We start from the raw sequence: 128100 nt of genomic DNA, 5'->3' as shown, positions 1-128100 counted from the left end.
GAGGGGAAGTGCCCGGCTGGGGGCGCAGGGTCTGCAGGCACGAGGCTGCCCGAAGCCGGGAGTGCTCGGGCAGCCCGGCTCTTAAATAGAGCCGCCGGGACTGGAGCCTCCAGCCGCCAGGGCTGTGTGTAACTGACACTGTGTCAGTTACACACAGCCCCGGCAGCTGGAGGCTCCAGCCCCCAGGGCTCTGTGTAACTGACCCAGTGTCAGTTACACAGAGACAAAGAGGAGAAAAGCCTCCAGCCCCTGGGGCTCTGTGTAACTGACACAGGGTCAGTTACACAGAGCCCCAGCCGCTGGAGGCTCTGTTTAAGAACCGGGCTGCCCGAGAGCTACCGGCTTCGGGCAGCCCCCTTGCCTCCGGACCCTGCGCCCCCAGCTGGGCACTTCCTCTCCCGGGCTCCGGCGGCGCAGGGTCCGGAGGCACGGGGGCTGCCCAAAGCCGGTAGCGCTGGGGCAGCCTGGCTCTTAAACAGAGCCTAAGAGGAGCAGAGCCTCCAGCTGCGGGGGCTCTGCTCCTCTTCGGCTCTGTGTAACTTATACAGTGTAAGTTACGCAGAGCCGCCGGAGCCCCGGAGGGGAAGTGCCCGGCTGGGGGCACAGGGTCCGGAGGCATGGGGGCTGCCCAAAGTCCGAGCGCTACCGGCTTCACGGTTTGCTGGGCAGCCTCCAGACCCTGCGCCCCCGGCTGGGCGCTTCCCCTCCCGGGCACCAGCTGCGCTGGGGAAGCGCCGGCTGGGGGCGCAGGGTCTGGGGGCTGCCCGGGAAACCGTGATGCTGGTAGCATTGGGGCAGCCCTTTCCCCCTGGCTGGGAGTGGAAGGGAGGAGGGGGCGGAGTTAGGGTGGGGGAAGGGGCGGAGTTGGGGCGGAGCTAGGGGTGGGGAAATGGGCGGGGCCATGGCCCGTGGAGGGTCCTCTTTTTTTATTTATGAGATATGGTAACCCTAAAAAACTTATTTTAGTAAATAAAATTAGCAGAGCTGATGGAAGAGAAAGCAGAACTATTGAGTAAGAAGGGGGCATTTTACATAGTCATTTTCAGACTAGAACAATACTCCAGTGTTTGATCAGGAAAAGGGAAAATCTTTTTGCCATCATCTCATATGTATTTTCACTAACTTCAGCCAGCCTTTTTTTCCCCAGCAGAGAGAATGTCTCCATTTGTCTTGCATTTTTATTCCCCAAATCCTCTTTCTCCTTTTCTGTCCTTGGGTCGTTATGCAGCTGTCATGAACTCTGCGCCATGTCTGTTGTACATGGAAGTGCCTTACACATTGGCCTTTTGCCATGAGGCTATTTTTCATAGCCAGCTTTGTAGGCTCTTTCACACATGTGCCCATCCTCTATTCACCCCCGTGTTGTACCGTAAATCAGATCCTTTTCAGTATTGCCTGGTTTTACAGAAATGTACAGGCTGCTTGTTAATGTTTCCACTGTCATTGAAATAGGCTGCACTGGGTCACCATATAACCCCTAATCCCAGCTAAGACAATATGCTTACATCAGAGCAACATTGACTTGGTACATTAGAAAATATCCTGAACAATATGACCGACAATCTTGAGCAAATTAGGATGAGTGGTCACCTTATCTTGCAATAAAGTCTTGATGAAAGCTTGAAATCCTTCTGAATTCTAATTCATCTTTACTTCTCAGATATTCTCTTTTTGGCATATACATGTCAACAACTAAAAGATCAAGTTTAAAGAGGTATGTGTCCTCAATGTTTAGTGTTGTTAAAGAAGAGCTTCCTGTAAAAGAGATGGTCATTATATTATTCTTCAGGCTGCCCATTCATCCATTATTATGTGGGATCTGTGCTTTAGGGCAAGAATAAGACCAATTTAGATTGGGAATCCTGCCACTCAAACAGATGGGGATGACTCTAGATAGCCAAAAGATCATGCATGTGCATCAGCTATGGGTGTTCAAGGCATGATTCCCAGATGGGAATGCTGAAACTGCTGTCCATTACGAGCTGCCTGTGGCAATTAGCCATCACTAATCCATCTCTGGACAGAATTAACTTTTAAAAATAAAAATTTCCTCCCCCAATCTCATAAGGGAATCCTTTGTTCAATTCATCAAGCCCAATATGCTGGCCAGAGATATAGATTGAGGCACTGAGTTTATCCATGGTGGCGCCATCTCACTGTAAAATCACAGAGAGTGACTTTGTGGAGGCAAAGGGAGAGATACAGACTTAGCTTATTTTTTTAATTTGGAAATGTATACACATTTCAAGGTACTACTGACGTTTAATGTGGGGGAGGATCAATTTAAGATTTAAATCAGTATTAGGGAAATAGCATTTCAGCAAAATCTGGACAAAAGAGGTCTCTTCAGGTTTTTCTATTTCCCTCTTTGCCCCATTTTTTGTGAGTAAAGCTCATTCTAAAGTCATCAGAAAAGTGACAATATAAAAATGTCTTACTTTGCTTGTCTTATTAAAAAAATCATGTTTATGTGCCTGTTTGAACTCCAGAACCAAGATAACTGTTGAAGAGCAAGTTAAGTTCTATTCTTTCTTATGCACCATAAAGGAAATTGTCAGCTATTGAAATCACAGAATCATTATTCCAGGTTTCAGAGTAGCAGCCGTGTTAGTCTGTATCCGCAAAAAGAACAGGAGTACTTGTGGCACCTTAGAGACTAAGGATGCTATATGCATCCGAAGAAGTGGGCTGTAGCCCAAGAAAGCTTATACTCTAATAAATTTGTTAGTCTCTAAGATGCCACAAGTACTCCTGTTCTTTTTGCAGAATCATTATTACTGCTGCTGATGTAAGACACCAATACAACACACAGTACATATCTTGCATGCTGCATTTGAATGAGTTAGACCCTGTTCCTCCACTGATTGCCCTGTGGACCCCTGTGCCAGCCCAGACCAGAGGCTTGCTGTCTTCAACTGGGGTCTGCACTAGAGTCAACTTTAAGCTCAGGGTCTTAAACTGTATGTTTTTGGGGAAAGAACCATGTCTCGCTATTTGTTTGCAACATGAATGTATGCTTGTGTATTACATCAACAACAACAACAATAAGCTTATTTTCCACATCAAGAATGCTGGTAGTTGGAATATTAATCTTTAAACCTGTAACCTGAGCAAACTTAATATGGAAGCCAGAGAGAAGATGAATATAGAATCACCAGTGTGAATTGAACAAGAGTACCTGTGGCACTTTAGAGACTAACAAATTTATTAGAGCATAAGCTTTCGTGGGCTACAGCCCACTTCTTCAGATGCATATAGAGTGAAACATATATTGAGGAGATATATATACATACATACAGAGAGCATGAACAGGTGGGAGTTGTCTTACCGACTCTGAGAGGCCAATTAAGTAAGAGGAAAAAAAAAACTTTTGAAGTGATAATCAAGATAGCTGAGTACAGACAGTTTGATAAGAAGTGTGAGAATACTTACAAGGGGAGATAGATTCAATGTTTGTAATGGCTCAGCCATTCCCAGTCCTTATTCAATCCTGAGTTGATTGTATCTAGTTTGCATATCAATTCCAGCTCAGCAGTCTCTAGTTGGAGTCTGTTTTTGAAGTTTTTCTGTTGTAAGATAGCCACCCGCAGGTCTGTCATTGAATGGCCAGACAGGTTAAAGTGTTCTCCCACTGGTTTTTGAGTATTATGATTCCTGATGTCAGATTTGTGCCCATTAATTCTTTTGCGTAGACAGGGCCGGCTCTAGCTTTTTTGCTGCCCCAATTAGCAAAAAAAAGCGCCGCCCCCGAGCCCCCTGCTGAGCGCCACGCCGCCCCCCCGCCGAGCGCCGGAGCCCGCCCCCCCCGCGCCGAGCGCCGCCGGAACCCCCCTCTGGCGCCGCACCCCTACCGAGCGCCGCGCGCCGGAACCCCCCCCGAGCGCCGAGCCCCGCGCTGCCCCCCCCGCCGAGCCCCCTGCTGCCGGAGCCCGCCCCCGCTGAGCGCCGCCGGAACCCCCCTCCAGCGCCGCCCCCCTCGCCGAGCCCCGCGCAACCGGAGCCCACCCCCCCAGCGCCGCACCGCCGGAGCGCCCCCCCCCCCCGCGGAATGCCGCGCCGTGCTCCCCCCGCTCCCCCTACCGGGTGCCGCCCCAAGCATGTGCTTGGGTGCCTGGTGCCTGGAGCCAGCCCTGTGCGTAGAGACTGTCCGGTTTGGCCAATGTACATGGCAGAGGGGCATTGCTGGCACATGATGGCATATATCACATTGGTAGATGTGCAGGTGAATGAGCCCCTGGTGGTATGGCTGATGTGATTAGACCCTATGATGATGTCACTTGAATAGCTATGTGGACAGAGTTGGCATCAGGCTTTGTTACAAGGATAGGTTCCTGGGTCAGTGTTTTTGTTCAGTGATGTGTGGTTGCTGGTGAGTATTTGCTTTAGGCTGGGGGGTTGTCTGTAAGCGAGGACAGGTCTGTCGGTCTCCCAAGATCTGTGAGAGTAAAGGATCATCTTTCAGGATAGGTTGTAGCTCTCTGATGATGCTCTGGAGAGGTTTTAATTGGGGGCTGAAGGTGACAGCTAGTGGTGTTCTGTTATTTTCTTTGTTGGGCCTGTCTTTAGGAGGTGACTTCTGGGTACTCGTCTGGCTCTGTCAATCTGTTTTTTCACTTCAGTAGGTGGGTATTGTAGTTTTAAGAATGCTTGATAGAGATCTTGTAGGTGCTTGTCTCTATCTGAGGGATTGGAGCAAATGCGGTTATATCTTAGAGCTTGGCTGTAGACAATGGATCGTGTGGTATGTCCTGGATGGAAGCTGGAGGCATGTAGGTAAGTGTAGCGGTCAGTAGGTTTCCGGTATAGGGTGGTATTGATGTGACCATCGCTTATTAGCACAGTAGTGCCCAGGAAATGGACCGCTTGTGTGGACTGATCTAGGCTGAGGTTGATGGTGGGATGGAAATTATTGAAATCATGGTGGAATTCCTCAAGGGCTTCTTTTCCATGGGTCCAGATGATGAAGATGTCATCAATGTAGCACAAGTAGAGCAGGGGCGTTAGGGGACGAGAGCTAAGGAAGCGTTGTTCTAAGTCAGCGATAAAAATGTTGGCATACTGTGGGGCCATGGGGGTACCCATAGCAGTGCCGCTGACTTGAAGGTATATATTGTCCCCAAATGTGAAATAGTTGTGGGTGAGGACAAAGTCAAAAAGTTCAGCCTAGATACAATCAACTCAGGATTGAATAAGGACTGGGAATGGCTGAGCCATTACAAACATTGAATCTATCTCCCCTTGTAAGTATTCTCACACTTCTTATCAAACTGTCTGTACTGAGCTATCTTGATTATCACTTCAAAAAAAATTTTTTTTTCTCTTAATTGGCCTCTCAGAGTTGGTAAGACAATTCCCACCTGTTCATGCTCTCTGTATTTGTGTATATCTATATCTCCTCAATATATGTTTCACACTATATGCATCCGAAAAAGTGGGCTGTAGCCCACGAAAGCTTATGCTCTAATAAATTTGTTAGTCTCTAAAGTGCCACAAGTACTCTTGTTCTTTTTGCGGATACAGACTAACACGCCTGCTACTCTGAAACCTGTCAGTGTGAATTGGTATGTGTTATTAATTCAAATGTTGGTTAAAACTTTTTTCTGTTCTACCTTAAGTAGCAGATCTTATTTATCAATCATATCGGTAATGTGTCTATCATGACAATTAAAAAAGATATTCCTTGTTGTCCATGAATAAACACATTTCTCCACTCCTCCCACAAGAGGAATGCGATGAATACAAGCAGAGGTATTCAAGAGAGAAAGAGGACATTTCTGCATGCATCAATTTCATGTAGGAGTGCATGTACCGCAAGCCTTAAGTAAGACTATTCCTGCTCCTCATGATTTTAAAGGTCTCACATTCTTAAAGCCTCAACTCCGGGAGTCAAGTGATTACATGAAAACCTCAGCTTTCATTTCAAATTGATTAGTTTACAGTCCTCACAATTGCAGAGAAAAGATTTAAACTGCCACCTGAACGTACCCAAATGGCTCAAAAAGCAGAAAGCAAATAAAAAAGAAACCCAACTTTATTATTTGTCTGAATTTTGTGATTTTTTTTTTAAGCCAGTCTTATTTGGGGGAGGCCTGAGCCAAACGCCTTTGGAATGCTCAGGGTTGGCAACGCTGCGAGTGGAAAGTCTGACTCTGATATTTATCACAGGGGTTTGCCCTAAATATCACGCCACTGTTGTGCCCTGCTCCAGCTGCCACGCCCGGGTCTGCCGCAGCTGAGGCCAGGGAAGGGCGGGCGGCCGAAGGGAGCGCGCGCGGGGCGGGAGTAGAACGCACTCAGCCGCGAGCACGGTACGCGCCCGCCCTCGGTGCGGTTGGCCGCTGCGCTGAGCGTGGCCCTATTCCGCCAACCGCCATCCGTGCGCGCATGCGTAGAACCCTGCGGAAGCGGAAGGTGGTGAAAGCCGGCGGAGAGGTAGTCTACGGCCGGCGGTTAGGTGAGCGCGAGAGCGGTCGGAGTGTCTCCTGCTGGGGCGGATCAGCTCCCCCTCGTACCGGTCAGTTCTGCCTCGGGCGAGGAGGGGGCGCTGTGGGGATCCCTGGAGGATTCTGCGAGGGGGGCAAAGTGGGGCTGGTGCGGGGGAGCGTGTGAGTGGGGGAAGTAAAATGGATCCCCCCCCCCCCAACCAAGATTACCATCAAATTACTAAACAGTTAGAGGTTATTGGAATCATGGGCAATAAGTAACCTGGTTTTCTAAAACATAAACGTTGCCAGAAACTCTTGATTGGTTTCTTTAAAATAAAATTGCAAATAAGGCATCTTTTAAAGAGTGGAAGTCAGAGCTTAGTGAGGTAGAGAGAAAGGAGCATAAACACTGCCAAAGTAAGTGTACAAATGTAATAAGAAAAGCCAAAAAGGAGTTTGAAGAACAGCTAGCCAAAAACTCAGAAGGTAATAACAAAATGTTTTTAAAGTACATCAGAAGCAGGAAGCCTGCGAAGCAACCAGTGGGGCCCCTGGACGATCGAGTTACAAAAGGAGCACTTAAAGTCATTGCGGAGAAACTAAATGAATTCTTTGCTTCAGTCTTCACGGCTGAGGATGTTGGGGAGATTCCCAAACCTGAGCCGTCCTTTGTAGGTGACAAATCTGAGGAATTGTCACACATTGAACTGTCACTAGAGGAGGTTTTGGAATTAATTGATAAATTTAACAGTAACAGGTCACCGGGACCAGATGGCATTCACCCAAGAGTTTTGAAAGAACTTAAATGTGAAACTGTGGAACTATTAACTATGGTTTGTAACCTGTCCTTCAAATCAGCTTCTGGAAGATATCTAATGTAATGCCAATATTTAAAAAGGACTCTAGAGGTGATCTTGGCAATTACAGACCAGTAAGTCTAACGTCAGTACTGGGCAAATTAGTTGAAACAAAGAATAAAATTGTCAGACGCATAGAAGAACATAAATTGTTGGGCAAAGGTCAACATGGTATCTGTAAAGGGAATTCATATCTTACTAATCTATTAGAGTTCTTTGAAGGGGTCAACAAATGTGGACAAGGGGGATCCAGTGAACATGGTATACTTAGATTTCCGGAAAGCCTTTGACAAGATCCCTCACCAAAGGCTCTTATGTAAATTAAGTTGTCATGGGATAAGAGGGAAGATCCTTTCATGAACTGAGAACTGGTTAAAAGACAGGGAACAAAGGGTCGGAATAAATGGTAAATTTTCATAATGGAGAGGGGTAACTAGTGATGTTCCCCAGGGGTCAGTCCTAGGACCAATCTTATTCAACTTACTCATAAATGATTTGGAGAAAGGGGTAAACAGTGAGGTGGCAAAGTTTGCAGATGTTACTAAACTGCTCAAGATAGTTAAGACCAAAGCAGACTGTGAAGAACTTCAAAAAGATCTCACAAAACTAAATGATTGGGCAACAAAATGGCAAATGAAATTTAATGTGGATAAATGTAAAGTAAATCACATTGGAAAAAATAATCCTAACTATACATCCAATAATGATGGGGGCTAATTTAGCTACAGCTAATCAGGAAATATATCTTGGAGTCATTGTGGATAGTTCTCTGAAGATGTTCGCGCAGTGTGCAGCGGCAGTCAAAAAAGCAAACAGGATGTTAGGAATCATTCAGAAAGGGATACAGAATAAGATGGAGAATATCTTATTCCCCTTATATAAATCCGTGGTACGCCCACATCTTGAATACTGCGTACAAATGTGGTCTCATCTCAAAAAAAGATATACTGGCATTAGAAATGGTTCAGAGAAGGGCAACTAAAATGATTAGGGGTTTGGAACGGGTCCCATATGAGGAGAGATTAGAGGCTAGGACTTTTCAGCTTGGAAAAGGGGGGATATGATAGAGGTATATAAAATCATGAGTGGTGTGGAGAAAGTGAATAAGGAAAAGTTATTTACTTGTTGCCATAATATAAGTACTAGGGGCCACCAAATGAAATTAATGGGCAGCAGGTTTAAAACAAGTAAAAGGAAGTTCTTCTTCACACAGTACAGTCAACCTGTGGAACTCCTTGCTTGAGGAGGTTGTGAAGACTAGGACTATAACAGGGTTTAAAAGAGAACTAGATAAATTCATGGAGGTTAAGTCCATTAATGGCTATTAGCCAGGATGGGAAAGGAATGGTGTCCCTAGCCTCTGTTTGTCAGAGGGTGGAAATGGATGGTAGGAGAAAGATCACCTGGCATTGGTCACTTTTGGTAGACTGGGTACTGGGCTGGATGGACCTTTAGTCTGACCCAGTATGGCCATTCTTATGTTCCATCTTATTTAAAAATGTAATTCCAAGTGCCTTGAATGGGAATACTGTTGTGGATTGAAAACTGCTAGAAATAATAAACAAACGGTTCTGATAAATGGCAGCACGTAGAATAGAGATGGAAATATGTCAAGTGGCTTTTTTCAGTCTGGCCTTGATTAATGATCTGGAAAAAGAAGAAAAGACGTTAATGAAATTTATGAATAATGCTAAATTGAGTTGTGAATGCCAGCAAGGACAAGACAAACAATGGAAAAGAACCTAGATGTAGAGGTATTGGAGACATGGGTGGAAAACAACAAAATGAAACTGAAGATGGAAAAAATGCAAATCAATAGATATGGAGGGTAATCTGAAACACACTTGCTTGGAGCTGGAAAACCTAGGAAATAATAAATCTGAAGAACTAATGATGATGGACAGCAAATTGGACATGAATGTAGTGTAATGTGACAGCAATGAAGTCTGTTGCAATATTAAGCTGTTTATGCAATGGCATCCTCTCAGTGAATATAGCGGTAGTAAACTTTGTCTATATAGTTCTGATGCAACCACATATAAAATTTTGTTTTCAGTACTGGATCGTATTCAAGGAAAAGAAAAAAGAATGAACATGAGTTTATAAAAGATTAGCATTTTAAATATGTGTAGCTTGTCTGAGAGACCTAAAAGGGTAAAAATACTGAAATACCTTGCTAGACACTGAGGGGGGATAGAAATTGAGGAAATCTGTGAAAAACATCATGACAGTGAAATGAATTGGGCTCTGCAGTGCTTGAAGCCCCGTCACTTGGGACGTTAACATTAGATTACAAAAAAACACTCAAAAACAGGTGTTAGGTAAACATTTCTGCTTTAGTAATGAGATGGAAAAAGAGATCATCCAATCCACTTTGGATTTCTACAGTTCTGATATGTATAAAATAACTGGCTTACAAATGTCATTGAAACTCTTTATCTCACATCTCCCCATAAACTACAATATAACCTCATCTCTTCACCCTGCCAAAAAGAGAAGCTTGAATAAAAGGATGGCTTTTAGGGCATTATGTAAATCAGAAGATTGGGATTTTGCCCAACTGACATGGGGAGTGAGTTCTAGGATGAGGGAGTCTCTCTCTCTCTTAGGTCTGGTCTACACTACCGGGTGTGTGTGTATGTGTGAATTGATCTAAGTTACGCAACTTCAGTTACGTACTTAGCTATACTTACCATGGTGTCTTCACTGCAGTGTGTTGACGGGAGACCCTTGCGCTTCTCGTTGAGGTGAAGTACCAGAGTCAACACTAGAGCGATCGGTGGTTGATTTATTTGTCTATACTAGACACGATAAATTGACCCCTGCTAGATCGAGTGCTGCCCATCCATCCGGCTGGTAGTGTAGACAAACCCTTAGATTTCAGGAGCTTTGCAGTAGAGGGAGGAAGGAAGTGAGAGGAAGGGAAGGCACTCTTGTCCTCCTCTCAATAGCTCCTTCACCTCCAAAAAAAAAAAATAAAAACCTGCAATCACTGTTCTGGCAAGTGACCTGCGGGATGATTTCACAAGGGTTATGATTGTGTTGTAAATCATTAATATGATGGGAATTAGGGTGAGCAAAGGGGCTAGGAGATCACATTGTGACTGACCTATTTGCCATATAAATAATTTTTGGCATGATGCTGTGACCCCTTTTAGCGGGAAAAATGTTTATGAAAGTGCAATTTCTTCCACTTTCAGCATTTGAAAAAGAGGATACATGATCAGTGAAGAGCTTCAACAGCAGATTGCTTCAGAAGTATGTGAGGATTTAATTTTCAAATAGATTGAATATAAATAATCTTTCAAAATTTGGGTGGCATAGTAGGATGGAATGAGACATAAGTAGGTAAAGAGAACCTTGTGTGCTATTTGTGATAGCCAACTAGATGGATGTGGGGCTTAGTTTTAAAAGAAAGAGAGAAAAAAATCAACGTTCTTTTTTATGTTAACCAATCCCTATGCTCTGTCTGCTGAGTTTGCCTAAAATCATTGGTTGGCTGATTATCTTTATAAATGCACCTATTTTCACTTGCATTTGAAGTCCTCTTCAGGTTTTATATCTTTTGTCTCTTCACTCATCTTTATGGTAAAAGTTAAGCAATAGACAATGAGATATTTACAGTGAAAAAGAAACCATAAGTGTATATCCCATGGTAGTGCATGAACTCTGTGTATGAGGCTTCGAAACATTTAGAAACTTGCACCTGGTTTCCAAATCTGTGCACATGAACCAAATAACAGTTACGCTACTGGAAGTACAGGGAACATTTTACCAGTATTTATTAACTTTCTAATAACCAGCGATGAAGCTTTCATGTTACTACTTCAACTTACTGGGAGGGGGGTTGTTCTTGTTTTTCTTTTTTTTTTTAGGATCATTGTTTTTTCCCTGCGTGGCAAGCTGCCTTCAGATAATGTACAATGGGACTACAAATTCATTTTGTGATTGACCCGCAGGGGTGGTGCTGCATGGGCATGATTATCTTCGTCTGGCTTTACAACACACTCTTTATTCCCCAAATTATCCTCTTTCCTCACTATGAAGAGGGACATACTTCAGCTGCAGCGATATTGTGTAAGTTGCATTGAGCCCAATCTCTCTCTCCTAGCTAGTTTAAAAACAAAAAACAAACAAAACAAAAAAAAGGTACCTGTGGGCAATAGAACCTACTCTGACCTATATAGTATCAAGTTCCAGAATTCCAGGGAAGAAGGAGAGCAAGCCAACAAAAATTGGTCTTAATGCTGATTCTTAAAAATCCAACTTCCTCCTTATTTTTGAAATATAATAAATCTGAAATAGCGTATTTTGGTATTACTTTAGATTAAAGCCCTAACTACAGACAGGGACATGCTAACTGTAATTGGGCTATGACACACGCATTTGACACAGTTCAGTATGTCCATATATCTGCGTTTTTTCCCAACACAGCATGTCTGAATCCCGTGGCCAGTCTGTACCTAGTAATCTGCATGAGTGTATATCAGTATCAGGAAAAGCTGAGCAGGTATACAATATATCCCATATTCGCATCAGCAGCTGATGCTGGGACAGGGGATTGTGGGTGTATTTGGGTATATTTTCACTGCAGTTAAGTTTTCTACACTTGAGCTACTCCTCTCAAGTTAGCCTTGCGCTGGTGAGAGCAGCTACACTTTGAAATAACATTCAAGCTGCTGCATACACAGTGGCACAGCACTCACTCCTGTGTGGTACTTAAGACTTCAGGCGCACATCTAGGGTTGCCAACCCTCCAGGGTTGATCTGGAGTCTCCCAGAATCAGCATTGATCTCCCGGTGACTATTGAAAGCAGTCCAAGAGATTTTAATAGGATATTTTAAGAAAATGACATTGTCATGTGTGTGTGGGAGGGGGCTGGGGAGAGAGTCTGGAATAGTTTCAGTCAGAGTTGGCAACCCTAGGCACATCCCATAGTTCTTTGCAGTGCAGTAAGCTGAGCTATTCTATGAATTATTTCCCAGTGAATTGTAGGAGAATTTCCCTGTCCCATCTGGGGACATGGTGGAATTGTGGGAAGACATTGGAGGACTAGCAGCAGTCAGGTGGAGCTAGCCTGTATCCACACTGCAGAGTGGTCATATTAGCAGTTAATGAGTTGTGCTAACTCAGGTTGGCTATATGAGGAGCCAGGGATGGGGAAGAGATGGGACTTGGACAGTGACAGGTTGGAGGGGAGGGGGCAGAAGAGGTCAAGCTTTGAGGGGAGAGGAGTATAGGAAGAAAAGTCTGTGTCCACTAAAGCACACTCCCCTCAAAAGACTGGAATGAAACCCAGGATTCCAGAATTTCACTGTTCCTCTGAAATCAACACACATCTGTGGAAACCCACTGGCAAAGTGATTCATCCCCCTCTAATGCAGGCCCACGGAGAGAATGACAACCTATTTCTGCTCTCAGTTGCTCCAGTGCCAGACCTCTGCAAGGTGGAGATAAAGGCTCCAACCCTGCCAATGAGCCATATGATGTCAATATGATGGCACACAAGGAGATTTTTTTTTTTCAATTAATTGTTTTAAAAACCTAGGAAATCACACACAACTATTTTAAAAGCATTAAGGTTGCAAAGCCAAGTACTCAAAAGCAACTCAGAATTAAGGTTGTCTATGCAACCTTGATTCAGTCCCCTGTGTGTATAAATTATAATATAACTTTTTAAGTATATGATCAGATATGATTGTTTCCACTCCTGCCTCATTGAATGCCCATGATGGGTTGTGTAAGGAGGCTGTGGGCTGTAGGAACCCGGCTTCATTTGATGCAGAAATTTGAAGGTGTGTAGTGAATGAAGCAGGGGACTGCAGGAAGTGAAAAAATGGTCTCGTGGTTTAAGGCAGTAGAATGCTGCTCTGGATAACTGGATTATATCCCTCTTTCTGTCACAGAATTCCTGTGTGATGCTAGGTGAGTCACTAAATGTGTGTTCCTTTTTTTTTTTTGGTGCCTGACTTGAGGCCCTGGAATCTGATTTGCAGAAGTGCTGAACACTCACAGCTGCAACTGAAGTAAATGGAAGTTGTGCTTTATAATGCTATATAATGCTAAGTACTGTACTCTGAAAAATCAGGTCCTAGGTGTCTCAGTTTGGACACCCAAAATTAGTGGATACTTTTGACTTTAATTTCTCTCTATCTCAGTCCCCCATCTGTAAAATGGGTATAATACCACTTTATCTCACCAGTGTCGTGAAAATAAATTAATGTTTGTGATGCACTTCTATGCCATAATGATGAGCACCATTAGAAAAACTGATGAGGAAGCTAATAATTCTGGCTTTGGAGCAGTGTTTGAATAGCGTGCAGTAAATGAGACATGCGCCCGCATATTGAACAAGAAGGAGAAAACAAAATATTGCTACTCATTCAGTGAGCACTGTTCATTTTGTGTGTTGAATGAGGCAGCAGTCCTGTGGAAAAAATTGTATGCAAACATGTAATTAAAGGCTATCATAATGCATATGTACAAAGAGCCCAATTAGATGTGCATAGGCAACCTTAATTGTGATATTTCCTAACTTTTGTGTGTTTGACTTTGCAATCTTAATATGTTCTTTTAAGGTTATTTTTTATGTGTAATATATGTATGAAATATTTATATGCATAAATGGAATGCTGGTTTACATGTGTTAATTAAGCTACGTTAGTTTAAATCAGATCTACTTTTCAAATGTGCCAATTATTGCAGCTTCTTTTTTTCTGCAATTTTCTGTTGTCTTGCCTCATTCCTACAAGTAATCTTTTGCTGTGCTGGAACTGATTAAAATGTGACACATTAAGGCATGCAGTCTTTGGCCAAAGATACACTTGATGTAATATTCTGAATACTTATATATTTATTTTTCAGGCTACTACTTAGTCTCATTGTTTTGTATAGTTTCGTTATTGAGAGCCTCCATAGCTGATCCAGGAAAACTACCTGAAAGGCCAAAGATACCACTCACAGGTACTATATTGCAAGATGTTTCTAAATAATACAATGTTGGTTGCTTAGCATAATCTCTAATATTAGTTTTAATAGCTGTTGGAAGCTTACTACCCTTGTTTGCAACCACTCCCTTGAAAACCAAACCGGGTTTGGTAAATCTAGTGTAGGTGCTGTTGTGATAGAGGTGAGCAAGGTCCTACACTGTGTGGCAAGGGCATGTGATCGAGATGGCCAGTGTGCTGGATATCATTGACTGCTCTGAATAGTTAAGATTCCTGAACAGTACCAAAGTAGCTGTCTGTGCTACTCCATCAATCTGCATAGCCCATTTGCAGGAAGGGATACTACTCCTTGGTGATGTAGGCCTTAGTGGATCACTATGGGAGATTTTTGGACATCAATATCAACTAGTTTGGAAAAATGCATGTGACGATTTAAAAAAAAAAAAAACGTAACTTTTTTCCCCCCCAGAGGCCAAAGTGGAGCTCTTCTCTCTAGTAATATGACACTAACGGTGTTGTGGCATTAATGTTGGTGGAATATATGGCCCCACAGAGCTAAAGGTGTTAACTTGACCCTGAAACTGTCCAACATTAAGCAGGTTTAACCCCGGTTTGGTATACAGAGACCTTTGTCTGCTTAGTACTATGGCAAACTCACCATTAAAAATGCTTTAAAAATTTTTATTAAAGAAAAAGAAGGACAAACAGTTAAAGCATTTGAAATGTGAAGTATTAAGTAAGGCTGTCATTTTAACAAAATTTCTTATTCCATTTTACTTTGGCTGTGGAGAGATTTTAGAAGGAAAAAACCCCTTTTTTGTCAATCTCTTAAATGGTACTAAAGACGTTAATAAGGTCCTTTTGGGGGAAAAGAAAAGAAGTTAGTTGAGATGGGCTAGAGCTGCTGTTGCTGAAGTCTGATCCCGTTTCCTAGAAAACAAAACAAGACAAATACACAAAAGGGGAGAGATAAAAAGAGCAAAGAGGGAGCTTCAGTCTCTGGTGTTGACTCTCACTTGCAACCTCACTGCTGAAGAAACACAGGCATGGCACATGGTTTTATCAGCAACTCTGAGATCTAGCAAACTTGTTCTACCATTGGTCTGTTTAGGGCATTGCTTTCAGCTCCCTCTTTCTGGTCACAGGCTTGCAAAATATACGGTCTTGGCTGTCTAAGCCAGACTCTTATTAGACAGAAATTAAAATAAGAGAGATAGGAAAGAGAAGAAACAAAATGGGGAAGGAAAAGGACGCATTGGGGGAGGCAGGGTGGCAAAGTCTCACATCCCAGGTGGTATTCCAGATTTAATTGGAGGTGGTGATGTCATCTGGATCCCTCTCTAAAGGCCTAGTCAGATTAGGACATATTTCAGGATTAGGTAGAAATTTCTGGGGTCTCAGAAGATGATGGAGACGGCAGGCAATGATGGTGAAGCTTGCTCGTTCCCTTTCTCTGCCTCAGGGTACTGTTGCTCATGCTCCTGGATCTGCTGTTCCTGACTGGTAGGGGCTGCCACTTCTTCTCCGGGTTTGGGTTCTCCTGGTTGTCAGAGGTCTTGTCATTGTCTTGTCTCCAAGAGCTCTGCTGCTGTCTAGTTCCATGTTTAGCTTGTTGGTCGGATCTTTGCTAAATATCACATCCAGTTTCTCGTGGAATGGATAAGTAGTCTATCTGGCACTGGACTTGCAGGTTCCTATCTTTGGTGTCCTGGTATGTTCGCTTTGAGTCTTAGCATTTCTGCTGGCATTGGGCTTCCAACCTCTAAATGCCATGCTTCCCAATTGAGCCTGTACCATCATCACCACCCCTTTCCTTAGTGAGAGGAAGGCATAGTTGTTCTTAGCCCAGGCAGCATGCTGAGACATTGCAGTCATTTCCATCAACTGAGAGGCTGGTTCATTCTCCATGCCTCATTCATTTAGTGAGCTCTGTGGATACTGCTGACAAGTGGGTAATTAGAGACAATTGTGATCATGTTTTTGCATCTAGTCCCATTAGTGACAGGACTGACACCAAAAAATCATATTTAAGCTTCACTTCAGCACTGTGGTATTGTGCAGGTTGATATGGTGAGATACATTTTTTGCTTCGTGTAACTTATATTTGAAAACTAGCTTTGGGTGTTTCTGAGCCTCCTGTTAACAGTAGCTGTCTTATTAAAGAGTGACACCTTTGTGACACTGGCTTTATGGGAACAGATTGTAAATCAGTTTCCATCTGGCATTATTACTAGTTTAGTGATCTTGGGTATTGGGCTTCTGTACTACCAGTGTGCAAATGTCATTTTTCTGCAAAATGGGAAAGCTGGGAGCTGCCAGCAGGAGGCTCAAGAAGTGTCAAATTGAATTTTAAAATTTGTTCCATACATCATTTATTATAGTGAAAAGCATTTCCTCATGTAAACTTTCAGAATGCATTGCAATGAAAACTGGTGTTGCTTTCCTTTTATAAGTTTTGATTTTTCTCAGATTAAAAATAAAAAAGATGGCACTTGTTACAAATAGGAATCCTAGCACCTTTAGTGCACTCCTTTAAAAAAAATAAATTAAGTAAAATACATTTTAAATGATTGACAGCACTAAGGTCTCAGTGTGTTTTCATCCTAGAAACAATGTGATCTTCACCAGCTTTCTGAGGCCTAAATTTTCAGAAGTGTCCACTGGTTTTAGATACCCAACTTGAGGCAAATAATATCTGTATTTTCAGAAATGCCTAGCAATGTTAGCTCATGTTAACTTCAGCTGGAGTTGTGGGAGCTCAGTACCTCTGAAAATCAGTCCCTAGGTATCTCAAGTTTAGCTCCCAAACTTAGTGGACACCGTCTCTGTCCTCCGGGTCCCCCATCTATAAAATTCCTACTTGTTGGATGTTATGATGTTTGTTTAATGTTGAAAGCACTTTGAGATCCTGACGTGGAAGACCTTTCAGAAATCTATTTTGTATTTTATTATTTTACTGGTCAATTCTTTTGGATTGAGCTGGGGATGGCAATGGGATTTGATACCCTGGCTGAGCTTTAGAGCTAACTCTGTTGGTGACGTGTGCTAGAAAAAAAGCAATCCAAGTGGAACAGAATAGTTTTAGAAACACAAAAAATCTTTATTTCCCAGTTCCTACCTTGTTCCTAGCCAAGAGTTTCATGTTGTATTGGTGACTCTTAAAAATAGTAGGGAGAGATGGGGATTAGGAGTAAAAATCAGACCACAATGGTAGAGGTATGCCAACCATCCTAGAGCAGTTGAGAGAAGAGTCGGGGAGAGGTTCTTACATGCTGATTTCTGTAGGAAGAATATCTTTTTTCAAGAAGCTCAAGCATGTGTAACTGGTGAGATCTGAAAACTAGTGGCACTTCAGCAGACATTCATTTTTATTTAACCTGGTTTCAATTTTCTCTCTAGAACGAGAATTTTGGGAACTATGTAATAAATGTAATATGATGAGACCAAAGCGATCCCATCACTGCAGTCGCTGTGGACACTGTGTTAGAAGGATGGATCACCACTGTCCGTGGTAAGACTGGATCCATTGATTGAATAAGTTCTTGCTGCACAGAAAATTTCCTTATTTACTGTTTGTTTAAATTGCAGTTTTTGATTGTTCAGGGTACTTTTACTACAGTACAATTTTACTACAGTACAATTTTATTGAAGCATTCTCTTTCTGACGGTAATACTTCATCATTAAAGGTATCTAGTGCAGGAGGGTAGATAGGATTTTCATTGTGATGTACTTGTGCCTGCAATCAAACATTGATAGTGAGAATTGTTTGCTATGTAACATGTAATCGTTATTGTTCTGTCATGCTGCTGTTTGCCAATGTGAGATGCTCCTGGAACTTTCACAAATTTTGATGAAAGAAATGTTTAATGTTGGGAAATGCAACTTTAAAAAACAAAATTGCTAGAGCTGAGCAGCTTCTCGATATAAAAATCAGATATTCACAATTTAGTTTTGTCAGATGGTGAGATAATTTGCTTTCAACTGAACTGAAATATAAAAGCTTGTTTTGCATTTTCTCATGTTTGTGCTACAAATTAAAAGTTTAAAGCGTCAGGGGATGACTTAAAAAAAAAACAAACAAAAAAAAAACCAAACAAGACATAACCAAAACAGTTTGAATATTTTGTGGTGGTAGTTAATTTGTTAGCTATCTATGGGCTTGCTCCAATTCTCATTAGAGTCAATGTATGGATTAGGCTGTGTCTTCACTAGAAACACTGCAGCACATCAATGTGGATACTCCTTATCCTATATTAACTGTAATGAGTCTCCTGTCACTGTAGTTAATCCACCTCTCCAAGAGGCAGTATTCTTCTGTCAAACTGACGCTGTCTGTGCTGGGAGTTAGGTGAGCTTGACTACATTGCTTAATGTGTGGATTTTTCACACCCCTTTGCAACATAGCTGGGTCAACCTAACTTTTTGGTGTAGACCTGGCCTTAGAAGCTTGTCTACACTAGAAAGTTTCTCTAACTGTATCGGTATAGTTAAAGCAACAACCCCTCCTCCCACCCTCTATTGTTGATGCAGTTATATCAATAGAAAAGTACTTCTACCCAGGGGTGTAGCCATGGCCTACCCACTTACCATCCAGGCCCACCCAAATGGTGCCTGGATCCCGCTGGCGGGCGGAGTGGGGCAAGCCCCCGCGCACAGACCCCGTTCCCCAGCGGGCGGACAGAGCGGGGCAAGCCCCTGTGCCTCGACCCCATTTCCCTGGCAGGAGCGCACAGGGACTGCAGGAAGAAGGGGTGGGGAGGACCCTCACTTGTCCTGGCCCAGTTGGCCCCCCCATTATTGCTCGCCCACCCAAAAGCGGGGTCCATCCAGTTTTCCTAGCCTACCTACACCACTGCTTCTACCACTATAACTTCTATCTGGTTTGGGAAGTAAGATAAGCTATATCGGTATATGGCACCTTTTATACCAGTATAACTGTATCTATACTAGGCTTTATACCAGTATAATTAAAAAGCAAATCACACTCCTAACTGATGTATTTATACGAGTAAAACTTTTGTAGCATAGACTAGGCCTAGATTGCTGAAAGGGTTAATTAAGAAAGTTGAAATATCTGAACTGTCAGGATTATTTGAAACTGTTTTGATAAGGAAGTTGGGAGATATTCTTGTTTTGTTGGGTATCATGCCTTCTCGTTCCTCCAACCTTTCTCTTGCATATTTGAGATTTTTTTTTGCCAGCATTTATCAATATGTATAGTATTTGCATTCCCAATTTTCCACTTTCTGAATTGAATTTATGTAAATTTATATAGAACAAAAGTCAATTTTGTATCACTTTAGATGGTAATCTGTGTTAGTAAGTGGTAGAAAAATATGAATTGCTGTGACATTTTTGCAGGCTGTTTTATAATTTTGAAATGTTTTTAAAATCGCAACGCCTTTGGTGTTCAAGGCAAAAAGAGGTTTTTTCATTCTGAGTCTCTTCAGAAGAAGCATATACCATTCTATGTGATCAGTATATGTGGAAACTTGAAATATGAACATAATCAACTAATACAATTCTGTACTTTGAGAAACAACCAAGACTTGTTTGTGTGTGTTTTTTTTTTTTTTTTTTAAAATATTGTTTTAATGCTCTCAGATCAGGATCAGGGCCCCCTTGTGCTAGGTTCTGTACAAACAGAAAGATAAACATGATTCCTGCCCTTAAGAGCTTACCATTAAATTTGTATTTTAACAAAGAGAAATTCCAGTCTTGCACACTATGCACCAAATTAAAATGCAGGCAAATTTTAAACTACAAGCAGGGTTGCCATTGCTTTAATAGAGAAGCCACATCATTCTGTAGAATGGATGCTGTGGGTATTCACTTGTAGTTGCATATGGCCTCTACATTACCAAATCTAGCAGTGCATTTATAAATAAGTTAAGTTGTTTTGTCTTTGGTACTCATCATGCCTAACTATAACATTTAAAAAGCCTTGTATGTTTGCTTTGTTTTGCTGCAGGATTAACAATTGTGTTGGTGAAGACAATCATTGGCTGTTTCTGCAGCTATGTTTCTACACTCAGCTTCTTAGTTCCTATACATTGATACTTGATTTCTGCCACTACTATTATTTTCTACCTCTGAAAAAAGTTAACTGGGTAAGAATCTTATCCTTACATAAAATATGGTTAATATTTACTATTGCAATTGTAATGCAATTTATTCTGAAATCTAAAAGCCCAAAAATTTCTGTTTTCTATACACATGATAATAAATACTAATGTAGGAAGAATCAAGGCTGATATTTACACATGAGCAAATACTCTCCTGGTAAGTAAAGGAATAACCATTGTGAAGAGGAGCAGATTGTCTCCTAGATACAAACAAGATTTTAGTTGTTATGGAAGCTTTGTAAAACAGGGACAAAAACAATTAGACTTCTTTAAAAGTGATCTGCAAATGTTAGTTTTTTTTTCCTAAGTGACTTCTGAGTTTGTTGAAGTGCCTCTCCTACACTTGCTATGTGGGGGAGTCCATGCATAAGATAATTTACTTAATATGTACCTTTTCCGTCCAAAGTACCTGTCATGAAAACTTAAAATTTTATCTTATTTTGTATCATAAATGGTAAAACATAAGAATATTAAACTTTCTGAAAGAGGCACAGTACCAGAAAAGAATGGGACTTACCTTTATAAGCATCTTGTATACTTCCATGTTGATCTATGGTGATGTGATGTCCTTAGTGAAATACATGCAGAGGTGAAGCATCAGATAGCAGCTGGCAAATATGGGGAGCGGTACTCTTTGGACATGCAAGAAGGGGTAAAATGTGCTAAGCGTAAGTTATTAACATGTTGAAATGCCCCTCTTACTGCTGGGGACATTCAGTACTTTCTACTGAAATGTGTTGGTTTTTGCAGATCACTTTGAAAATATTTTGCCTTATTTATAATATAATTGTGGGTGTTCTCTCAAAATAGATTTTCAGTCTTAAACTAATTAATCAAATTGGATTTTCTGTCACAGACATGAATACACTTGTTTAAGTTCAAATGCTTTAAAATTCTTAAGGTTTCAGTGATTATATGGAGCTAGTTATTTGTCTCCTCTGCTCATATAGCCTTGTTTCTGGATAGTAGATGCTTTTCTAAATGAATAAAATGAATAAAACACATTCCCTAAACTGTAGAATGCTTAGAGAATATCTTCAGTTTTACTGGGTCACTTCGTTATCTGTAAAATGGGTTTAATGTTTAGCTATCTGACACAGGTGTTGTGGTGGCCTCAGCTGGAGTAAATTGCTGTAGTTCCATTGAAGTTGAAAGAGCTCTGACAACTTACACCAGCTGTGGGTCTGCCCCTATATTTAAGAATGTTGTTAATAAATTATTGAAGGGTGCTTTAACATAACACTTATTTTATATTACAAAAGCAAATGCAGTTATAATCAGTACACCAGTCTGCTATACCAATTAAATGCATACTCACTTAACACCTTATACATACAGAATTCCCATTGACTTCAGAGAGAGTGCTGTATAATCATATGAACTGCAGAATTGGCCCTTACATTGTAGTAAAGTGAATTTCTTTTCCTAGGGTAAAATCTTTGAATGGTGCAGACAATTTACTCTTGACATGTATCTGACAATGTATTTTAATTGTTTTGAGTATATCCCCTATATATATATATATATATATATATATATATATATATATATATATATATATATATATATATATATATATAGGACCCCTTTAAATGCTGTCAACAAAATATTTTAATTTAAGTATTTAATTTTCGTTAAGTAATTGCAGTCTACTTAGTTGATGTACTCAGATCTTGGATTTGCTTTTTAAAGGAAAACTATTTGCTTTTTTGGGGTGAGGCAGGGTAATGGGAAATTACGTAAATTTTGCCATGTTCAGGCCTCCCAACAATGACAGTATAACTTTTAAGAATTATCTGTCTTAAAATGAGCAGATCTCTCTTTTTATTTTAGTTTTCTAAGAATTGTATTATCAAATGCATGTGTACTTCAGTATATTAAATGTATTAATAAATTCCAATCTGTTTTTTCTGCACATGAATGGAAAGGTGTTTATCCCTAATATTTATGCATCTATATACAGTCAATGTGGCAGACTAGAAGGCAGACATATATAGTCAGACTATACAATAATCATAGTCTAGTTTCATGTGATTGCCTAAATAACACATCCAGATCCCACATTTAGGGTCTTAAATCATCACAGAGCCTCGAAAAAGCATGTTTTTACTCACCTATGTGACGAATAAAGTGCCCAGATGTGGAATCAGCATATTTATCAGGCACATACTTCTTTTAAAATTGAGTCCTTGGTACCCTATGTTGTGTCATATGGTACAAAGAAGTAAACAAATTGACATTTTTCTATACATTTGTTTAATAGAGACTGCAGGTGTCGCCTGTTACTAATTGTTTCAGATTTGCTTTCCGAAGGCTAGTATTGAGCTGATAGTCTTTAGCTCTTTTTTGTTTTTCATCTGCAGGATTGGTGGCTGAAATTAAAGAAAGGAAAAATAAATATAATTTGTTTAGGAATCCAGTCAATATTTCAGCTTGGAAGATTACGTCAGAGTCTCATTTGGTTGATTTCTGATTGTTGGGGCCCTACCAAATTCATGGTCCATTTTGGTCAATTTCATGGTGAATGGATTTTAAAATTTATAAATTTCATGATTTCAGATATTAAAATCTGAAATTTCATAGTGCTGTAACTATAGTTGTCCTGACCCAACTCTGAAGGCAGCAGCGCAGAAGAAAGGGTGGCATGGTATGGTATTGTCATTCTTACTTCTGCGCTGCTGCAGGTGGGGTGCTGCCTTCAGAGCTGGGCAGCTGGCCTGCAGCCACCGCTCTCTGGCTACCCAGCTCTGAAGGCAGCGCAGAAGTAAGGGTGACAATACTGAGACCCCCCCCCCCCCCCCACACACACACTAACCTTGAGACACCCTCCCCAACCTTCTTTTGGGTAGGGAGCCCCATTTTGAGAAATGCTGGTCTCCCCATTAAATCTGTAGAGCATAGGCTGGTTAAAAGTACACAAAAGACCAGATTTCACAGTCCGTGACGCATTTTTCATGGCTGTGAATTTGGTAGGGCCCTACTGATAGTGTTGCTGAGGACTTCAGGTCACATAAGTGTGCCACATAATCATACATCCATCCCTTTGGGCCCCAGAAGAACAGGAACATCAAGAGGACTTGGTCACAATTACTTAGGAATTTAAGCAAACCACTTGCAAAATTATTTTAATCTTCCCACACAATTAACCTTGAAACGCCATAGCAATCCAGAGACCTGAGTGCATTCTACCTTTCTCATGAGTGCCACTCTTTGTGGAAATTCCGGCTTTAATCAAGAGGTTTCATTTCCTTAATCTGTAAGGGCATGTATTTACCATGAAATCCAAACACTGGATACGTTTTTAAAAATTGGCCATATGGAATTAGAGTTTTCTCCTGGCTCATTAAGAATACTTGTGAAATTTTTGGCTGCATGCCTTCACTTTGTTTTATTTTTATTCTTTGCTATACTTGGTAGAAAAACAAGATTGGGATGAAAATAAAGCTGTTTTAATAGTATAGAAGAACACAATACTATGTAGTATTTTGTTAGTATAATATGAAAATACGTTCAGTGTGTACCGGAGCACTTCATATATGTTATACCAGCCTCACTATATTTTTTAATTTTGTGTCCAGTGCATAACTTTTGTTTTTATTTTTATGATTTTAGAAACCAAACCAAAAACAGATTTCACTTAAGTTTATTAAACTGGGCAATAGTTGGAAAATAGTTCAAGAAGCCACCTACTTGAATAGAAATATGAAATTACAGTATGACACCAGCAAATTCACCTCTAAGTACACAGTCAGTTTATTACGTAGCGTGTTGGCTCTTTGTAGCCTGAGTGGTGTCTGAACGATAGATTGCAATTATTGCTTCTGTTTGTCCAGTAGGAGGAGTACTATTACTGCTGAAACTAAAGAAGAACTGAATGTAGGAAAGAAATGAAAACAGTGTTGACTTGTATGCAAGACCCTTGCAGGAAGCATCATGTAATTCAAATAAGACAGTGATCAAATTCCTCAGCTAGCTCTGATGATTTGCAAAAGATACAAGGCTCTGATCTTCCTAGTTTTGTATTTTCTTTAAATTATCTAATTTAATAAATCCATGATCTCTGGGAAAGATTTCAACCCCCAAAGTAGCAAGAAGAGAGGAATGAAAACCATCCTTCTTAGTAAACACCTTCCAGGTTGACTTGTACTGGAGAAAAATATTTTTGTCTTAAAAGCCTCTCCTGCTGTTACTTCTTGTCTCCTCCACTCCACCTCCTGCAGTGTTTAGTGGTTCTAGAGTAGAGTATAGTAGTGGTATAGTAGGATTTGCCTGACATTTCAGCTTTCCAAGGTATAGCCTCCAAAGGGGAAAAATGGAAGACATCATTTACATAAAAGACAAATATTTTTTAGAAGTAAAAGATTCATGAGTCACACGTATGAGAAGGAGCATTGTTTTGTGGTTAGAAAGAAGTAATGGGCATTTGGAGACCTGGATTCTGTTCCCAGGTCCGCAACTGACTTCCTGTGTGATCTTAAGCAACTCTGTGGAGAATTATTATGTGGCAAGCTGCAGTGTAAATCTACAGCAGGGGTCAGCAACCTTTCAGAAGTGGTGTGCCGAGTCTTCATTTATTCACTCTAATTTAAGGTTTTGCGTGCCAGTAATACATTTTAATGTTTAAGGTCTCGTTCTCTAAGTCTATAATATATAAACTATTGTTGTATGTAAAGTAAATAAGGTTTTTAAAATGTTAAGAAGCTTCATTTAAAATTAAATTGAAATGCAGAGCCACCCGGACCGGTGGCCAGGACCCAGGCAGTGTGAGTGCCACTGAAAATCAGCTCGCGTGCCGCAGGTTGCCTACCCCTGATCTACACCATGCTAGGATGACACACACTAACAGACCATGTGGATCTTGCAGCCATGCACTGAAAGTTCTCTAGGGCACTTTTATCTACTCCACTTTGAAATTAGAGTACGGTCAGTGTGCACTATGGAATTTTTAGTGCATGGTAAGCAGGGTCTATATGGCCAGTTAGTGTGTGATACATTAGTGAGCTGTAGATTACACCCCAGCTTGCTGTGCACTAACTCTCCATCAGACAAGCCCTCAGTGTGACTTAGTGAATAGAGCAGTGGACTGGGACTCAGGAGACTTGGGTTCCTTTCCTGACTGCCACTGGCCTGCTGGGCAACTTGGGCAAGTCACTGCACATCTTTGTGCCTCAGTTTCTCCATCTGTAAAATGTGGATAATGATACTGACATCTTTTGTAAAGTGCCTTGGGATCCGCTGATGGGAAAAGCACAACTTAAGAGGCAGGTGTTTATTATCTGACCTGCCTAGGCCTCAGTTTTCCCCATCCATAAAAAGAACATGACATTACTTCACAGGGGATTTGAAAAGGAAAGGGTTGTGAGGCAGTTCATTAATGTTGGTAAGAGCAAAGTATAAAAATACATTAAAACTGAAGCCAGTAAGTTTAAATCATGTTTAAGCTTCCAAACAGATGGGATGTCAAATAACTGTTTCAATAAAAATCCCTTTAATAGGATAACTAACATATCTACTTTCGTTAATTGTGTATTCTAAGACTATGCCACGCTATTTTGGAAAATGAGATGTGAAATTCTACCCTGAATGTTCTAGGACAGTGATTGTTTTAGGGTCATAATAAGAATTTACAGGATGTAAGAGTTCTGAACCCTCCCCCCAGTATAATTGTAAGCACCATGTAGAAATCCTGAATAACCTAGGAAAGAAGATAAAATATGCTATAACAGAAAATAGTGTTTTGGGGAAAGGATACATTGAAAGGCTGCTGTCTGGTTAAAAGTAAAACAGGTATATTTACCGGTATATCATTTGTGTTTTCATTTTTATGCTAAGCGACAAATTATATTACTCTTTGGTAAACTTTTTTTTTTTAATTCGAGATATCCGGTTTGTTTATCTGACTGTCTGTGGTTTTGTTCTCTATTCTATCCTATCTTCTTCTATCCAGGTTATTATATTGAGCTCATCACCATGATATCTGAGAGACTTCCAGAATTGAAAATAAACAAGCAGACTAGCAGTGTCATGTGAGGTTTCCTCTTCATCCCTCCCCCAGGGGGAAAAGTCATGTGTATGTGTTTTACTTTCTTTTGTTGGCATATTAATTTTTATATATATTATGTGTTAACAGGAAAGTGAGATAAAAGAAGTGAGATTCCAGTTTGATGGTAAATTTGTCAGGCTTGTTCTCATTCTAAATACCTGTGTGAGTAAATCTCAGAGCCTGAGGCCAGTTCTTCTGAAAGCTCTGTCTCCCTCAGATGATACTGAAAGTACGAGTGGAGTAGCTGAGGGTAATCATGATCCCCAAAGGTCAAAGTTGTCTTTTTAGGAATCCTCAACCCACAGCATGTAAAGCCTTAAAGATAAGGACCTAAACTTGTGAAAGGCAGTGGCCAAATAAGTGTGCAGACAAGACAAGAATTAAATTTTTTTTGGCTAATTGGCTGCAACTTTATTGAACCTTTAACTTTGAAAAGATATCTTCTACAGGCAGCTTGTCTTGGCAACAGCTGCTTTGAACTGTCACCAGCTTTCCCTCCATTGCTCAAAGTCATGAGCATCATACCCTTGCCTACGTCTATCAAACCTGCATTTTTCTAAGACGTGATCTATGGCTATGCAGTCAACCCACTGCATGTAGCAACCACCAGGCCTTGTTCTAAATCCAAAGCTGATGCAGAATTTGCACAAAAAAGGCATTATCCCAACCCCTGATCTCTGTAGGGTTAGGAGCACTATCTACCTGATCCAATCCCCATTCATTTTTATCTCTATAAAGGGGAATCTGATCCATGCTGATAGGGCCAACTTACAAGTTGTAACCATAAAAATCATCAACAAATTAAGTGTACTGTGCAACTGAAAGGAATTGCCAATAGCAGGTTCTCATACAATTGCTTTCAAGTTGCGAGGTACTGCATCCCCAGGAGCTGTGACTGTAGCACCCTGCCTTATCACAGTTAACAAGATGGAGTAATGAGAAATAGATACCCATGGAAACAATAATTCTCATAGAAATAGAGGGTAGGGTTGTGCGAAAGGCAGAGTGAAAAGAGTCCGGCTTCTCACCCATGCTGACCTTTCATGGGTGACCTTTGGTTGCTTGCCATTTAACCCCAGTGCCAAAACCACCCTGACCCTGTAAGCTTGTCTGGACATTAAGAGGCCATCAGGTTTGTAATCTTAGTGTGGTGATCTGTAGGAAGCTAATGAAGTAAACAGCCTTGCTAACCAGTGTTGTTGTAGAGGCGTGTTCCGGTGTTCTACACCTCCTTGAGTTATTTTTAGAGTTGATATTTTGAAGTTGGAATAAATTGCACTGCAGTAATCTGGTTGGGAGATAATGAATATGTGTATGATTGAAGCCAAGTCATCATCTACAAGGATGGGACACTGTCTCCTAGCCAATCAAAGATGTTAGAATTCATTTGCTGCAGATGCAGCTGAGACTCCAATTCTAAACCATAGAGTCAAAACAGCACCCCCAAACTGCAACATGTTTTCACAATATACAGATGTCAGTATTTCACTAGTGTAGACAACGTTGTGGTAGCCAGCCTTGTGTGTGTGTCTACCAGCATAATCTCTGTCTTGCTACTGTTTAACTTCATCCAGTTTTTCCTCATCCATGTGCTGATCTTGCCCAGATGCTGGGATAATTGGGAGACTATGAAGATATGGTAGGCTGTGAATGACAGAATTGTGTTCAGTGGATATTGTTGCCAGTTGAAATCTTACAAATCTTACAATCTCCAAATACCTGCATGTAAATATCGATTAGATCAAAGGAGAGATTATAGCTCTGTGCTTCTTCAGGGCAAGGGTTTGATAGCAAAAGCACAGTTGTCAATCATTAACTCTGAGTGCAGCCCTTGAGGAAGGATTGTGTGTGTGCGCGTTTTCCTGGACCCCGCTGCCACTTTAAGGTTGGATAAAAGTGTTCTATGGTAGATTGTACTTAATGCCACATAGAGGTCCAAGAGTATGAGTGATTCCGTAGGTAAAGCAGAAACATAGTTTCTGTTTTTGTTTCTGTCCTAATCCCAGTTTGAAATCTGAATGAGAAAGATCTAGTTATTGCCTGTAGACAGATGTTTGGAGTCAGCTTTTAGCTAGCTTTGACACAAACTTTTACTCAGGCAGGAGCTATTTGATACTAGGTGGTGGTTGGCCAGATCTGGTGCATCAGGGAACATTTCTTTTTAAGGATTGACAGACTAAAGTATGTTCGATTATTTGTTGTTGCTGCTGCTGGCAGTCTTGGTCAAAGGGGGTTCTGTTGCTCATGACTCCCCATCTGAGGGGGCGGGGCAAGACAAGGGTCTAATTTGCAGGTCTCTCTCAGGCCTGGTCCACACTAACCCCCCACTTCGGACTAAGGTACGCAAATTCAGCTACGTTAATAACGTAGCTGAATTCGAAGTACCTTAGTCCGAACTTACCGCGGGTCCAGACGCAGCAGGCAGGCTCCCCCATCGATGCCGCGTACTCCTCTCGCCGAGCTGGAGTACCGGCGTCGACGGCAAGCACTTCCGGGATCGATTTATTGCGTCCAGACAAGATGCGATACATTGATCCCAGAAGATCGATTGCCTGCCGCCAAACCAGGAAGTAAGTGTAGATGTACCCTTAGTATACCTGGTACTTCCTTTCCCCAATTCAGCCCAGGCTCACTACAGGAACTGGTCATATCCTTGAAATTGTCTGTCGGGTCTGGCTAGCCTCCTTCCCCAGGCTCAAGGAGCCTTTCCAGATGTGGATGATCTTGGAAAAGAAGGATGAAAACTGTTTTGCAGTGAATGAGGCTGGATTCTGCTGTGGATTTCAAGCATCCTTGTTTGAAGCTGTTCACCACCCTGAATGGTTCTTTTCAGAATGTCTTTGGCAACTGTTATTAAGATAGAGAAGGAAGATCTCTTGGCATGTAATACACTTCAGCATAAGCCTGCAGAAATTTGATCCGTCAGTCTTTCAGCCCAAGTTTCTTGCCACTGCTTCTCAAGTTTGTCCATGTTTTTGCACAAGGAATCCAAGAACTATAGGAGTCTGTGTGGGTGATGGGGAGTAACAGGCTTTTGGGGAGCCACTGTGTTAATGATGTGATCATGATTTACAAGCTGTGCAACTCCATGATCTATTTGTGAAGCATTGTCCTTGAGCATGCTATGGAATGTGATGTGATAAGTGAGCCTTTTGGGCCAAATTGTGGTTGCATGGCACTCATGTTGCATGGAGGCAGGGAGAGTCCTGACCACTGCTTGAATGAGGTGAAGATCTGTCCAAAATGGATTCGACTTTATTGTAACCGGTATTGATTGATTTCATTTTTGAGTAGTTTTTGACTGGCAACTTTGTAATCTTGGCTAGTTTTGTTTGGGAAAATTGCTGATTCATGCTTACTGCAAAGGAATAATAAAATAAATTGGGAGAACCTATGTATCTAAAATCCTAACTACATTATTAATACTTTAGGTTATTTAAACTGAATTTTAAAGTGTAGACTTTCTTTTTTCCCTTTATGTTGTTAATTTTCTGTTTCTGGTAGGGCAGAGAAAATAAATTGTTGTTTTTCCTGTTAAAGCCAGATTTGCAAAGGGTTCCATGTTGGCAGAAACAAGTGGGGTTCTGTGCAGGAATATGGGTCTGCCCAGGTGGATCCCTTTGCAAATTCAAGGCCCTAAATCAGTTTCTATCAGTTGTACAGTACCTAGAACGATGAATCTTGGTTGGATCTCTTGATGGCTAGTAAAATGAAGCTAGTGGTGCTAATCCCCTCTACTTTGTGGCAGATACCTTCTTCCTCAATTGCTTGCTCATATTGATTCCAATTCGGTATGCGCGCGCCGTGTGCACGATCGTCGGAGAAATTTTCTACCCTAGCAACACCCAGTGGGTCGGCTGTGGAGCCCCCTGGAGTGGCGCCTTCATGGCGCTGGATATATACCCCAGCCGATCCAGCACCCCCTCAGTTCCTTCTTACCGCCCCTGACGATCGTTGGAACTGTGGAGTGCGGCATAGCTGTTCTCCACTCTTCCTAGCTTATCCTGTCAATTCTTGTAGATAGTTGTAGTTATAGTTGTTGTATAATCTTTAGATAGTTATTCCTGTTCATTGTTAAATAGTTGTAAATAGTTAGCGGGAGTCAAGGGGGCTTCTTCTCCCCCCTTTCCTCCCGGCGCATAACCGGGCTCATGCCCAAGGCTCCTGGCTTTAAGCCATGCGCGTCCTGTGCTAAGCCTATGCCAACGGGAGATCCGCACGACTCGTGTCTGAAGTGTCTAGGAGAGTCCCACCAGACAGATAAGTGCAAGATCTGTAAGGCTTTCAGACTGAGGACCAAAAAGGAGCGGGACTTTAGGCTTAGGCAGCTCCTCATGGAGGCGGCACTTAGCCCAGATCCTCCCTCGGCGTGCCAAGTTCCAGCACCAAGCACCTCAGTGCGCAGCGCCCCTGCGGCACTGACCGGTACTACACCACGAGCAGATGCGGATAAGGCCTCACGGCACCAGCCTCCTTCAGCACCGCGGCCACTATAAGGGCCCCGGCGCCGTTCCCTGTCTCCGGGGCATAAGAAATCCCACAAGACGCAGGGGACTGCTGTCCTGCAGATGCCAGCTCCCCCGGTACCAGTGGTAGAGCCACGTCCCACTTTAGAGCGCCAGAAGTCGCAGATATCGGCTACGCCGTTGACTCCGGCACCGGGGCCGTTGAGTCCGGTGCGGACTGGCTCACCACCTCAATCAGTGGTGGAGCCCTGTCTCCCGTCGACTCCGGAGACCTTTGCGACGGCAAAAGACCTTATCGTGCTCATGGAGCCGGCACCATCTCAACCCACGGCACCGCCCGCTCCTCGCACAGTGCAATCCAGGGGCAAGCCTGCCCTGGTACGCCCGCCGTCTCCGAGCGTGGACTCGCGGCACTGCTCCAGGTCTCGGAGCAGGTCCCGACGCCGCTCGCAGTCCCGGCGCCGACTTTCACCCCGGCACCGGTCGTACTCGCGGCCTAGGTCCTCTTCATGGCACCGATCTACGTCTCGGCACCGTCAGGATCATCGGTACCGATCAGAGTCACGACGTAGTTCTCGGCACTGGTATGAGCGCCGCTCCAGTTCGAGGGGCCGCTCCCGGTACCATGTCTACAGGCGGTCGTCCTCGTCTCGGTCCAGATCCGGGTCTCGGCACCGTCATGGCCAGCGGTACCGATCCTGATCACGGTACCGCTCACCGGCACCACGCAGGGACCACTCGCCTACGGACTGGCACCGATCGGCACCGTATCACACCGAGCCCATTCAGCCGCGTTCGGCACCGCCTTGGCCTTCGAGATCAGCGTCTTGCTCCTCCGACGGGGCTTCGCGATCAGCATACCCTCCTCAGGATCAGGCTGCCACTGACTTGGCAGGAGGGGACAGAGGACCCTGCGCAGGACCGTACGCATTGGTCTTTCTGGACCCCGTGGGCGTATCACCAGGCGCAAGGGGCTCCACCATCAGCCTCTCGCTTGGCACGCTCTGAACCCAGAGTCCCGGAGGCCACCATCTCCCTCCTCCCCTCCCCCCCCCGCCGCAGGGGGCATGGAGGCTCCCGTGCCTACACCACCTCAGGCCATGGACCCCGGGGCAGGGGATCCTCCGCTTCAGGGACCCTTAGAACAGGACCCCCCTTTAGACCCCTTGCCCCCGGAGGCATCCTCCTCATCTTCCCTGGATGAGGCGGTGGCGGGCACAACAGCCTTGGGCCCGCCCCCAATAGATCTTCATGCCCACCAGGACCTATTACGTAGGGTGGCGCGTAATACGGACCTCCAGGCGGAGGAGATAGTAGAGGTGCAGGACCCGGTGGTGAGCATCCTGTCGGCTGATGCCCCATCCCGGGTGGCATTACCACTGATTCGGACGATTCAGGCTAATGCCACTACCATATGGCAAACCCCTGCCTCCATTCCACCCACACCAAGAGGGGTAGAGAGGAAGTACTTCGTGCCCTCCAAAGACTATGAGTACTTATATATTCATCCTCCACCATGCTCACTGGTTGTGTCTTTGGTGAATGCAAGAGAGCGTCATGGCCAGCAGGCGGCAGCGCCCAAATCGAAGGACACTAAGCGCTTCGATTTGTTCGGGCGTAAGGTGTACTCGGCGGGGGGTCTGCAGCTCAAAGCCGCGAACCAACTGGCGCTCTTGAGCCGCTACAGTTACAACTCATGGAACTCCATGGGTAAATTCAAAGAGTTGGTTCCCCAGGACTCAAGGGAGGAGTTCGGGGGCCTTAGTGGAGGAGGGTAAGAAGGTGGCTAGGACCTCCTTACAAGCCTCCTTAGACATAGCGGACTCGGCCGCCAGGACGCTAGCCTTGGGCATCGCCATGCGACGCGTCTCCTGGCTCCAGGTTTTGGGCTTGCCGCCAGAACTGCAGCAGACCCTGCAGGATTTACCTTTCGAGGGCCAGGGATTGTTCTCGGAGAAGACGGACTCTCGATTACAGAGCCGCAAGGACTCGAGAACCATTATGCGCTCCCTGGGGATGCATGTCCCAGGGCCCCAGCGCAGACCCTTTAGGCCCCAGCCTCAAAGGTTCTACCCTCCCCCGCCTCGTCCAAGACAGGACTTCGCCAGAAGGCGGGGACGAGGTGGTAGGCGAAGGTCGACCGCCCCTCAACCCAGTCAGAACCAGGGCCTGCCTAGGCAACCTTCAGGTCCTAGACAAAACTTTTGAAGGTGCGCTCGAGGACGGCGCCCCACCCACTACCCAGGATCCATCTCCTTCCTTTCGGGATCGCCTCTCCCGTTACCACCGTGCTTGGTCCCTCATAACATCAGACCGTTGGGTCCTTAGCACGGTGGAGAGGGGATACGCTCTACAGTTTTCTTCGTTCCCCCCCTCCCACATCCTCTCCCGTCCCTCTTCAGGGACCCTTCTCATGAGCATCTCCTTATACAGGAGGTTTTTGGCCTCCTCTCTATGGGAGCCATAGAGGAGGTGCCACCAGAGTTAAGGGGCAGGGGGTTTTATTCCCGCTACTTCCTGATCCCCAAGTCAAAATGGGGTCTGCGACCCATTTTAGACTTATGCGGACTCAACAAATTCATAGTAAAGTTGAAGTTCCACATGGTCTCCTTGGGGACCATCATCCCTTCCCTGGATCCTGGTTCGCCGCCCTCGACATGAAGGACGCATATTTTCACATAGCAATCTACCCCCCACACAGGTGCTTCCTTCGATTTGTAGTAAATAAGGTGCACTACCAATTTGCCATCCTTCCCTTCGGCTTGTCCGCCTCTCCGAGAGTGTTCACAAAATGTATGGCTGTCGTTGCAGCATACCTTCGTCGGCAAAGGATACAGATGTTCCCGTATCTAGACGATTGGCTGGTGCACGGCCACACCAGGGAGCAAGTTCAAGCCTACGTCCAGATAATACTACAAACATTCCATGAGTTAGGCATCCTACTCAACAAAGAGAAGTCCACTCTGGAGCCAACCCAGAGAATAGAGTTTATCGGGGCAGTCCTAGACTCCAGACTCGCCCAAGCTCTTCTACCAGACAATTGGTTTCACACCATCACAAGCATCATTCGAGGGCTCCAGGCCTCCCTGATTACCACAATAAGGACGTGCCTCAGCCTGTTGGGTCACATGGCCTCTTGTACTTGCGTAACCAGGCATGCCAGACTTCAGCTTCGCCCACTTCAGGCCTGGGTATCATCGGTGTACCGTCCTTACCGGGACAACCTGAACATGGTGGTCACAGTTCCAAACTCGGTCTTGACCTCTCTCACCTGGTGGTTGGATCACAAGGCGGTTTGCGCAGGAGTGCCGTTTCACACCCCACAACCCTCCCTGCACCTGGTCACCGACGCTTCATCTCTAGATTGGGGAGCTCACCTCGGGGAGTACCATACCCAGGGCCTGTGGACCGCATCCCAACTAGCTCTGCATATCAATGTTCGAGAGCTGATGGCAGTGCACCTAGGCATTTCTCGGTCTCCTACATGGCCGTTGCGTGTCTGTCCTCACCGACAACACCACGGCCATGTTCTACATCAACAAGCAAGGAGGAGCCCGATTGTCTCTCCTATGCCTAGAGGCTATCCGCCTGTGGGAGTTCTGCATTGTCCACTCGATACATCTCACGGCATCGTTCCTCCCTGGAGTCCAGAACACACTAGCGGACTGTCTCAGCAGGTCCTTCCAGACGCACGAGTGGTCGATTCGTCCAGACATCATCTATTCCGTCTTCCAGAGGTGGGGATTTCCCCAGGTCGACCTGTTCGCATCTCGAGCCAACAGGAAGTGCCACGCGTTCTGCTCCCTATAAGGGTGATCTCTGAGCTCCCTGTCGGACGCTTTCCTTCTAACGTGGAAGGACCAGCTGTTCTACGCTTTTCCTCCATTCCCACTGGTCCACAGGGTACTGCTCAAGCTACTCTGAGACTGGGCACGTGTGATTCTAGTCGCTCCAGCTTGGCCAAGACAGCACTGGTACACCATGCTTCTGGAGCTATCGGTTCAAACACCGATCACGCTTCCCCTGTGCCCAGATCTGATCTCTCAGGACCACGGCCGACTGTCACCCCGACCTGCAGTCGCTCCACATCATGGCGTGGATGCTCCATGGCTGAATCGGACAGAGCTGCAATGCTCGCATCCCGTGCAACAGATTCTGCTGGGAAGTAGAAAGCCCTCTACACTGACCACCTACTTAGCCAAATGGAAGCGTTTCTCCTGTTGGTGCAAGCAGCAAGCCACGCCCCCCTTGCAGGCATCTATCCCCCTTGTGCTCGAATATCTCCTATCCCTGAAACAGCAGGGCTTGGCGATTATCTTCAATCAGGGTTCACCTGGCCACTATATCGGCGTTCCACCCAGGAGGACCCGCTTCCTCGGCAGGGCCGGCCTTAGCAAGAGAGGGGCCCACCCCCAGGAATCGGGCCCCACTCGGGCTGGGATCGCGGGGTTTGGGGCCGGGCCGGAGCCGCCGGGGCCGGGCCGGAGTTGCTCAGCCCGGGGCCGAGCCGGCGCACCGGGGCCCGAGCCAGAGCCGCCGGGGCACGAGGGGCTCGGGCTGGGGCCGCTCGGGCCATGGCCCGAGCCGGGCCGGGGGTGCTCGGCCAGCACCGCTCAGCTGGGGCCAGGGCCGGCGCCCCGGGGCCTGAGCCAGAGACTCTTGGCCGGGGCTGGAGCCGCTCGGGCCGGGGTCGGGGGTGCTCGGCCGGCGCCAGGGCCGGGCCGGAGCCGCCGGGGCCCGAGCCGGAGCCGCCGGGGCCCGAGGGGCTCGGGCCGGGGCCACTCGGGCCAGCGCCACAGGGCTCGAACCAGGCCTGGGGTGCTCGGCTGGGGCCGGAGCTGTGGGGCCCGAGCCGGGCCGGGTGTGCTCAGCCGGCTCCGCTCTGCTGGGGCCGGGGCCGGCGCCCCGGGGCCTGAGCCAGAGCTGCCAGGGGTCGGGGCGTGAGGTGTTCGGGCGGGGGCCGGGCCGGCGGTGCTCGGCCGGAGTTGCTGGGCCGGAGCCGTGGGGCTGTGCTGGGGGTGCTCGGCCAGAACTGGGGGAGCCGGGCCGGAGCCAGAGCCGCTTGGCCGGGGCTGGGCTGGCGTCCCGGGGTCCGAGACGAGCCAGAGCCAGAGCCGCTCGGCCGGGGCCGGGGGTGCTCGGCCGGCGCCAGGGCCGGTGTCCCGGGGCCCGTGCTGGGCTGGAGCCAGAGCCGCTGGGGCCAAGGCCGGGGCCGCTCGGCCAGGGCCGGACTGGGCCGCGCTGCGCCTTCCAGGAGCCCTCCTTGCGCCTCCCCCCCCAGCTTACCTGTTGTTACCACCGCCTGCCCCTGCTTCTTTTCAGACTTCCCGCGAACATCTGATTCGCGGGAAGCAGGGGAGGGGGAGGAACAGGGGGCGGAGCATTCAGGGGAGGGGAGGAGGGGGAAGTGAGCTGGGGGCGGAGTGGACAGCTGCGGGGCCCTCTGAGGCGCGGGGCCCAATTCAGCCGAATCGGCTGAATCGGCCTAAAGCCGGCCCTGTTCCTCGGTCTTCTCTAACCCAATGGTCGTCAGATTCCTTAAGGGCTTAGAGCGACTGTACCCACAGCAACGCCAACCCGTTCTGGCGTGGGATCTTAACCTGGTTCTCTCCAAGCTCCCAGGGCCCCTGTTTGAGCCATTGGCTACCTGCTCACTCATGTACCTATCTTGGAAGACAGTCTTCCTTGTAGCCATCACTTCAGCACGGCGTGTTTCTGAAATCAGGGCCCTTACGTCTGAGCCGTCATATACAGTTTTCCATAAAGACAAGGTGCAGCTTCGCCCCCACCCTGCCTTTCTTCCCAAGGTAGTTTCACCTTTTCATGTGAACCAGGATATATTTCTCCCAGTCTTCCATCCTAAGCCACACGCTACCCGTCAAGACCAGCGTATGCACTCCTTGGACGTACGCAGAGCCCTGGCTTTCTATATTGAGCGTACAAAGCTGTTCAGGAAGTCGACACAACTCTTCGTTGCAGTGGCCGACCGGATGAAAGGCTTACCCATCTCCTCACAACGTCTCTCCTCTTGGATTACGTCCTGCATTCGTGCCTGCTACGACCTGGCCGGTGTCCCGACGCCGCGCCTCACCGCCCACTCCACGAGGGCCCAAGTCTCCTCGACTGCTTTCCTGGCTCATGTCCCGATCCAGGATATTTTTAGAGCGGCGGTTTGGTCATCGGTACACACCTTCGCCGCTCACTATGCGCTAGTACAGCAGTCCAGAGACGACGCTGCATTCGGATCAGCGGTTTTACACACAGCGATGGCTCTCTCCGACCCCACCGCCTAGGTAAGGGTTAGTAGTCAGCTAATTGGAATTGATATGAGCAAGCACTCGAGGAAGAAAAAACGGTTACTCACCTTTGTAACTGTTGTTCTTCGAGATGTGTTGCTCATATCCATTCCAAACCCGCCCCCCTTCCCCTCTGTCGGAGTAGCTGGAAGAAGGAACTGAAGGGGCGCTGGGTCGGCTGGGGTATATATCCAGCGCCATGAAGGCGCCACTCCAGGGGGCTCCACAGCCAACCCACCGGGTGTTGCTAGAGTAGAAAATTTCTCCGATCGTGCACATGGCGCGCGCACACCTAATTGGAATAGATATGAGCAACACATCTCGAAGAACAACAGTTATAAAGGTGAGTAACCGTTTTTTCCTTCTGTCTCTTCAGTAGAAAGAGTAGCAAGGGGAGGAAAACTGGGAAGATTCTAGCCTTTTCAGTGGCGTATCATATGTCTTGTCTTCAATAGAGAAAAAAGTGTGTTCTTGACATATTTTAGCTAACACAGGGTGATTAACATGAGTTAAGAACCAGGCATTTTGTAGTTTTAACACTTCAGCCTTCGAGGCGCTACCATATGTAAACTGCAGACTGTCTTGTCTTCACTAGGATTTTAATCACGTTAGCTAACCATGTCACAAGAACATGCGTTTTTCCTACTGATTACAAGGCCTAAGGCAGGGCCGGTGCAACCATTTAGGCAACCTAGGCGGTTGCCTAGGGCACTAGGATTTGGGGGGCGCCATTTTCTTCGGCAGCGACTGCGGCAGCCGGATCTTCGGCCGCCCCGGTCGCCGCTGGCATGTAGACGGAGGGAGCTGGGAGCAGTGGAGCGCAGGGAGGGCCGCCTGCAGCAAGGGGGTGGGAGGGGCGGCATGCAGGAGAACTCCCCGCCTCAGCTCACCCCTGCCCCGCCTCCGCCCCGCCTCAGCTCACCCCTGCCCAGCCTCCTCCCCGAGTGCGCTGTGGCTGCTTCACTTCTCCCACCTCCCAGGCTTGCGGCGCCTAAGCTGATAGGCGCCGCAAGCCTGGGAGGTGGGAGAAGTGAAGCAGCCACGGCGCGCTCGGGGAGGAGGTGGGGCAGGGGTGAGCTGGGGCGGGGGGAGTGCCTCAGGGTGGCGGGTGGGGAGCTGCCGCGGGGGGAGGGGCGGTTCGCCTCGGCGGGGGCTCGGGGACGGGGGGGCGCGCAAGGTGGAAGTTTCGCCTAGGGCACGAAACATCCTTCCACCAGCCCTGGCCTAAGGGTACGTCTACACAGGGACCCTGGAGGAGTGGGAGAGTCCCAGACCTTGGGTTCTAACCCGAGTCTGGAAGTCTACACAGCAAGACATATGATACGCCACTGAACCTACAGCAGAAGCCTCAGAAGCCTGAGCTGCCTGGCACGAGCCAGCTGTGGGATTTTCTTTGCTGTGTAGACATACCCTGAGGCAGAGTGATTGAGGAATTGGCAGCCTGTGATTTGGAGGCAGTGGGTAGAGGCTTGTGAATTACAAGAAAGGAGGGAGTAAGAAGCCTCTGACCTGGCAAGGGGGTGGGCGGTGGGGTGTAAAAGGGAGAGTGGGGGACATATGGTGCTTTTGTGATGAGCAGTATGTGAAGTGGGGGGCTTGTCACTAAACCAAAGAGATAGGAGGGTAAGAAACAGAGTGAAAGAGGTTGCTTGTTTATTTTCAGTAGTAGCGGAGCTATGGTTGGAGTTACAGCAGAGAGGTGATCTTGGGGGAGGGAATTTCCAGTTCATTTAGTTGGTTAATCTTATTTGGGATGAGAAATGATTTTGTGTATGTGGGATCAGAAATATTTTTCGGGGGCATGTAACTTCCAGCCTCAGTCCCACCATTTAGTTTGTGCTCTTGTCACCACTGTTGGGTACTAATGTAACACAAATAATAAAAAGTTCTTTCTAGTTCTTACTCTCTCAAACAGTACTTGAATTCTTGAGTTATAAACCCTAGAAGAACAAGTCTGTCTTAAGTGTCAGCATTAAGAAATAAACTTGACATTATGTTTAGCTTGATTTAAATAATCAATTTTAATCATGATTTAAATTAGCAATCAGGAAATCTTGATTTAAATAATTAAGTTTTTGTATTTATACTTTTTAGTTATTTTCCTAAAGAAAGATTGATTCTCAGTGGTGGTATAACCATTAAAACATGTAGTTTACAATTAAAGATGAACTTTATACTAAATTTGGTGCTATTTTTTTCTAAACAGGAGGATATACTGTATCTATATGGATTTATTTAAGCAATTATATAGCTTATACTTTTATTCAGTTTTGCTAATATTTACATTTACATTTTTATTAGAAAATAGTGAATGACTCATTTCTAATTTACTAGATTAATTTTTTACTATTCATTTGTGTCAAGGTGTATTTGGATGGAAATTGGAATTCAGTGAAAAATGTACAAAAACAGCATTTTAAAATCGTTAGTTAAACAAAACTACCTTAAATGTGCTAGATACGTAAGATAAAAAGTGAGTTTATCATTATTTCTGGTCACCATGTCCTTCAAGATTGTAGAATTAATAGAACTCATACTTTTGATTTTATTCATAGATTGGAAGGGGAAAACAAGCCTTTCTGCTTTTTGAACTCCCAGACAGTTTCTCAGCTTTGAATGAATTAGTGCTTGTCTACACTTGGAATGTTATAGAGGCACAGCGTCACTTTTGTAGTGCATCTGTGTAGACACTGCCTATGCTGATACAGAGGAGTTCTCCCATCAGCATAGGTAATCCACCTCCCTGTGATGGAGTAGCTAGGTTGATGGAAGAATTCTTCCATCGATGTAGCACTGTCTACACTAGAGTTAGTAGGTTTAACTATACCACTTGGGGGTAGGTGGGTGGATTTTTCACACCGTTGAGCTATGCAGCTGGGTCAACCTAACTTTTTAGTGTAGACCAGGCTTTAGTCATTGAACTGAACTAGTTGAATAAACTGAAAGAAAATGTTCTCTCTCTACCTGCAGCTACTGCTGTCAAAAGCTGGTTTAACACTTCAATAAACTTTGGTTCCAGGCACATAGCCAGTTTAAAGAGTCCTGTGGCACCAGACTAACAGACGTATTTGAGCATAAGCTTTTGTGGGTGAATACCCACTTGGTCAGACGCATGCGCACAGGAGTCTGAAGAAGTGGGTATTCACCCACGAAAGCTTATGTTCCAATACATGTTAGTCTATAAGGTGCCCCAGGACTCTGTCGCTTTTTACAGATCCAGACTAACTACCCCTCTGATACTTGATAGCCAGTTTAGTGGTTGAACTTTCTTTAGAACTTTTAGTAGAAAACATATATTTCTTGAATATTTTTTATTTACATTATTTTTAAAGATTATAGTTTTTAAAAGTATTTATATCAAAAATCCAATTTAAATTTTTAAAAATTGCTTTAAATTTTTTTTATTATTATTTTTAATTTATTCATCCTATTTACCTTAGTGCAGCCCTTAGAAAAAGTTAAACTTTTGGGCAAGCCACAACATAAAAGTTTTGAAGTAAATGGGTAAAGTTCAACAGCAGTAGATACTGTGACATCAGCGTTCATTTTTTGTTTCATCATGACAATTTAAAATATTCTAATTACTGTATATGTTGGTGGTAGTTTCATGTTGTGATCCGTCTTTCCTGAGTAGAAAACTGTTGGATTAATTTACCGATTCATATAGTCTAAGATTAGGCTACAGTGGATGGTAGGCAGTATTTCATTAACATAAAACAAGTACTGTATATAGAGCTGTCGATTAATCGCAGTTAACTCACGCGATTAATTCAAAAAAATTAATCATGATTAAAAAAATTAATTGCAATTAATCGCACTGTTAAACAATAGAATACCAATTGAAATGTATTCAATATTTTTGGATGTTTTTCTATATTTTCAAATATATTGATTTCAATTACAACACAGAATACAAAGTGTACAGTGCTCACTTTCTATTTATTTTTATTTCAAATATTTGCACTGTAAAAAACAAGAGAAATAGTATTTTTCAGTTCGCCTTATACAAGTACTGTAGTACAATCTCTGTATTGTGAAAGTGTAACTTACAAATGTATATTTTTTTTGTTGTTCCATAACTGCACTCAAAAACAAAACAGTGTAAAACTTTAGAGACTATAAGTCCACTCGGTCCTACTTCTTGTTCAGCCAATCGCTAAGACAAACAAGTTTGTTTACATTTACTGGAGATACTGCTGTCTGCTTCTCATTTATAATGTGAGAAAGTGAGAACAGGCGTTCACGTGGCATTTTTATAGCCGGTGTTGCAAGGTATTTAGGTGCAGTATATGCTAAACATTCATATGACCCTTCATGCTTCGGCCAACATTCCAGAGGACATGCTTCCATGCAAATGAAGCTTGTTAAAAAATTATTAATTAATTAAATTTGTGACTGAACTCCTTGGGGAATAATTTTGGATGCATCCGAAGAAGTGAGGTTTTTACTAACGAAAGCTTATGCCCAAATAAATCTGTTAGTCTTTAAGGTGCCACCAGACTCCTTGTTGTTTTTGGGCAATAATTGTATATCCGCTGCTCTGTTTTACCCGCATTTTGCCATATATTTCATGTTATAGCAGGCTCGGATGATGACCCAGCAGGTTCTTCATTTAAGAACACTTTCACTGCAAATTTGACAAAATGCTAAGAAGATACCAATGTGAAATTTCTAAAGATAGCTACAGCACTCGACCCAAGATTTAAGAATCTGAAATGCCTTCCAAAATCTGAGAGGGATGAGGTGTGGAGCATGCTTTCAGAAGTCTTAAAAGAACAACACTCCAATGTGGAAACTACAGAACCTGAACCACCAAAAAAGAAAATCAACCTTCTACTGGTGACATCTGACTCAGATGATGAAAATGAACATGCGTCAGTCCGCTCTGCTTTGGATCATTATCGAGCAGAACCCGTCATCAGCATGCATGCATGTCCTCTGGAATGGTGATTGAAGCATGAAGGAACATATGAATCTTTAGCGCATCTGGCACGTAAATATCTTGCAATGCTGGCTACAACAGTGCCATGCCAACACCTGTTCTCACTTTCAGGTGACATTGTAAACAAGATGTGGGCAGCATTATCTCCTGCAAATTGTAACCAAACTTGTTTTGTCTGAGCGATTGGCTTAAGTAGGACTGACGGGACTTGTAGGCTCTAAAGTTTTACATTGTTTTATTTTTGAATGCAGTTATTTTTTTGTACATAATTCTACATTTGTAAGTTCAACTTTCATGATAGAGATTGCACTACAGTACTTGTATTAGGTGAATTTAAAAATACTATTTCTTTTGTTTGATACAGTGCAAATATTTGAAATAAAAATAAATATAAAGTGAGCACTGTACACTTTGTATTCTGTGTCGTAATTGAAATCAATATATTTGAAAATATAGAAAACATCCAAAAATATTTAAATAAATCAGGGTGAATTTGATTTAAATCACTAGTCAGGAAGACTCAATTTAATCATGGATTTCTACATAAAAGTGCGTTATTGTTGGTTGTTATTCCTTAATACATATTCTTCACAACTCAGAGATTAGATGTAGGCTTCATTTTTAGAAGGTACACACTATACATTTATTAAGTGATTTATTCTGAAAACTTTTCAGATTAGTTTTAAAGCTATATCAGAAAATGAATGATTGTTTGGTTATTTCATTTACCAAAGGTAATTGAAGCAAATATTTATGAAGTCATTGGTAGGTGAACTATCTCCAATTCAACAGCTTAATCATTAATATTTGCAGGATTTTCTTGCCATGCTGTATTAGGAAGAGAGCATCACCTGACACACATATAAATTGTTTTATTTAACTAAAACAACAACGTTATGTATTCTGGATTTTCTTTCTTCAACAGCAAACATATAATATTTTAACAAAACAAACAAATGAATTTTTGAATTTAATTAAACAGTCAAGTTTTTTAAAATCAGGTTTGTTTTTGTTAAAATTGTTTTTAACTAAAATAGATAAATGAAATATTTTGTTAAAAAAACAAAAATTAAATCAACATGAGAAACTTAAAATATTGGCTTCTGCAGCTAACTCAGTCGTCTTCACCTTCATTTTCCTATTTGTTCATAATCTGGCAAAGAAAAACAAGCTTTCCTGCTTTTTCAGGTCCCAAATGATTTCTCAATTTGGAATGAATTAGTCCAAAGGAAGAAAATATTCTTTCTACACCGGCAGTAGCTGCTTCTGCCGGTGAAGTGAGATTATCACTTCAACAGTCTCTGAATCCAAGTGCTTAAGTGACTTCCACCAGTTCACTGGTGTAACTTTCTTAAAAACCTCATAAGCATACATATATTTCTTGAATGGTTCACCCTTAGTTCTGAAGTTGATTATAGTTGGCTTTATGGAGGGATGATTGCTGGATGTCCATGTCATAGCCAACTCCTCTTCTTTGGCAGTTAAAGTTTGACCCTGGTACTGAGTATTTAGAATATTTGCAAGAAAATGAGCTGCAGATAGTGCTTGTCCCATTGTAATGCTTGTAATTTAACTCTGTCATTGCATATTCCTCTTTTTAAGATCTCACTCAATTCCTTCCACATTTCAACAGCATCATCAATAAAACAGTTATTTCCCTGCATTTTGTTCAAGGCTACAGAAATAGGCTTCAGGGTACTTAGCATGTGTTCAACATTTCTCTTAAGCTCAATTTTGAGAACTTTGGCTGTGACAGTGCCATCTATTTTTTTTTTACGATTTTGTTCACAAACTGTCATCAGATTAGGCCAATTCTTGATATAGTGTTCAAAACAGTCCACTACTGAGTTCCATCACATGTCTTGTGGGAGAGTTAGCTTGGTTCCTCCCACTTTTTTCAGAGAAGCTGCTGCAAAGTGGTTGTTACGGAAGTATTTTCCAATTTCAGCAATGTTAGCCTTTATTTCTGGAACACTGAAGTCTTTGACTAGGAGGTGCATCAAATGAGCACTGCAACCGCATGTTATTAGCTTGGGACTCTCTTCTAAATAATTTCTTCTCCTCTTGGATACATTTGCAGCATTGTCTGTGACCAAGCTGCATACTAGACATTTGGATTTTTTTTCACAGTTTGTTATAGCTTTTACTGCTGTTACTTGTAAGTATTCTGCTGTGTGTGCATTTCCTGATGTATCAATTGTTTCTGTAAGGAAGACATTCCCTTCTTCTGTTGTCACACAAGCACATACAACAGGATCGTTGTGGACATTGCTCCATCTATCAAGACTCGGGTTAACAATTTCACCCTCTAGACCTTTTGCACACTGCTCAATTTCTCTTTCATACATTTTATCCAGCAATTTGCCTGCGACATCTGCTCTGTTGGGTGGACTATATCCTGGTCTTAATGACTGAACCATGTTAACGAAGTGTGGGTTCTCAATCATACGGAAAGGAGAGTTGTTGCATAAACAAGCCGGGCAATTTTTTCATCAATTATCTCTTTTTGTAATCTGCTAGTTCTTATCACAGACTTATCTATGGTTGTTTCTGGATGATGGAGATTTTTTTTTCTTTTTGCCACAGGTGATCTAATGTAGCTATGTGACATGCATGATGTGACTGAAACACTATCATTGGCAGATAACTCTGAAACTATAGAAAATGATGCTGATCTTGAAGGCGGATAGTCTTCAGAATTCTGTATGTTGAGTACAGATTCTTCTAAGCAAAATAAGTCAATGCAGTTATTTAATTATTATTACCATACTGCTCATTTAGTATTACTCATTGCATTCACGGACACTCAGTAGTACTTTAAAGGTGAAATTGTAAAAGGAAGGTCTGCCTATTTCAGCTATTTATTTTTAATCAGAACTGCATCTAAAATGATAGTACCATAGAGTAATAACTCCTTTTTGTGATCAAACATGAGAATTCAAGAATAGTCCAGAAGGAAGACAGGGAGTCCTTAAGAAAGAAGTATGAAATAAAAAAGATTAACAACCTGAAGGTTCTGCATCTTCAGACCTGTTCCTTTCATCATCTTCAATGCAGCTTCCTCCTGAGAAGGAACACTTCTCATGATGTTGTTTTGTTCGGGCGACCAGGCCTTGCATTTCTTCATTACACTGTTTGCATTTTGCACACATGCCTGTCTTACCCATAGGTAGAGGAACTTCATTAAAATATTCCCAACTGGATCTCTTTTACAGCCTGCTGCCATTATAGGTTTTCCCTTCTAGTGAGAGAATGGTATGGTAGATCTCAAATCAATGAAGGCCCCACTCGGAAAGATCTCAAGACTTCTAGAATATGCTGCTCAAACAGTTTCACTTTTGTTTCTACTGTCCCTCCCTTCTCACATTTATCTCTAGACTTCTTCTCCTTGTCCAGATCTGTTCCACCACCAACAATCTTCTGTTCATTAAACTTTTTGAAACTTTGCACTCTTAGAGAGAGAGGTAAGGGATTGACTCTGTGTACATAAATTTGCAGAGGGACAATATGAGGTCTGTTATTTCTCACCTCTATATTTTATTTATTTATTTATTTATTTAAAACCATTTTTGCTGTTAACAAACATGCTATCTCTGGAGACACAAATCCACAGTTTGAGAACTGCAAAACTAAGCATCTCTGATGGTATCTTCTAGACCAGTGGTTCCCAAACTGGGGTTTGCGAACCCCTGGGGGTTCGCAGAACGTTACAGGAGGTTCACCAGAAAAATTTCACTAATGGCGGACAGAGGACCCTGGGCATTGGAGGCGACAGGTGGGACCCAGTTGCAGGGCAGACACCCTGAGCCCCAGGGAGAGCGGGGCTGGGCAGTTGGGGCCAGCAACCCAAGCCCTGCCCCCATCAGCAGGGGAGCCGGCAGTCCGAACTCCAGCGTTCCGAGCGGGGCTGGCAGCCTGAGCCCCAGGGAGAGTGGGGCCGGGCAGTTGGGGCTGGTAGCCCGAGCCCTGCCACTGTCAGCGGGGGAGCCGGCAGCCTGAACCCCAGCCCGAGCCTCAGGGAGAGCAGGGCCAGGCAGTTGGGGCTGGCAGCCCGCGCCCCAGGGAGAGCAGGGCCAGGCAGTTGGGGCTGGCAGCCCGAGCCCTGCCACTGTCAGCGGGGGAGCCGGCAACCCGAACCCCAGCCCGAGCCCCAGGAATTTGCCAAATCTCATCTAAAGCCAGAACCACGGCCCTTCTTGTTACCACCAGCCACAACCTCACCGGAAACTAGAGGTGGGTGAAAAATACCAAGCATTTTTCACAGAAAGTTTTGAATTTTTTTCACATTTTTCAAAATTCCCCAAGAAAAATTTACAAAAAACTGAAACGGAAAAATGATCCATTTTCAAAAACTGTTTTCATGAAACATTTTCTGATTTTTGAAAACCAAAAATGAATTTATTTTTATTAGAAACCATTTTTTAAAAAACAAAAGCCAAAAAAACATTTTACAGAAACATTTTTGGTTTCTGGTTTTTCTGTTTGTCAAAAAAAGTTTCAATTAAAAATATTTTTCAGAGGTTCATAGATTCCGGGGTCCGGCAGTTGGGGCATCCATCACACTGAGGAAATTTAAACTTAAATCCCTGAAAATATTCATTTTTAGGAGGGGGTTCACGAGATTTCACAATTTAGTGAAAGGGGTTGGCAGGCTGTTAAAGTTTGGGAACCACTGTTCTAGACCGACCACTGAGTCCCATTGGGTAGATAGAAAGGTTAACCTAAATAATCTATACAGAAGCCCCTGGAACCCCATAAAATTGGGTCCCTAATCCATGAACTATTGAAACTCATTTACAAAATTTTTCTTAAACATTACATGAATATATTGTCTCATACTATAGAATTAGAATTTATAATCCCTATTCCACGATGAGAGATCTTTGAGCTATAATGTATCTTAATTAAAACTATCTTTAGATAGTTTTTTCCTTAAAAAGCATTTTATCAACAAAATTCGATTTAAATTAAAAAAATCCAAATTTTAAAAAATTTAAAAAATAATTGATTTTTATCCACCCTGAAGTAAATGGTATTCTGTTTTGTTTAACAGCGCGATTAATCGTGATTAATTTTTTAATCGCTTCACAGCCCTAACTATATATTTTTATTTTATTACAGTGCCATCTTTGAGTCAAGTTCTAAGTGTTATTTTTTTTAAAAGAAGTGTTATTAAAATAATGTAATAGACTATGGCTAGAGCCACGATCTGGAAGTCTTATAGCAGAGAAAGTTCTTTTGTTTCCTTGTGAAATGTTTCCTTGTGAAGACCAGTATGTACAGAATAGCACGTGGCATGCTTTGCTGAGGAAAAGCCAGGAATAAACTGTCAGGGTTTACTATACTACTGAATCTTAAATAGTGGATTGAGTTCTTTGGCAATCTAGCACACCTTTTTGTATGTCTGAATGTATAAATAGAAAACATATATTTTATAGGTTTTGAGTTTTTAGTATTTATGCATTGAAAAAATACCACCTAGCACAGTGGTCCCTAACCTTTTTCGTCTGGCGGGTGCCAGACGACGAGCCACGGAGAACCGTGGTGGCAGACGAGCATCCGCCGAAATGCTGCTGACAAGCAGCAACGTCAATAGGTGTTGCCGCTGAAATGCTGTTGACAAGCAGTGTCATCCAGAGGCGTCACCGCCGAAAATTGGTGGCATTTCAGCGGCAGTGACTCTGGATGACGCTGCTGGTCATCAACATTTCGGCAGATGCTTGTCTGCTGGCCAGCACACAGGCGCACTTAGACGCCCCGGAGGGTGCCATGGCACCCCTGGGCACCACATTGGGGACCCCTGACCTAGCTCATATAAATGCATTGCTTTAGTCATAAATGTTATGAATCAGTTCTTATCTAATGTTATTGCTTTGTTCAGGGATCATTTTCTTCATGTAATTTTTGAAAACTAAACAGCCTTTTCTTTTTCCCTTTGTTCATAGGATCTCTTTGTATTTAGACATGAACTTGCCTTGCTAAGGATATCGACCTTCATGGGCATAATAATGTTAGGTGGAATAAGTGGACTCTTTTACACTCAGCTAATGGGTATTTTCACTGTAAGTATTTCATTGTTTGATTTTTCAGATAGTTTATCGGTGTACTGTAACTCAACCATACTGTCAGGCAGTATAGACCATATATAAAATAAATAAAAATATATGAACAGAGGAACTGCTGTATTAGTAATCCATCTTTGTCTGGCAGTACTCTGTAGGAGGGGAAGGTGTAAGAAACCCTTGTGTTTCCCATAGCGGAACAGTTATGGAATAACCAACCCATAGGGGAAATATCTTCCTAATTTGCATCAGTTAGTGAATGGCTTTTGCCCTGATAAGGGTTTATATCATTATTTTTTTTTTCCTATTTATTGTAACTCTGGATCTATAATGCAATAAAAGGTATGCAAATGTGTTACCCTTTTTTAAATTTTACAATCTTTTTGGCCTCAGTTACACTTTGTGGCAGTGAGGCCATGAGTTAATTATACATGCTAGGTAGAAGAGACTTTTATTAAATGTTTAATAAAAACATATATATTGAAGTTTTCTATTGTTAAGTTTGTAGAATTACAACAATTTCAAGATAAATTAGTTTGATATTTAAAGATCTGGAAAACCAGTAAAAAAAACCTCTGGAAGGAAACTTTCCAACTACAATGAACATGAACACATAATATCTGCTTATAATAAGAAACCAAGCTTTGGTTGCTATGACATGGGTCTCTTTATATTAGAAATGAATAGTTGAAGAGGAAATCTTTTAATCTTGAGTATTTATAACTTTTTGAAGTGTTCCAGTGCTCAGATAAAGAGAAAGTGTTAGTAAATTTGTGCTTGTGTACTTGAGTGCATCATTTGGCTTGCAGAATTTGATACTGGTAATGATGTGCAAGATGGAAAAAATGTAGCCAGACATTTAGATCCCAGAATAAGTTTGCAGAGGTTGTACTTAGAAAAACATATTTTTACTTCTCTTTCAAATCCCTCTTATTTCTTTTGGGAAATTAGTATGTCAACAAATATATATAAATTAAAAAACCCTATTTCACCATACTGCATTTGACTTCACTGAGTAACCAGGTAATCTTTTTACTGTATATTGTTCTTTCACACCCAAGTCCACATTGTTGTTTAGTTTGCCCCCTTTATTCCACTGACTGAAATCAGATTGGAAGGTCTTTTGAGTAAAGAGTTGGTGTGTTCTAATCTGTACTGTGGAGTGCCTAGCATGCTGTTGGGCACTGTTGTAGAATAATAAATACTTGTAAACTGAGCAAATTTGATATGAAATCAGTAAAACACAAACTTATTTTTAAAAAGTGTAAATCCTGATAAGAGTTGTAGTTAGCAAGAGGCAATCATTAAGCCCGGAAATTCAGAGCTGAGGCTAAATTTAAAAGAAACCCAAACATCTGAACGTACAGGAAGTCACAGTTTAAGGTATTTATGCTATATTAGCATCTGCCCCTTGGAGCGCTCTCTTGTGATTTACAGAGATGCACAGGAGTGGGTGTAAGTGGGATTGGTTAGAGCAGAGGCCTTTGGAGAGTGGTGCAGCAGAACAGGCAGCATTCCTGCTCTTTTTCCAATGCTCTGTGCTGGATCCTCTGTGCAAATTGTGACTAGATGAGTTTAGCAAACTAAAGTGTCACTCTTCTTTCCCTTTTTTGAAAGGGATGCTGAAATCAGGTTTACAAAGAAAACTGAGTAACAAACTTAAATAATTCTGACCTGCTCCATAATCCAAACAAACTACCACCTCTGCATAATACAATCTGCTAAAAAAAAGCTCAACCTTCATTATATAACTTATAGAAACCAAAGCCAATAGTCCATGTTGGTTGTTGAGAAGGATAATGTGTGCTGAAATGATTAATTTTAACTTCATCTAAATAAGATTCAATATACAGATTTTTGAAAAAGCATCAGGAGGTTCTCAGTTGCTTTCATTGATTTTTATATTGAATATGATCAGATTATAAATTAATTTTTACTGCCAACCCTGCAAATTTATCATGGGATCTATAGTGTAGCGAGATTCTTACCTTCTTGTTTATCATCGCTGGAAATAAAGAATCAGGCCCTCAAACTAAACCCCTGCAACTTCATTGTCTTTATAGATTATGCTTACAATGATTCGGTGCAACTGCATTCTCTTTAATGGGTTTGCCTAGGTGTAACTGATTGGAACTTAATAAACAGTCCTGTTTAATGAGGCACAAATGGAATATAATTCAGAGCTCTCTAAGCTATGCCAGTTCTACAAGGCTAACAGGAGTAAAAACAACTAAAAACGTATTTTTGTCAATACACTGAGAAGAAAAACTCTGAATGAATACCATGGGCAGATGAATGAGGTGGCACCTCATTATACTGCTCTTCATTATGGATTGAGCGTAATGTTATCTTAACTAGAACTTGTTGAAAAAGCAGTAAATATTTCACAATTAAGAAAATTGGTTTTGCAAAATTAGATGGATTTGTGCAAAAATTTTAAAAAATGACTAGTTCTAGTCATAAGAGAAACTTACAAGCCATTACAACGTATTGTATTTGATCTTCAGGTGCACCTGAGTGTCATTACTGAGTACCTGAAGGAGGGAGATGGATGGGGAAAGAGGTGGCTTTCTGCCTCCTCCCTGTTATCACTTCTCAAAATCCTGGAGTTAGCCAGGAGCTGATTTTTCTGCTCCTAATGCAAGTTAGAACAGTGTTAGTCCAAGATTGCCTGAGCACAACTCTGACCATGCTCCCTCTTCAATGCATAATTGAAGTACCTGAGATGTTTACAGTTAAAGGAATTTTGTCTGAGCTTTCTTGCCCTTCCTGGAGATTTCCAGGATCCTGCTGGTTTTTTGGTTAGCTTAGGTATAGATTCATAGACTCTAGGACTGGAAGGGACCTCAAGAGGTCATCGAGTCCAGTCCCCTGCCCTAATAGCAGGATCAAATACTGTCTAGACCATCCCTGATAGACATTTATTTAACCTACTCTTAAATATCTCCAGAGATGGAGATTCCACAACCTCCGTAGGCAGTTTATTCCAATGTTTAACCATCCTGACAGTTAGGAACTTTTTCCTAATGTCCAACCTTAAACCTCCCTTGCTGCAGTTTAAGCCCATGCTTCTTGTTCTATCCTTAGAGGCTAAGATGAACACGTTTTCTCCCACCTCCTTATGACACCCTTTTAGATACCTGAAAACTGCTATCATGACCCCTCTGTCTTCTTTTTTCCAAACTAAACAAACCCAATTCTTTCAGCCTTCCTTTATAGGTCATGTTCTCTAGAGCTTTAATCATTTTTGTTGCTCTTCTCTGGACTCTCTCCAATTTCTCCACATCTTTCTTGAAATGCGGTGCCCAGAACTGGACACACTACTCCAGCTGAGGCCTAACCAGCGTAGAGTAGAGCGGAAGAATGACTTCTCGTGTCTTGCTCACAACATTGTTAATGCTAATGTTAATGCATCCCAGAATCCCAGCATGAGGCATATCATTCTGTATTCCTACTACTCCCATCTAAAATTTTTAATAGCTCCCATGTATTGCTTCCACTTATGTCATGGGATTTTCTTTCTTGTTTTTTATATACTTTCAACATTTCTTGAAATTTGTCTAGATTGCCAGTGTGCTATAATGTCCCTTTTTTATAGCATGCGAGTGGTATGTAGGAGCTTCTGAGTTGTAATCCCAGGTCTTGAACAAGTCACTTAGGCACACATTTCAAAAGTGTTCACTGATTTTCTTTCTCCGTTTTTGATGCCCAACTTGAGAAAGCCAGATCCTGATATTCAGAGAGGTGAGCTCCTTTTTGTATCAGGACCTCTACAATTACAACACCATGAAATTTCAGATTTAAATAGCTGAAACTATGAAATTTACTATTTTTAAAATGCTGTGCCTGTGAAATGGCCTGTGAATTTGGTAGGGCTCTAATCATTGTATAATGCTTGGAAAGTGCTATGTAAGTGTTAAATTACACAACTATTGCTTCTGACTTAGTCTGTGTTAGTATAGATTATATATAAGTATAGAAAACCTATTTTAAAGCTTCAAGTTACATATTTCGTGTATAATTTCTGTTGGCTCCCAAAAATAACCATCCCGTTTAGCTCTGCCGAAGGTCTGGCACGCTGAAAAACATTGTAATTTTTCTTTTTCATACTTGCTGTACTCTTAGTTATCTGGTTTCCAAAGTAGTTTTTTTTTCATTCAGCACTCAAAACTCTTATATTTAATAGTTTCTTAGAGCAAACAACAAGCATATCTACTTAGCTTATCTTTCCAATCACCTTTCTCTCCCCCCCCCCCCCCCCCCCATCTCTAAATGTACATTTTCATTTTTGTTCCACTCTCAAGTCTTAGGCCTACAAACAATTTTTGTACTGACTGAACTGTTTTGGTTAGGGGGTGGATTTTTGACCAAAATAGTTAAATCGATACAGCTCCTAGTGTGGATGTAAATATCAGTATCAAGATCCTCTTTGGGTGTGATTTATTCCCCTTCCCTTACAGGAATAAGCTACATTGGTATAAGTACTTTTATACACTGTAAATGCACCCACACTCGGGGGTTGTACTGCTTTTAACTATAGTGGTATAGTTAAAGTGGTACAATTTTTCTATGTAGACAAGCCCTGAGTCCATCTGCTCATATTGCTAGAATCTTTTAGACCATATTTAAAGAAACAGCTGGTATGCCTGTACACTTCAAGTCTGTAAACTGCTTTAATAATATCTGTCTCTTCAGTTTAATTGTTTGTAGTATGAGCAGATTTCTTAAAAGACCATGCTGTGCATTCTTTTAGTTTCTTAACTTTATACCTTGGTAGAAGGTGAGAGGAGTTTGAGAGCTGGACACTAAAAATGGCATAGTATTCTGGGGGGAACACTGGGTACATCTACATGGGGATAAAAGCCCACGGCATGGTCATAGTCAACTGACTCAGGATCACAGGGCTTGGGCTGCTGGGCTAAAAAAAGTCTGTGTAGATGTTTGGGCTTGGGCTGCAAAGGTAGAGGGTCTCAGAATTTAGACTCCAAACATCTGAGCCCAAACATCTGCACAGCAATTTTTCAGCCCTGAGAGCCTGAGTCAGCTGACCCATGCCAGCTGCTGGTTTTTTATCCCTGTGTAGACATACTCACTGAGGGCAATGGAGACCCCAAAGGGAGCATTTTCGGTAGTGTACATTTCCTTGGATAACTGTGCAATGGTAAAATGAAGAGTTGCTTAACCCCAGCCAGCTGTCTCAACATTTTCCTATCACCAGCCATACAAACAAAAAGAAAAAGAAACATAGCTCAGAGCTGACACTTATAGTGTGGAGCTGAAAGTAAGAGCAATGAGACGTGTGTGTGTGAGTGAATACCAGAAAAGACCTAGTTTTAAGGTGGTACAAGGGGAGTGACAAGAAGTAAATAAATATAATTGAAAGAGAAAATGTAGTATGAATGTCAGAGCTTTTTATTTACTTCATGTACTATAGGACTCATTATTATTGAACCTGAAGCGAGGAAGCAGATACAGTACTGTACAAAGTAAAAAATTAAGAAGTACTTTAAAAAAGCTGCATTGCATTCTATGTGTATTTTTTAAACTGCACTTATTTTGAAGTCCAGTTTTTGCACTACCATCACTTCTCATTACACATCCACCTTTACTTGTGACTTTGCACCTTTTATGTAAGACTTCTAAAAATAAAATAAGAAAATAAATACAAATACCAAATATGGTATGCTATTTTAAATCATGATTTAGATGATTATTTTTAATTTATCATGAACCTCTCTTTTTCATTGTTTTTAAATTGCTTCAGAACTATAAGGTGTTCGATCTGCTAACTTTTGTTAAGGCTGTTACTTTTTGGATGTGTGGGGTTTCTTCTTATCAGGCTTTGTGGTGATCTTTATTTTGTTGGCAGCCGTCTGCTTGAAGTGATCGGCTACTTCTCTTTTTCATTCATTTTGAGATATATAAACAAACACACACACACACAAGGAAAATCCCATCTTCCCATGGTTGGTGGAAGGTAACAGGATAATCGCTTCAGCAGTGATCCTCTGATGTCATAGTGGGAGGCCAGTAAAAGCGGATTATCTGTGACCCAGATAAAATAATTAGAAATTACTTGGACACTTACACATAACGGATCTACTAATCTCATTTCCAAAGTTAAAAAAGATCTGTCTCGCAACATAACACTACCAGATGTTTCAATTGAACTGCATCCTTTGCGGAGACTAATCTGAACCCTAATTTTAAAGGATTACCTTTGATTGTTTTTATTTAAAATACTAAACGGGATGTGTTTTCATTTTTCCGTATGTTCTTACAAATGATTAATATAGAATTAAAGGATTTTTGTTCAATTTTTTCAGCACAGCCCAGCAATCTCATGTCTTTCTGTATTACATAATATATCTGTATTACACAGATGATATGTTGTTTTCCATGTTAGCTATTTATGATTTCATTAATATTTCTGTAGTCTTTGAGCTACATACTGGATAGATTACCATAATTCTGATAAATATAGTGTGGTCTCTGCTAAATGTTGATGCTTATATTATTCTAAATTGAGGGGACAGCGACTTTAGTAATTTGATTAATGCTGCCAGGGTTTCCTGTTAATTAATTCTTTAAACAGTGTACAGTGATATGCCAGTATCATTGAACATCAATACAGTGTGGATGGGGTAGAGATGTTTTCTCTTTATTTACTCTGGAAAGGGCTGGAAGAGAAAATATTTTAGCACCTGTGTTGAATAGCCTGGTCTGTTGTTCTTTGTGATGCCTTGACCATCCATCTAACCTCTTGTCCTTTATAAGCATTTTAATGTGATCATTTAAGTTAACTACTGTATTGTGTGTTGTTACAGTACATCTCCTTTTCATCACCAAGTGGCAAATGGCTTTCAGCACCTGCTTTTTGTTGTTAGTTGTAAACAGTGAACTTCTGAAAATAACTTGTAAATTCTTATATATCAGTATTTGACCTGTTTTGATGAACACTTGCCTTGACAAGTTAAGAGGGACATTGTTCATTTAGTCAGATTTGTTTTTCTTTTAAAAAGAAAACTTGTTTTTATGTTCCTTTTTTTCTCTGTGTTTTTGTTTGTTTTAATTCCCATTACTTAGAGAAATGAAGAAAAAGTTGAATTTATCCAAAGGAATTTTGTGTAGTATTGTTGTACCCTTTGGGGATTTTACTTGTCCCCTTGGGGATCTTAGTTTTTATCAAGGAGACTAATATTTTGTTTAACAATGCATGGTAATTGAAAAATTTTAACTGAAAAATATAAAAAATAAAATAAAAATTTAGATCATCAGATAAAATCCCTGTGGTTTTCTTGTATAAACAGTGACTCTGATCATCATTCTCATGATGAAGTATATAAAGAATACTACATTTACATAATTTAAAACTATTCTGTAAATGAGGAATAAATACATTCAAAATACTTAATTGCAGTTTTGCTATTCTTTCCCCTTTTGCTATTTTGATCCACTACTTTAATGTACATCACACTTTTTTATGCTATCATCAATAGACAAATGATATCACTCTGACCTAACATTCTTTTTGTCTCAAAAATTAAGTATCTTATAATTACAAATATTTGCAATCATATGTTTAATCAGATAATCTATTAAATACTGTTTTGATTAGTCAAATAATGAGGGCTTTACCTATTTTTCAAACACACCAGAAATATAATCAAAGGACTATAAATCCTTGTAATTAAGTTTACCAAAGCAACAATCGGGGCCAGAGTTGGAAATCAGGCAATTGCCTTAAAATACTGTACCTGGATAGAATAAAATAGAAAATGATCATGGTATTGTGTGTGTGTGTGTGTGTGTGTGTGTATATGTATATATGTATATATATATGTATGTACTGGAAAAATAGAAAATTATTAGAAAATGTATTCAGGCAACATTCTGTCCATCTGTCTCTCCCTTAGTCTTATTCCCTCCCCCCCCCACTTTTCTGCCTTCTCTACCCCCATCCAAATATAGGTAAATCTACCCTTAGAAAGCTGCATAAAGCTCTGGAAATTAAACTGTAGAAAGCAATCATGCATAGTCCTTGAATGGAGGTTAGTAGACTAGATCATCTAAGAGGTCTTTTCCATTTCTAAATTAGTATTCTCTTACCTGCTAAACCCTTTATTGTATTTTTTTCTACAAATATGGTCTATATTTATTTCAAATATTTATCATCCTACTCTATCTTTGAAGCATTTTGTCTTCCAAGTAATATAAAAAACACAACTTTATTTAAAAATTATGATTGAAATCATCCAGTCCCTTTTATGACGTGGTCTAAAACATAAGGAGTAAATTTGTTTTACACTCAGCATCTTCACAAATATACGTATGAAAAATAATCAGAGCCCAACCTATCTCACCAGGTATCATTTTTGTTTAGCCCAACCTAAACTGCAAAATGAGTAATAAATATTTTTATTTAAATAAGTAACATACAGTATTGCTAATGGGAATTGATGGCATTATTTTTGAAAGTATAATTTGCAGTTGTAACAAATTCTGCAAATTAGAATATTGTAGAAAATGTCTTATTCTCTTCATGGAAATAAACACAGAAGTTAAAATAATCCTGTTAGGCAATTGCAGTAAGAAATCATTTTTGTATCTAAGATACTTAAATGCTTTTCTGAATGGAAGAGTAAATAAAACTGAGACACTAAAATAAGCAATCATAATAATAAGGCAAAGTGTGACCTCTTACAAAGCTCAGGATTTTTATTAGAATATTTAATTTTCTGTCAAATTATACATCAGATCATTTAGATAGCAGCTTCTTTGGGAGAAAGGAGAGTAGTCAGATTTGCTTTGCTAAACCTTGCTCTCTGAACGTTGCTTGTGGTGGTAATGATGAGGATTAAAGGAAATGGTAAATTTCATAGTGTCATATAATTATGCACATATCTGCCTCTAAAACACCACAAACTTGGAAATAGATTGGACAATCGCTCTTGATCTTTTCATATTATCCTCTCCAGTTATCATGAGTTCCCAAAATTGTTGTCAGATGCTTTCTTTTCATCACATCACTTTTTTAGGTATCTGACAAATTGGGCAGGAAATACATAATCTGCCAAAAAATCTGTTTAGCCAAATTCATCAAGGCACTGAGGAGAGTTGGCTTATTTCCCCAGAGGTAGCATAATGCAACTTTCTTTTTCATCTCTCACACAGAGAAATCTTTAATCAAAGAAAGTTGGGGGGCGGGGGGGGAGGGAAATAGAACAACTAAACTGGACCCAGATTATTCAAATAATTTCCAGGCTAGGTTTACAAACAAACTAAAAACGAAACAAAACCCTAATCACATACATTTAATTACATCAAAATTCTAGATTAAAAATAATTTTAAAATATGTTGGCCAAAAGTAAAATCATAATCAGTCTGATAACCTAAATACAATATGGCCATCCTTGTTGTCTGAGCAAACAGTAAATAGAAACATTAATTTAAAAATATTTAGCATTCCTTATGAAATGTTGGTATTTGATACTTCACAAGGGCTCACCTGTCATTTCCATATGCACAGTGAAAGGATGGTAGACAGATGAAAGAAATAAGACTGATGTTTTGTTCAAGTACTAAGGTACAGCAGTATGCTTTCTTGTATTCTGAGATAACAGCTATAGCTGCAAGTTCAGAAGGGCCACTAAGGTTTTTTTCCTCTTTCTTCTTAATTGCTCTCTCCTTCTACATTGCAATGCACTGAAGAGTTGGAAACGATGTACTGTGCAGATATGACAGTATGCTTGCGTTCATTATAATACAGGTATTAAGTAGAGCTCTATTGATTAGACATCACTTCTGCTAACCACATGAAAGTAATTGAACAAGAGATTTCTGCTCCATGCTTCAGAGTTAGTCCTGAGAATTACAAATTGGTGTTTGTCGACTGGAAGACTCAAATCTACGGTGTAAGTAAAGGGAAAATATTCTTTCAGTATGTTTGTTCCATCATAAGTTAGTTCACGATGATTCCATTTTATTGCACAATTTGTTGCCCGGTGCACATTATCTTTTCTTTTAATGCTTTTCTTCAAGTAGTCAGTTATATTAATTAAAAAAGTATCTTTCTGAAAGATGTATTCCTCTTAGCAGGCATTCACCCAGGTGGGTTCATTTTTCAAGTGCTTCTTTAAATTGGTCTGCAGGATTCACTCAGCTCTCATTGATATCTCTTCATCCCTCTCATAACAGCCTTAGTCATTGCAGCATCTTATTTTCCTTGGAGATAGCAGGCAAGCTGCTCTTTCAGACTTGTTGCCAAAATAAGAAGACACTCAGCACCTCACCACCAGAGACTGAATGCAACACCTGTGCTTTGTCCCTTGCTTCAGCTCTTAAAATTATAAACTAACTGTAGCTTTTCTACTTATTTCCTTGAGATTTCTTTGCTTTTCACACTAATCTAATCTTGAATTCTTTTGCTTGATTTAGTGATCCTTATAACTGTTCTGTTTCTAAATAACCACATGCACACTAATTCTAATGACAATAGGTGGTTTTGGAGTGCGGAGGACCAGATTGTTGAGTTGGTCAGATGCTGATTAATCATGTTTTTCTGTGTGCAGTTGTAACTTTTTATTTATTCTTCGAGGAGTGTCCCTGTAGGTGCTCCACTTTAGGTGTTTTAGCACCCTGCGCTTGTAATCTGAGATTTGTAGTAGCAGTGTCCTGGCAGCCATCTCGCATCACTTGGAGCAGTTACCTAGCGTGCGCAGCCAACCCGTCCCCCAGTTCCTTCCCTACCGCCTTTGGCTTGAGTCGGAGTGACAGCAGTGCCTCTTAACCTTGGATAGCTCAGTAGTTTTCTACTGAGCCTTATTAGCCTTTTCATTTCCTTATTTACCCTCTATTTTATAGTTTACTTAAAACCTTAAAAAAAAAAAATCTGTTAGTTGTCCTGTCACAAATCCCCTCCTCTCCCCTCCCCATCTCCCAGGTGGGTCTCCGGCTTCGAAAGACAACAAGAAGAGGGAAATGAATATGGGCGTATCCTCCTTCTTTCTCAAAACAAGTATCCTCTGAGGCAGGGATATACACCCATCACCACTCCTCCCCTAAGCCAGGGCCCTCTCAGCATCACACATCCGCTGATATGTGAGGCTGGCAGACTCAAGCATGGGTATCACCTCCTAGGACTTTTCCACCCAACTGGCATACTGGGATCCGGATAGGGCCCGAGCCTCAGGCCCTCCAATCTACCAAGGTCTAGAACAACGCCATCCCCTTCAACGCTTGCCCCAGCTCCCTCAGAGATGCAGGAGGAGGAGATAGAGGAGCCCGAGGACACACCTGAGGGTGATACCCTGCCACCTACCCACATTTCATCTTTGTTGCTGGACGAAACAATAATGCCAAACCCCTCCTCGCTCCCCTCCCCCCCCACTTCAGGGGATGATTTCAAATCCTTCCAGGATCTATTCACAAGTGTAGCTGAATTCCTGGACATTTCCTTAGCAGAGCTACCAGAGACTCAATACAAGCTTACTGACATCCTCCAGGCATCTCCTTCAGCAAAAATTGCACTGCCTATTAATGCTGCCATAATGGACCCTGCACAATTAATCTGGCAGACACCTGCCAGTCCCACCTTTGTGTAAGAGATCTGTCAAGAAGTATTATGTGCCAGCAAAAGAGGCTGAGTTTTTGTTCCCTCACCCTGCACCGAACTCACTGGTGGTAGTCTAGAACCACCCCTTATGATAAGGACTGGCAAAGGCTAAACCTTTTTGGGTGGAAAGCCTACTCCTCAGCTACGCTCCAATTTCGCATAGCTAATTATTCAACTGTAATATCCAAATACATGCACAACCTGTTCACTAAAATGTCAACTTTTATGGAACATTTACCAGATGACAAAAAAGAACAATATAAGACTAACATCTCCGAAGGGGGTCTCATTGCCAGGATGGCTCTACAGGCCTCTCTCAACTCTGCAGACAAGGCAGCACGCTCCATTGCTACGTCTATGGTCATACATTGGGCATCCTGGCTCCACCTTTCTGTGTTCCCTAGGGAGGTCCAGGCCACAGTCAAGGACTTTACCCTTCAAGGGTCAGAAATTGGTTGTGGAAAACGCAGATGTGTCTTTACATACCCTGAAGGATTCCAGGGCCACCTTAAAAACCCTGGGTAACTATGTTCCTGCGAACAAAAAGAAACAGGGCTGATTTTACAGCCAGCAATTCCGAACTGCCCCATACACCCAGCCTCAAAGACAGTATCACCAACCCCGTAAACAGAGATGCACTGCTTTCAGGCTAGGATAAGTTACATTTGTGTAAATCCTAGCCTACATTATTGGCAGTATATCTATAATAGGGTTTTATAGATATACTGCCAAGCAGATGCCAGCAGAGCCAAGACCAGCCTTCTACATCTCAACCATCTACTTCCAGGCAATCATTTTGAAGCTTTGGTCGAGGGCATGAGACCTCTACATTCTTTGATCTGGTTGTCCCTGTGGGTGCTCCACCCCCCCCTCCTCCCCTATACTTCGGAGTTTCATGCCGATCCTCTGGGGAAGAGAAGAAACTGGGGGCCGGTTGGCTGCACATGCTAGGTAACCGCTCCGAGCAGCGCGAGATGCCTGCTGTGTGTGCGTGGCCAACCGGGGCACTGCTACTACAAATCTCCAATTACAAGCACAAGGCACTAAAGCACTTAAAGTGGAGCACCCATGGACAACCATCTCAAAGAACCTCAGTTACTGCACAAGGTGAATAACGTCTCATTTTTCTTAAAGGCAGATGTTAAGAGCACTGTTGTAATTATGCCACACTTGTGCTACTTTTAGAGTTATTCGAATTAGTTGGAAATCAGTACCAAAAGTAGCTCTTAAGAATATTATTAGTATTTCTAGTACTCAAAGCTGGTCATCATACAGATAACCAAAGCGTCTTAGGTTGAACAGAATACTAACATTGAACAAACCAATGCTTTGCATTAGAAGCATAATAAACAGAGTGACAGTATTCTGAGCCATAGTCCTTTGGTGAGGTGATTCAGTAGAATGTTGGTTATTCTGTTCATTTGGCACCTGAACTAAGTTGACATTGGTGGAAGCTATTGGGTGGTCAGTCCTTGAAAAGCAATTCACTTATTTCGGCTCCTAAATAAAGACTTGGGGTGTGTATACAGTGCAGTTAGACACCCATGGCTGGCCCGTGCCAGCTGACTCGGGCTTGCTAGGCTCGGGCTGCGGGGTGGTTTAATTGTGGTGTAGACATTCTGGCTCAGGCTGAAGCCCGAGCTGTTGGAACCTCTAATCTCGCAGGTTCCTAGAGCACTCCAGCCAAAATCCAGATGTCTACACTGCAATTAAATAGCCCTGCAGCCTGAGCCCAAGTCAGCGGGCATGAAGCAGCCGCAGGTTTTTAATTGCAGTATAGGCAAACCATTAGGGGCCTAAGTTTGAAAATACAATTTAATTCATTTTCATTGTTTTGTTTGAAAAGCTGATTTGTTGTTTGAGGGGTGGAGGTTGGGGAAAGCAGATAAAAAGAGCAGTAGAAATAGTGCTTCTGCTCTGAATCAAAGAAGTAATAGTAAGTGCCTGATGAATGTGTCAAAGAATCTTCTTACTAAGTGTTTTGTCAAACCTACGGTTTCTTTCTTCATTTGATATCATGGAGCCTGATAACTATATCCATGGTAAATAAAGAAATAAAAAAATCACTAGTTCAATAAGATTTTAGACTTCTTTTTCTAACATCAAAGTTTATACTGGTGAAAACTTTAAAACAGATAGATGCCTTCTGTCCTGTTTCCATTCCTCTCCCTCAAAAAAGAAAACAAAACAAAAACCAGTCAGGTTTAAATCAGTCAGACATTCATCATCTTTCATTGGTTCATTACTTTTCCAACTATATTTTTTGCTTATTTAAGAGCTATGGCCTGTAGCCATATCACTCCAAGCTGTGATCTCAGATACAAATAGCTAAGCACAGTCAGCCGGAATCAGCAATTGGATAGGAGACTACTAGGGAAAGCTTAGATACAGCAGGAAGTGATATTGGTGATTCAGTGGATGGAACTCTTTCCTCTGAGCTATACAGAATTAATGGATGTGATATTAAACGCCTTTATGCTGCTGAAGGTGCATTATTTAAGATGAGACTTAGCCATAGTAAGTCCTGCCCATATGTGGTAATTACAGTTTCCTCCCGACCCTTTTTGGTGGAGTAAAGCACTCTAGACACCTGGGCATATTGTAACTTGGGGAAATTTCATTCTGCCTTCCTATGTTTCCATACAGCATTTTCCTTTGAAATATTATTCTCTTCTTTCTGCCCTAAACTAGTATGCTCTGTTGCTGTTTGTTGTTAAACCATTGCCACATTTCACCCAAGAGATGGGTAAAATGATTACTTTGAAGCATTTGTACAATCAGTACGCCTTGTAAAGTGCTTTGGTTTCTATCTAGATGGAAGATGCTATGTAAATGTGAGATCATTCATATTGTGGTCTAAATAAGGTCTTCCTTCTTCCTTATCTGATTCTGTACTGAAGTCATAGTAGTGAAATTTGTGCTATCCCATTCATTTCCACAGCAAAAAATTGTGTCCAAAACATTTTTTGACCTGATTGAAGCATGAAGCAGAATAGGAAACTGGAATGTGAACAAGAACCAGTTTATTCCATAACACATCAAAATTAATTTCAAAGCGATTACAGAAAATTATGGGCAAAAAGACATTATTTTGGTTCATTCCAGTGTGCAGGTCTGTCTTTAAAGGATTTTTACTGTGGCAGCTTTGCCTTTCCTCACAGCAGGACTGAATTTGTACTTTGGAAAATAGCATTCCTTCCTGAAATATGGTATTTCTTCCTGATGTTCCAGGATATTATTAACAGGATTTGCATCCTTTCACCCTCGAATCATTGGTTCTTATTGGAACTGTCAGCTGTGAGGAGGAAGGAGGATATTTGTGTTTCAGCTGCCTAAGAAGCAAACTGAAAAAATGCCCATTGTGTCCTTCCTCCCCAAGCATGGCTGCTGAGTTTCTTAGGTTGCTGTGAAGTTTCGCTTTCATGTGAAAAGGTAAATTGGTTCACTTTCAAGTGAAAGTAATTTTCAAATTGACCCAGCTGCTTGAAAGCCATGCTGGGGGAGGGAAGCAGCAGAGGGGACTTGGTTTCTTAAGTTCAGCCGCCAGTGCTTCTCAAGCAGCTGAACTTCAAAGGGGAACTCTCCTTTCCTCCCATTCCCTTCAGCCTAGCTCACAGCTCTTCAGAAGTGGTTGAGCTGCTTTAAATTCTGAAAAGGTATCCCACAAAGCATTCTGTGCTTCCAATTCAGTTGATGTAAATTGAAAACATTAGCAGGTGGACTTCAGAATTTTTAATTCTGGGGAGAGAGATGGCCACCTGCTTTCACTGCTTTTCCAGCTAAAATCTTAGTATTTTTAAATGAGTGGAAGGAGGTCTATAATCTTTTCCCCTCTTTCTATTTGACCCTTTCACTTATGTAAAGGATGTAATGGGTTATGAGAGAGACAGTTTAGATTATTATTCCATAGGTATTGATGCTTTAACAATGAAAAAGCCCTGCCAGACTGTAGACTCAGTCAAAAAGCACAACCGCTCAATCAGAATTTTGCTTTCAGCAGTCCGTGTCCAAAGTGATAAATATTATGATTTTCAGATAAATAAAAAAAGTTAATGGGTCGAAAATGTAAAAGAACATACTACAAAGCTAGATTATACTAATACACATTTGGAATGTTATTTTTGGAAACAAAAGTGCTAGTATGACGCCTCAAAGCTTTAATCAATAGTTATTGATTGGAGAAATGGAGGGAGAGGTTTGAGCTACCAGCTTGTCCCACAGCAGCACCATCCACTCTGAAATTGTCTAATTAGTCACTGGTTTTAAAAGTGGCTTTATTTTTGGTACTATCAAGAGGATGATTTCTAGAACGGAAACGTCTTTGCAACTATAAAGAGAGCTTTAATTTAAAATGAAAACATTGATGTGAACTTACTGGAGCATCATGTGGTAGCAATGTGTACTTGGTGCCTCTCAGTTGAAAGCTCTCAAACTGCTTGTCAAACTAAAATTCAAGCATCTGTAGAGTTCACAATAATAGAAGATGGAATTTTGGCTAAAGACCGAGAGAGACAAAACCACTATTCAAGAAAATGGAATCTCCACTGGCTACCCAGGTAGAAGGGACAGACCCTTTGTTTCATCCAAAACCTAGTATATAATCTGACAGACACATTATGTACCTGCCTAAATTAATCATTAACAGAGAAACATATCAAACTGCCTTCAAAAAAATTAATTTTTGAGTTATTACATTTTGGATCAAATGGTCTAAATTATTCTGGTATATAATGAACCATGTTTATCCCTTCAAAAGTACTATAATGTTGCTTGAGTTTAAAACTGAAGTACCACTGACTTCTAAAATAATGGTTTTCATTTATGACATACACCTTGGGAATATGAACACATAAAAGTACAACCATTGGAAGCATTTAAAGATGTATTTGGAAATGCTGTGAGCTAAAACAAATTGCTTATCAATTAAAGCACTTTGTCAAATGAAGCAAACAATATTGGTTTTGAAAGTTAATCATGAATTTTATTATAAGTTATAGAAGGGGTTCATCTTCACTTTAGAAACAGTTAAGATGTTCTTTAATTTTATTCTCTTTAATTTTAGGGAAATCACGTTTATCTATAGCAGTTACCTAGAGATCACTGAAACTGTATTAATACAGTTGGTGGCACTGTTCACATTACAATATTTGTGAGAGTAAATATTTTAAAACTATTTAATCTGCTTTTGGAAGTACTTCTGCTGGTGGTGACATTTTAATAAATTGTGGTGGAAATTTATTTTGTCCCTGTGATGATCTTTTGTGTGACAACTCCACATTCGTTATACAGGTGACTGTATAAAGTATGACAAAAGTATGCTTTTTCAGAAAGGTATTGTTCTTTGTGCATATTATTTTAAAATGTCCTATGGATAAATAACATTTTGATTAATTTAGCTATAGTAAGATTCTAATCTGTTTGTTAGCATTCGATAGTGTGCCCCATTTTAAAAATCTACACAGAAAACAGTTTTTCCGCATGATAATTTATCAGGCTGAATAAAACTGCTCTGCATGAAATTTTACAATGGCTTGATATTAGTATGGGGTATAGCTCTATGTAATCCTACTAGATTTTCTCCAAAAGAATCTACATTAAGGGTCACTTCCTTCTTTCTTTATATACTTTAATGATAACATTTTTGCAATTTAGGTATGTGAGGAAATATTTTCTAATAATGTTTTCTTTCCCACAATAGGATACAACAAGTATAGAAAAAATGTCAAACTGTTGTGAAGAAATGTAAGTACAACATAAAGAACTAGTAAAGTTTAAAAACTGTATCAGTATGAAAGAAAACTGAAGGCACTGGTAATAGTTTTTGCATGCTACCATGCTTTTGTTTCTTTTCTGTAGCAGTAGTTCACTATTTTTATACTTGTTTTTATATAAAATAGCTAAGATTATTCTTCTTCCCTGCCTATCTAAAGCAAGCAAAACTATATTTCGTCTCTAAAGCACAGATCAAAAGACACTTGCTACTGTGTTGTTGACATGTATTTAATTGCTCCTGAGAAATTTCTTCCCCTTCAGAAGTTGCCTGTAGTTGATTGATGACACTGATTCAGTTTCTCCTATCCAAAGTTAAATCTCAGCTGCATGTCATAATGAAAGAAAAGCTGTATATGTGATGCTGGGACACAATTCATCAGAGTCCAGTAATGGATCCCCAGCCAATCTATATTGTTCTAGCTGACTGAAGTGCACCATGGGAGTGCTGTCTTTCACTAATAATGCTGTCTTCTGTAGATCAAGGCCCCGAAAGCCATGGCAGCAAACCTTCTCAGAAGTTTTTGGCACTCGCTGGAAGATCCTGTGGTTTATTCCTTTCAGGCAGAGGCAACCACTGCGAATTCCCTACCACTTTGCCAATCATGTCTAAACAGATGGATGGTGGGCACAGATGGGTCCTCCATGCTGGAAGTGTGTAACAGGTTTTATGATAATAGAACTATGACAGTCTTCAAGTCAATTAAAATCCACCCACCAATCTTAGACATCATAATGTGCCCCAGGCTTTATTTTAATAGTGATCTTGATTCTGTTGTGGGATTAGTACTAGTGCTAAATTTAAGTTTAAGGCATATTTACTTTCAAATTAGTTTTCCAGAGGGAATTCTTGTGTGTTTGAGGTTAATAACAAAAACATAAATGATTGAGATACAATGTTACCCAATTTTGTTTTGATACTGGATATTTTGATTTTTTTTTTTTTTTTAAGGAAACACTGAAGTTTACATAGATTAATAGATTTCAAACAAGGTGTCTCATTTTGCATTTAATTTTTTAGTATTTTTTATCAGTAGATTTATCTGTAAAGGTCTTTTTCTGCTAATTGTGTTTAAAATTCTCTAATGTCTTCTTTTATTTATGATGCATGATATTAATCATGCAGTACAGCACTGGAAAAAGGTGGTATTTTAACAGAAGCAGACTTTTTCCTAAACTTTTTCCAGAAGTTTTTTTAATATATAAAGGGAGATCTTATATCTTATATTCTCACTTTTGTAAAAATGTAGTCTTAATACAGTAAGTTATTGTCCCTGTGTCAGTAAAAGCTATGAGAGCAAACACCCTAGGGCAAACTATGCAGATATAAAGCATGTTTTTCCCTTTTCTCCACATAGATTTCCTTGTAACTTGCAATAATTCCACATATAATCGATATGGTACGAATATTAGAGTACATACATTTTAAAAATGCAGGTTTAATCAGTCAATATAAGGTATCATGTATGAATATACAAAGTAGTGTGTGGTCACTAAAGTTATACTTAACATTTTTGTTTTGGTTAGTCACAACTAGAATTAGGATTACTTTTCAGGTGTTTATGTATAATGGGCAATGTGTATGGAATATACTTTTTTAGTATTTTATTTATATGTAAATATTGATGTTATAGACAAGCATTAATTTCTATGTAAACAGGGTAATTGAACTGCACTAACTTCCTCATGTGTATTGTGTGGACAGGAGACCAGTTTGCTCTTTTTCTGGGATAGGAGGGTTGCTTCTTATTAGAAGTAGTTAACAAGAAATGTTAACCTTAAGATTAGAGCTGGTCAAATAGTAAACTGATTCACAAATAGAAGCATTGCCTTTGTTTTGCTATGATTTAGAGCATTGTGTTATTTGTTATTCATGTATGTCTCAGCAATTGTCAGGTATTTGGGAATCTTGAAAGTTTCATGAATTTTCACAAGGATAAAATTCATAGTTTGTATTTGCTCACTATTCTGCCTAAAAAGTTGATCATCCAGACTAAGAGCAGAAACAACAGCATGCATATTAGGTGACTACCATTCAAATTGAATAACAAATAGTGAATAGTGAAAGCAAACAAGACATAAGCTGAAAATTATTTATCTCAGGCTATTTAGGATTTCTAGCATTCTGAGAGAAAGTTCCTTTCACTCTCTCTTTCACTGTTAGTTTCTTTATGGGACAGTCTTATGGCTGATGTTTAAACCAAAGTTCAAAATGACCAAGAGGCGATGAAAATGATGATGTGACCTTTGAAATTTACAAATGGGCACTGTATAAAGTAACTGCTGCATCTCCTTTAAGAAAAAGGAAGTCACCCGTTGTATCCTCTGTGACACTCTGGATGGAAATTAAGTCGTTTTCATTCTGCTTAAACGTGTTTTGCAAAACACATGTATATAAATATAGCATTGGGATTTTTTTTTTTTTTTTTTTTTACTTGATACTGAATTAGTGTAGTTTGCAGGTTGTATCATTTAAATCACTCTTTCTCATCTACCAGTCTGTAAAATGGCACCAGTCCCTGAGATCTGCCTGATACAGTTTAGGAAGGCAGCAAGCTGGTCCCTGGTATCAAAAAGCTTGAGAAACCCTGATTTAAAGCACTGAAGCCTTTGACTAAAGAGAAGAGCAACGAGTTTAAATGTCCTTGACTCACTCATTGTGGGATGTACATTTATTCTTTCTGTGTTTCTTACATCTTCCTTTCAATTACTTAACTTTGGGGAAAACACATTTGAAATACATAAATTGTTGCAGTATTGGACCATGAATTGTAAACAGTGCATTTAAATTTGGTAAACTGTACCTATACAAGAAAGGATGGGAGCATGAAATCTTTGCTTTTTTTTATCTCTGTAATTAGTCTAAATCTAATATTCTATAAATATATTCCAAATAAGAGGAAATAAATAGATTGTGACCTTATCCTAAAAGACACGGATCTTGAGTTAAACATAAACAAAGTCTGAATGTATATAGTGTAAATTGTACATTTGTATACACACATGCATATCTGCAGTTTACAAGATGTCCAATTTGGTTGATTAGCAGGTGTTTTTACCTAGTATGATTTAGGACTCTGGCCTGTTGGGCTTGTGGTGAAGTTGACACATACTCAAGTCTTAGGGAGAGCCTTTCATCTCTTGTTCCCCAAGTGCCCTCTTTTGGCCAAGTCATGCAATGACATCATCTCTTCTCCAATACAAGAGCGAATGTCCCTGCGGTTATGATTCATAGATTGCTGAGGCCTCATACTCAGACAATGGTGATTTGGAGCCATAACTGTTGGAGAGAATGGAAAAAATACACCCAAAGTACATGGTTTGCAGGAATCTATATTCTTGCGACTCTAGCATATATCCCAGACACAAAAGCACTGTTAGTGTCTTGCCTCAGATAAAAGTGAAACATGTCAGACCTCTTGCAAATCCTCAGAATAGGTCTGTGGTTTATATAACTCTATTCTTTTTGTCAAGTGAGGCAAAATATAGATTGCATAACCCAATACTGACTTTCCTTTTGAGCAATGTGTTGTACATTAAAGTTCAAAAATAAAGCATCAGAGTTACTGTTGCTGAAATACCAGATACTCATTCTCATGTTTCGTGATACACTCTTAAATTTTGTCTGTTTGACTGTTATGTGAGAATGGTAATACCAAAGTGCAGAGGTTCTCCAATTTTTTCACAGTGATGGACTTTCTTTTAGACCTCTCCCTTTTCAGCCTCTGAATCCCATTCCCACATCTTGCCCACAGCAACTATAATGTTCAGTTATACAGAATGATATTAGAACAGTAATGAGTGATCTGCTTCATTTTATACCCCATTTTGCATTTCTTCTGTTTATTTCTATAAAATCTTCAAATTTTGGGGGTCCCAATTTGAGACCTCTTTAAGGGGCTTGATTTTCAGAAAGTGCTGAGTAGCCATCTTTTGAAAATCAGGCCTCTTTAATGTGTCTGAAGTTAGGCACCCAAAATCACTTGTGATTTTTGAAAAATTAGGGCAAGAGCATTCTCATATTATTCACTTATTAAAGCAGTTGTTCTAAAATTGTGATCTCCAGAGCTGCTTCTGTCACAGGTGTAAAGGATCTTCTAGCACTCGTGTTACTAACATTTCTCCCTCTAGCTGTAGCCCTGTGTTTGGGGCTCCTGTGGCCACTGTTCAGAGGATATATTTGACCACCTAATCTTAAAAACCCAAAACAAAAAAACCCTATTCATATTATACCCCATGTAGCTAGCTTTATTCACTTCTATCAACTGCCTGTTTCTTTGGTGTCAATTCAATCCTGATTAAATTTGTGGATGATATCAAAATTGGAAGAGGGACAGAACCACATTTCAAAGTAGCCTGAAGAGATTAGAATGGTACTGGATATTAGCTGCTATTTATTTTCTTGCATTTGTTCCCTTTTTGTTGTATTGCAACTTTGGTCCAGTTTTAATATTAATCTACTCTTTTACTCTTTTGTAAGGCTTGTCTACACAGGGAAGTTAATTCAGATTAAAGTAGGATTTTATTAATTTTATGCAGAGTAGTTATTTGTTTCACTCCCTGTGTGAATTATTAATCTATAATGAGTGTCCACACAGGAGGTTAATCAGGAATAGCGACTCCAGAATAACTGCTCATATAGACAAGCTATAAAGTTCATAAACCTTGTGAATATGAACAGTACTAAGGGGTTGCCTACTAATAACTAATAAGTACTTATTTCATTGACTGTTGTAGATATATTAACTATGAGACAATAATAGCTATATTTACTGCAGCATACAAATGGAAATCCAAGCTCTGAGAGTGCTCTGGAAACATTTTGTTTCCTTTTCAGCAATGGGATGTTGTGATGTAGTAGAAGTATGGCATCAGAAGGGTTAGTCGGAGTCCGAACAGTAATGCTTTTGGAACATTAACATCTTTTGCCGTGAGCTAGTGGTTTCAAATTACACTTAAAACATCTCAACTACTAGCATGGGCATTTTGAAACTAAATGGAAGAAAGATTCCTAGTTAAATGTTGGTCAACAGCATATCTTTGGTGCTGGGCATTTAAATGAGTGTGCCACATCAGAATAATTTCTCTGTAAATGTTATTAAAAACAGTTCTGGCTGGCAGTGAAGTTAAGAAATATTCTCTTTTCACAATTGGGTATGACATTACTAATCAGGTTTGCATTTCACTGAAGAAACAGGCAGCTGATAGACATGAATAAGAATAGCTACAAAGGATTTAAAACGATGGGTGCCAATGTAAGAACATGGATGGACGGACAGACTTTGCAGTAGGAAAACTCCTGTGCATCTTGGATCTTATAAGAGGACGAATGGGGGAGAAAGATTCATATCCAACAAAAAGAGAGTTAGGATGGCTCCAAAAGAGTTGTTTGTTTCAGCTTTACTAAATTGTGAACAAGATGCAAACAGCAGGAACTTTTCAATTTATATGTACACTGTATCCCTCTTTTCCATTTATCACCACCTTATAATTCTTGACACAGGACTCTTTAAAAGCACATCTTGTTGCCCAGTTTTATTCAGTAAATATGCAAATGATATTTTTCTTCAGTAATGAGCAAAGAGTTGTTGCAGTTTGTATTGTAGCAAACCTCTAGTTATCTATGTAAGGAGCCTTGATCATGAAGATGGTACCTGAGCATCATTGCTACGGAGAATTTGTTGTAATAAGTCAGTGAAACATTAGTTACGTAAATGGCTTCACTAGTTCACAGCAAAACATTATGCTTGTTTTATAAATTGTACATAATCTGCCAACCTTTCTGGCATCAATACAACAATAGCAGACTTTTCTGTCATGTTGAAGATACAACATATCATTTAACATGTCTATGATTTCTATACCCTTCATTTTTCCCAAACTTGATTTTACTGCCGACCACAATAAGAGACCACTTTTAGCTTTAACTAACCAACTGTATTAGACAGAGCTAACTAACAGTGTTTATAATTAGTCCTGAGCCCAGTTTTCCAACTGGATATAACATCCCTTTACTAAAAAGACTAAATGTTCTGATCCAAATATGGTGGAGTCTTGACCTCCTGAGAAATAATAGTCACTTCTTCCACATATATGTGGCATAAGGGCTATGTCTCGTGTCCCACTGAGGATAAATAATATTAATCTGCGTTAAAATAGCTACAATTTAAACTATTGTGAAATAAACACCTAAGTGTACCTCAATGATATCCAATACTGAAAGATACAAGAATAGCTTGAAGCAGTGTGGTCATTAATTGATCCCACCTCTTGCTAATATAGCCTTGCTATGTACAGTGGAATAATCAACTAATTAATTGCTTTACCAAGGCTTATAACAAGTTCCTGTTTCACCCATACTTCTGCCATTGAGAGAACAGAAATTTTTATTTAATTTTCTGAGAACAAAAATTACTGTTCTGCATTTGTCCTTCAAACCAGTTAGTACCAGTCTTTTTCTATCACCAGGCCATCACACCTTATACTACAATGGCTCCCAAACTTTTGTAGTAGTGACCCCTTTCACACAACAAGCCTCTGAGTGCAACCCCCCTTATAAATTAAAAACACTTTTTTTTATATTTAACACTATTATAAATGCTGGAGGTGAAGCGGGGTTTGGAGTGGAGGCTGACAGCTCACTACCCTTCAGGTGGTAACCTCACGACCCCCAGTTTGAGAATCCCTGTTATACTACATTCTGTAGCCAAGAGTTTGCTACTAAAAAGCAACATGACCAAACACTCCATCTTATCCACAAGCTCTCAGTGAAAGGTGTCTTCGTGGGTCAGACCTACAAATATCTCAGGGGTTGTCTCTTCAGCTCAGCCAGCCATCTCTGGTCTGGATTTTTCTTTTCCAAATCACTGTCAATCACAACAGGCAGCTATTGTGCCATCCTCTTTAGCTTTTTCAGTGCTTCTCTTGTTGCTGCATTCTGCTAGGCCTCAGGTCACTATCCCCATGTGCATCAGGTTAGTAGTCAGGAGCCAGGATGATTTGAGAAGAGCACAAAAACTTACTTCACCACATTGCCCCAATCCTCCTGTCCCTCTGCTGCCTTCAGAGTCCACATGTGCCAAGCTGAGAGCAACAAAGTATAGGCAGCCCCATGGTGTCTAGTGCTCATCAAAAGACAATTTGGAGGTCTCCTGAAACTGTAGGGCCCAGATCCTTGTGCGTTAGTCCACTCCTGATTTTGGGCAGCTTTGTATTGCTGAGTAAATTTGCCTAATTGAATTGTCTGTCAGTTTTAATGACACATGTAAACTTTTTATTTGGGAAGGAGCCAGCTGTGTCTAAATACAACTCCCATACAACACTTGAGTTTTCGAAAGTGCAAAGCACCCACATTTCCAGTTGAAGCCAATGGAATCTGCAGGTGTTTGACTTCTCTGAAAATCAAGACACCATTGCCTTGCAGTCCTGCTCTGCATCTATTATCTTTTTTAGTCACTTTTACATTTAAACAGCATATTGCAGCACATTAAGTGTGCATCATAAGGATGAGTGTGGTGTGAAAATGAAAACCTTTGCACAGAGTTCACTTAAGTTTGCTTAAGTTCACTAGGTTTGAAGTTTCCTTGTGAGGGACTAACTCATAATCTGACAACAAGGGATCTGAACCTTGAGGGCTCACCTGATTATAATATAGTTTGGTTGCATCTATGCAGACAAAATAATACTGTGTTTTTATAACATTATTCTACAACATAGGAATTTTGCTGGTATAGATAGGCCCAGCTCAGTCCTTCTGCTCCCAAGCACCCTGGGGCTGAGATCACCTTGATTACAGTACCCCAGTCATGTGAACACTACCACTGACTAGCTCTAGCTGCAGGCATGCAAGGCTCTCTTTGGCAACAGGAAAAGTCACTGGTTTGACAGCCTGAGAAGGGGTAGGATATATTTTTATTTTTAGATCTCAATCTCTCCAGTTATATTTCTTTTATTCTGTTGTGGTGCAGCTGTAAATACATATTGTGTCTTTTAGGGGTTTAATTACTTAAAATCCTGAGAGATGTAATTCCCTGTTGGTTCTGTGTAAGCAGACATGTAGAAAAGCTGTCATACTCTTTTGTGGATTCTGAGCTAGTGCTGCTTTTTCATGATGTAGTAAAACACAGCAGGAACTCTGTTCATCTTCAGCATTGTTTTTGACACACACGTAATATTCAAGTTATTTTTAAACTGTGGATGCCTGAAGTCAGTATTTCCTGACTAAATATACTATATGCAGTGTCCTGGTACTACTACAGTAGCATTTAGAGATCCTGACTGTTGCACCAACAGTGGTTTTGTCCACTTGGGAGACTTATGTTCTCACATACATATGCTTTGTAAAATTAGATTTAATCTCAGTCAGACTAGTTTCTGTTTAACAAAACTCAGTATCCAGACGTTCTTGGCATAGTTGATTTTAAATGTTCATTATGGATGGTTTTGTAATTATGCCAGATAGTAAAGTATGTGTTTGCCATTTAATTGAATTATTGTGACACAATTCAGTTAATTCACAGGGTAATTCAACAAACTAGGGTTTTGAGAGCAAATTATGTGGCACTGATCGCAGTCACTTAAGTTCTTCCTTATGCACAATGTAATATATTTCTTTCATCCATGTTACACTGACACACTTTATTCTGTCATTTAAAAAATCATAGGACTGGAAGGGACTTCGAGAGGTCATCTAGTCCAGTCTCCTGCACTCATGTTTGTTGGCATCCTTTCATCTGCGAGAGATGGTGGGAATTGCAGCCTATGATGTAGATGGTTTGAAATGTCTCACGTGACTGAATAGTCCAATCCGAGATTTGCATGATCTTTGGCAGTTATTGCAAATGTATGTATCTTGGTTGGGAGCTGCTTGTTTCCTATAGGCTCTTTTCTCTTCAGCTGTAGGAACCAGCTTCTGTCATGGACCCTGATACCCTGATGGAGACGATGGCGCCACTTGTTACGATAACTTGCCAAGATTTCCCATTGGTCAGGATCAACTCCAAATTCCTCCATATCTCTCTTGCATGTGCCCTTATAGCAAAGCTTGGGACGTCCTGTTGTTCTTGTTCCCTCTGATAGCTCCCCGTATAGCATGTCCTTGAGTATGCGCCCGTCGTCCAACCTACTCAGATGGCCCAGCCAGCACAGTTGTCTTTGCTTGAGCAGGGCTGTCACACTTGGTAAATTTGCCCTTCGAAGAACCTCCGTGTTGGTGACTTTATCCTGCCATTTGGTGTTGAGTATGCGGCGTAAACAACATAGGTGGAAACTGTTTAACCTTTTCTCTTGATGAGCATAAATTGTCCATGATTCCCCACCATACATGAGAGTGGTGAGGACGCAAGCTTGGTACACTAGCATTTTGGTCTTGATGGTAAGCTTTGAGTTGTTCCATGCTCTTTTAGTTAGTCTGCTAAAGGTGGTAGAAGCCTTTCCAATGCGAACATTTAGTTCTTTATCCAGTGAAAGGTTGGTGTCACTGTAGAACCTAAATAGCTGAACTCTTGGACTACTTCTAGCTGGTTTGCATTTAAAGTAATTGAAGGGTCTTGTGGAACTCCCTGTCCTAATACATCTGTTTTATTGATGCTGATGGTAAAAGCAAATGCCTCACAGGGACTTGAAAGGCAGTCCATGAGTTCTTGTAGTAGATCTTCATTGTGGCCTATGAGGGCAGCATCATCAGTGAATAGAAGTTCCCTGATTAGCACCTTTTTGACTTTGGTCTTTGACTTAAGTTGGGACAGGTTGAAGAGTTTCCCATCTGATCTTGTGTGGAGATACTCTCCATCTTTCATGTCCTTAAACACACAGTTCAATAGAACAGAGAAGAAGATTCCAAAGAGCGTAGGGGCAAGAACACATCCTTGCTTCACTCCACTTTTCATCTCAAAGCTGTCCGAAGTGGACCCATCAAACTGGACAGTTGCTCTCATGTTGTTGTGGAATGAACATATAAGACTTAACAGGTTGGTGGGCATCCTATCTTTTCTAGTATTGCAAATGCGTATTGGCATTCATGGCAGGACTAAGTATTATCTAGACCATCCCTGACAGGTGTTTGTCTAACCTGCTCTTAAAAATCCCCAGTGATGGAGATTCCACAACCTCCCTAGGCAATTTATTTCAGTGCTTAACCACCCTGACAGGAAGTTTTTCCTAATGTCCAACCTAAACCTCCCTTGCTGCAATTTAAGCCCATTGCTTTTTGTCCTGTCCTCAAAGGTTAAGGAGAACAACTTTTCTCCCTCCTCCTTGTAACAGCCCTTTATGTACTTGAAAGCTGTTATCATGTCCACTCTGTCTTCTCTTTTCCAGACTAAATAAACCCAATTTTTTTCAATCTTCCTTCATAGATCATGTTTTTATACCTTTTAATCATTTTTGTTGTTGTTCTCTGAACTTTCTATAATTTAATCCACATCTTTCCTGAAATGTGGCGCCCAGAACTGGACACAGTACTCCAGTTGAGGCCTAATCAGTGCAGAGTAGAGTGGAAGAACTACTTCTCGTATCTTGCTTACAACACTCCTGCTAATACATCCCGGAATGATGTTCACTTTTTTTGCAACAGCGTTACACTGTTGACTCATATTTAGCTTGTGGTCCACTATGACAACCAGATCTCTTTCCACAGTACTCCTTCCTAGGCAGTCATTTCCCATTTTGTATGTGTGCAACTAATTGTTCCTTTCTAAGTGGAGTAATTTGCATTTGTCCTTATTCAGTTTCATTCTATTTACTTCAGACCATTTCTCCAGTTTGTTCAGATCATTTTGAATTATAATCCTATCATCCAAAGCACTTGCAACCCCTCCCAGTTTGGTATCATTCACTAACTTTATAAGTGTACTCTCTATGCCACTATCTAAACAATTGATGAATATATTGAACGGAACCAGACCCAGAACTGATCCCTGCGGGACCCCACTAATTATGCTCTTCCAGCATGACTGAACCACTGATAACTACTCCGTGGGAATGGTTTTCCAACCAGTTATGCACCCACCTTATAGTATCTCCATTGAGGTTGCATTTCCCTAGTTTGTTTATGGGAACGTCGTGCGAGACAATATCAAAAGCTTTACTAAAGTCAAGATATACCACGTCTACTGCTTCCCCCCATCCACAAGGCTTGTAACCCTGTCAAAGAAAGCTATCAGGTTGGTTTGACATGATTTGTTCTTGACAATTCCATGCTGACTGTAACTTATCACCTTACAATCTTCTAGATGTTTAAAAATTGACTGCTTAATTATTTCCTCCATTATCTTTCTGGGTACAGAAGTTAAGCTGACTAGTCTGTAATTCCCCAGGTTGTTCTTATTTCCCTTTTTATAGATTGGCACTATATTTGCCCTTTTCCAGTCCTCTGGAACCTCTCCTGTCTTCCATGACTTTTCAAAGATAATCGCTAATGGCTCAGATATCTCAGTCAGCTCCTTTAGTATTCTAGGATGCATTTAATCAGACCCTGGTGACTTGAAGACATCTAACTTGTCTAAGCAATTTTTAACTTGTTTTTTCCCTATTTTAGCCTCTGATCTTACCTCATTTTCACTGGCATTCACTATGTTAGACGTTCAATCACCACCAACCTTCTTGGTGAAAACTGAAACAAAGATGTCATTAAGCACCTCTGCCATTGCCACATTTTGTTACTGTTTCCCACCCCCCATTGAGTCTTCCTCTTGCTTCTAATGTATTTGTTTTCTTGTTACCTTTTATGTCTCTGACTAATTTGATCTCGTTTTGTGCCTTGGCCTTTCTAATTTTGTCCCTACGTACTTGTGTTGTTTGTTTATATTTATCCTTTGTAATTTGACTTGGTTTCCACTTTTTGTAGGACTCTTTTTTTTTTATTTTTAGTTCATTTAATATCTCCTGGTTAAGCCAGGGTGGTCTCTTGCCATACTTCCTATCTTTCCTATGAAGTAGGAAATGTATCCATCTCATCTCAGCACGCATTACAGTTTCAGGAGTGGATTGGGATAGAAGCAGAAGAGGAACTGGTTGCTAAAGGGCTATAATTTTGTAAAGCGTGCAGACTGCTTATATTGTTCTCTGCAAAATCTTTGAAAGCTTAACAAAAAATTCCAGATGTGTAGAAGAAATTGCCATCTGTATAGCTTTAGCCAATGATATTGTTACTGGCCACTATTTTCTCTCTCTTCGCCAATAAAACACAGATCTGATCTCTTTAGAAATCCATCTAAAAATGATGGAAAGCCATACATAATGTTAAATCAGACAATCCATTAACTAATAAGGAATATTTACTTCAGTTACCAGGAGGTAACAAATGCATGTTCAGAACGGCACCAGGCAGACAATCAAAGCAAAACATGTTTAAATTTGTTCAAAATCAAACCACTAAAAGTAATCCATTTCACTGTTGAATATAGATACAATATTAGGCTTTGAAATTATTATAAAAACATTTTGTAACTGAAAAAATACAACATTGAAACTACTTCTGTCTTCACAGATTGAATTAATCAAATTATCAAAGTAATCTGTCTGAAAATACACCGATTACAAGAGGTAATTTCAGTACTGTTCAAAGATATTTGAAAACCAAATGAAATGCAATAGATGCCTGATCTGTATGTTGTTTAAATCAAAATAGTATTGTCATTGTAAACAATATACTGTAAATTAAGCACTGTAAATGTTTAATTTTTGTGTGTGTAGTTCAGGTTGAAGATAGTTAAGAGTGCAGAATACATACTGGCAGTTGTTCCCTGTCTTTATAAAAGGGAAAATAGTCATTTCTCTTGGATTAAGGCTAATTATGATCTGGACTGGTCAAAATGGCAAGATTTCAAAACCTTTTGGGGTCAGGGGATGGTGCTGTTTATATTTAAAAAAAAATTTGTGTGTGTGTGCAGACAGTGCTGTTGGACAGAGTTAGTAGAGCTGCCTTCAAATCCCAAATCAGCCATTTTGTTCTGTTATGCCTTTATCCCGTACTGGATATTTTAAAAAGCATCCTCTTTCAAAACACTAAAAACTAACAGGAGTACTTGTGGCACCTTAGAGACTAACAAATTTGTTAGTCTCTAAGGTGCCACAAGTACTCCTGTTCTTTTTGCGGATACAAACTAACATGGCTGCTACTCTGAATCCTAAAACTAGTACAATGTAGCTGAGCATTTCAGACAATAAGAGCCTGATTCAGCAGATACTTAAGCATATGGCTACCTTGAAGCGCATGAGTAGTCCCTTGCTGAACTAGAACCTAAGGTTCAAAATCTGCTCTGTTGCTCCCATTAACTTCAGTAGAGTTCTCCCTGTATACCTCTTAAGTATAATTTGGACCTAAAGTAGAATATACACTTCTCAAGTTATACAGGAAATCTGAGGCAAAGTTCATGATATGTGCACATTTGAGGGAAAAATCAATATTTTTCTGAATATACGTAAACTAATTTTCCCAGGTCTACAATACAGAAGATTATATAGATACTCTGTCTCCTTAATGGTTTTCAACCTAAGTGCCATAAAAAAATATATTCTGTAGCCATCGATATCAAATTTTGTAATTTAGGCTTTCTGAATTTTGTAATTCACTTAATCTGCATGTTGTTGTTTTTTATTGTTTTGTTCTCTATTTTACCTTGACTGTTTCCAGTTACTTTAATACTGTTTACATTAGATATGTTGAGAATGACTAGTGCTGAAGTTTAGCAAAAGAGGTGCATAAATAATCAATGCATGATGTTTGAGGTGAATGGGAGAAGGGTACCAAAACAGGAACACTTGCTCGGGTATTCTTTTTTATTAAATCAAAACGTAAAATGTGTATCCGTGTTATAAACAATGATTTGTATTTATTTTGATGATTGTTTTATTTGTGTAATATTTCTATTTTTCTTTCCAGAATGATTTAAGTTACATTGTGGATATTTTTATTTTATTGACATGTATTATGTACTGTATTTTTAGAAATTTTATTTTTAAATAAAAATAAAAAATTCTGTTTTTCCTCCTCTGACCATCATTTAAAAATCAGATTACAGTTTAAATTGCTGCATTATTTATTTATTTGCTGTAAACACCTTGCTAATATTTTCTCAGTCTGTTTCAGATTTGCATCATATTTCTTTGCTTTAATAATTCTGCATCTAAAATATATGTCTATGTTGATATGATCCAAAAATGAACAGGAGTAGAGAAAGTATTATGTATTCTAGAGTCTTATTGCCTCCATTATGGCTAAATTTGCTTTTATTTATTCTGCAGTGCATCTAACCTCATTCCCTCTCTCATAACCCTTTTTCCTGCAGGTCTTGGAAAGGAGAACTACTCTTAGAATATTGCTTTTTTTTTCTTTTGTACTGCTTAAATGGGCCTGATTTTGCAGCCACACTCTGTGCGTAATTTTCATTGATGTCAGAGTTCCAGATACAGAGCAGTTGCATATTTTGTTCTATTATAAAATAAATATTGGCTGTGGAAGCATTGTGAGGCAAAAAGTCCATAAATATTAGACTTACCACATCTAAAGAACTGCGGGCCTGTACAATCCAGCATCGTTCATGAAGCCTGGTTTTACAAAAGAACACCATCTTGATTAATGTACCTTCTAGTTGATGGCAGCAGTTCTGCCTTCCAGGTGAGAGGTGAGATATGGTGATGGCTACACAAGGATATGGGGAGGAGAGAGAAAAAAAAGAAAGAAAGAAAAAGCTGTTAAGTAAAATGTGGGTGTGAAGAAATTGAACCCTGAAACAAACTAGATTTAGCAGTACACAGAGCCATAGCAGTGATGGGAAAAGGGAAATTGTTCATTCCAACTCCGAGGATGGTTCCACCACAAGAATCATGAGTAAAAGAAAAAGGGTGATTGTCAGGCATTCAAGGAAATTATTAAAATGGCTGAGTTGTGGTACTTCACGAGTAATGGCTTACTACTTGATGATGTTTCATGACACACGACTTGCTTGTTCTATTTCAAACCAAAAACCTGATTGTTTAATACTAATGATAATAATATCACTTTTATAATGATCCTTCCTCAAAAGCATAAAACTACCCTGTAAAATTCTATATTGTTTGTATATTCCAGAGAAAACAATTCCTACTTATTGCCAGTAATGTCAGTTTTTCTTGTCTGGAATTTTACTGGGCTCTTTCCCCATGTAATAATTTCAAATCTGGTTGATCTCTGCTACTTTATTTTATAAATTAGAAACAAATGAATCATGTTTGTCTCCTTTCTGATGTGTGGAACAGACCTTTTGGCACTTATTTAAAAAAAAAAGTATATATGCTGCAATATTTGAAATGCTTAAAGCTTTTTGAAAGATTTCTAGATATGTCTAGTCCTTTTATGAATGGAATGAAACAAAGTATTCAATAATACTTTGAGGCTGTAAATTGTGAGAGTGCCTGCCAGGTAGTACAGATGAACAAATGCATGCAAACCCTGCTGTAGTCTGACCAATTACCCATACGAGCAGCGATTATATTAGTATACAAGGGCAATTGGAGGGAAAATTGGACCCGGTGGACATCCAGCTGAGTAAACAGGCTTGAGGAAGGATGGAGGATGTGTTAGTTTGAGTAAAATACAGCTCAGCTAATTAAAAAATAACAGACCAGAACTTCTGTCAGTCACAGCACATTCTTTGTATGTCCTCTAGTTTAACAATATTTTTCTTATTAGACTTCCCTTATCAAAAACACTCCTTTTACCAAAGGATTAGCTTGAGATCAGACACATTCTGAAATAGACTTTATGCAGTCGACCAAAATTTTGTGTTTCAGAAATACAGACCTGTACATAATTGAAATGGACAGGTGCTGTTGAGAAATAATGGTTATTTCAAGCTCCAGTAATATAATTTATCCCCAAATACAACATTCAACCAGGTCTTGATGATTATATGGATAGGATATGCTGCACAGATTCTATTTTTAATAACTTGAAGCTAACATTTGCGTGTATCCTTGGCCCAAATCCCTCCCTGCCCAGTATTGGATTCCAATTGTCTTTTCATTGCATCCAAGTGGTGTAAGTATATGGTTTGTGATCTATACAAATGTAAAGTATGATTATTCCTTCTTGATAACAGCAACAGGTATTGAATAGAAGGATGGTCCTGTAGTGTCCAGGTGCTACTTGACTTGAGATTGATACTTGAGAGACCTGGGTTCAGTTCCCTCCTCTGCCACAGAATTCTCATATGACCTTGGGTAAGTCCCTTAGGCCTAGATTTACAAATGTATTTAGGCACCTTACTCAATTGATTTCAAAGGGAATTAGGTGCCTAAGTAGCTCTGTGAATCTGGGCCTTAGTCTCTGAGCTTCAGTTCCCCATTTGTTAAATTGGGGATAATAGCACTTCTCTCCTTCACAGGGGTGTTATAAGGGTAAGATTGTGAGGTGCTCAGATACTACAGTAATGAGAGCTAGATAAGAACCTAAATTAGGTGTAATTTAGTTCTACAGATTACTGTGAAGATTTTAATTGATATTAGGATGGGGCTTGAGATTAGGAGATTTGTGTGCGCTGTGAGCTGGCAATCTTTGACACCTGACATCAATTACAATATTGTGATAAATACCAAAAAGATAGGGACAAATCGTTACTGTGACGTAGGAGAAAGGGCTATCTGTGTCATAGTGCTCTCACAAGTTTAGAGTGAATGAAGCTGCATAATTAAAATGTCACTGACTGTTCCATACTGTGTGTCTGGGGAGGTGGACAGACCCCGAGCTGGTGTAAATTGTCATAGCTCCATTGGCATCAATATCATGATACAAAGTTTTTTGGGTAGGAGAGAGGGGAAACAGTGGAGACTTTAAAGAAAGCTTGCTCCTTGATACTTGACCACTCTTTTGACTTCATGTTTCCAGTGGAGTAGGTCACAAAATGTCTACCAATATCCGCTTTCTACTGCTGCTTTCTTACAGAGCTGTTGGTCATTTTGGAGGGAGTGGTGTTAGACCACATCTGTACACTACCTCCCCCTGTTCCTCCTCATATTTTAAATTTTTAAATTGTGTTGAGGGGATATGTTGGTTTTGTGCGCATTTTAACAGGAAACCATAGAAACTGGGATACACATCTCATTTTACTTAAGTGTATAATGTCTGGAAACTGTGTCATTTATCTGTGCACTGGGGGAGCCAGGCTCAGGGCCACATCTAATGGTCCAAAGAGCAAAAGGATACATAGATAACTTTTCAAAGCATTTTCATATACATATGATTTGGTTGTACGTTTAGTTATGGCTTATTAATTGATTTTCTGATCACTTTATGCTCTATTTAATGTATTGCCATATTTAAATCAGTATCAAGGAGAGTTTATAGGTAGAGGGCTCACACATTAATTCTTGGCTGGATGACAACATTTTGTAGTCTCATCCCATGGAAGCAAAATGGCTTAATTCTTCACTGGTTGAAGAGACTTGCACTAGAAAAAGAATGGCAAGATCAATTATTTTCCATTCCTTTAGCTGGCTGCTACATTTAAGGAGGCATGCTTGTCATGGCTGTCATTTCCATGACAAAACTGGCTTTTAGAGATTTGTCATAAATTATGGTCTTTTTCACCCTGGTCTGCCTGTTACCAAGAAAAACTCCTTCATGAAGTTTTATACATTTTTCTCGCTTTGGATGATTTACTATCTTTATATGTTATTAGGCCACTAATAGCAGCTATTTAGCATTATTTAACATTTTTCTTGCTTATGGGAACTTGCCCAGGTGATTATGGCTAGTTGGATTGTCAGTGGGGATTGCTAATACCTATGTTATTTACTTCGGGAGAGATTTTTCCAAAGAGCTCAGTGTTGGCCTAATTGTGCTTCTGTTGAAGTAATCGTTAGGCAAACAGTAAACGTTTTGAAAATACTACCCTTGTATTTTTTTTAAACAATTTTAAATTATTTGAAACCACCAAATTATGCACATAACTAGCTTGTGGGAACATGTGTTGTGTCCTTGTTACCCATGTCTTTCCTCTTTCCCTCCTTCAACGTATTGTTATATCCACTTGTCTTTTGTCAATCAGGATTGGGACCTTGTGTTTGGGAGCTGTGTGAACACACATCTCTGCCACAAAGAGCTTCCAGTCTAATTTATGACAAGATCTAACTAGTCTTTGTAACAAATAAACGAAGGTAGTTGGGTAGGGAGGACAACAAACTACTTGGAGGCACAATTAACAGGCTTGGATGTTTTCTTTTTTAAAAACTTCTGTTTTAAAATATGAACAGGAAATGTTAATGGTATCAGAAATTCGTACTGCCATGTACATTATAATTATTGGCAATTTACTGTGGAATTAACTGATCACTTTGGTAAATCAGACCACTTATTTTGGCATAAAAATATAGACTTAGGAGTCTAACTTTAGGCACCTGTTTTTGAAAATCTTGGGCAATATAATTTGTCATCTATATAGAAGCCTAAAAATCCCTAGGGGACTGAGAAATACTCTCTGGAACATAGTTCTGATGTATAGATTCTGTATACTCTGTCTGGGGAGGCGCGGGGGAAGAAGCTGCATCCTGGAATCACATATCTTTGTTATCCTCTTCAGAAATCATAATGGTGATGGAGGCATTAGATGGGATGAGTACCTACATTTTTTTTAATGTGCAAACATTGGCAACTCTTGTTCTCCAGACTATCGTCATTGATATCAGTCTTATCTTATACTCCCCTTTAAATTCCGTTTAGGTTTGATAGGTGTCTTACTAATTGCACAGTAAAGTTTATTCATTACTTAATCATGTCTTACTATTTAAAAACAAGACTAGAAAATCTCTGGCAATGAATTGCAACATATAATAATTTTGGATTCAATAATTATTGCATTTTAGTTTAGTTACTGATGTATGTATATTTTTCCCACATCGTGAAATATACATTGAGACATAGGAGTGATTTTAAAAAACACAAGAAATGTATTTGCTTAGTATATAGTATTTATTGATTGATGGCTGTATTGATTGCAAAGGAAAGAAAGAAAAAATTGATTGGAGGGAAGATAAACATTGCTTTGATGAGGAAAAAGACAGGGCTTTTATCTAAAGCAGCCACATTGTGCTCCTCAAAACATAGAAACAATGGGAGCCTTATATACCACACTCCACTGGCAACACTAAAACCAAAGCCTGAGTAAAAAAAGAGTGCAAGGGGTATGTCTTTTGCAAGAGAAAATAAAGAACAATTCATAAGCATCGTGAGCAGAAAGATTTTCTCTTAAGTCTGAGCCAGACCTGGCTGATAGGTATTCACATTCCACTGAAGGAAAGGAAACCTGTTGGAAAGGAGGACCTCAGGGAGGCTAAGGTTTTGCATTCATGTGTAGTAACCTATGACATTATGGAGGACTAAGCATATCACTTGAAAGCACTATCCAAGTGTGTCCCCAGCCAATAGGAGCAGGTGGAGAGGGGATGAGAGAATGTGGGAGAAGAGAGGCCGGCTTTTGGTAACAAATATCATAGAGTCTCATTTTTGCCTATGTATGCACAAAAGAACACATTCAAGCAGGTTCTGAAGCATGCTGCTTCACATGCAAGCTTTATAACAATGATTTCTCAAAGATTAACTGAGGAAACTTTTTGCTTACTGGTTTGCTTTCTGCATTTGCTGGTGAGAGGCAGCCTTTCTACAGAATATTCGGGATACGTTGCTTTTCTAACATCAATGTCCTTATTCCTCCTGCTTGCTGAAGCATGGAGAAGTCTTTTAGGTGATTCCACAGGGCACTGTGAGTGCTTGCCATTCTCAGGGGAACAGTATAGTCAAGAGGGAGAAGAGCAGGGCCAGCCTCAGGGAAAATAGCACCCTGGACACACTTGTATTTTGGTGCCCATAGCCCCAGCTGCCTTCCCAGGCTCCCCTCTCCACCCCCGCTGCCTCAGCTGCCTCTCACCCTCACCCCTCATTGCCCCAAACTCCCTTCCATGACCTCACACTTCAGCCCCACCCTGCTTCTTGCCTCTTAGCCATGGCACCCTCCTGAGCATCAGCCACGTGTAGGGCTAGTCTTGCCCTGCAGTGACTCACATCTGGATGCCATGGTGATGGGCATCATAGGAAATCCTACAACAGTCACTGACTCCCCCAGCCAGTGCTACAGGGATCCCTTCAGCTGGTCGTTGAGCAGGACAGCCAAGACAATGTAGTAGGAAGTCTTCCGTACTCGGACAGGGTGAGCAGGCTCTGGGGCAGAGACATATCTCTCTTGCACCTCCCAAACTCGCCCATTCAGCATGGAATCACATTGGTGTTAGGATACGGGGTGGGGCAGTGACATGGGGGCTCCAGAAGGGCAGATCTCTTCCCACCCCAATACTGAGCATCCCCAATATTCAGGTGCCCCTCCCGTGTCCCAGGGAAGGTGGGTTATTAGGGGAGAGGGAGGTTAAAATGCTCTAGTACACTGAAGGTAGCTAGGGTGGGTGGTGATGGTGGAAGGTTGGCTCCCAAAATAGCCCCAACCCCCTGCACTAACACCTCCCTTTGGGATGAGTAAGAAAAAGGGGGAGCCTCTGAGAGCTGGGGATATTGGGGAACTGTGGGGTCAGCATAGTATGCAGGAGTGGGACCTTGAAAACATGAAGGACACTCTGAGAACTGGGGGGGAATGGAGAGGCCTTGAGAACTGGGAGGCTGGGACCCGTGTGGCAGAGGGAGGGGCTTCCTGGGAGCTGTGTGGGCATGGAGGGGGGCTGGGAGCTGGAGGCATAGGTAGGGGCCCCCTGGGAGCAGGGTGGACTGGGACCTAGAGGCACATTGAGGGGAGCTGGGGGCATGGGGAAGGGGTCGCCTAGGAGCAGGGGGCACAGGGAGGGGTACCCTGGGAGCTGGTGAGGAGGCTAGGAGCTGGGGGCACAGAGAGAGGGTTTCCTAGGGGGGGACTGGGAGCTGGGGGGGGGGGACTTGGGAGCTGGGGCACTGGTCTCTGTCCTGCAGCATGGCTTTCATTTAGGCCGCCCATGGAAAGAGGACCGGCGGGGCTGGGACAGTCTGGGGGGAGAAAGTGGGGAAGAGCTGGGCTCCCAGTCGCAGAGTGCGGAGGCAGGACTTGGAGCACTCATGGGGCAGCGAGAGGGGCCTCTGCTCAGGAGCTGGGAAGCAGAGGCTCCTGCCATGCTAGGCTGCACCCTGCAGGCAGCGAGGAGAAGCCTGAGCCCCTGGCCTTTGCACCGTGGCAACCCCTGGGCGGGCGCTCACATTGCCCTGCCCAAAGGCAGTCCCTTACTGAAGCAATATGTGACACAGACAATGAGTGGTGGATGGTAATTGCAAAATTCTCCACTACCTTGACCATCATTTGGTTTTACCTACAGATGATCCCTAAAGCTCAAGCTATTTTGGCTAAGTTGATGGGGCAAAGGAATGCAACATGTCTCCATAAGCTACTCAAGCAAAGGGTTAGTTTACCCAGTAAAGTTTCTTTAAATTCTTGCCCATCCCTTTCACCCTGGGCAATATTTTCTATAATCCCTGTTTATTCTATCACAACAGATGGCTAGAATGTTAGATTTTTAAATCCAGAAAAGACCATTAAATCATCTAGGCTGCCTTCTTTATAACACAGGTCATAGAATTTCAGCCAGATACCCCTGCATTGAGCCCAATAATTTGCGTTTGACTAACGCACATCTTCCAGAAAGACATTCAGCCTTGATTTCTAGACATCAAGAGATGGAGAATCCACTACTTCCCTGGGAAACTTATTCCAATGGCTAATCAAACTCACTATTAAAATATTGTATCTTATTCTAAATTGAATTTGTCTGACTTTAACTTGCAGCCATTGGTTCTTTTTCCTGCTAGATTAAAGAGCCCTTTTGTACCTGGTATTTTCTCCATGTGAAGTTACTTATATACTGAAATGAAGTCGCCTATTGATCTTCTTTTTGAAAAACTAAACAGGCTGAGTTTTTTTAAGTATCTCTCTGTAAGGCATTTTCTCCAGCCCTCAAATCATTTTTGTGGCTCTTTTCTGCACCTTCTCCAGTTTTTTCACTGTCCTTTTTAAACTGTGGACACCAGAACTGGATACAGTATTGTACTATCGGTCTCACCAATACCATATTCAGAGGTAAAATAACCTCAGTGCTTGTATTTACTACTCCCCTCTTTAGATCTCCAAGAATCACATGACTCTTTTTGCTACACCATCATACTGGGAGCTCATGTTGAGTTGCTTGTCCGTTATGACCCCTAAAGCCTTTTTAGTCATTACTGTTCAGGATACAGTCTCCTGTTCTGTAGGTATGACCTCCAGTCTTCGTTCCTAAATGTATGACCTTGCATTTGGCTATATTAAAGCACATTTTATTCAAATAGGTCCAACACACCAAGTGATACAGTACTTTTTGTATGTCAGCTCTGATCGTGATTTATCACTATGCCAGTCTTTGTGTCATCTGCAAATTTTATCAGCTGTGATTTTATATGTACTTCAAGATAATTGATACAAATATTGAATAATGTTGGGCCTAGTTCTGATCCCTGCAGAACCCCACTAAAAATGCTCCCTTTTGATGATCGTTCCTCACTAACAACAACTTTGTTAGATCTGTCATTTAGCCAGTTCTTAATCCATTTAATGTGTGTTTTAGTGATATTGTGTAGGGCTAATGTTTTAGGCTGCTGTTCAGTACAAAAATGGAAGAATATTACAACTCCACAGTAACCTTTATCAACCAAAGTCATAAAGAATTAAATCAGGTTTGTTTATTAAGGCCTGCTTTCCATAAACCCATATTGATTGATATTAATTGTATTCCCATCCTTTAATTCTTTCACGATTGAATCCTATATCAGCTTTTCCATTATCTTCCTTGGGACTGATTTCAGGCTAACTGGCTTATAATTACCCAAGTCATCCGGCTTGTCTTTTTTTAATATTGGCGTGACATTAGCACTTTTTAGGCTTCTGGCATTTCCCTGGTACTCCATAATTTTATTTAAAATTAATATCAGCAGGACAGAGGTCTCTTCAGACTGTTTTAGGACTCTTGGTTGCAAATTAACCAGGCCTGCCTATTTTAAAATGTTTATCCCTAGTAGTTGGTGTTTAATATCATCCGTTGTTACAAATGGACTGGTAAGTAGCATTGCCACACTTTGTCTCTAGGGCAGGAAAGATACACTTCAGTGGACTTATAAAACCACTTTCAAGTTGCCACGGGGCAGTGAAACATAATGTCCACTATACTATTCCCTTTTCCACAGTCGGACAGTATTGCCAGTGTGATGTATCCAACCCCTGCCCACCTCAGGAACAGTTACTTGTTCTGTCGCCAGTGCCCCTGCAGGGCAATGTGTAGATCATCGGGCTAGACTGCTTATGAGAATCTTGACGAAAATATATAGGAAAAGACTAATTCAGGTTTGGTGATAGATACCATAAAACATGATAATGATAGGTATCACCATTAACTATAGCACCAGCTGAAAATTAAAATCTATTTGGTTGTTCTTTGCACTGCCTAGATACTGTGAAACAAAGATGTTTCTTTAAATTAAGAAAATGAGTTGATTGTATCTCTGGTCACAGATACATAACTGCAAAATAACAGATTCAACTCAGAGCAGTGTGGTTTGATTTAAATCAGAGTGTCTAAATCACCTATTTTAATCATTATTTAACTTAGCAAGCAGAAAACTTCGTTAAATCATTGATTTTAATCATGTTTTGCATTTGTGCTGTCCAGTTATTTCCTAAAGAAAGGTTGTCTCTCCTTGGTTGGTAAGCATTAAAAGATGTTGATTTGCAACCAAATATAGCCTTTACGTTAAATTTGGTGCTTCTGTTTGCTGACTAGGAGAATAACATTGTATCTATACACGTTTAAGCAATTATAGAGCTTAACTATTTACTAGATTAATTTTTTATTTGAAATTTGTGTAAAGCTCTATCTGGATGGAAATTTAAATTCAATTAAAAATGCACAAAAACAGCATTTGATTTTTTTTATTAAATACCACATTAAATATGCTGGATGCATAAAAAAAGTTCATCAAAATGTTTTGAATTTAAAACTAGCTGATTATTAAGCCAAGGAAGTATTACTTATAGTTCGCAAATTGTTTCTGGTCACCATATTCAAGATTTTAGAACTAGAAGATCTCCTTTCACAACTAGTTTTTGTTCATAGATTGAAAGCGGAAAACAAGCATTCCTGTTTTTTAACTCCCAATTATTTTCTTAACTTTGAATTAACTAGTCATTATTCAGAATTAGTTGAATAAACTGAAATGAAGAAAATATTCTCTCTGCACCTGCAGAAGAGGCTACTGCTATCAAAAGTTGGTTTAGCACGTCAGGAAACTCTAGTTCCAGGTGCTTAGCCAGTGACTTCCACCAGTCACTAGTAGTTTGGTTTTCTTTAAAACTTCACAGCTACTATGTATTGCTTAATATTATATTTTGCATTTAATTTGTGATTTTAATAGATCGTGTAAAATATAGGCCTTGGCATAGGTTCAGTTTCAAATTTAATTTTAAATTACAGGTTTATTTTTAAAAAATATTATCTTATCTGACTGCCAGGACTTAAATCAAAGGGGAAGCTGTCAAAGGAGAAAACAGGAAAAGGAACAATTGCAAAGATGAGACACCTGAGGCAAACAACTTCAGGTAAACTGCAAGGGTCATTGCTTAGGAAGAAGCTATCTACCTGGCTCCATCCAGGCGTGGTGTACGCTTCCCAAGGCTGACAGCCTAGGATCCGAAACCTTAAAATGCTGGCCTCAGGAAGGAGGAAGGGTGAATGGGTTGGCAGCAGACTGAGGCTGACCCTCACTGACTGAGAGACACAGAAAGACTCAGGGACTGCAACAAGCAGGCTGGTTCTCATAACTCAGAGATAGGAATATGCTGAACCTACCTGAGCTAAGGATAGAGAGCTTCAGCTTAGATCCACTTATCAGGGCCAGCTCTAGGCACCAGCAAAACAAGCTGGTGCTTGGGGCGGCACATTTCTAGGGGCGGCATTCTGGCGCCGGCCATGCCACCCCTAAAAATGTGCCCCGGCCACCCTAGCTCACCTCCGTTGCTGCCGCTCGTGCGCCACGCTGCGTGAAACAGCTGATTCGTGTGCCGCTCCTCACCCTCCCTCCCAGGTTTGAGAGCCTGGGAGGGAGGGGGAGACCCCAAGTGGCCGTGGCGCGCGCACTGCTTCTCCCTCTCCCTCCTTCCTTCCTAGGCTTGAGAGCCTGGGGGGAGGAGGCAGGGCTGGGGATTTGGGGAAGGGGCGGAGTTGAGGTGGGGTCTGGGGTGGGATAAGAAAAAAATGGGGGGCAGCCAAAATTGTTTTTGCTTAGGGCGGCAAAAATCCTAGAGCCGGCCCTGCCACTTATATGCATATCAGACTTTTTGTTGTGTTAACCTATTATCCTAAATATTGTGTTCTCTTTGGCTCTTTAATTACTACCTTGTTTTAAAGATACTGTTTTTGAGTCACTTATATCAGCAGCTGTCACAGGTCCCTGGAGAAAAGTAACTTACAGGTTTCTGACACAGTTGGGCCTGTTGGGTTAACACATTGGCAAACAAAGGGCTGCAGCCCAGAAAGGCAAAGAATGTTTAGCCTGCATGGCTCTACCCAGAGTGAGGTGCAGAAAGCCAGGCCTGGCCCCTGAGGGGTGCACTCAAGAGGAACTAAAAGGGATCTAAGGCACGTAACTCCCTGTAGACGTGACAGTAGGTTTTTATCATTAAAAAACGTAGTGGGATCCCAGCTCACTGGATAGTTGCCAGCACTAAGAAACTGACTTATAGCAACTGCAGTGGTGTTGGACAGAATGTGCTTGGTGGACAGAGAATGGGATGAGACCTATGTCCAGAATTATGAGGCTAAGGCCTTCTCAGGACCCTGTATCCTGGCTGGTTTATGACTGGGGACAAGTGCATTGAGACAGAACCAGTGCACGGGTGATTACATAAGAGGTTGCAATGCCACATCAAAACACTCAGACTAACTCAAAGAGGGGCCCAAAACCAAACCTGGTATTTGAACAATCCCAAATGTGGAAGTGAAATGCCAAGGGGGTCCAGACTTTATTGTGCCTCAGGTCCACATCCAACATTTTCAGTATATTTATGGAAATGATGTTTCAGTAAATAAAATGGTTTGTCGCCCCCCCCCCCCCCCCACACACACACACATTACAATGGCCCATGTTGCCGAGTTGGAGTAATCTGAGGAGGAGGAAGAGGGCTGGAATGCAGCACAGTAGCTGCACCAGAGAAAAGGCCCTTCTGTTTCACTTGCCAGATATTAAAAAAAAATCCTAAAGAATTGTTCTGTTGTCTTCAAAACACTTAAAACAAAATGCAACAAAGCAGCATTGAATATTTTCTCTTCCTCATTCTTACTTGGGGAAAATAGGCTCATTCTGAAAAATAGAAATGATCAGTGAATGTGTATCTTTGCCTCCAGGATCAAGAAGTAAGACCCTAATGACTGGACTTCTGTAACATCTTGATTTGTAAACAACATGCTGCAACTTTAAAAGGATTTTTTTTAATAGTGCTCAAATAAATTACCCACAAGCTGCAACTCTCACATCTAACATCTGGACTCTGTTTTTTCCCATTACCATTCATGTTTTTCAGTGTACGTAGAGTAATGTCTGAGCTGGCTTATATGCAGCCTTTCTATGCTTTGTAGACTTCTCAGGCTAACAGTGACCTAGGCCATTTAAAAATATACATGCAGATTACTCCTGTGATGAATGAGAAGTTGATGTGCTTTGTTCCCCCCCCCACACACACACAACTTTTTCTTGTTGGAGAATTGAAATTTGGAAGACTACCCACAATCAAATTTACATTTTTTTTTTTTTAATTTCTCAGAAAAATTATTTGGAGCAAGGGAGGGGAGAAAAGGAGGAAAAAAGATTGTTTATTTTCCTAGAACCTTACTTCAATTCTTTCTCTAGCATATTTTTAAAAAGATAAGTTAGGTGAAAATGTATTCTCCCCCTTTCTGTGTACCATGCTCACTTTCTCATGAAGAATCATGGACTAACTCACATAATTCTAGCTCAGAGCTGAAAGCAGATAAACTATGAAGTCTGACATATATTGCTTGCCACACCCAAACACACAAAAAGGAGATCCATATCCTTGCATGTTGGACTAAAATAATGAGTCTATTCTGTTACATTAAATGCTCAGTCATCCTTCTTAGGTCTGGTAAAAGTTTTGGCAGCTGTTTCAAAAATGAACTTTTTCATTATAGTTATAAAGATATAAATGCAGGCTTCCATACCTCCTTACAGTGACAGGTGAGTAGAAAACCAAGGCTGTGTAATCTGAGGACTATTAATTATCAGATCAAATAATAGATTACAAAAAGTGCTTGAAAATAGTTTGTAAGAAGGAATGTAGCTTCCAGACTGCAAATCTTGCGGATCCCTTGAAGTCTGTTCAGACGCTACCGACTGTGTTAAGTGTGGGATAGTTCTTCATAAAATGGTCAGTGGTCATTTGGGGGTTAGCATTTGGATCACTACATAAGATAGAGTTTGTGTGTCTATTGATTATTGTTAAAGGAGGGGGGTGACAAAGGCATTGAAACGTCTCATTTAAACTACATAGAAACCCTAGAACTCCAAGTTTGAATCCTGACAGAATTGACTCAGTCCCTCATGAGCTCCATGCAATTCACTGTGTGAGGGTCTTTTGGAAGAGACCTTAAAACAGCTACAAATGTGAATAAAAGACCCCAGCAAAGTTTTCATAAGGCTAATCATTTGCTCATGTACAGTTGGAAATATCCAGCCCTCTTTCCATTTTTGTATAGTTTGCTGCTTTCAGCCTAGCACAGACCAGTGCCACCTTCACAATGCATCTGAGCCTGGTGAACAAGAAAGCAAAGGTTATCCGTTTCTAACTGGTGTGTCACTGAGCTAGTTATGGAGCTTACATGCATGATGCGTGCTGAGTGCTGTAAGTAGAGTCGCCATGCTGCGCTGCTAAACGTCCCAGGTACATTCTAACATTTGTTAATTCAATAGTGTGTTAATGACCATAAGCATCTCACCAGATGGCAGCAGATGAAATTGTTAATGTTTATATTGCTATCCTGTACTTAAATGTATTAACTGTATAGAGTTTTGCATAATTTTATCGTAGCATATCAGACCATCTGATGCCCTTCCTAGGGCAGTGATCAATACCTGATGCTTTTTATTAAAATGCAGTGCTGAAAAGCAACTGTGTAAACATTGCTTCATATTGCTCAACATATCTGATCACTGTGGATTCTGTTTGCTGTAAGGCGAAAAGGTTTTCTTTACTACTGCTAGCTCTACAAAGCCAACACAGCTCAGAGGGAACTGGATTCTAACCTTTCTCAGTTACACCTGTACAAATCCATCTGAGGGCAATGAGGGCCTAATTTGGCTTGCAGAATCTTTATTACTGGTGATGTCCAAGAAAGTAAGAAACCAGCTTTGCACTTAGATCCCTTGTTGATTTTGTAGGGCTGCTAGTTAAACAGTGTTAACTGTTCTAGACATATAACTGGGGTTTCTTGCACCTTACTCTGAAGCATGTGGGGCTGACCACTGTAAGAAACAGGAGTCTGGAGTAGATGGCTCATGGGTCTGATCCTGTATGGAAATTCCTGCATCCCTAATCAGACAAAGTTCATAAATTATGCAACATTAAATATATAGGGCCTAATTTTATACTGGTAACAATGCACAAATCATGCTTGTGCTCCAGGTTGAGTATACGGGACTAGCAGTTAAACTATTTTTTTAACATGAATTCAGCAGATCATACGAAAATTATTGGGATAAAATAAATATGGGATCCCAATGTCACTTGTAGAGTTATTTCTCATTGTAGAACTGCACTTTAAAGCATTTCTGCAAATCATGATTTGTAATTGTTCTGCTTTATCCCTTTCCTAATTTTGCTCTTTATTTATTAGCTTTCAGCTTTCTGTCTCCTGAATTTTTGTTCTTTAATCAATTGTATCGTCTTTAAAGCTAAGAGTGGGGTCCTGATTCTCCTTTGCTCTGCACCTTGCATAGTCATTTACACTAGGGCGAAGTAGATGTAAAATATCACCATTCTGATCAGGTAGCATTTTACTTTCATTTTGCACTTACCTTGAACCAGGTGGAAATGACTGCACAGGCTGCAGTGCACTAGAGAATCAGGCTCCGGATCTAAGATGTGCTGCAACTAAAGTCTTCACTCCACATCCCCTCCAGAAATACAGTATGTTTGATCCTCTTGGTACATCCGTCATTTCAATATGAAACTGACATATTTCTAAGGAGTTTTAGAATGAGAACCATAATGATTTTCTTTTTTTTACAGGGAGTCTTGGAGCTGAATCTCAGGGAATACATTCAGATTTAGATTACTCTACCACTATTGTTAGGAATGTGATGTGTGTAGACTGTTATCACTGGAATAAACACTAACCTAATTAAAGTAGGTATTTATATCTACTGTATTCCTTGCAAGAAAACAATAAGATACATAAATCTTAAACATTTTTCTAGGAAAGTGAATGGTGCAAATTCACCTAAACCTTTGTCTGGTGGATTTTCTCTAGAAATGGTAATAAAAATCATTAAGAAACTAACAAATTATAAAGTTCATTCATGTTAGCAATTTTTTTACTAAATACATGAATTTGTACATCTTTATTCAGAATATATTCAAAGAAACATGAACTTGATATTTATCTCAAGTGTCAAGAGCATATACATGATGAACACCAGATAGTTGTTAAGGTCTCAGAATGCACTGCCAAATCTTCAGTGCAAAATGTCTTAGGTTTTGGGTGCACCCCCCTTCCCACAGACAGGTTTAATGCTAATGTTCTAGTGCCTCGTGGTATAAAGAAATGCTAGCTGATTTATGATGCCTGAGAGCTTGGTGGTGATATTTGAACATTTTGATCAGTTGTCTTGGTTTGTTAAATTCAATCAATATATTGGATTCAAAGGTTTTGGTTTTGATTGATTTGTCATTTTAAAACATAATGGCTCCCATTTAACTATTTGATTGTGCTAATTGCTTTACTAATTTGTATTTAATTATTTTTGTCTGGTGGTGGGTTACAGATATCATTAGCTATCCGTGACACTGCTTTATTATTCTTTACATGAAGCTTTTGTAGAAGTGTAATGCTTTCTTATGTAGTGGTTTTGCTTGGCTCTAAGGAAGAAACTTCTGTGTTGAAACATTAGCCATTTTTGTTACCTATCATTAAGTATTCATTAAATTAAAACATAATTCATACATTTTTTTCTTTTTGGTCTGCTAGAGCCCTTTCTTTTGTAAGGGGGACAGCTCTGGGCCCAGCCTTCCAGAGGAAGATCTCTTAAATAAGAGGCCAACCTACTGCTGTTTCCAGAGGTTCTAGTCCTGAAACTGCCAGGAATTCTTTCAAGAGACAATGTGGTGAAGTAATATCTTTATTCAACCTATGTCTGTTGGTGAGAGAGACAGGCTTTTGAGCTTACCCAGAGCTCTTCCTCAGGTCACTTTAGGAGTTCCTTCAGCAAATGCTCCATCTTTTTATGTGCACATTAACTCCGGAAATCTGTCAGGCTCTTGTGGTGACAGTAAAGAGGAGTTTGAAAAAGATACCATAAGACAATCTCCTTGTCAATTTTCCTGATTACCTAAAGATTTGGCGGTGTCATCATCATTTATACCTTCTGTTGAGGATTTCAAGAGGTTTCAGGCTGTGCTTGCCAGACTATCTAGTGCATTTGATCTGGAGTGTTCTACAGTACTGGAGAGATCACACTAGATCTTTGATATTTTGAAGCCCCAGCAACAAGCAAGAGTGCCAGTCCCCAGAAATAGGGATAAATCGAGTCTGACAGATACTTGTGAATAATGCCAATTTTCATCACTCTGACCTCAAAATAAGGCTGATATTTCTCTCTTAAATTCCATCCTGTTCCACAGTGATTTGGTTATTTTTTCCAGTGTATCCCACCTCTACTGCTGTGAGCTGTGAAGATGGAGAGTCTAGGAAAAGGCTGCATAATGAAGAAGCCAGAAAGTTTAGACCTTCTGGGGAAGAAATCATCATCCTCAGTAACAACTCAGATGCAAGAGATACATTCACAGGCTTTTTAAGCTAAATATGCTTTACTTAGGGCTTGTCTTCACTATTGGGGTAAGCTGACCTAAGTTACGCTACGCCAGCTACGTGAATAACGTAGCTGGAGTCAACGTAGCCTAGGTCGACTTACGGTGGTATCTTCACTGCACTGCGTTGAAAGGAGATGCTCTCCAGTCGACTCGCCTTACTCTTCTCAGGCTATGTCTACACTACTGTGGTAAGTCGACCTATTCTACACAACTCCAGCTATGTGAATAATGTAGCTGGAGTCGACGTACCTTAGGTCGAGTTACTGTGGTGTCTACACCGCAGGGAGTCGACGGGAGAGACTTACCTTACTCTTCTTATCGGGGGTAGAGGCACTAGACCCGCTAAATCGACACCTGCTGCATCAATTGCTACAGAGGGACCTAGACAAATTAGAGGATTGGGCCAAAAGAAATCTGATGAGGTTCAACAAGGACAAGTGCAGAGGCCTGCCCTTAGGATGGAAGAATCCCATGCACCGCTACAGACTAGGGACCGAATGGCTAGGCAACAGTTCTGCAGAAAAGGACCTAGGGGTTACAGTGGACGAGAAGCTGGGTATGAGTCAACAGTGTGCCCTTGTTGCCAAGAAGGCTAATGGCATTTTGGGCTGTATAAGTAGGGGCATTGCCAGCAGATCGAGGGATGTGATCATTCCCTTCTATTCAACATTGGTGAGGCCTCATCTGGAGTACTGTGTCCAGTTTTGGGCTTGTAGCAGGGTGGTTACCCACTCCTGCCCTGAGGGGTTTAAAACAGCCCTGAAGGAGGGCTGTGGAAGGGTAAGATGCCTGGGCTGATGGGGAGGAAGCAGGCTCAGCTGGGGGCAGGCCCTATAAAGGCTTGAGCCAGGAGCTCAAGCAGGCAGTCTCTCTCTGTGTTCAGAGGGAGATGGGCCTGGCTGCAGGGAGCTAGAGACAGAGTACCTGAGCGGAACAGGAAAGGCAGAGGAGCTGGGGTGCTCCAGCCTGGAAAGCCCCAGGCTGTGGCCTAGCATTGGGCTAATAAGTACTGGGGGTTGCAGAGGGCATCCCAGAGGCAGGCAAAGGCAGCAGGTCCAAACCCAACCTTGCTGATGATGAGTGGCTTACACTGCAGTCTGCCCCAGGGAATGGGAGCTAGTTGGTGACTGGCAGTAGCCTTACACTGAGGCAAGGTGGGGATAGTGGGTGAGAGGTTCCCCTCGGAGGGGGAGACCCAGAGCTGTGAGGTGTTACTGCCAGGGGCAGCACCTCAAACAACAGGGCACTGGGTCTGGGAGGGACACGGGGGCCAGAAGTGGCAAGGCAGATGTCCGACCTGCAGAGGGCGCTCCAAGGCTGAGAGAGCTAATTCCCGAGACGACTAGCAGGAGGCGCCACAGCAGTGAGTCCAACCTTGTTACAGGGCCCCACACTACAAGAAGGATGTGGAAAAATTGGAAAGAATCCAGCAGAGGGCAACAAAAATGATTAGGGGGCTGGAGCACATGATTTAGGAGGAGAGGCTGAGGGAACTGGGATTGTTTAGTCTGCAGAAGAGAAGAATGAGGCAGGATTTGATAGCTGCTTTCAACTACCTGAAAGGGGGTTCCAAAGAGGATGGATTTAGACTGTTCTCAGTGGTACCAGATGACAGAACAAGGAGTAATGGTCTCAAGTTGCAGTAGGGGAGGTTTAGGTTGGATATTAGGGAAAACTTTTTCACTAGGAGAGTGGTGAAGCACTGGAATGGGTTACCTAGGGAGGTGGTGGAATCTCCTTCCTTAGAGGTTTTTAAGGTCAGGCTTGACACAGCCCTGCCTGGGATGATTTAGTTGGTGTTGGTCCTGCTTTGAGCAGGGAGTTGGACTAGATGACCTCCTGAGGTTCCTTCCAACCCCGATATTCTATGATTCTATGATTGCAGCAGCATCGATCTCCCTGGTAGTGAAGAGAAGTCTTTAGTCTTTGTGGGTAAATCTACACAGCAGTTAAACACATGCAGATGGCCCAGCTCAGCTGGCTAGAGATAAGGGGCTATAAAATTGCTGTGCAGCTGTTTGGGCTTGGGCAGGAGCCCAAACTCTGGGACCTGCAAGGGGGGAGAATCCCAGAGCCCGGGCTCCAGCCTGAACCCGAACGTCTGTACCTCCATTAAATAGCTCTGTAGCCCAAGTCCTGCGAGCCTGAGCCAGCTGACACAGGCCAGCCACATGTGTTTAATTGCAGTGTAGATGTACTCTGAGAGGTTTTCCTTGTCCTGTTTGTTTTCATAGGTACAGAGCCAGACCTCAGAGGCAAAAAAAAAAAAAAAAAAACCTCTCCAGCTGGAACCTCTTTGGTTTCCTCAGCACAGCAGCAGGTTTTGGCATATGCCTGTAAGCCTTCATCTGACCACTTACTCCCTTTCCCTTCTTGAAAGCATGGAGAGGAATTGCCTCTGACAAATGGGTGATGGACTTTATGCAGTAGATTTCATCCTTTTCTAGTCCATGACACTCCAACCCACCTTTCCCATCCCTATTCTCAAAAGTGGTGTGAAGTGAAGTAAACATCTGCTCTCAATTAATAATAGAAAAAGTTTCTTAATACTGTTGGGAAAGGTATCCAATTCCTGAAATTTCTTTGTTCCCAAGAACACAGAGGACTTTTCCCCATTCTGTATTCCACACATCCAAATGGTGATTTCAGCCTCTGTAATTTCCTTTTTAAATCTATGGGTTTAGTTTGGATCTCTGAGTTTCAAGGGTGTATATTTCCAGATGTCCATCATGCCAACACAAAAGTTCTTTGGTTGACCCACCTTGTTACCAGGTGTCAGAACCTTGCTGGGAGATATGAATTGATTCCTGCAGACTCTCTGTGGCAGGTACAGCTCATTAACTCCACTGTGGGTAAGAGGGAGGTGGGAATGACCCTTTGGAAATTAGAGTCTTGGGTTTAGAAATCCTGAGGGAAAAAGCCTAGAAAGTTTACTTAGATTGTGAACTCTTTGACACGGGAGCCATTTTTTTGTTCTGTGTTTGTACAGCACCTAGCAAAATGGGGTCCTGGTTTATGACTGGGACTCAGAGGTTTGATGTTAATACAACTAATAATAAATAATGCAAAACTGAGCAGAAGGCTTGGTCTGGCATTTATTTTATTCATAGAGACAAACACCCAAAAGAGGGTGAGTTGGTTTGGTTTGGTTTTTTACTAGGGCTGCACAGAAAGCAGAATTTCCTTGCCACAAAAAAAAAAAAAAAAAAAAAAAGAAAAAGAAAGAAAGAAAGAAAAAAGAAAAGAATAAAGATTTCAAAATTTATTTTATTCAGAATCAGTGTGAAAACAATTTTTAAAAATTTATGTGGGATGTGGTATTGAGAGACATGGCACTTTTTGATCTGAAAAAGAGGAAAATGGGCGATCTCTTAAAATAGATGCAAGAATAGCAGCAACAACCTCAGGAAGCTTAGGCTGCACCCCAGCAAAAAGCATTCTGGGAACAGGTGCTGGAGAGACCCTTCTTACCTGGACGCACTGATCTGGCTGCCAGTAAGTCCCAAGCTATCCCTACCCAAGAATGGGACAAGATGATAATCTAAAGAGGTGCCCTGGCCACTTCTGAGTAGGTGAGAGTATCCATTTGTCTCCTTCCTAGTGGGAAAGGCACAGTCTGCGTATCAAGCCCTTGATCAGGAAGCTCTTACAGACTACCAGAGTATCGCAGCTGCCATCTGGACCAGTTGAAGATTTCAGAAGAGAGGTACAGACAGCAGTTCCAGAGTGTGCCCTTTTCCTTATGGATTTTTTGGTGCATACCTTTGCCCACTACTAAAAGGACAGGCTGACTTATTGGTTCAAGCCTGACTATTGTCAATAGAAGGAATTTATGGACAAAACAGCATTTGAGCAGTACTGAGTTTGGCTGTGGATGTGTGGGCTAAGGTGTGCTACTAGCAGTCATCTACATTAGTAAAGGTTGTACAACAGATGGTATAACACGTAGAAGGTAAGCCACCAGAGGGACCACCATGGCCTGGTTGCAATTTAGACCTGGAAGACCATTGTGGAGAGCAACAAAGAGGTTTAGGGAGTCCAGGAGAAAGCCAAAAGGGAGAAGGGTACTTGACCACATCAGAATAGTGAGCCATTAGTCCCTCCTCCAGTGGCCTCTTTTTCCTGTGACCAACATAAGCACAAAAAAAGTTCTGTCCCTATGTAGAATTGTGACTAAGGCAGATACAATAGGGAGTCCAGTGGCATCTTAAAGACTAACATTTATTTGGGCATAAGCTTTCGTGGGTAAAAAACCCCATCTGAAGAAGTGGGTTTTTTTTTACCCATGAAAGCTTATGCCCAAATAAATCTGTTAGTCTTTAAGGTGCCACTGGACTCCTTGTTGTTTTTGTGGATACACACTAACATGGCAACCCCTCTGATACTTGACTAATGCAGATGTCTTTCTGAGGTCACGGGGTCCAGAACCCCATAGGAAGGCACAATGCCCATGCAGTTAGAGTAGTGACTTGCCTGATGAACTCAAGGTGAACCTAAATGTTGGTGGAAGAGGAATTAGTAAGTTCTGAGTTGCTGCAGACTAGACACCTGTGTCCATGGGCATTTGAGGACATATCCTTCAGCTGTAATCCATGTTAGAGGATCAGGAAGGCCAACTCTGGGTTACAGGGTCCTTATCGTTACCCTGGACAGCTGTCAAGGGGCAAAACTAGACACACCTTTATTCTCCCCTGGGCACTGGAGGTAATAGGACAAGCTTTTTATTGCAGATGGTGTGGAGTTCACACTCCACAGGACAGCAGCAATACTATGAAGATTGATCCTGCCCTTACAGCTCTGATTGGCAGACTGGAGAAGATGTTTTCTCCACCCATGTTTCCTGTTTCCGCCCTCTGATTGGAGCATGGGATGAGCGCATGGGCTGCAAGAAAAGGCACATGATGCCCTGGTTCTACAGGGACACAGCATGCTGACAGTCTGAGTACAGAGCTGGGAGACTAGCCCAGGGAGCAGTCTGAATGCATGGTTCCTATGAGCCTGTATCACACCTAGGTATTAGCCACAGCCCAAAGGGAAGGAGGTTACTTACTTTGAGACTTTAGAAGCTGTGGCTGGAGTTGAGCCTGTTTGTGATTGATAGAGGTAAAGTTCCTTTTAGGCATCAGAGATTTGTTATACTCCCGTTTGTTTCATTTGCCAAGAGTGAAGCTGAATGCAGCTTAAATTGAAAAAGTGGAACTTTATTAAACCCTGTGAACTGTTCTGTCCATGTGACTGAGTTGCTTCTAGCCTAACTCCCCTTGTTCCCTGTTTTTTCTGGTGTCTCTTCAATAATATTCCCTCCATGGAACATGGGCCATCTAACTTCAGCCTCACTGATCATGTTACCTCTTCCCCATTTTAAAAACATGTTAATATAAACATTAAACACAAACAATTAAACACACGAGTCCCTTTGGCCAGATGTTGCTAGCACATAACCAATTTGGAATCTTGTCTTTAACACATAGTCTCAGCTGGTTACATGGTCTCTGAGATAGTTTGGCTTCCTCAACAAACAACCACCTCAGGAGTGACCTATCTCTTTCTTCCTGTCACCTGTCTCCTAGTTGCAGCAAACATCTCTCTGAGGAGTCTTCTCCCTTCCTATGGAGTTGGCCTCTGGATGGTTTTCTGTCTCTCCATTCTATGATTATCTCTGTACTCTCTCTCTCTGGGCGTTGTATTTCCTGTTCCTTTGGATCACTTGTCCCACTTGTGTAGTCACCTTGTATAAGCTGGGTGCCACTGCACCACTTACAACTCCATTAATCCTCTCTTTTTGGTGTGTCTCTAATGGCTGGATCCTCACAGGAATGCTTGTCTCCAGGGCCAGTAGGTCTTTGACTAACCTGGTATACTCTAGAGCCTGCACTCTCTGATTGTTGGCCATCTTCTTTTGGTGGTGTCCACATCCTTCTGGCTGCAACAGGTCCCCCCCCCCCTCATGGAAACTCCTCACGATGGTATATTGCAAAGCAGAAAACTGGTGGTGTGAATTGACCTCAGGTATATACAGCAGAAAACATTGCAAAGATGGAATAATTGTAACATTTTGATGAACTTGGCTTTGGGACAATTTTTTTCATGATGTGGTAATTCTAGTTCAGATCAGAAATCAATTTGAACCATTGCCATTTTAAGACCGGTGACTGTTTCAAAACCAATGCATAGTAAAACCAACAGATATGTTGTGTCCCCACTGGTTCTTGTAGACTGCAGTGTGCTGAAGGTGATAAGTTTGTGCCAGATGCGTCTACTGCGTCACTAGACAATCAAAGGTGTTATGTGCAGCTTCTGCACACATGGGTACCTCCTGTTTATCAGCCAAAGAACTATGTGAACATTAAACTGCAGTGGCAGCTGTTCCCTTGCTCTCCCAGTGGAGAGACAGCTTATCCATGGTAGCAACTTTTATAGAAGAATAAGCAAAAAGAGAGAGGAAATAAAAGCAAACGTGTCCCATGAAAAGGATAAGTTTCAGTTATGAAAACCTCCAATGTGTATGCTGTTTTCATACTACCAGGGTATCTCCTGTACTCCCACAGCCTAGTGTTGTTACTCATAGTGCATGGTAAATATAAATAATGCCCTAAGGAGTTCGTCAGCTGCAGCAGCTTTTCAACTGTAAAATTTACGGGCCAAAATGTTCTGCATGTGCAACATTGAAATGCGCAATATCAACTGAAAACACAACCTATGTATATGTTGATGTTATCTTAAGAATGATTTGGGTTTTATTTTTATTTTATTCTATACTGTATTTTAAAAATTATTCCTGAAATGTGGCTTTTATCTAAAGAAGGATCTGCAATTAAACTGAGACCATTTTTAGGGTTCTAGAATCATAGGACTGGAAAGGACCTCAGGAGGTATTCTAGTCCAGTCCCCTGTACTCAAGGCAGGGACTAAGTATTATCTAGACCAGGGGTGGGCAAACTACAGGCCGGGGTCCACATCCGGCCCTTCAGATGTTTTAAGCCAGCCCTCGAGTTCTCACCGGGGACCAGGATCCAGGGCTTGCCCTGCTCCACGCGCGCTGTGGCTCTCCGCAGCTCCTGGAAGCAGCGGCGTGTCCCCCCTCTGGCTCCTACACATGGGGCATCCGCCCCAAGCACCGCCTCGTCAGCTCACATTGGCCTGGAACTGCGGCCAATGGGAGCTGCCTGGCCACGCCTCCACGTAGGAACCAGAGGTGGGACATGCCGCTGCTTCCAGGAGCTGCTTGAGGTAAGTACCAACCAGAACCTGACCCTCTCCTGCGCCCCAACCCCCTGCCCGAGCCCTGATTCCCCTCCCACCCTCTGAACTCCTCAGTCTCAGCCCGGAGCACCCTCCTGAACCCCCAATCCCTTATCCCCAGCCCTACCCCAGAGCCCGCACCCCCAGCTGGAGCCGCACCCCAACTCCCTGCCCCAGCCCGGAGCCCCCTCCCACACCCTGAATTCCTCATTTATGGCTCTACCCCAGAGCCCGCACCCCCCAGCGAAAGCCGTCACCCACTCCCACACGCCAACCCCCAATTTTGTGAGCATTCATGGCCTGCCATACAATTTTCATACCCAGATGTGGCCCTCGGGCCAAAAAGTTTGCCTACCCCTGATCTAGACCATCCCTGACAGGTGTTTGTCTAATCTGCACTTAAAAATCTCCAATGATGGAGATTCCACAATCTCCCATGGCAATTTATTCCAGTTGTTGACAATATAGGTGCAAAACCAACTTTGATTCATGGAGACAGGGACGTGGCAAAAACCCATTTGCTTTGTGTATCCCCTGTAATGTAAGTTTTTCGCATAGGTGAGTTTGGTTTCATGTCTGTCTTTTTGTACATATGTGCTTTTGTATTTCAACAATGTGAAGTAATTTCAGAATTGGTAGCTCTTTTATATCACCTTTCATCGAAGAACCTCTTGGTGCTTTAAATAGGCAGAGAGAAGTCGTAGCATCTCTAGAGAGGAAATCTTGCTTGAAAAATGTCAGTCTCTTTCTGCAAGTGACAGGTACAATAGACAGATCATCAGAAGCTGTGGTGTGGGAGGGAAGAGGGAACAAAACCCTTCTCCTCCCCAGGGCCGGCTCCAGGCACCAGCTTAACAAGCAGGTGCTTGGGGCGGCCAAGGGAGAGGGGCGGCATCTGTGGCAATTCGGGGGCGGCAGGTCCCTCACTCCCTCTAGAAGCAAAGGACCTGCTTCCGCTGATCGCGGCTTTTTTTTTTTTTTTTCCCCAATTGTCGCTGCTGATCGCGATCGTGGCTTTTTTTTGCTTGGGGCAGCAGAAATGCTGGAGCCGGCCCTGCTTCTCCCCATATCTGTCCTGGCTAACTCATGCAGAATCAAGAGGGAGGGCAATGAGCTTTTCCCACCTTATCACCTTCTATCTCTAGCACTGAAATCCTGGCCACACCCCAATTCTTCATGCTGACTTACCCTCCCAGTCTGCTGATTTCTTGTTAAACTCTGATTGCAAAGAGTTAAACTGTTTCCATATGTCCAGTATGAGAATAGAGTGTGTAGCCCTTGGCAACCACAGCTGAATCCAGCTGCAGCTGCTACCTGTGTGTTCCTCTCTGTGAGTGTGTGTGCGTGCGCGAGCGCAGTGACATCTGAACCATGCCCTGATTGTGTCAATGAAACTGTTACGTCTTTGTTGGGGAGATATTAATTCTGAACAATTATACCCACCCCCCATCTGCTCAGAGCTGACCACGGACCATGTCAAACAATATACAACACAGAAGAATGCAAATAAACTTTAGTCTGCCTAGCCCAGCAAAGCAGTTAGCCGCCTACTTGCAAGATACTAAACTCTTGTACACATGATACACAAAGAATGCTAGCTAGTTTCACCAATCCCTTCAGACAAAAAAAAAAAAAAAAAAACTGAAACCAACCTGATCCTTGTCTTTATATCTGTGAGGTTGGAGTTCTTGCTAATAAAGGAGCTTTTCCCATGATGCAGTGTGATAAGGATTGGCCTACATGTAGCCCAGCAAGGCACTGCTGATGTTTTCTTGATTAGGTGTCTTATCTTCCATTGAGCTGCATCTGATGAAGGTTGCTGACAGCGTAATGGCAGGGAAAGCGTCGGACAGCTCCATAAAATGGCAGCTATGTTATGACATGTCAGCCAGGACCTGGTGGATGGTAAGTTGGCGTGAAAACGTTTTTTTCTCCCCGAAAGATTTTTTTTTCCCTTTTCTGAACTCCTCCTTCATTGTTGCAATGCACGTGTTATAAAGTTCAGAGTGTTTGAAACTTTTGCAGAGACAAGTTCAGTGACTCTGTGGAATCCCTAAACTTCACAGTGCATTAGATAGGATTTCTTTTCTATTGTGGCGGGGGTATGGGCCTTCTTTTTAAAAAGGCAGCAAGGGCAGCATGAGATTTTCCTTTTTTTTTTTTTTTTTAAAGAAGAAAAATGCAAATTTTACAGTGTGCACCAAGCTGGTTGGTGTGAGAATGTGGAGGTAGAAGCAATCACAGAAAAAGAAAGCAGCTATGTCATCATGTTCTTGGCTAATTGTTCTTGAGTTGGTCTTAAAACAGAAAAATCTGCCTCTTTATTCTGTTTCCTCTGAATAATTATTTAGAAAGTGTATTGTATCACATTGTGAGCAGCTTCCTAATCAGTATGCATTTGTCCCCCACGCTTCCCCTTAATTTGGAGTCCTCCTCCCTTACAATGAATACAGTAACTGGAGCAACTACTGATTAATATGCCGCTTGGCATAATTAAATTTAGTTAATGAGGCTATGCATATTCAGTCCATTTTTTTCTTTGTGTGGGCAAGCGTGGCTTTTTTGTTCATATTTATACAGCTGCAAATGAAGGGTAAAAAAAGAGAGAGAGAGAAAGCACCCAGGGAGGAGTGGACCCTGACAGACAACTTTTTATTGCGACCGGGTAAAGGAGTCAAATTTTACTTAGGTCAAAATACTATGGCCAGGAGCAAGTATTTTGGAAAGAAAAGCTTTTCTTCTCACCAGTGCTACATGAAGTTTTCTTCATATACTGATTTTTGTAGACAAAAGGTCTCTTGTATGAAAAGCTATCCCATGAATGGGGACCTTCTGCTGGCTAACATTCCATTATGAATATTAATTTCATTCTTGGGTTGCTTTGTCTGGTCATGTATTTTTACCCTTTTCATTCTTTCCTTGATTGCCTTTGCTTGTTTGTCTGGATAATTATTATGCTTACTGCATGGGCTGTTTTTTTCACAATTAGTACAGTGCTGAGACAATAGGCACTTTATTCTTGGCCGGTGGGTATGGGGAGCACCAGTGGATAGCACATCCCAGTGCCTGGACAGAAGGAAGCTGTCTGATTATTACTGCCTTCTACACTACTTTGCAAGGACTTTATTCTTTTTTCTAATGGTGGAGGTTTTCTATGAGCCATCAATAAGGATGTCATATATTAAGGGAGTATTTAATTTAAATTGTGTTTGCTGCTTGTGATCATTTCTGTTCATTTTCAATGCAGAGGAGAGTTTTTCTGTCTTTGCTACTTGTTGAGCTACTGCAGTTTGAGCTATCCTGTTAATTTAAAAAGAGTAGTTAGTCAGGGAAAGAGAGCGAGTGATCAGCTATTTTGTGAATCAGCTTTTTGTCAATGGGACTAATACTTTATGGTAGTATATTTAGATTCATATTTAAAACTTTAATCAGACTTTAGTACTGTATGTACGTATATTATTGAAATGAGCCATTAAAGTGGCTGACATGTTCAGAGGAAGATACTCTAAAATGTTTGCAGAGAAGATTTAATTAATCTTGCTTGTTCAAAGGTTTGGGGGGTTTTGAGCACTGTTCCTTATTTTAATAAAAGTTTCTCTATGGATAGTTTTCAGTAAGCTGGCATTGCTTCCGGGGAGGGGGGGTGTCAATACTTTCACTAGGTGCATATTTTATCAGGAACTATAATCTGTAAAATACAGATAATTAACGTAAATGCTATGCCATTAGTGTGCCTTGCATGTGTATTTTTAAAAGGGAGCTAAAAATTCATCACTACTTAATGTTGTAGAGAATCAAGTGATTGTTAGATGCTTTTTATTTCAGTTCATGTTTTTGATTTATATGTTTATAATTGTAGGACCTGAGGCAAATTCGTGCATACAAACATAGATTATTTTCTCTTGTAGTAGGTCATTATTTCTCATGTTTGAACTTCATAATGTACAAATTACTAATGCCAGAGTTTGTTTATATGTCCATTATTTACACAAAGTTTATGTCAGGAAAATGCAGCATAAATAAATCATCAAGTTTTGAGTAAAAAAAAAAATGCATGAGTTTGTTTTCTTTCCGGTATGATTGGGAATGTTGAACTGCAAATGCTTCATGCAGAACAGGAAATATTATACTATGATCCTTGCTTATAGTTGTAAAAAAGTTAATTAACAAACACTATTATTACAAACATCATTACAAACATGTTCTTTCATTATGGATAAACTATGTTTTTTAAAATCATAATGCAGCCTGGATGTTCAAAATCAATTTTTGTGAGAATGTGCCTAAAAATAACACCTTCTTTTAAAAGAAGTTTAAATATCTTTCTTTTTTTTTTTTATAAATTATTTAGGAAACAATGTTCTCTTTCCCTCTCTCTGTCATTGTTGTTGTTAAATGAGCTTTTAATAAGTGAAGTCTGTGTCCTCAGCTTTAGTATTATAGTATTGTTCAAGTGTTTCCTATCTTACTATTTAATTCAGACTCTTCTATTTTGTAGTAATAATAACAAATTTCATCAAGCAAACCGTTATACACTTTCTCTATCTGTGGGTTCTTCAATATGGGCGTGTTTTACTAAAACACAAGGGAGAGAAACTTTTATTGAGGCAGCAATAAACAAGTGTAAGGGAAAGTAAACGTTAATATATATTTTTAAAAAAGTCAAAATAAACTGTCAACTAGATGCATGTGAGGTTTGTGTATATCTTAGTTCTATAGTGTGTTTATTTTTTCATATAACTTTGATGGGGAAATCATATATAAATCTCTTAAGAATATAGTACATAGAGTTATATGTACTGTATGTACAGAAAGACAGACTTTCTGATGTTTTAGTAAAATTTTTCTATTTATGAAGTAATGAGGTAGACTTCATGAATGTTATGATACTTATGAACACAAAACACTTTTTCTTACATTTAATTTTTGCATTTAATTTAATAGGGTATTGCCAACAGCTTACCATATACAGTTTTGTGTATTGTTGGTAATTTGTTGTCTATTCTAATAGGCAGTGAATAAACCCAACAAAATCTTTACCCTAATCTCAAGATATTAAAATTGTATATGTGCATATCAGAGAGAGAGAGAGAATTAAAAAAATTGATGGTTTTTAATAGCTTAAAAGGTACTGAATTCATAGATCAGTAATAAATGAAATAATCCAGTGGTTATTGGAACACCCGGATTTATTGCAAATACTGCACATTTCCTTTTAATGTAATGCCTTGATCATAACAGAACTAAAAAACATTTATCAAGAATTCATTTTATTTTACACCTTGAAAACACTATACTTTAAATTTAAAAAAGAAAATATCTTGTAAGAGAGCCATCATCCCAATATTAATATCTCAGACTTTATTAATAGCATATATATCCTTGAACAAGGTAGTATGCTTTAAAAAGACATAATATATCTTAACATTAATAATGTGCAAGGGCGATTCCAATCTTAGGTTTAATAATAAGGCCAAGTTTTAATGTACTTTTTGGTTTTACAAAACTGTTAATCACATTCCAAGGGAGTTGCAGTCTGTCAATATTTTGCAGCAATAGATCTGTGCAGTTTTCTAATTTGGATTAAACTGATATTCACAACACATCTCCATCAATTGTTCAGATGCGAAGCTTGTTAATGAATCCTTTGTTCTCAATAATGACTTTTAATTAAATGATTTTGAAACAAATGTCAATGCAACAGCGGACATATTGAACATGCTGTGCTTATTCATGGATCTAAGCACAATATCTTTATTCTATAAATTTCAGGCGAAGAAGGGCTAAGTGGATAGGGTAGCTCAAGGTTACGTTCATAAGCTATTGTTCAATTTACCAATTTACCTTACATTCTTAAAAATCCAAATCCCAACAGTGTGCATGCTTAACTACAAAATCACATATGAACCATGCAATGGAACTGTTTTTTTCTGTTGGACAACTACAAGGTTTACAAATATTAGCATCTCATGAACTTGTTTGGATCTTGTTTTATAACTCTATCCCAGGCTGTGAATAGATCCTTTTATTTGTCAATCAAATCAGGTATATAGCAGTCTATAATATAAACGTACATAGGAGTTTGTGTACTATATTAATTATATGTGCTACTAAATTAGATGTTTTGAATCAGAAACATTTGCCCACAGATCTATAGAAGCTGAAATTTGAATACATATTCCTTTTTAATTTCTAATGTTCTTTATGGAAAAGAAGAATTCTGTTTAAGCTCCTGGAGAAAATACTAATATTACAAATAACAGCACTGCTCAGGTAGTGACATTTCTGCTTTCACTAAAGAAATGAAAACCTAAAAGTAACTGGGAATTTAACTTGCTGTCAGAATACACTTGTCTAGGGGACAGGTGTTGCTCACGGCAGTTTCAATATTAATATTTAATAATAGTTCTGTGTTGTGATTTAAAAATTGGGTATTCTTCCCCAAGAAAAATGTGTCTTCACAAGCATGGTTTTCAAATTCCTCCGCTCTTCTTTTGGACATTAACAGAATTGTAAATTGCATATTTAAAGCAGATACATCTATTATTCCCTCTGATTGGCTGCTGTCATCAGTATGGTCAAATAGCTCCAGCAAGATCTGAGTGAAACCCTAAATTTTTCAGTTCTTATTACATATTGTGTCCATTAAGCCAGCAAACTTACAATTACTCTATTCCTATTATTTTTGACCATTTTAGTAGAGCTAGCTCATAAACAAATTCCTTATACCCCAATAGCTTTGTAAAAGTAATTTGATTACATGTATGTGTTAATAAAAATCACCTCTGACTAAAACTGCTTCTTGTTGTTTTGAAGTTATTGATAAATTAGTTCCACCTTTGTTTAGTTTTCAGCCATAACTGTTGTTTGGACATACAGGCATAGATTTCAGTGTGGGTGGGAATATTTTTGTGATAAATTATCAAACAATCAATTATCAACTTTTCTCAACTATAATTCACAAGCCCCTAATATTACTTTATGCTCACTGATCCAGAATTTCTGCATGTAATGAAACTTATTTTCATGTATACTGAAATATGTATCATAAAAAGGCTGATCTGAATTGGAATAAAGCACCCTGTTTAGGTAGGCAGCAGGCTTAAAATGATAAGCCTATGTATAGCTTTCTGTTATGTCATTTCATAATTTAACTGGTATGGTGTTAGTAACAGAAGGAAACAGAGAAAGCAGGACAGGAGAGATCTGTGTGGGACGCAGCAAACTACAGATCCAGCAAGGTGCTGTTCTCCACTCCATACTCCACCACAGGGCAAGCAATTTAAGGGAGAGTATAGACCTCATCATTAGGGATGTTCATAAAGAATAATTGAAGGAGTATTTTGCTCTCTGTGGTGTATTGTTATAGTATGTAGGTTTGCTTTGGTTAATGGAATAAGGCACGATCAAATAGAAACTTGTCCCAAGACAAAGTGCAAGGCCCAGATCATTTAGTCTAAGTAGCCCATTTTATTTCTATCATATACATCCTCACATACAATCCCAGAGTTCTTTTCTTTAAAAATTGCCCCTAATTCTGCCTTAACCCCATTTCCCCCTCCCCTCTCTGCACCCCAATTTTCAGAGTCTGATTTTGGTGAATTTTTGCCACATTTGACCCATCACACCTTGTGAAATTGCTAATCTGATGCATTCCAGCACACTGGAATTTCATGTGTATGTAGTACAGTAGCACAGATTGAAAAAAATGTTGCTTTAAAAGTACTTGCTAGAAGTAGTAGGTGATTGAGTATTGACTACACTTGATATTGCATGTATTAAATTAGAACATACTGGTAGAGAGGATATAGTTATACAGATTGCATTTAGTACAAATAGTGTGTTACTCCAGATCTCCACAAACAAAATAATTTGGATATAATTTTTCTCTTACACCTATTACCAACAACTCTTCCTGTCTGTGCAGTTATATAGCTACACCCTAAGCAATCTTTCAAGTTTCACTAGGGCAATTTTTGAATTTTAAATAAAAATACATAATTACATATTTTTAAATGGGCATGGTCAAGTTAGTAGGTCCAAAATGTGACCATCCTTATTTTTTCTCTGCTTGTAAAAATCTTTTGAATTTTTGATTTTTTTTTAAAGTATGTGCTCTTTTAAACAAAGCAATATTGTCTGTTACCCCACCATCACCGCCACCTCCAAGTGTACACAAAATCAGTTCCAGGATCCCCAGCAGCCATGAACAATCCTATAGTGACAAAACAGTGTATGTGCAATGGCATAATTATTTGAATAAGCAGATTTCAGTGTCAAGTTTCCAAGGGGTATTAAGTAATAAGAGGTAAAATATTTTCGTATCCTTTTAAACTACAATTCAATTCCCATGGAATCCCAATTAATATTACATTTTACATGGAAGGAATATAAATACTGTATAAGACATAGAGATAGACTGTAGCCACAAAGCCCAGATCTAGACCAGGATTTTCCCTAAGGTCAGAGACATTTGAATATGGACTTTTGATTAGGGTTCATCTCAAACCAATGTAAGTAAATTGAACAAATGAAGGGGTTTGCCTGTGGAAGAACTATAATGTAAAACTACTCTTAATCTGCTAGTGTGAGAATTGTACACACAACACAATGCATGTCTTACCCTTATACACACACACACAAGCATTTTAAAAGTACACAAATCTTGGATCAAACCCAGGGCATTTTTGTTAATATGTGACTCTTCAACCAACCCAATTCAGCATTTGGAATGCTTCTCTGGGCTTGTCTACAGTTACCGGCAGGATTGAGGAGCAGCCATCGATGCATCAGTGCTTGATTTAGTGGGTCTAGTGAAGACCTGCTAAATCAACCACAGATTGCGTTCCCGTCAACTCCGGTACTCCACCTAGGATGAGCAGATGTCCCGATTTTATAGGGACAGTCCTGATTTTGGGGGCTTTTTATTATATAGGCACCTATTATCCCCCACCCCCGTCCCGATTTTTCACACTTGCCCTCTGGTCACCCTGACTCCACCGGATCAAGAAGAGTAGGGGGAATCGATGGGCGAGCGTCACCCATTGATATCGCGTAGTATGGACCCCTTGGTAAGTAGATCTAAGCTATGTTGATTTGAGTTATGCTATTCATGTAACTCAAATTGCATAGCTTTGATCGAATTTCCCCTGTAATGTAGACAAGACCTAAGTTACACTAACCTGGTGCTGAAAGATAGAACTTCTTCTTTGTGATGTGATTTTATTTATATATATATATATATATATAAAATAAATAAAAGTTACACTCATTTCCATTTGTTCTGAGTTAGTAAATAATACATTTGGTACTAAATGTATATCCTTCTGGGATAAAACTGCCACTTCGTTATTATAATAAGTTTAAAATTTCCCATTAGCTAACCACAACAGGAAATACTATTTGAACCTTTCATTAAAAATAAAATTGATCTCCAGGAGGAAGCAGCACTCTGCTACCTCAAAGCAAAGTTAAACATTGTTGCAAAATCCATTGAAGGGCTATCACACCATACTTGAAGATTGGTTGGATTTTGCCTTCCAGAACATCCTTGCTGCCAGGGTTGCTTGAGCAACACTTAACACCTTCCATTCCCAGTGTAAGAGAACTCTGTGTGTGACTCCTGCAGGTACCTCTGCAGGTCAAAGTTGGAGTATGGAAGCATATGCATGACCATATCAGGATGAGGGTGGCTGTTGGAAACTACTGCAATAATACTCTGTGACACAATCTCCCTCTCTGCCCTGAGTGAGGTAGTGAGCAAAGAAGAACTCATGCTAAAGTTCTCATTTTGTCTATTTCTGCCCCCTCCCCCATTTTGCTGTCTATTCCATTTTCTCCCTTTCCTGGTAACATCTGTAGTTCACGATATAATGGGAAAATTCCTTCTGTTCATAAGTTAAGAAATTGTGGCATGCCTCTTGGGAAAAGCTTTAAAATTAACAGTAAATTGTCCATCAGCCCAACTTAACACCAATTACTTTTATTGTTCAAAAAGAGCGTTCTATGTGCCTTTTTCCTTAGGGGAGATTCCATGTCCCCATTGGGCCTTTGAAGAGCCTCTTCTTTTTTCTTCTTCTTCTCACTCTCTCTATCACCTTCTACAAATGCCATCAAGGACTGTCATTGAGCGACCATCATTCTGACTGAAAAGTCTTCTCCCAGGAGTTTGAAGGCCTTCACAGCACAACTGGACCTTGTCAATCCAAGAAGTGAGAACATGATTGCAGAGCACTGTTGCTAGGCCAGCCCAATGGCTATGCTTTTGTGTGTGTTCTTGGGTGTATTTAGTGGTCGCTAGAGATACTGGATGGATCTGTCCTGGAGACTGAAGTAATCCATCCACAGAACATCTATAGTGCAGGCAATGGCAATACAAGCTTCCCTCGCGCAGCCATGTCAATAAGCTTCAACGATGCGCTGTAGTGACCCACCATGATGATTCACCACCATGATGAATTTTCAGTCCTTGGTTCTGACCCTGCTGGTTATGATGATGTTTTGGGGATGTGGACATTTGTCCACTAGAACCTGGACTTAGACCAGAAATTTGTTTCACCTGGAGTGTTATTAAACCATCAAGTGGAAATGGCTTGGTTGTTATTTACCAGCATCGTATTGCCGATACGAATCCCCTGTGCCATCAGTCTTACTCTGATTTTATGTGTAGCTTGGTTTACAATAATTGTGTGGGGAAAATAACTAATACAAAGTTTGCAACCAGAAGTTATGGTGAATAATGCTACCTAAATAAGCTATAGAGAAAACTGCACTGTAACAGTATTTATTATTATTAGAATGAATAAAGTTGCTTTTTTCCTATTTATTGTAATAGTACCCAAGGACATTTAAAAGGGTTATATAATACAAACCACAGTTATATACTAACTGTATTAAAACAACTAGCTTACACATACTCAAGTGGCTGTGTTAATGTTGATGACGTGTTAGCTTTTTGTGAACAAAGCGGTTAATTTAGTACAGTGAGCATTTCATACAGATGTGAACTTTCCACTATATCATAAGGTGTTTGGCTGACAAACAGTATGGTAGTGTGTCTTCACAAATGAATTAGTAAATCTATCAATCTGCCTTGAATCAGCAGAACTACTACATTCACCAGCATAGTGCCATTTACTTAGATTTTCCTTCCTTGTGCTTACCTAATCAATATGTATCTTACTAAGCAGACATTTTAATTTTTTCACTGTCTCATATTCTTAAATAAAGTTTAGACTTTTCTTGCCTTATAATGTGATTTTTCTTTTATGTTTTGTGGTTCCTGAGATTTTCTATCTCCTATTTACAGTTCCAGATATCTCAAGTGATAGTGTAGCAATAGGCCATTGGAAATTCCAGGTTGTTTCTTAGTATCTTGTGTGAAGAGTGGCTCATTTGTTAACATTTTAATTAAGTTTTCACAATCCCTGCACACTTTCAGAAAGCAATACTGTCCAGACCTGACAAGTCTCGCTCACTCGGAGGGAGACATCCTCATCTAAATTAGTTTTAAGGCAACATTCAAAGTGGAAGGACCATTTAGATCTCAATCTATCTCCCCTTGTAAGTATTCACACACTTCTTATCAAACTGTCTGTACTGGGCTAGCTTGATTATCACTTCAAAAAAATTTTTTTCTCTTACTTAATTGGCCTCTCAGAGTTGGTAAGACAACTCCCACCTGTTCATGCTCTCTGTATGTGTGTATATATATCCCCTCAATATATGTTCCACTCTATATGCATCCGAAGAAGTGGGCAGTAGGCCACGAAAGCTTATGCTCTAATAAATTTGTTAGTCTTTAAGGTGCCACAAGTACTCCTGTTCTATTTGCACCAATATAATTCAGGAGTACCACCAACAAAGATAATAGGGGTTTACACTGTTGTAAACTCAGTATCAGTGAGAGGAGAATCAGGCCCACAGTGTTGAAGAGATATTTAAAAACTCACTTGTACATTTTTTTGCAATCGTTCACACATTCTCATAACATAATAGCCTAGATAATGTGCTACTGAAACAGAAATGGAGTTTTAAAATGACATTTGACGGAGGCTGCAAATGAGAAGCACTTTTTGCTTCAGATTTAATTGCAATTTGTCATCACGTAAAGAGTAGTATTTAGGGGACTGTTTTCCTATGGCAATGGGCACCTGAAGAGAAAAGTGATACGGTCAGGAATGTGCATTATTTGTTGTAAAATAAAAATGTACGAGTTAGTTTATAGTGTCAGCTGACATTCCATAAGCTGCTGTTAAAAATATCTATAACTATTTAGTTTAATCTTTTAGGGAATTATATTTAACTTTGTCAGGCCTCTTAAATTCCACAACAGGTAGTGTCAGTGTGCCTTAATAGCACTTGTGATGTGTTTGACACTTCTGTTTAAGCAAAATGTGATCATAATTCCAATGTAGGGATTGACACACAAAAGCAAGTTGTCCAAAACTTCCCTGTTGCTACTTGGTGCTGTCATTCAACATGTGTTGCCTGATTTATCAGTCCTTTACCATTCTGCACTCCACAGATTGATTTGCAATTAACTCGTTACTTGTATCTTGAAATCAGAATGTCTCGATATACAATGGCAAATGTATCAGAGCCTTTCTTTTCCTATCAGCGTCCTACATTTTTTACCAACAGTAATGAGCTGTCACAGTGTGAGTTCTGGAGACGAGATTAGGGCATTGAAGAATGAGTAAACCTGTACACAAGGAGAATAATTAAATCAAGCAGAAAAGAATAACAAGCATGTCACAGCAGTTTGACATGAAGCAGGGACAAACTTGAAGCCATTGGGCTGCTGAATCTCACACACATCCATGAAATGGTGTTCATTTGTTATACTTTAAAGATTAGCAGTCATTGTGATACAAGGATTTCATTATAGCCCCCAATTTCACATGGCTCAAGTAACATGGAACAGAAGCCAAAGTCTGGATGGCTACTTTTTTCTGCAAGTTCACTGTTAACATAGACTATTAGGTCTCAGTCAGAAATACCATGTTAGTATATAATCCTTACTGGTGGCATTCCAACTGTGCCAAACAAGCAGTAGGATTTGCAAGAGCACAGGTTTGGAAACTGGCCTAAAGTGTAACTGCAAACAGGTACGGTTCTAAGGTACGTAATTTGCTTTTACGCGATGAGAGGAGAAGCACAGTGTTTGTTACCTATTCTAAAATATTCTCTTGCATTCCAGAAAGTGGCTGAAGAGAGAAATGTAAGGGTTAGCAGTGGGCCTCAGAGTGATGATTGCTTCGTAATGGAACAAATTCAATTACATGAAATATTAGACTCTTCTCTCACTGCCTTAGCTCTCAATCTATTTAGGGGTCATCAGGAAAAAAGGAAGCCTCTCAACAGATGCCTGGCTGCCTGGGTACAGAGAGGAAAACCATAATTTGTCTGTAATCCCTAATGCAAACAGTTGTTCATTAAGAAACAAAACTAATGTAATCTTGATTATTTGCTCGGATTTCTACTCTATTATGTTGTTTTGTACAGCTGGCAGGCTAATGTAATTTTACTTAGAAACCTAAAGCAATCTGGTACTCGGACAACACCATGCAGATTTAGGTAAATTTGGGGCTCAGATTAGCATAATACTAACTAATCACGAATATCATTTGCATTAATTAGAGTATTGGGGAAAGATTGTTTTTAAATGGAAAAAAATTGAAAGAAAGATTAAGGGCAAGAGCTTACGAACCTAGTTTTGCTGCATGCAAGAATATAACAGATGATTTCTGCTATAATGCCTAATATTTTAATGTGTAAGTATTAATTAGAGTATTGGGGAAAGATTGTTTTTAATTGGAAGAAAACTGAAAGATTAAGGGCAGAGCTTACGAATCTGCTTTTGCTTGATGCAAGTGTGTAGCAGATGATTTCTCCTATAATGCCAAAGAGCTTAAAGTGTAAAAGATAGGGTGAATAATACACTAAATAACAGAGATAGTATAAAGGATTGTGTTTTTTTTTTTAAATAAAAAAGTTTAGGTTTCTCTCATAAAAGGAAACTAGATGCTTAAGTATATAACATTGAAAATAGATAAAATTAAATTACTTGGTAAAAGTTATAACCTTTCAAGAGACATTGGAATGATGTTAGGACTAAAATTTGATTGACCTTGTCGGAGAAATATTTTAGTAACTTGTTGCAAGTGTCTTTCAAATGATTATATCTTCGGTGGTGTTTGGATGCTCTCTTTAAAAAAAAAAAATGAAGGTTGCACAGATTTGTTTTAGGCTGTATAATGTTCTCTATAAGGAATAAAACACTGAAGTTTTATTTTGAGATTGTGACTACAGAGATGTGTGTATACAACAGTTTATTTCAATGTGCCTGCCTGCGGTGTCTTCATATGCAGGCAGTATGTAGAAATGTGCAAGCAAACACCTTACTTGGGACTTCAGAAGACAGTTTTATGTGCATTTCAATTATGAGTATAGGGAAGAATATCCCATGTCACTCTGGATATAATTATATCCTACAAACAAGGCTTTTCTGTATAGTTTTAATGCACTGTTAGATATCTACTATGCTATACATACAACCAATTGCATGTATAGGACCAAATTCTGTTCCATTTTATAGTGTAATTTCAGAGTAACTCTATTGAAGTCACCAAATTAAAGGTAGAATTTGTCCCATTGTATGTAATGGCATGCCTGACTTGGAAGATTATGGGGCTACTGTATGCTTAAAGGCATTATATTGATTGGCACCTGTGTATATACAGCCCTGATTACAAGTACACTCCCTGCTCATAAGAATAGAGCAGATAGATAAAAGTACTGTATCTATTCTTGAGCTACATAATCCAGATTATAACCAGTAAATCAAACTTCTGACCTTGATCGTCAGATCCCCATAACTTCATCTTTTCTAAGTGCGAAGAACTTTTTGCTCGTCCTTTGCTACCATGAGCAGAGGGCAGCCAAACCTAATGGAAATTGGCAGGGAGAGAGAGGGATGTGGAAAAGGAGAGCAGCTGCTCCATGACATTTTCCTTCCCCACTCCCTGCTCCTGCAGAGGCTCTTCGGCATCTGCCTCATGGAGTAGAAGGGATAATATCTCATCAGTACGATTGCCTCTCCGCATAGTAAGACTGCACTCAATGGTGCAGCATTCATCGGGAGATCATGGCTCCAGAGAGTCTCATGCTCTCATAGAGTAACAGGGGCCCAGAGCGAAGTGGGCAATGGAATGGACTTCTGCACGTGACCTGAAATCTGTAAGATTCTCCTAGTAGATCTCAAGACATTGTGCATTTGAGGGGGTATCACCCTTTGCCTACTACAAAGGAAAGGGTTGGGGTAGGCAACCCCTCCCACCAACCCACCCATGGAACAGTCTGGAGGACTGTGTGAGGTGAACCTTGCAGAAATTCCTGTCCTCCAGGCAGGCATTTTCTGTGTATGGAGCATGACTTCATCCTTAACATTTAAATCACACGTTGGGGGGTAGGGGAAAAGGTTGTGTGTACCACATGTTCAGCTGCTGCCAGTTTTTCCCCATTACAAATCAAATGCAGGTGCAGCCCTTCTAATATATTTTTGGGAGTTTTAAAAATATAAAGAGAATTTGATCACTGCTCCTTTCTCCCTACCTAGTCTTTGTTCTCTGCCTATGTATGCGTACCAGCAGTCTGGAGCTGTGTGTCTCCTCCTCCCATTTTCATTCTTATACAATTTCTTTCTCACTGTAATGGGGTGCATATCCACACTGGGTCTGAAGGAGTTAAATAGAGCTGAAGAGCTCAATTAGGTCACCTGGAGGTGGGCCAGGCCCAATTAAAGAGGAAGTCCAGAGTAGAAGGGGATAGCATGGAGAGAACTCTGCAGTTCCTCTTTTGGCAGAAGAGAGAGTGGCAGGATTGAAGAGAGATCCCAGAGTAGAGAGTTGGCCTTGGGATCCTCTCCAGAGTAGAGAACGCTGGCAAGATGCCAGGAGAGATGGTGTGAAGCAAGCTCCAGCAATGAGCCCTGACAAGAGGGCAGGATTTGGATCCCCAGGCAGGAAGTGAAGTGAAGTGTTCGAGTGAGGAATGGAGCCAAGGGAAAACTTAAGAGGGATGAAAATTTGAGCCCAAGGAAGGAAAAAACAGTTTGTTTGTATTTTCATTTGGGATTTTTTGGAGGTGCTGCGAGCTCCTGCCCTGAAAGAAGGATGAATCTGGAGAGGTGGTGGAGCCTGCGAAGATAGAGAGATTATGAAGTGCTGAAGCCAGAGGGTAAGGTAAGGATCATTATAGCCAGAGTCTGAGACTAGAGGCCTGACACAAGGTCTTGGAATTATTTGTTGGATTTTTCTTTGTGGGACTTTGTTACACGGGAAGAGGAGAAACTCAAAGTGATCTGACCAGCTTGCTCTGTCAGGATAAAAGGCATACCTCTGTAGGGCTGGAACAGCTGTCCGGAGGGTGCGGTAGATAAGCTAGTCTGCTATGCCACACCTGGCCATGAGGGAGCATGCTAGCAATACGTCCATTCTTCTACACTCAAACAAATTCATTTTATTTCAATTTAATTAAAAAAAAAAACCTTCATGAAGTTTATTCATCAAGCTAGAGTATGTATTGCAAGAGACTGTATTTCGAGAGAGGGGAATAGAAAAGGGTAGCCATTCTACCATCTTCATTTAGGAAAGTGGGAGAAATGGAGTTTCTGTTGTAAAGTATAAAGGGATTATCCATTTGTCTATGAAGAAGCCTTCCAGGAGGATGAAATGGGAATGTCAATTTTATTCCTGTTTCTTTAGAGGAGATGGGAAGGAAAAGGAGATATGGAGCCCAATTTTTCCCCCAGACCATCCTTTGGTAGAAACCAGCTCCTTTGTCATGGAACCATCTTCCAAAAATAGTCCATTAATCTATGGAAATCTAAACATGTTACAGTAAATAAGATGCAGTGGAATAATTTTCAGATGCTCTGGACTATTAAAAGTATGTATAGACTTTAGTGGGTGCAACACTCTATTCATAGTAAAATGCTGTAGATCAATAAAGCTAAGGAAGTAAGCAGGCTTTTTCCATGTGCTTTGCTATTTGGGCTGCTAAAACCTAGAGGCTCTACCCTGCACCACTGAAGTCAGTGAGAGGAGGATCAGGCCTTTAGGTTGACACATTCAAAAATATAGGACTGTGGGAGATTATGCATAGGGGTTTTAGACTCAGAAGGCATGAAAGCATGTGAGAAAGATGAGCCACAAGTGGAATAGTTAATGACTTAGAGGGACAACACAGGAGAAAGAGTGACATAAGAGAAGGTATAGTTGTCTGGCAATCGGTGGCCAGATATTGGCACAGACTTATCCAAAGAGTGGAATGTCTTGTCTGCCAACTGAACTCACTATATATCCTGCGTATCACCTAGCTGAGAACAGAATTTGTGGTCTGACAGCAGCAGATCTACTAAGTGACCCAAAAGGAACCTTCCTCTTGGCTAAGATAGGGGTAGTGTTGAAATTTTGGTTCTAGTCCGGTACTTGTTCTAAGCACCTTCCAGTAGTGCCTTAAACAATGTGACTAGTATCTGTCAGATGGTTGCTTCCCTAATCCTCTCTTTAGGGGGATAATTTGTGTGTGTGTGTGTTGTGTTGTGTTTTTATTTGTGAAGGTCAGTTCAAAGAAGTGTTCTGCGTGTTTAGAATGGAAAGTGAGGTTTGAAGTGGTTCTTGAAGATTCCTGCAAAAGTGAGTTTCACAGGTCTAGACCAGCTCCCGAGAAGGCTCTGTCCCCTGCACAGATGAGTTGCACCTCTGCATAGACATTTCCATTGTGACAGAGATGCAGAGTTGATGATGCTGGTTTGGCCACATACTGTTTCTGGTTCTTTTAGATATTCTGGGCTTAAACCACTAAGCACCTTGAAAATAAATACATGATGTGGTATTCAGTGGGAAGCCAGTGAAATGAGCTTAGTAGAGATATAATGTGCTTGTAGTGATCTGTTTTGCTAAGGAAGGCTGAAGCTATATTCTGTGCCAGTTTTAGTTTTCTCAGGACTGGTGCCTTCTAGTGCAGATAGATTGCACTGCAGTAATCCAGGCATGTATTATTAAGGGCAGGTCCTAAAACTCTCACTTGTCATGGACGCTGCTATGTGAACACTCCTAAACCATAGACTGACTTGACACATTGTGGGTAAGTGCCTTTGACTAGTAGAAACTATTGGAGACACCATGGCTTCAGACTCTTTGAAGTCTTTCACTCTGCTAACAAGCATAATCTAGGTCTTGCAACCATTTCACTTCAGCTTGCTCTTCTTTCATATGTTGATCTCAGCCAACCGCTGGGTTAGCTGGATGACAGTTTTCGGTGAAGCTCATCCTGTGCACATCCTACAGAGCAACAGGAAAGATGACAGAAGACAGGCTATGTAGTAGGGTATGTGAGGTAACAGCATCTGACAGGTTGAGCAACACTATTCAACTTCCCAAAGAAGGCGCCTGGTGGCACTACTGCTGTTTATTTAAGTACCTTGATGGCAAGAGCAAAAAGCCAAGGAGATAGAGTTTTATCCCTGTTGGGAAGGATTAAGTATTATCTTTTATACAAATAATGACATATGAAGTAGGTTGCCCTAAATGGTCCTTTTAATCAAAGAGTCTTTATTTTATTTATTATAGTGAATCCATCTAGCATGCTTTCTAGGCATAGTTCCAGACATTGGGAATTATTTTTAGATCTACATCCAAACCCAAATCCTGTCCTGCGTGCAGGTTGGGTAGGAAGAGAAGCCATACAAAGTCTTTCCCTCCACCCCCGATATACACACACAGCTCAGCAATTGTACAGTTACTAGTTCTGCAATTTCACATTTGAGTTCCTTCAGAACTCTTGGGTGAATACCATCTGGTCCTGGTGACTTATTACTCTTTAATTTATCAATTTGTTCCAAAATCTCCCCTAATGATACCTCAATCTGGGACAGTTCCTCAGATCTGTCACCTAAAAAGTATGGCTCAGGTTTGGGAATCTCCCTCACATCCTCAGCCGTGAAGACTGATGCAAAGAATTCATTTAGTTTCTCTGCAATGGCCTTATCGTCCTTGAGTGCTCCTTTAGCACCTCGATCATCGAGTGGCCCTGCTGGTTGTTTAGCAGGCTTCCTGCTTCTGATGTACTTAAAAAAAAAAATATTTTATTACTTTGAGTCTTTGGCTAACTGTTCCTCAAATTCTTTTTTGGCCTTCCTAATTGTATTTTTACACTTCATTTGCCAGTGTTTATGCTCCTTTCTATTTTCCTCACTAGGATTTAACTTCCACTTTTTAAAGAATGCCTTTTTGCCTCTCACAGCTTCTTTTACTTTGTTGTTTAGCCACAGTGGCTCTTTTTTGGTTCTTTTACTATGTTTTTAATTTGGGGTATACATTTAAGTTGAGCCTCTATTATAGTGTTTTTAAAAAGTTTCCATGCAGCTTGCAGAGATTTCACTTTTGGCACTGTACCCTTTAATTCTGTTTAACTAACCTCCTCATTTTTGCATAGTTCCCCTTTCTGAAATTAAATGCTACAGTATTGGGCCGCTGTGGTGTTTTTCCTGCCACAGGGATATTAAATTTAATTATATTATGGTCACTATTACCAAGCGGTCCAGCTATATTCACCTCTTGGACTAGATCCTGTGCTATACTTAGGATTAAATCAGGAATTGCCTCTCCTCTGGTGGGTTCCAGGACCAGCTGCTCCAAGAAGCAGTCATTTAAGGTGTCAAGAAACTATCTCTGTGTCCTGAGGTGACATGTACCCAGTCAATATGAGGATAATTGAAATCCCCAGTTATTATTATTGATTTTTTTATTTTAATAGCCTCTCTAATCTCCCTGAGCATTTCATAGTCACTATCACCAGCCTGGGCAGGTGGTTGGTAATATATTCCTACTGCTATATTCTTATTATTAGAGTATGGAATTTCTATCCATAGAGATTCTGTGGTACAGTTTGATTCATTTATGATTTTTACTTCATTTGAGTCTATGCTCTCTTTCACATATAATGCCACTCCCCCACCAGCACGACCTGTTCTGTCCTTCCGATATATTTTGTACCCTGGTATTACTGTATCCCACTGATTATCCTCATTCCGCCAAGTTTCTGTGATGCCTATTATATCAATATCCTCATTTAATACGAGGTACTCTAGTTCACTTTAATAAACTTGTCTCCTTTTAGCTGTCTGCCATTACATGATGTAATTGAATGGGACTCTTTTTTTTATTTGACTTTTTCTGATCAGACTTTGCCTGTATTTTATCATTTTCCATCCTCTCATCCTCACTAAGACATAGAGATTCTCTATTAATAGATCCTCCCCTAAGGGATGTCCAAACCATGTGCTCCTCCACACCTGTCGGCTTTCCCCCAGCCCTTAGTTTAAAAACTGCTCTACAACCTTTTTAATGTTGAATGCCAGCAATCTGGTCCCATTTTGGTTTAGGTGGAGCCCATCCTTCTTGTATAGGCTCCCTGTAAAGGTGCGGGACTCACCTGTGCGGCATCTCCTGCTGGTTCCTTCTGGGAATTAGCTCTCCCGCCATCGGAGCGCCCTCTGTATGTCGGTGTCCCTCCCGGACCCAGTGCCCTTTTATCTGGGGTGCTGCCCCCTGGCAATACCCCCACACTCTGCCTCTGGGTCACCCCTCTCTGGAGAACCCCCAACCCTCTAATCCCCACCTGGCCTTAGGCTGGGCTACTGCCAGGCATCACTAAGCCCCCGCTCCCTGGGGCAGACTGCAGTCTAAAAGCCACTCATCATAGGCAAGGGGATTCAGACCTGCTGCCTTTGCCTGCCTCCCAGTACCCTGCAGCCTGGGGAGTTGCCAGCCTGGAGCTCCCCTGCGCCCCTGCCCTTTCCCCAGCCCTGCTTCACTCCCAGTACCCTTTCTGCAGGCAGCCAGGCCCTGCTCTCTCCTGGCCTGGAGAGAGAGTCTTCTGGGCCTCTGGCTCACAGCCTTTTATACAGGCCAGCTGTGGCCTGATTGGGGCGTGGCCCAGCTGCGGCCGCTTCCCCAGTGAGCCCAGCTTAGCAGCTCTCAGCCCCAACCTTCTCCCAGAGATGACTTTAACCTCTTTTCCACTGGAGTTGGGGAGCTGCCCCACTACACTCCCCCTTTCCCAAAAGTTTCCCCAGTTCCTAATAAATCTAAACCCTTCTTCCCTATACCATCATCTCATCCATGCATTGAGACTCTGCAGTTCTGCCTGTCTAACTGGCCCTGCGTGTGGAACTGGGAGCATCTCAGAGAATGCTACCATGGAGGTCCTGGACTTCAATCTCTTACCTAGCAGTCTAAATTTGGCGTGCAGGACCTTTCGTCTATCCTTCCCTATGTCATTGGTACCTACATTTACCATGACCACTGGCTCCTCCCCAGTACTACACATAAGTCCCTATCTAGATGTCTCAAGAGATCCTCAACCCTCGCACCAGGCAGGCAAGTCACCATGCTGTTCTCTCGGTCATCACAAATCCAGCTATCAATGTTTCTAATGATCGAATCGCCCATTACTAATACCTGTATCTTTCTAATAGCTGGAGTTCCCTCCCCTGGAGAAGTATCCTCAGTGTGAGTGGATACCCCAACATCATCTGGAAGGAGGGTCCCAACTATGGGATTGTTTCCCTCTGCTCCAGTTAGATGCTCTTCTTCCCTGGGACTTTTATCCTCCTCAACAGCACAGAGGCTGTCAGACCGGGGGTGGGACCGTTCTACTGTGTCCCAGAAAGTCTCTTTGATGTACCTTTCTGTTTCCCTTAGCTCCAACCATTCAGCCACTCTGGTTTCCAAAGCCCGTATATTGCTCTGAGGGCCAGGAGCTCCTTGCACTGAATGCACACACATTTCACCTGCCCATAGGACAGGTAATCATACACTCAACCCAAGATTTAAGAATCTGAAGTGCCTTCCAAAATCTGAGAGGGGTGAGGTGTGGCGCATTCTTTTCAGAAGTCTTAGAAGAGCAGCACTCTGATGCGGAAACTACAGAACCCGAACCACCAAAAAAGAAAATCGACCTTTTGCTGGTGGCATCTGACTCGGATGATGAAAATGAATATGCGTTGTTACGTACTGCTTTGGATCATTATCGAGCAGAACCCATCAGCAGCAGGGATGCATGTCCTCTGGAATGGTGGTTGAAGCATCAAGGGACATATGAATCTTTAGCGCATCTGGCATGTAAATATCTTGCAACACCGACTACAACAGTGCCATGCAAATGCCTGTTCTCACTTTCAGGTGACATTGTAAACCAGAAGCAGGCAGCATTATCTCCTGCAAATGCAAACAAACGTGTTTGTCTGAGCGATTGGCTGAACAAGAAGGAGGACTGATAGGACTTGTAGGCTCTAAAGTTTTACATTGTTTTATTTTTGAATGCAGGGGTTTTTTGTACATAATTCTACATTTATAAATTCAACTTTCATGATAAAGAGATTGCACTGCAGTACTTGTATTAGGTGAATTGAAAAATACTATTTCTTTTCTTTTTTACAGTGCAAATATTTGTAATAAAAATAAATATAAAGTGAGCACTGTACACTTTATTTTGTGTTGTAATCAAAATCAGTATATTTGAAAATGTAGAAAACATCCAAAATATTTAAATAAATGGTATTCTATTATTGTTTAACAAAGTGATTAATAGCAATTAATTTTTTTAATCACTAGACAGCCCTAGTTTTAACTAACATTTTTAAACAATCGTGCAGGGAGGGTTCAATACCATTAAAATGTATTAGTTGGTCATAGTCCACCATAAGGACCTAGAGTTGTCCATGATCAGCTAACACATTTTAAAGGTGCTGAATCCTTTCTATGCTAGTGTCTACAAACATATTAGTTATAAAGTGCTAGCCACAATGTTTTGAAAAATTACACCTTTTCCTTGCCTAAACATGGCCCATGAATGAGGTCCTCTTTTGAACACTAAGTTGGCTTAATATAATAGCCACTTGAAACAAACAAATAATGAACAAACCAATTAAAGTAAAAGGACATAAAGAGAAAGGAATAATGTTTCTCTCTTTCTGATCTGAGCACACTCAAAGATGCCACTCTTAGTCCTAAAATATAACTGAAAAAAACTGAGTGTAAACCAGCAACTCATGTGAGCCACTTTGTGATATTCTTATAACATCAGTCAACAAAGGCTTGAAAGCACTGTCCTGACAAAACTGTGTGCGAGACAGGTCAGACAAATAGCTTAGCTAGGGGAGTGAGCCATTCAGACTGAAGGAAAGTGGAAGCTATATATTTGTAGCTTGCTCCATAACACTGAAGGACAGTGGCTCACACAGGTTGATTATTTTTTTTAAAGGTGGTGATCTATTAAAAGGTAGCCTTGTTTAGGTCTTTTTTGTGTGTTCATTACTCCAGCAGTGCAGAGGCCAAAAGTCCTGGTGGGATACTGTAGGCCAGCGGTCCCCAAACTGTGAGGCGCACGCCCCCCCTTGGGGGGCAAGAAGGAACATTCAGAGGGGTGCACAGTGGGGCACAAGATGCTCCGCTCTGCCCCCAGCCCAGCTTCGGCCCCAGCCACAGCTCCACTCTGCCCCCAGGCCAGCTCTTCCCTCATTCCCTCTCTGCCCCCAGGCCAGCTCCACTGCTAGCCCCAGCTCCTTCCCCATCCCCAGTTCTGCCCCCAGCTCCTTCTTCAGCCAAAGCTCCTCTGCTGAGCCAACTGTGCTGTAATAGAAGTGGGGTGCGGACAGATTCCATTACTGGTTATGGGGGATGTGACCAGTAAAGTTTGGGCATCAGTGTTGTAGTCAGACAGGTATTTCAGACTGAGCTAAGGCCAGACGCAGAATTGGAGATGCCAAGGGTACAAGGTGGGTTTACTAGGGACTTTGAAGCCAAAGTCATGGAGAGGGACCATGACGCAGCATGTTTGGATGTCCACCCTGAATTCTTGAATAAATAAAACCTGCAATGTCTGAGTACTGACAGCACCTGCCCATATCTATCTTTTTGTTTTTCTTTCAGTTTTTTTTAACCTACATTGAGGTTTCTCTCCTTATTGTGCCTGAATTGGCTCTACTGGTGCTGTCGAGACACCAAGGTTGTTTCCTGTGGCATAGGTTTCTCTTTCTGGCTCTCCACTTCGGTTTTCTTCTCTCTTGTTTTCCTCTTTGTATTTTGTTGTTCTTTTCCTTCTTTTCTCCT

General features: G+C 41.0%; 1 protein-coding gene across 3 annotated transcripts; it reads left to right on the top strand.

Moving 5' to 3' along the window:
- The first annotated feature begins 6426 nt into the window (after positions 1-6426).
- Positions 6427-79536, top strand: ZDHHC21 (zinc finger DHHC-type palmitoyltransferase 21). 3 transcript variants are annotated; one of them, XM_054032664.1, is made up of 9 exons: positions 6427-6514; positions 11158-11359; positions 14148-14246; positions 17630-17741; positions 20203-20341; positions 48049-48165; positions 65479-65522; positions 66030-66203; positions 74213-79536. In XM_054032664.1, the coding sequence occupies exons 2-8, from the start codon at positions 11206-11208 to the stop codon at positions 66160-66162; spliced, it is 798 nt and encodes a 265-aa protein (XP_053888639.1). In that variant the 5' UTR covers positions 6427-6514; positions 11158-11205; the 3' UTR covers positions 66163-66203; positions 74213-79536. The 3 variants fall into 3 exon arrangements, with proteins under 3 accessions (XP_053888639.1, XP_053888641.1, XP_053888640.1); XM_054032665.1 differs by lacking the exon at positions 74213-79536 and adding an exon at positions 10483-10540 and having other exon boundaries at positions 6455-6514; positions 66030-66569; XM_054032666.1 differs by lacking the exons at positions 48049-48165; positions 74213-79536 and having other exon boundaries at positions 66030-66569.
- Positions 79537-128100: the final 48564 nt, after the last annotated feature.

Source organism: Malaclemys terrapin, chromosome 6 (genome assembly GCF_027887155.1).
Source record: "Malaclemys terrapin pileata isolate rMalTer1 chromosome 6, rMalTer1.hap1, whole genome shotgun sequence".
NCBI lineage: Eukaryota > Metazoa > Chordata > Testudines > Emydidae > Malaclemys > Malaclemys terrapin.
This window is presented reverse-complemented; position numbering and strand designations above follow the sequence as displayed.

Excerpts from the sequence above, each read along its gene's own strand:
- ZDHHC21 (XM_054032664.1), top strand. The coding sequence starts at position 11,206 with ATGGGACTACAAATTCATTTTGTGATTGACCCGCAGGGGTGGTGCTGC. Across the intron at positions 20,342-48,048 it reads CTCTGAAAAAAGTTAACTGG|GATCTCTTTGTATTTAGACA; the intron begins GTAAGAATCTTA and ends CTTTGTTCATAG. Across the intron at positions 48,166-65,478 it reads AGCTAATGGGTATTTTCACT|GATACAACAAGTATAGAAAA; the intron begins GTAAGTATTTCA and ends TTCCCACAATAG.